The sequence below is a fragment of the Suncus etruscus genome, chromosome 6 (assembly GCF_024139225.1).
Source record: "Suncus etruscus isolate mSunEtr1 chromosome 6, mSunEtr1.pri.cur, whole genome shotgun sequence".
In the NCBI taxonomy this organism is placed as follows: domain Eukaryota; kingdom Metazoa; phylum Chordata; class Mammalia; order Eulipotyphla; family Soricidae; genus Suncus; species Suncus etruscus.
In genome coordinates this window covers 57,763,182-57,887,327 of record NC_064853.1, presented here as the reverse complement: position 1 = coordinate 57,887,327, position 124,146 = coordinate 57,763,182, and the positions used below count along the sequence as shown (strand labels likewise).

The 124,146-nt window shown below is 38.8% G+C and overlaps 1 protein-coding gene and 2 non-coding genes across 3 annotated transcripts; all 3 read right to left on the bottom strand.

Annotated features, from left to right (window-relative positions):
• Nucleotides 1–20,249: 20,249 nt before the first annotated feature.
• LOC126013011 (U6 spliceosomal RNA) lies at nt 20,250–20,356 on the bottom strand. The gene has a single exon (XR_007497349.1). It is a non-coding gene; the product is annotated as a U6 spliceosomal RNA (small nuclear RNA).
• A 17,732-nt stretch (nt 20,357–38,088) lies between these two features.
• Nucleotides 38,089–98,905, bottom strand: SLC7A14 (solute carrier family 7 member 14). The gene is made up of 7 exons (XM_049774447.1): nt 98,451–98,905; nt 79,136–79,372; nt 76,681–76,898; nt 66,234–66,380; nt 63,555–63,763; nt 61,714–62,591; nt 38,089–38,493 (listed from the first exon to the last, which is right to left on the bottom strand). The coding sequence occupies exons 1-7, from the start codon at nt 98,752–98,754 to the stop codon at nt 38,171–38,173; spliced, it is 2,316 nt and encodes a 771-aa protein (XP_049630404.1). The 5' UTR covers nt 98,755–98,905; the 3' UTR covers nt 38,089–38,170.
• Nucleotides 51,796–52,009, bottom strand: LOC126012793 (small nucleolar RNA U3). The gene has a single exon (XR_007497168.1). It is a non-coding gene; the product is annotated as a small nucleolar RNA U3 (small nucleolar RNA).
• Nucleotides 98,906–124,146: the final 25,241 nt, after the last annotated feature.

Here is a 124,146-nt window from a genome sequence, read left to right as displayed (position 1 = left end):
TATGTACATATGTACAATGATCTAAGAAACTCTTGGCAGAAATGGTTAATGCCAAAATTGTAAAATTGTTCAGTATAGAAAGGTGTGAGCAGTGCTGCAGGAGCTGAGGTCAGCCAGTGCTATATTCCACTTCTGCTTCAGACAATTCTGGTACATGGGGTCTAAATAGGAGCATTTATCTCCTGAAGATTTAGTGTTGGGGCATCCTAATCTCAAAGGCTTCTGTGAATAGCAAAAAGTCCTGGCAGTATTGTGGACTAAATCAGAGTACTTTATTATATATGATTCCATCTGAATTAACTGAGGGGTAACACACGAGACAAGAACAAAGCAAGGGTTCAAATGAATTATTTCTTCTTTACCAAAGTTTGTACACATTAATCACATGCTTGTGGCAGAAAGAAAATTGACCTGGCTTCTCTCACCACTGAGATTTTGGGTTTCAAAAAGGGATCAGGAAGAAGACACATAAAAATAGCATCTGAAGTGAGAGGCCGGGCCTGGTGAAGATGAGAGCATGTTCACTGCAGAGCAGCCAAGGGATTTTGGTGGTGCTTTTGGTTCTGTTTTAGCTTCCCTGGGCAGATTTAGGAGACCTTACTATGTATCTCAGATCCCTAGAGTACCTTCTCTTCTGTTTGCTTCTAGTTGTGTTAGAGACCCTTTCTCTCTTATCTTTTATTTTTCTTTTTTTAGTGTTTGGGTCACACCCAGCAGCGGTCAGGGGTTACTCCTGGCTCTACACTTAGAAATCGCTCATGGCAGGCTCGAGGAACCATATGGGATGCTGGGCTTCAAACCACCAACCTTCTGCATGCAAGGCAAATGTCATCTCCATGCCATCTCTCTGGCCCCTTTCTCTCTTATCTTTACCTTTCCCAGAACCCAACACAACTCAGATTTGCTTCAGTCACAAAGGGTCTTAGCATGGATCTCAATCATTTCTGTGTGTGTGTTTTTTTTTTTGTTTGTTTGTTGTTGCTTTGTTTTTGCTTCAGTAATTCTAATGATTTCTAATGTATGGTTTGAGTCTGAATATACATTTTGGGGGGGAGGGTTGTTTTTGGTCCATTTGTTTTTTGGGAGCTACTCCCTGCTCAGTTTTGGGAATTGTTCATAGTACTTGGGAGACTGAGTGTTGCTGGGACTTGAATTTAGAGTTCCTGTATACAAAGCATGTATTCCAGCTCATTGAGCTATCCTCTGGCCAAGGACTCTGCATTTAAATGATGCCCATGGGGGTTCTGATACACTTTCAAGTTTGAGAACCATGAAAAATGGTTCCAAGAATGTGGACACTGGAAGAAATGATTACAGAAAGAATATCTGGGGAGATGAAGGAACTAGAAGTCAGGGTCCTGCAATGCAACGTGTCTCATGGTTTAAGAAGCCCTCAGGGCAAGCTTGAGATCATGGACTTAATTTTTTGGTGCAATACATGGTTGATGCTCTGTGTCCTCTGAAGGAGAAAATGAAAAAGAAACAAGAAACTAGAGGGTTAAGAGGACTTGCCCAAAAGCATATAACTGGAGAGAAATTTCCCCACATTGATGTTAGAAAATAAAGGGATTATAAGTTTTTCTTCCTGGGAACAGAAAGGAGGACTACTTTTTATTTAATATATATTTATTTTATATACATTATATTTTATTTATATATTATTATATATTTTAAACTAGTCAACTATTTCATTAAAAGAAAACTTTCCTTCTCTTACCTGATCCTCCATGGTCTTGGGGGAATCTTGGAACTCAGGGTGACTAATCATAGTACTTCACTAGCCTGAGAGAAACAAGGACTGACCAAGTGACCAGCACCTTACCGAACTAGAAACTAATCTTCACTTAGCCACTCAATTTCATTTCTGCTAGCAAAGTTGGGGAGATGTGTGCTTTTAAGCAGTTAGAAGTCGTGATTCCAACAAGTTCTTATCTAATAGGGATAGGAATACAGAAATGTTACATTGCAGTGGGGTTTTACACCCTGAACACTTGTCATAGTGACTTGACTTAGGCTCCAGAAGATTGGACATTGGCCATTCACCTCTGAATCTTGGACCCATTTGTGGAACCAGCATGGTTTTCTACATCAGCACCAGAAATCAGTCTTCTACCAGAGATGGCCCTAATGCTGCCCTGGCATTGACTTGCTTCAGAGGGGATTCACATAACACCCTGATGACTTGGTAACAGTAACAACTTACTTTCAGAGCAGGGCTCCTTGCATTGCCACCTAACGGTGAGATGAAACCAGAAGATGCTCAGTGTCACCCTGACCTTCACATAGGATCTGTACAAAAATAGCAGGATCTCTAACTACAGAAACCTGACCGCCACAATTGTGGTTGTGAACTTTTACTGGGACCACAGAGAAAGACTTTGGGGTTAGACAATTTAGTATGCCTGGAGTTTGTAGTTGATCTTATGCCAGGATGCTACATGGGTAAGATCTCCCTGTTTTTAGGCCAAAGGTTTTTCCTTTCTATTCCCCAATATTTTGTTGATTCCATGCAAAACAAACAAACAAAGCAAAACCTGCCATACACACCTTTTTTTTTTTAATTGGATTTTCTAAATCTTTTATCTTTTAATTTGGGGCTCCTGCCTTTTTCATAGAACCTTGGGACAGGGATTACTTTATTTTTACCACATATTCTCACATTTTTCTATAAAACTAAGAAGAAAGGATCAAAGAAAGTCTGGGCACCAGGGGCCAAGTGGTCTTGTATGCTTTGGTGGGGAAATAAAAAAGGACAGAACTAAATATCCAAGCCAAAGTCAATGATAATCAAGGGACCTAAACTTTAACAATTTAAACTTAAAGAGGCCTGTTATACTGGCAGGCCAGGGAGCAAAGGGTCGTGCTATAGGATGCTCTCTGGGGCCATTGGTAGAGGGAGGTTGACACTGGTGGTGAGAAGGGCCCTGACTCATTGTATATCTCAAATTAAACTATGAAGGATTCTGTTGATCACAATTATTTCAATAAAAAAGTAGTGATTCCAGATTCTACTATAAAGGAATTTGGGAAATTGAGGCCAAATGTGGAGGGAAGTAGAGCAAAAGAATCCAGAGAAGCTTCATCCCATATGAGGGCCTATGTCATCATTTGTGAGGTTTGCTTCGCCAATGCTTTTGGATGCACAAGCTCACCCCCCATTATCTATTATTTTTCCTGAGTTCTATTTTAATTACACTAATTCTGATTAGCAGAGAACAAATGGTGACTCTGGGCTCTGTGTTCAGGTCTTGGCAGCCATATAGTTTTAATGGTACCGTGACCCTCCTTCTTAGCCACAATGATAGATTCAGAAAAAGGACTTGTGCCTTTTTATTTTTTGCTGTTGTATGTTTTGTTTTGTGTTTGGATCACACCTGGTGGTGCTCAGAGCTTGTTCCGGGCTCAGGGATCACTCCAGGTGGGCCATATGTAGTGTAAGGGATGAAGAACCAGGGTCTGCTGCATGCAAGGTAGATGCCTTAATTGTACTATCTCTCTGGTGAATGTGCCTTCTTAATCAGGTCAAAAAGTTCTTTTCAAACAGGAATACAAAGAGAAAACCTTTTCTCTCTGGTTAGGAGGATATTATGCATCTCATGGAGCTTGACCATCTTGGGAAGAGCTGATCCATAGGAAATGAGAAGAAGAGCACAATGAGGGAGAGAGTAGAGAGCCCTCAGCTTTTAGGTGTAATTCTGGGTGACTTGAAGTTGCACCAGCATTTTTTTTTGTTTTTTTTTTTTGTTTTTTTTTTTGTTTTTTGGGCCACACCCGGAGGTGCTCAGGGGTGACTCCTGGCTGTCTGCTCAGAAATAGCTCCTGGCAGGCACAGGGGACCATATGGGACACCGGGATTTGAACCAACCACCTTTGGTCCTGGATCGGCTGCTTGCAAGGCAAACGCCGCTGTGCTATCTCTCCAGGCCTTGCACCAGCATTTTTAATGAAAACTAGTCTGAATGGGATCCCAATAGCATAAGAAAAGGTGTGTGTGTGTGTGTGTGTGTGTGTGTGTGTGTGTTGTGTGTGTGTGTGTGTTTAAGTAAGGTAGTCTTTATTGAATGACACTTGCTTACAGAGCTGTGAGAGGAGAAAAGAGGAGAAATATGTTCATAAGGAACACAGGCTTCTCCTTCCAGAGTAGAAATAAGCAATAGAAGAGATGGAGAGGCAAGGAAGCAAAATATGTGCTCAAGGGAGATCATGTGTGAAGGGCAAGCCAAGAAAGAGTTAATTTTTAAATGGAAAGCTTCATGATTTACAATATGGTTAATGACTGGCTTCATGCACTCAAAATTCCAGCACCGCACCCTCCTTCAGGGTGTCTGCTTTTTTTATTTTTCTCGTCACACCCGGCAGCGCTCAGGGGCTACTCCTGGCTCTACACTCAGAAATCGCCCCCGGCAGGCTCGGGGGACCATATGGGATGCCGGGATTCGAACCTTCGTCCTTCTGCATGAAAGGCAAACACTCTGCCTCCATGCTATTACTCCGGCCCCCTGGGTGTCTGCTTCCCTCCACTATTTTCTTAGCCTCCTGTTCCTGTCCTTGGTAAGCTCACTTGTGGAGACCAGTTCTTAGGATCTGTTGCCTTTGACCATTAGTTATTCTCCTATTATATTATTTTATATCCCACATATAAGAGTGATTATCCTGTAATGTTTTGTTTGTTAGTGTTTGATTTTGGGACCACACCAAGCAATGCTCAAGACTTACTACTGCTCAGGGGACCATATGGGATGCAGGGTTTGAGCCTGGTTTGGCCACATGCAAAGCAAATGTTCTACTCTCTGTACTACTCTGCCCCCTCATTCTGTATCTGGTCTCTCCTTCTGACTAATTCCACCAGGCCTGGCACTCTCCAGATCTATCCACAAAGTGGCAAATGGAAGGATTTTATCTTTTCACTTGGCTTAGTAGTCCTTAGTATGAATATATAGCTAAACACACAGAGCTTAACAGAGCACACATTCTGTTTTTCTCCATAGACAAAGCATATATTCATCCTGTTTTTCTCCCTAACAGAGCTCATGCCCTGTTTTCCTCTTAAACAGAGCACTTACCCTGTTCTCCCCCTTTTCTGTATACTAAGCACAAAAAATTGAAATGGTCTCGATAGGCCATGCTCTCCTTATGTACTAGTATTCTCCACAAGAGGCAGGATCCTAGAATCAGTAGTACCAGTGCTGCCAACAGCATGAGTGAACAGATTCAATAAACCTAGAGCAGAGCTTATTGCAAAGTGAAAACAGGATAAGTTACTCCTGCCTCTGTACTCAGAGATTAGTCTTAGTGATGCTTGGGGGACCATATGGGATGTGGGGATCAGATTCAGTTTAGCTGCATGCAAGGCAAATGTCCTACCTGCTGTGCTATGGCTCCAGCCCCCTGGGTTCAATTTTTAAACAATTCTGCCTCTCTCTCTCTCTCTCTCTCTCTCTCTCTCTCTCTCTTCTGTTTTTTGGGTCACACCCAACAGTACTTAGGGGTTACTCCTGGCTCCAAGCTTAGAAATCGCTCCTGGCAGGCTCGAGGGACCATATGGGATGCCAGGACTCAAACCAATGACCTTCTGCATGAAAGGCAAATACCTTACCTCCATGCTATCCCTCTGGCCCCCACTCTGTGTCTCTTAATTGGTTTATCTTGTCTTAAAGTAACCCATTTATTTTTTCTTCTAAAGATGATTTTGAGCTATACATTTCCTGAACTATTGTTTATCAGCGAAGTTGTGGATTGTTTCTTCAAATCTGAATGAGTATCTGGTGGCTGGGTAAAGTATTCTTGGTGAGGCATTCATTTAATTGTCGTCCCCTCCATCTATTCCATCATCTTCAGGCCTAGAAGACATATTTAGTAAAGATGTTATAAATCTTATGGATTCTTCTTTGATCTTGCTGCTTTCAGTGTTATAGCTCTGATTTTTGTTATTTGATTAGCATGTTTCTTGAAGAAGTTTTATTTGAATCTGTTGAACTGGTATTAATTGGGCCTCCAGGATGTGAGCACAAGTGCTATACAGCTTTGACTGTTGATTCTTTAGAGTAATTGTCTTTCTTGCACTCTGGAACCCTGATATTCTTCCGTTTGTTTCTCTTGAATTCATCCCAACATTCATTGGGAGCTGTTCATTTATTTTCAGGCTCTCCCCCTAACTTTGCTCTCATCTGGAGACTTTTTGCATCTCATTGCCTAGATCACTGATTCTATTCCCAGGAACTGTACCTCTACAGGTGAGGCTTTTTATTTCTTTATTTATTTTTATTCTGCCTACCAAGTTTTTCAGTTCTATCATTTCTATTTGAAGTTTCTCATTTCTTGTGTTTTAATGGTTGTCTGTTCTACAGTTTCTTTGAGCTCTTTGACTGTTCTCAATATTTCCTATCTATAGTCCTGTCAGAGAGGTTATATACTGTTTAATACTGGGGGGCTGCCATATTTGCTCACTAAATATGGTGGGCTTCTGCATTGTTTTCCTATTGTAACTTGTTTTGAGGCATTTCTTGTGTGGTTAGTATTAGGATATCTTTGTATGCTCATGGTGAGACGTGAGAAGGTGAAGAAATGTGCAGCTGTGAACTGTAATGGAACTCCTTGAGCTGGAGCAAAATGGCACAAATAAAATTCATATGCCATTCTGTCTCAGTTTCCTTTGACTGTGGCTAGACCACAAATTTATCACTTTAAATTAAAAAAGCTCTTTCTAATAGAGGGATCATCAACACATTTTGTTTAGACCTCACTGCTAGAGAATCTTTGTTTTTGTTTATTTTTTGTGTGTTTGTTTTTGGGCCATACCTGGTGGCGCTCAGGGGTTACACCTGGCTCTGTGCTCAGAAATAACTTCTGGTAGGCTTGAGGAACCATGTGGAATGCTGGGAATTGAACCCAGGTCTGTCATGGGTTAGCCACGTGCAAGGCAAATGCCTTACCATTGTGCTATCTCTCCAGCCTGAGAATCTCTTTTTTATGGTAAATGTTTGCAGGGCAGAAGGGAGAGTTTTTTTTATCCTTCATCTTTATTCTCATTGACATCCTAACTGACACTCCTCACTTACAACACTGCTCTTGCTCCTACTCCTCCCCATAGCCTCACTGCCGCATTCAGGAGCTTGGAAGCCACCCAGGGATAGCAAATAGAGGGAATTTAATACAGAATATTGAGTGCAGATTAAGGAGCAGTTGAAAGTCAGATAAGAGGATAAACCAGACCAGTTACAGCAGCATTGGAGAAGCAAGGGAAGGAGGTCATACATCAGAACTGGGACCCTGGAGTGAGTGGTGTGTGTGTGTGTGTGTGTGTGTGTGTGTGTGTGTGTATGTGTGTATGTGTGTGTGTGTATGAGGGCTCCTTTTATCCCACAAGGAGTTGACACCATAGTGAGATGGTCTGTTCAATGAAATTTGGGAACAAGGAGACACAGCCCCTAGCAAAGAAGAGACTTAAGAGTCAAGCAAAACAAAACATGATCTAGACTGCCTCTCCTTCTCTCTCCAGTCTTTTGTCTCTGCCTTGCTTTGGCCAACCTAGCTAGCAGAAGCCACAGGAGCCTCGAAATGCAAAGAGAGGGCAGTTAACTATTCTCAGAGCACATGACAATCAGATCTACTCCAAGGATCAGGAACCTCTAAATCTGGGAGCTGCTAAGGCCTCAAGAGGAGTCTTGTAAGGGATGATTCTGGGAGAAAGAGATTCTCTGCAGGCTTGCCAGTATGTACCTCATCAAAAAGTGCTTTTGGGCTCTTTCTGTTTAGGATACCAATTCTCATATGAATTGAACAGTGTCATGGACTGTGTGTGTGTGTGTGAGGAGTTCCCGAGTTCCAGCTATTCTTCAAGGTGATGAGGATAATTGTAGACAGGATAGGTCATAGGACATAAATGAAACACAATGATCCCAACGGCTTCCTTTGCTGGGAAGATTGACGCCACTCAAATCTGTAAATAACATTATGACTCTGTGATAGTGGTTTAGACCAGTAGGAACAGAGTCATAAGAATTTTATTGCTCAGACCTCATTTGTGGTTAAAAAAAAAAAAGAAAGAAACCAAATCAACACACAGACACTCACAAAGAAGAAAAAGAATGAGCAATTTACTGTTCTTTTTCTTTTTTTCTTTTTTTTTTTTGGTTTTTGGGTCACACCCAGCAGCACTCAGGGGTTACTTCTGGCCTATGCTCAGAAATCACTCCTGGCAGGCTGGGGGGACCACTTGGAATGCCGGGATTTGAACCACCGACCTTCTGCATGCAAGGCAAAAGCTATACCTTCATGCTATCTCTCTGGCCCTCCCTAGGCTATTTTTAGGAAATATAAGGAGATATTATTTTATTACTACTACTACTACTACTACTACTACTACTACTACTACTACTACTATTATTTTGTCACATTCACCTATATTCAAGGTTTGCTCCTGGTTCTGTGCTCAAGGATCACTTCTAAAAATGCTCAGGTGACCAATGGAACCCAGGTTGTCTGCATGCAGGGTGCAAGCACCTTACCCATTGTACAATCTCTGCAGCCCATAACAAACTATTATTAATGACAGTATTTGCCTTCTTTTGTCTTTTCTGAATGGAACATAATTTAAAGTATGTAACCTTCAGGGAAGATACAAGTCACATCTCATTGCTTTACTATAGTTTAGATCTAGGCTTTGTTCTAAGGAATAAGTTTTTAAGTTATTAATATTTTAAAATTTGAAACTTGAATATTTTAAAAATTCACAAACTTTAAAAATATACAAGTGGAAGCAGAGATAAACAGATGGGACTATATTAAGCTGAGAATCTTCTGCATCTCAAAGGAAATAGTGCCCAGAATACAAAGGCCACCCACTGAATGGGAAAAATTATTCGCCCAATACTCATCAGATAAAGGGTTAATATCCAAAATTTACAAGGTACTGACAGAACTATACAAGAAAAAAACAACTAACCCCATCAAAAAATGGGGAGAAGAAATGAACAGACACTTTGAAAAAGAAAAAGGGCAAATGGCCAAAAGGCACATGAAAAGATGCTCAACATCACTAATCGTCAGGGAGATGCAAATCAAAACTACTATGAGGTACCATCTCACACCACTGAGATTGGCACACATCACAAAAAAGGAAAACAAGCAGTGCTGGCGGGGATGTGGAGAGAAAGGAACTCTTTTTCACTGCTGGTGGGAATGCTGTCTAGTACAACCTTTATGGAAAGCCATATGGAGATTCCTTCACAAACTGGAAATTGAGCTACCATACGATCCAGCTATACCACTCCTAGGAATATACCTGAGGAACACAAAAATACAATACAAAAATCCTTTCCTTACTCCTATATTTATTGCAGTGCTATTTACAATAGCCAGACTTTGGAAACAACCAAGATGCCCTTCAATAGATGAGTGGCTAAAGAAACTGTGGTACATATACACAATGGAATACTATGCAGCCGTCAGGAGAGATGAAGTCATGAAATTATCCTATACATGGATGTACATGGAATTTATTATGCTGAGTGAAGTAAGTCAAAGGGAGAGAGAAAGACGCAGAATGGTTTCACCCATCTATGGGTTTTAAGAAAAATGAAAGACATTTTTAACAGTTTCTCAGAGACAAGAGAGATGAGGGCTGGTAGGTGCAGCTCATGACATGAAGCTCATCACATAGAGTGATGAGTGCAGTTGGAGAGATGACTACACTGAAAACTATCATAACAATGTGAATGAATGAGGGAAGTAGAAAGCCTGTCTCGAGTACAGGTGTGGGGGGATGGGGAGGAGGGAGATCTGGGGAATTGGTGGTGGGAATGTTGCACTGGTGAAGGGGGGTGTTCTTTACATGACTGTAATCATACAACTATAATCATGTTTGTAATCACGGTGTTTAAATAAAAAAAACTTTATCAGGTAAAGCACATTCTGTACTGTATAATGTCATGTTTCTCATGTCATTCTCCTGAATTTGAATTTTAACTTGTTTAAGTAATTTATAAAAAAAAAGACATTGTCAGGAAAAGGTTTGATGTCGGAATAAAAAGATTCTTAGAAGCTGAAAAAAATATAGGTTTTAAAATGGACTTTACAAATATCTTCTAAAATGAGAAATCTATTATTTACTTGTTGATTTATTTTAAAATTAGCTAGTTAATTAAGCAAATACTTAATGAGTACTTGCCATGTGCCAGCCATGCATTGGCCACAATGTATATGCATATATTTAAATATACTCACATACTATATATACATATATACACACAAACACAGTCCCAGTTCTCAAATAACTCACTTTCAATACTGGTGAAGGGTTGGCTATTGGAACATTGTATGGCTGAAACTCAACCATCAATAACTTTTTAACTTTGTATTTTATGTTTATTCAATTAAAAAATAACCCATATCTACTGGTATGGTCAGGTACATCATGAATAATGACACTGTTGGCTTTTACATTATCATCTTTAATCCTCCTTGGAAAGTTTCACCTTGAATGAGAGAAAAATTAAATACCAGCATGAGCATATTATTGTACAGATTGAAGATAAGTATTTTACAAAGTGTTTGATGTATAAAGCATATTGACTAGTTTTTTTCCCCCCAGTCTGTACCTTTTCTTTTATGGGTGTTGAAAGTCAGCCAATTTCTGAAGTACTGATTTAATTACAAGCCAAACAATGGGGAACTGGCATTCTCCAGGCTTTTGCACAATGTCTTGCTGAGAACTGCAAAACAGCATGCTGTTCCTTTTGAGGGCTGGGATTAGTAGAAGAGATCAATTTTTTAAGTATGTCTGGATGAATTAAATGCTCCCTCTCCACTGTGATAGATACAACCAAAGCATAGCTAAAGCAGCTGGCACTGACATGAATATGAGATGCACAACTAAAGGCCAATCAGGCTGGAAACTTCTGGAGATGCTGAGAAGATGTTAAACTGTTCCAAAGAAGAATATGAGGAATAAACTTTCTTTTGCCATTGCTTAAAATCTAAGCAAACTATAAACACAACAAAAACAAAGTTCTAGCCATTAAGTTGAGCGATATGTTCCTTGCTCTCCCTGAAGCTGCCACTGGACCCTGGATTTGCTTGCAGTAAGTCACATGTCCACACAAGACAGGCTGTGAAATATAGTCACATTAAGACTGATTGCAATTTGTGATGCCTGATGTAAAGTGAAAATGAGAAGTCTCAAACCAAAGCAGGAAGGGTATCAGCAAAGATACTAAAAGGGATAGCATAGTGAAAGGGTAGCATAGTGAAAGAATTCCAGCCTTGCAGACATGAGGCCAATAATTGGCTCCCAGGCTCTGCCTCACACTATAATCTACTCTACACTGTTGTTCCTGGTCCCAGCACTACAATAAAGTGATTCATCTTCTCCAGAGCACTGCAACCACGTATGTGCAAGTTACACAGTCAAAGTGATGAAGCAGCAACATATAGAAGGAAAGGGGGAAACGAAATGGGGCCTGGGAGATAAAGGGCTGGAGTGTATATATAGCATGCATAGGACTCTGCATTTGATCCTGGTATTGCATGGCCTCTTGAGCACTCACTGAGCACTGCAGTGTGTAGCCCTGGCGCTCTCTTCTTGCCTCCCTTACCCTCAGCACTACTGGGAAAGTTGTTCCCAAACTAAACCAAATCCCCAAGATTCAAATAAAGTATTTTTCTTTGGTCTCATTTTTAACTTGTCAAGTAATTTCTTTATTAATATTTTATTTAAACACCTTGATTACAAACATGATTGTGGTTGGGTTTCAGTCATGTAAAGGACACCCCCTTCACCAGTACAACATTCCCATCACCAGTGTCAGAAAACTCCCTCCTCCCCACCCCATCCCTGCCTGTACTCTAGACAGGCTTTCTATTTCCCTCATACATTCTCATTGTTAGGATAGCTCTCAATGTAGTTATTTCTTTAACTAAACTCATCACTCTTTGTGGTGAGCTTCATGAGGTGAGCTGAAACTTCCAGTCCTCCTCTCTTTTGTCTCTGAAAATTATTATTGCAAGAATGTCTTTTATTTTTCTTAAAACCCAAAAATGAGTGTTGCAATACTGCCCTTGGTGGGGTTGATTGATGGAGGGATGGAGGATGAGGCCTTTCTCTTCCAGCTTGGACCACGTGTCTGTTACCCTGTTCAGCCGGGCATTCTGAGGTGAATGCGGTGGGAAGAAAGCTAACAGGCAGTCAGGCTTCTGAAGAAAACAGCTTTTATTCCATGGAAGAGGCTGAAGCCAAAAGGCTCCAGAATCAGCCCCAGGAAAAAAGTCCTCGCCTTCCACAGACCCTTGCTTTTATACCCCAGAATCAGGTACCACCTAATGGTGGGAGCAGAATCAGTTACCACCCTAGGGTGGGAGCAGAATGCCAGGTCACACCCTAGGGTAGGGCACAATCATCGATCAGGGTAGGGTCAGTAACATAATAATCCCATTGAAATGTTTACATACACAATAGATGAGTGAGACCATTCTCTCTCTGATTTATTTCACTCAACATAATAGATTCCATGCACATCCATGTATAGGAAAATTTCATGACTTCATCTCTCCTGATGGCTGCATAATATTCCATTGTGTATATGTACCACAGTTTCTTTAGCCATTCATCTGTTGAAGGGCATCTTAGTTGTTTCCAGAGTCTGGCTATGGTAAATATTGCTGCAATGAATATAGGCATAAGGAAGGGATTTTTGTATTGTATTTTTGTGTTCCTAGGGTATATTCCTAGGAGTGGTATAGCTGGATTGTTGGGAGCTCAATTTCCAGTTTTTGGAGGAATCTCCATATCACTTCCCATAAAGGTTGAACTAGACGGCATTCCCACCAGCAGTGGATAAGAGTTCCTTTCTCTCCACATCCCCACCAACACTGTTTATTCTCATTCTTTGTGATGTGTGCCATTCTCTGTGGTGTGAGGTGGTATCTCATTGTTGTTTTGATTTGCATCTCCCTGATGATTAGTGATGTGGAGTGTTTTTTCATGTGCTTTTGGCCATTTGTATTTCTTCTTTGTCAAAGTGTCTGTCCATTTCTTCTCCCCATTTTTTGATGGGATTAGATGTTTTTTTTTTTTTTTCTTGTAAAGTTCTGTCAATGTCTTCTATATCTTAGATATTAGCTGGTTTGCATACCAGCTCCCCCTAGGTCTTAGTCTGTGTTGCCTACTATTGCAAAATATCCCAAACTGGCTGATTTAAAAAAAATGGAAATATCTTTCTTACTGTTCTGGAGGCTGCAAGCTCAAGATAAAGAAAGACATCAGCATGCTGGCATGGTGAGAGTCTTCTCCCTAATTTATAACTGGTCTCTTTATCCCTGTTGAATGAGGAGGGAATATTGTGAACTCCATTTATGTGGCTTAGACCCTCAAGATCTAAGCACCTTTTAAAGATCCTAATACTGCTACAGTAGGTTAGTGTTACCCTTCTCCCAACTTCCTATCTCACCTGGAAAGGGAGACCCTCCCACAGTTGGGAGGGACCTGTGGTTGGTAATTTAAGGGGTTATGTAAGGAATAGTTATTGGGTAGAGAGAGAGATAGGGGTTGTGTAGAGAGAGATAAGAGACAGTATGGGTGCAGAGTAGCAAGAAAGAGGTTGTTTAGCTTAGAAGCCATGTAAGATATGCACATGGTGGTTAGCTTGTAAATAAAGCTGGATGTCTCCTGAAATCTGACTGCTGTGGGTCATTTCCTCACTGTTACCCTGATACCTACAGACCTGCCAGGCCATAGGATCTGCAAGTGCCGGACTGGGCTTAAAAAGGCCTCACCATCTACCATGCACTGCTAGGACTTTATAATTAATAATTAATACAACAGTTAGAATTTCAACATATAAATGGGGCTGAAAGAGTCACAAACATTTGGTTTTTAGCTATATCACCCCATTTCTTCACTTGAGGAAACTCGGGGAGATAAAATAATGCACCAAGGCCACAGAATCACAGAACCACTGGCCACAGAACCATGAGTAAGATTTGAATACAAGCTTAGTTCCATTACTGCTATAATATACAGGGAGTATGAAATAAAGTGAAATGATAAAAATATAGTGAAATGAAAGTGTCAAAAATACATTTGTTTCTCATAGATATTAGAAACAAAGTTTTGTTTTAAATAGCAGTGGAAGTGACCATATTTGTTTTGACTCGTTTTCCTCTTACAGTAGCAATTCCATAAGGCTCTGATGAACATCTTATAGATGGGGGGAATGAAGCTCACATGGCTGGGTCAATTTCCCAAGATTTCATAGTCACGATTTTAAATCTTAGTCTTAACTGTAAATCCAGAAATATGAACTAGTAGCCTAACCTTCAAAGGGGTTTTATTTCCTGCAAAAGTGGAATAATTACTATGTAAAACCACTTATTGAAAATACAGACTCAGTATTAACCTAAGATTCTCTAACCTAAGTTATCACTCAATCAAAAAGCTTAGTTTCTTGGCATCTATCCTAAGGGCCCCAAAACATTATTTAAAACAAACAAACCCGTATGTGTCCCTGTGTTTATTTTAGCACTGCTCACAATCGATAAGATCTGGAAACAACTAAAGTGTCAAAGAACAGATCACTAGATAAAGAATTTATGGTCTATATGAGTATATATATATATATATATATATATATATATATATATATAAAATACTATTAGGCTATAAGAAAAAATAAAATAATATAATTTGCTGCTACATTAATGGAATTAGAGGTATCTTGCTGAATGAAATTAGTTATGAGATGAACAGATATAGAACGACCTTTCTCATATATGGGATATAAAGAAACTAGTAAGAGAACAACAAATGGCCCAAGGTAACAGAACTGGGAAGGTCATCTGTTGAACTGAGTTTATAAAGTGAGAATGGGGATGAAGCCTGAGAGAAGTTGTGAGACATTAGTAAGGTGGGCATTCTGGTAGTAGTTGTAAACAATGTATGCATGAAATTAGTATAAACAATATTATAAATTAAAGTACCTCAATAAAAATGCAAAAAAGGGCTCCTTTTAGGGGCAGGATTAAATTCTTTTGGAATAAAGATTCTTTTTTTTTTTTTGGTTTTTGGGTCACACCTGGCAGCGCTCAGGGGTTACTCCTGGCTCTATGCTCAGAAATCGCCCTGTCAGGCACAGGGGACCATATAGGATGCCGGGATTCGAACCACCATCCTTCTGCATGAAAGGCAAACGCCTTACCTCCATGCTATCTCTCTGGCCCAGAATAAAGATTCTATTAATTTTCAAAATAATTTTTCTTAGAATGGGAGTCTTGATCTGAAAAGAATTTCATCTTTTTTAATAGTATAAAAATACTGAATGTTTATGTCTCTGGGAAGAGAGGAAATGTAGACTCAGAGTCTCCAACATTCCCCAAATGATTTTGCAGGAAACAAGAGGAATTAGTAACCAGAGGGAGTAAACTCTCTTATAGGCTTTGAAGTCCTCTTTAATGGTAGAGATTATAATCTGTCTGTTAAAAATAAATTTGCATGGAAATGCCTTTTGGAAGGTGGGGACTCTGTGGTCATCACTGGTTAGTAGTTCCTAGTGTTGGTTAAAGAGGGGATGAACAGTGTTTAGACCATCCGTTTGGTTTGGAAACATGCAAAACAATGGCTGATGCAAGTGAAGATAGTTTTTAACATAGAAACCACTAGGCTGGAAAACCCTCAAACAATTTCATTCAATAAGGTCTCTTAAGGAAAACAATGCTATGGTTTTTGCCAAGAGATCTTAACCAGCTTTGACTTAGATATTTGAAAATAAGAGAGTATCTAGGTTAGAAGCATTTTTGATATTTTTGATCTAGATTTGCTAATGCAACCCCTCTAAAATGGAGGTAATGTCTTGATATTTTTTAAAAATATATTTAAATCCGGAATGGAAACAATCAGAGTTCTGTTTTCTTAGTCCTGTACTTCTCCAAGTTAGGAAGAGAGGCCATGCCAAGATCTGGGAGGCTGTCAAAGACTTCTATGTCCTAGGATTTGAAATTGGTTTCTGATGACATGATAAGAGCAAATGTACCTCTCGCTGTGTCAGATGGGATAGCTAGCTGCAGGCTCTTGCTGGGTAAAGGGATGGGAGGCTGTCTTGTTGTGCACCCATCTCCAAAGCCTGGAGTTTTCCCTTAACAAACTTTTTATTTAATGACTCTTTAGAGTTATTCTCCACGAATGCATCTGACCCCTTCCTGACCCCATTTCTGTTTCAGCTTGCATTGACACTTGGTGTTAACGAGTTCCATATGTTTGCCACCCATGATGAAAGACATTTTTCCTTTTATTTGTTCTCAAATTGTCTCCTTTGAGCTGGTTGCTTTGTCTTCTCCATAGTACATTTGGCAGCCACCAAGTTAGCTCACGTTAGTTTTGAGGTCAATGAGCTGATTTCAGCCCTAAGAGGAGCAGCTTTTGAGACATCAGTTTTGCTGAAGAAAATTAGGTAACTTTTTCACAGCCAATAAAGATGTGGGCACAACAAAGGAATTGCTTCAAATGCATCCATCTTCTAATCTGCTAAATGGAGACAAAAGCTCTACAGAATTTGTGAGAAGAAAACAAAAACACATTATAATCTCATTTCGAAGTACTGCATTGGTATCTAATAACAGTGATAAAAATGCCTTTAATTTCCCTCCCAGTCCTCTTCACTAATTGGCTGGGCATTTTTTGGTAAACTGTAGAATGCCATCATAGTCACAAATTCCAATTACTGTGTTTGATTAGGAAAGATACTAGAATGTGATTTTGCTTTGTCAAGTAACTTATGCCATGATTAGATATTGAGAATTGGCAAGAAAAATGTTACTGAACTTCAATATAAAATTTCTTTCTTTTTTCTTTTTTTTGGTTAGGTTTTTGAGTCACACCTGGCAGCACTCGGGGGTTACTCCTGGCTCAGCTCTACGCTGAGAAATCACCCCTGACAGGCACGGGGGACCATATGGGATGCTGGGATTCAATCCACCATCCTTCTTTATGCAAGGCAAAAGCCTTACCTTCATGCTATCTCTCCGGCCCCCAATATAAAATTTCTAATACATGTTCTTAGCTTAATACACAATTTCACATAATCGTCTTATGCTCAGTGACTTGTTTACATTGCAGGACACCAAAACCAGTAGAGATGATATATTTTCTTTTTAAATAATGGGGATTGAACATCTGGGTTTCACATTTGCAGAGCATCCTTGATATACCACTAATCTACATCCCTGGACCTAGAGAGGACTGTTTTTCTACAGGTTATTACAAAATAACAGATCATGACCTAATTCCCAGCATTTCATATGGACCCTGTGCATTATCAGGAGTATTGCAGAACCAGGAATTGAGCATTGCTGAGTGTTGTTCAAAATATCTCTCAAACATATGTGCATGTGTTATTAATGATACAACATTTTTCTTTATATTGGTGATAATATTTTCAGGACAACAATGCATTTGAACTCATTTCTTTCTTATTTGATGAAAACTTTCCAAAGTCTCATTTTTAGGGGCCGGAGCGATAGCACAGTGGTAGGGCATTTGTCTTGCACGTGGCTGACCCAGGATGGACCTGGTTTCTATCCTTGGTGTCCCATATAGTCCCCCAAGCCAGGAGGTATTTCTGAGTGCATAGAGTAACCCCCGAGCATCACGGGTGTGGACCAGAAACAAAAAAACAAAACAATACAAAACCAAAAAAACACACACCTACAAAACAAAGTCTCATGTTTATTGAGGTATGATTGTCATAAAACTTTTTAGTTTTAGGTGTATAACATAATGACAATATAATTGTCTCTATTGTGAAGAGATCACTAGAAATGTTTTTAAATGATGAGCTCTTTTTGAATAGTTAATATATTAAAAACAGAGAACATAATCTTCAAGTTACCTAAATAGGTCACAATAATCTACAAAATGTCATAACATGATTAAATAATGAAGGTGGCAATCGTGGTGTCCTCTACCCCTTGAAGAGGATCCTCTATTATTTATTTATTTATTTATTTATTTATTTATTTATTTATTTATTTATTTTTGGTTTTTGGGTCACACCTGGCGGTGCTCAGGGGTTAGTCCTGGCTGTCTGCTCAGAAATAGCTCCTGGCAGGCACGGGGGACCATATGGGACACCGGGATTCGAACCAACCACCTTTGGTCCTGGATTGGCTGCTTGCTAGGCAAACGCCGCTGTGCTATCTCTCTGGGCCCTAACTGGATGTTTTTTTATTTTTATTTTTATTTTTTTTTTTGTTTTTTGGGCCACACCCAGCGGTGCTCAGGGGTTAGTCCTGGCTGTCTGCTCAGAAATAGCTCCTGGCAGGCACAGGGGACCATATGGGACACCGGGATTCGAACCAACCACCTTTGGTCCTGGATTGGCTGCTTGCAAGGCAAACGCCGCTGTGCTATCTCTCCGGGCCCAGATCCTCTAATCTTAGAGCACCTGAAGTTGTAGATAACCACCAGACAGACCATCAGAAGGACAATCTAAGAGATATGTAGTTCAATAGAATATGTAGCAAGCTCTTCATTTTGTGCAAACTATAAACATGTATATTATATATTGTTATAGTCCAATGTACAGTACAAGATGAACTAAATTAAACCTTACATTCAATATATTATTTACATGTTACAATTAGTATATTCTAATAAAGTAGCAATATTATATACTTAATAAAATATATACTTAATAAAAGGACTTACTTTTATTCTTACTGTTTATAGATGAAATACTTTAGAATTTAGATGTTCTATTATTTTATTTTACATATACTTTGGAGGGTCTTTATTAGTAAAAGGACCTAGATAATATAAACACAAAACTATACTTAACATGTGAAATGCTACATTAGAAGCTGTGAATGTGATCACTGGTAAGCCTATACCTCATATGTGTGAGGCCCTGGATTCAATCCCTGGGCCTTATAAAAAAACAATGGGAACATGTCAGTATGGAAGGGAGGTAAAGTAGAGGATAGAGTCCAGAAATTCTAAGAGGATATATATATTCTTTTTTTTTTTTTTTTTGTCACATCTGGCAGCGCTCAGGGGTTACTCCTGGCTCTATGCTCAGAAATCGCTCCTGGCAGGCTCGGGGGACCATATGGGATACCGGGATTCGAATCACCGTCCTTCTGTATGTAAGGTAAATGACCTGCCTCCATGCTATCTCTCTGGCCCAGAGGAGATACATTTAAGAAGGAATGAAAGAACAAATGGGAGTTGCAGAGCAAACAGGAGGTGAAGGACATTCAAGAAGATACAAGAAAAGAGATTTTTCTCAGAAAAATTGAAAGTATCTGATGGTATCAGAAGACAGAAGACTTGGGGGGAGGGTTAGGTTGAAATATAGATGAGGTGCAGGCTATGAGGGCTGGCTTCCATGGCAATGACAGTCACTAAAGACGACATGAGAAAATGATCTTAATGAGGGGTAAATTTTATTTGTAAATTATGAATATACTTCATGTTATGAAAATTAGTACTTTTTTGAAGTGAGCATAATAGTTTTCATTGAAAGAAATTAGATAAATGTGAGGGAATGTTAGGAAAATTAGTACTTTTTTTAAAGTGAGCATAATAATTTTTTTTTTTTGATTTTTGGGCCACACCCGGCGTTGCTCAGGGGTTACTCCTGGCTGTCTGCTCAGAAATAGCTCCTGGCAGGCACGGGGGACCATATGGGACACCGAGATTCGAACCAACCACCTTTGGTCCTGGATTGGCTGCTTGCAAGGCAAACACCGCTGTGCTATCTCTCCGGGCCCCGAGCATAATAATTTTTTAATATATAAATCTTTATTTAAGTACCATGATTACAAGCATGTTTGTAGTTGGGTTTCAGTCATAAACAGAATACCCCCCTTCACCAGTGCAACATTCCCACCACCAATGCCCTCCCCCCTCCCCCTGCCTGTATTCGTGACAAACAGTCTACTTCTCTTATTCTTTAACATAGTCAAGAGCATAATAGTTTTTATTGAAAGAAATTAGATAAATGTGAGGGAAGATATAGGGATAAATTTAAGTTCAAGAGATAGCATAGGCTTCTCCAGTGGGAAAAGCCATTAACTTATTTTGTTTAGTTTTTTTTTTTTTGTTGTTGAATACTTAATTTTTATTTAAAAAGTTACACTTTCTTTTTTTAATATTTTTTATTTAAACACCTTGGTTACAAACATGATTGTGGTTGGGTTTCAGTCATATAAGATGGCACCCCCCCATCACCAGTGCAACATTCCCACCACCAATGTCCCCAAAAAATATGGAACGCTTTAAGAATTTGCATGTCATCCTTGCGCAAGGGCCATGCTAATCTTCTCTGTATTGCTCCAATTTTAGTATATGTGCTACCGAAGCGAGCACTGTTTAGTTATTTTTTAAAGTAATATCTTTATTTAAGCACCATGATTACAAAAATGTACTTGGGTTTCAGTTATAAAAAAGGACACCCCCCTTCACCAGTGCACTATTCCTATCACTAATGCCCCATTTCCCTCCTCCTCCAATCCCTGCTTGCATTTGAGACAGGCATTCACTACTATTGTCATGATAGTTGTCAGTGTAGTTATTTCTCTAACTGAACTCACTACTCTATTTTTTTTAATTATGAGAACAATGATGCAAAGAAAGAGGACAAAGTAAAGTTACTGTGGAAGGACAATCACCAATAAACAGAGTTCTCAGAAGAAATCCCCTTGCTGACACCTTAATTTTGAACATAAAGTCAAGGAACATTAAGAAGAAATAAAACAAAACCCATGTACAATTACTTTGTCCCTCAAGTCTCCAGATATACATTATAACATTTCTTAGTGGTACACAAAGCAATTTAAAGCCATGATATTTGCGTAACTCCTGAAACATTGAAGGCATAGTATTTTTTACATTTCCATGTATATGCATATTAGTTTATGTTAACCTCAAAAGTTTAAGTAGGTTTTTTTTTTATTTAAGAGTTAGAGTCAAAGGAGCAAAGTAAAAACGGTGTTAGAGTGGCAATTATTGTTTGCATAGGCCCACCAAAATATGGGTGACATGGAAAGGAAAAGCCTTGGCATAAATACAAGGAGACCCTACCCCTGAAGTTTCCTGGCATAAGACCAGCTCTAGGTTCCAGCAGAATAGTTTGTCTAATCCAAGTCCTTGTCTGTAGTGCCAATACAGTTTTAATTTTCAAACAGTCTCTGTTATTTGCAAAAGATCCTGGAATCTGTATATCCTACATTGAAGTCAGGCTGGTGTTGAGCGTCCTCTAGTTTCACCGCACATTTAAAGGGCAATGCAGAGAGCCCTGTCCAGTAAGCAGGACATTATTGTTGTTAAGTCTTCTCAGTGTTAAGGGAAGTCTCTTTTGAGTTGGTCGATGTCAGAGCAGCGGTAGGTCTTCCCTGGTAGAGCATTGCTTCCAGGTGATGTTAGACAATGTTGGATGTTTCATAGGTGGCTTCCTTAGTTCAGGGGTGAATGGAGAATGCCCATTCTTCTGAGGCCTGTGCCAGGTCATTATGTCAATGTTCAGGGTGTAAGGTCCAATTGCACTACAAGTTTTGTGTGTTCCCATATCTATTAGATAAGAAGTTATTTGTATGTATAGAATTTCACCATTTTAATGTGCTTATGCAAACAAGGAATAATGCCACGTGGCATTATTGGAACATATAGGGGCTGTAAGAACAAGTCCTACAATCCCCGAGACTTGGTTCATACATAAACGATAAACTGAGGGAATCTTTCACCAAATTCCTTATTGATCAGTTCACAAAGAGAAGAAAAGATAAAAAGTAGGGAAAATCGTCACTATATAAGAGAATATTAAGTAAGAGATATAGCTGTCAAAGAAAATAGTTATAAAAATTCAAAGGGCATATTTGCTGTTTTATGCTTTTGAAATAGTTGGGTGGGTGTTAAATCAAGTGCACCATGTTGGTCTGTGGTTTTGGATGGTGCAGTGCTGAAGTTAAAAAGGGTAAATGTGGAGTAATGATAGTTTGGGGTGAGAGAGTTAAAAAAGAGTAAAAATGAGTTTTGTAGGGGTGTGATAAAGAGCAGAATACAAAATGGACATTCTGTATACATAATACTTAAGGATATGGGGTACTATTAATATATTGTGCACGTGGGGGCGCTTGAAACATGTAGACTGGTATGAAATTACCAGTGACTGCCTGAGTACAGCCAAGCAACTATCTGCCACCCCCAGTTAAGCTCCTCCAAGTGTAAAAACGGCCTTTGGCACAACGGAGGTCTGCCGAAACCCATGCTGACTGAGACTCCCGGCTCCCAGGAAGGAAGGAGATCCTTCCCGAGCAGGAAGGCCGGAAGTTCAAAGCCTGCACCCTAAGCCTCCCTCTGGAGCCGGCTTGGGAGTGGGGAAAGCCTAGGGTACCCCATTAACTCCTCCCAGGAACCCACCTTGCTGGCTTGCCCAGGCATGTGGTCCAGGGGAAGCCCTGGAGCTCCGGAGGAAAGAGGTAGAAGGGAGCTGGGGTGACCCTAGTCCCACACCCTGCTCTAGGCCAGGTTAAGAAGGCCTTTGGCACAAAGGAGATCTGCCAAAACCCATGCTGGCCGAGACTCCCAGCTCCCAGGAAGGAAGGAGATCCTTCCTGAGCTGGAAGGCCAGATGAACTCACTACTCTTTGTGGTAAGCTTCATATTGTGGGCAGGTCCTTCCATCCTCATCTCTATTGTCCCTGGGTATTATTACAATAATGTCTTTTACTTTTCCTCAAACCCATATATGAGTAGGACTATTCTGTGTCTATCTCTCACCCTCTGACTTATTTCACTAAGCACAATAGTTCCCATGTCCATTCATGTATAGGAAAATTTCATGGGCCCGGAGAGATAGCACAGCGGCATTTGCCTTGCAAGCAGCCGATCCAGGACCAAAGGTGATTGGTTTGAATCCCGGTGTCCCATATGGTCCCCCATGCCTGCCAGGAGCTATTTCTGAGTAGACAGCCAGGAGTAACCCCTGAGACCGCCGGGTGTTACCCAAAAACCAAAAACCAAAAAAAAAAAAAAAAAAAAAAAAAAAGAAAATTTCATGACTTTATTTTGTTTTTGTTTTTATTTTTGGGTCACACCCAGCAGCACTCAGGGGTTACTCCTGGCTCTATGCTCAGAAATCACTCCTGGCAGGCTTGGGGGACCATATGGGATGCCGGGATCCGAACCACTGACCTTCTGCATGAAAGGCAAACGCCTTACCTCTATGCTATCTCTCTGGCCCCTCATGACTTCATTTTTCCTGACAGCTGCATAGTATTCCATTGTGTATATGTACCACAGCTTCTTTAGCCACTTATCTGTTGTTGGGCATCTGGGTTATTTCCAGATTCTGGCTATTGTAAATAGTGCTGCAATGAATATAGGTGAGTCTTCACACTTTATAAGAACCATCTCATTGTTTTACTAAATCTTCAGTAATCAGAGCAGTAATTGGTACTAGTAGATAAATATTTGTAGAAAGAATAGTCTACAAAGACAAATGCCCTACCTGTTGTGCTATTGCTCTGGCTCCAGATTAAGCAACATTTAAACACTCCAATATCTACTTTTATTTTCTAAAACTGTAATTTCTATGATATCTTTTCAATATCCTTGTCATCTGGATGAAATAACTTCAACATTTAATACCTTATAATAATACACATGTGAAAAAACTAGTTAAGCAATTTATTTGACTTGTGTATAGTTCCTTATGGAACAAAAGCACCCAAGCTATGTGCCAGTATAGAAGAGGGAGAATCATTCAATGGTGTGACCTTGAGAAATTAGCTTCTATTATCTGTGTCATTGTTTAGTGAGAGGTACCAGATACCTCTCACAATTGAACAATTGAAGCCAGAGGTACCTGGCTTCAATTTAAGGTGTGACAAATATTTGAGAAAATCTCTAGTTCACAGGATGAAAGATCAATGGCATCTGATTGCTAATTATAAAAGTAAAAACTTTGAAAAATAATAGGAAAATATAAGAAAAAAATGCCTGGTGGGAATGTTGCACTGGTGAAGGGGGGTGTTCTTTACATGACTGTAATCATACAACTATAATCATGTTTGTAATCACGGTGTTTAAATAAAGATAAAAAAAAAGAAAATAAATAATAAAAAGAAAAAAAAAAGAAAAAAATGCCGTTACCCTTGATGGACTCTTAGAGGTAACAGGGACTAATATTTTATGTAATCTTAAAATCTTATTTCCAACCTCAACACAGGCCCTTTGCCTGGTCTGTATTGTGAATTGGGGGACAAAAAATAAAATCTTACTTCTAGGCTATAGAAGACACATTTTATCAAAATGAAGGGTGTACTATATACATGCTCTTTGCATCCTGCTTTTAAAATTTGACAGTCAGGGCCAGGCACATAGATAATATCAAACAGTATTTTGCACCTTGCAAGTATTCTACAATGTAGCCTTGGATACCTTCCATCCCTGGGCACTTTTTAGGGTATAGCCCTTTTAGTTCTTAGCCAACCACCACACAGTCAAGCATTGAACTTGTCTAACTTAGTTGGCCAAGTACTGCTGAGTCTTCAGGCCTTTGGGTATGCTTGAGAGTGCCTCCCCTACTCAATTAACATAACAAAGCTTTTCCATGTTATAAAACTTTCTTTGAAGTCATACTTTTAGATATTTTACACTATTGAGTAATAGGTATACTATTCAACATGTTACATTATAATTTAAATATTCTCAAATTTGTGGTATGAGGTTGAATTTTTAGGCTATTTCCCCTAGTAATTATAAATATATACTCTGGCGTAAGTATTCAGACATATTTGATGATTGATTTTCTTAATTTTTTCTCATTTTACCTGCTGACCCCTTTTACTCATTTCTTCTCACAGTTCCTTCCCTCCTCAGGTAACCAATAATCTCAATGGTCCAAGGCAGGTGGCAGGGTGCTCTATCCATGTTACTATCCTCCAGCCCCAGGAAATAGGAAATATTTTTACTAAGTTAACATGACCACCCATAAAGTCTTCTCCCTCCTAGTACAAGATCTTTGTGCCCTACTAGCTACTTGTCCCCTATGAGTGATTTTTTTGGGCATCAGGCTGTTGTATATTCAGCTTTTGTTGTATTTGGACTCAGCCCTCAGAAAGTGACTGAGATTAGTTTATCTCTGGAAATGTGTCCTCTACCTTCTGTATGCTCTTTGCTTTGTAGCAACTCCAGCCCCCCTCTTAGGCATGTAGGGACCTCATACTCATACTCAAGGACCTTATATTTTCTGAAACTTGCTTTCTGAGAAAGATTTGAAATTTGACAGTAGTCATTCTGTATCTCAATGTATATGAGCTAACACTCATATGCTATGCTTCTTCTTTCTGGTTGAGTTACTGGTGAAGGCACCGAAAGATTTAATTTTAAACAAATGGCCCCCCCCCAATGGCAGCCAGACTTTGCTGACAATTGGACATTCCAGTAATCTGTAAGCAGACTAGGCAGAGGTTCCCTTTTCCCACTAGTCCCCAAGACACACTTGCACAGCACCTCAAGAGCCTGGTTTACCCAGATTTCTCTTCCCTTACAAGGTTAATATAACTGAGTGAGGAAATTGAGGATGTTGTATCTTCACCTTAAACTTGTTCACAGTACTCTAAAGGGGCCTTGGGACCTAGAGTTTCACAGAAGGGAAATCCATTGCTAGGAACCCCTCTTTCTTTTTCCTCACCCCTCCCAGTGAGGAGTGTCTTTTCTAGGAAGGAAATTCAATCATAGTCTTTCAGTCATCAAATTGAATTTGGATGAACTATTTCCTCTTTAGACTCTGTTCCAAATTGTATTTCTGTTGCTGTGTTTGAAGTTAATTAGAGTCACAAATCACTTGTATTTCCCTTCTCTGAAGAAAAGCTGTCACAGCACTGAATGAGATATTCAGTTAATTGACTTGCAGAGGCCTCATCCCTTCCTGAGAACAGTATGTGTCTCTGATGGGAAGCAACAGGCTTACACATATATGTAGCAAAAGCTGGACAATTTTAATTTAGAGATTATACGAGTCTGTATTTCCCCCCTGAGATTCACTGCACAAAGTTCTATCTTTCATTTGATTGAGCCCTGGAATTCCTTAAGTATAATAGTTATTTTATTGTTGTTGTTTTAGGCCACACGGAGTATGCTCAGGAGTAGTGCCCCTGGGTAGGCACTCAGAAATTGCTCATGGCTAGAGGGATCATATGGGACACTGGGAACCGAACCGAGGTCCATCCTGGGTCAGTCGTGTGCAAGGCAAATACCCTACCACTGTGCTATCACTCCAGCCCCTATACTAGCTAATTTTTTTTTTTTTTTGGTTTTTGGGCCACACCCGTTTGACGCTCAGGGGTTACTCCTGGCTATGCACTCAGAAATCGCCCCTGGCTTGGGGGGACCATATGGGATGCCGGGGGATCGAACCGCGGTCCTTCCTTGGCTAGCGCTTGCAAGGCAGACACCTTACCTCCAGCGCCACCTACCCGGCCCCAATACTAGCTAATTTTTATAAATGATTTTGAGCTATGGCCTAAAAAGAGTTACCTTAAAGCAGTTTTGAACAGCCTTTTACTTTTTAAAATTAAAGACATAGAAAAATATACATTAACATTTCCATCTTAGCCATTTTAAAATGGTGTAGAGCCCTGTAGAAGTGTTGTGTAACAATGGCCACTATGTTCATACATTTTTTTTTACCTTGCAGATCTCTACCATTAAAGAAATACTCCCAGGGCTTTGCATATTGAATACCTGGATTATTATTTTTTTGGGAGATCATACTTGGCAGTGCTTAGGGTTTACTTCTGGTTCTGAGCTCAGAAAGCACTCCTGCCAGGCACGGGGGTGGGGGATCATATGGATGCTGGGGATCAAACCTGGGCCCATCCTGGGTTGGCCACGTGCAAGGAAACACCCTATTACTGTGCTATCTCTCTGTCCCCTGAATACCTAGCTGGCTTAGATCCTGTTCACTACACCTCTGGAGTGAACCTTGAACCTGGAGCCTGGAATACACTTTGAGCACCACCAAGATATGGCCAACAACAAAACAAAACAGGAAAGAATAACTTTCTCTTCTCCCTTTCTGCCAGGCCTGGAAACCTTCTTATTAAGCTTGATTTGGGCAAGCTCATTGTTTTGCCATTAGCTATATTAACTGCAATCTTTTTGTACAATCACTTCAACAAATGAAAATTTCTTTTCCATAGAGCAGGGGTCTCAAACTCAATTTACCTGGGGGCCGCAGAAGGCAAAGTCGGAGTGAGGCAGGGCCACATAAGGGATTTCGCTTACCGAATATTCGCAATAAAAAAATCACATTAGTAAGAAAAAAAATCACAAAAAATTGCATTAAACATTTGCATACCCCGAATGGAACTGCTCGGGGTATGCGAATGTTTAATGCGATTTTTTTCTTACTAATGCAATTTTTATTGCGATTATTTGGTAAGCGAATAATTGCAAATACTGCGATATTTGAAGGCCGGCCGTGGGCCACAAAATGTTGTACGGAGGGCTGTAAACGGCCCGCGGGCCGCGAGTTTGATACCCCTGCCTTAGAGAGATGAGCATTTTTTTTTTTTAATATGAGAATTTTGGGTACTGTTATGTTTTTTATACAGCATTGACATGACCACATACTTTGGGTCTTTGTTCCTGGCATTGATGTTGCTGGTATATTACATTGATCAGTTGATAAACCAACCACAAATTCCTAGGAAAAACTCACTTGCTCATAGTACATAATATTTTACATATTACTGAGATTGACCTTCTAGTAATATTGATGGTTTTTGTTCCAGCATTCCAAGAAATGTTAGTCAGTTTTTTATTGTAATATTGTGATATGATCATGTTTAGGAAATATTCAAATAAATAAAGAAGTTGAATAGCACATTTCCTTTAAACATTTAATTGACCTGAGTTGTTTTTGTTTTGGCAACTGTGAATAATATTGTTATAAGAAAATATCTTCAAGATCTTTCTTTCAATTCTTTTGAAAGATACACAAAGGCAAAGTTGCAAGCCCATACAGTAGCTCCAACTTCACTTTTTTTAAGAGAAATAAAACTTTTATAGTGACTGCCCCATTTATGTACCCAGACATGGTGCTGATAGGCTCCAATTTGCCCACATCTACTCCAGCACTGGTTTTAAAGTAATATTTTCATTTAAGACTCATGTAATAAGGTATAAAATGAGACTAGCTACAAAACCTAAACAAAGGTGTTCTCCAACTTCCTCTTTTCCTAAACCTCTTCGTTTGGTATGTAAAAGCCCACCTGGAGTACTTGACCTTCCCCCTCCTGGTATGGGGATGCGTTTGAATAAAGAAAATAGAAGTTTTGACTTTTGGCTTGGGCAGATGGAGGACATGGCAGAGAGAGGCCTTGAAGTGAAAAGCAGACCGACTTCACTGACTTTCCTGACGACTAGGTGTATTCTTTCTTCGCCTCTACTCTGCTTCATCAGACCTGTCCATTTAAGGGGTTAGAAACATAGCATTGGGGGTGAGCTCACAACCTGTGGATTTTTATTTTATAATAAGGTCATATTTTTTATAAAGTCATATTTTTGAATATTAATTCAGTTGTGTTGGGTGGTCCATAGTTCAAGGCTATTCTGAGACTCTTCTTGGACACTAACACAGCATAGGCAAATGACAACCCTTCCACCAGGAAGATGGAATGACTACAACAGGCTTTTTGTTCCTAGGAAAGAAGATAATATAAAGACAGAATCCTGCTCAGACATGAAGGGAAGTGGAAAGAGAACCCCTGCACATCTTTGAAGGGTAGGAAGAGGAAGAACCCTTTTTTCTAAGGGTTGGGATTGAGATGGGAGTGAAAAATATTGAAAATATTAAGATAGAAGGGTTCTTAGTTACAAAGCAGAATGTGCTGGTAAATGTTGAGTAATCAGTTCTTTAAGAGGAAAATTTTTGTAGTCCTTTCCAGTTTGCCAGGTGTAAAATACTCACATCACAACTGATGTAATGTAGTGAACACAGAGCTGAGAAAAAGCTACTTGACAGCACATCACAGCTTGGTCAGTCATTCCCCTCCAGAGATGATTGTTAATAATCTCAACAGAGGTGGTGGTTAAATATAGTACAATAACTTGTTTTTATTTTTTATTATCTTTTTTCCAGTATAACTAATTGTAGATTTATGAAAGTGAAGTTTTAGTAGCAGCTGACTCAAAGAATATCATCTATCAAAAGTTAAGATTGTACTTATGAGCCAGCTGCAGTGCACCCAGTGAACTATGCATCCTAGTGAATTGAATGCAGAAAGACAGTGTATCATTACTGAAGGAAGTGGTTGCAGACTTGAGATAGATATTTCTGCTCCAGGTTCCCCAGATATTGAGGGAGGAGGAAAACAATGAATTTTAAAATGGAAGTGTAGAGGGGATTGTGGACCAGCAAAGGCCTGAGGTCCTTAAAAGAGGCATCCATGTGCAGGGACTTCATAGCTGCAGGGATTAAATGGCAGTTAAATGGTGGGTTTGGGAGTGAATGCCATCATAACTCACCTCGTTACATGGCCAACCTTTATTCAGTCATCACCTTCCAGGAAGAAAACACCAGGTAGTCATTGTACAGTGGTACGCATAAAAGACACAGAGCACTATTGTTCATGTCTGAACCTGGGACTGTTTCCCTCTATTTCCATTCTTACAAGATCATATGTAGTCTGCTCCCAGACCCCATTTTGAAGAGAAGTAAGAGGGAAGGAAAGAAATCCAAAGAATGGGCATTAATCCCAGAAGTTTCAGAAGTTGTTACCACCACCACCACCACCACCACCACCACCACCACCACCACCACCACCACCACCACCACCACTACTACTACTACTACTACTGTTTTGAGGCACATGCTGCAGTGTCCAGGGTTTACTCCTGGCTTTGCACGCAGGGATCACTCTTGACGGCTCCAGAAACCATATTGGGTGTCCAGAATTGAACCAGGAATAGCCATGCGCAAGGCAAATGTCCTACTTACTGTACTATTACTCTGGCCTCATCTACCAAAGATATTTAATATCTAAAAAGAGACTAAATTTGGAGGTAATCATGATTCTGTAAATTAATACACTTAAAATTTACTTTTCTTTCCCCTATTTTCCTGCCTGATAAGCCTTTGTAAGAGAGATCAATTAATTGAAAGAAATAAAACACAGCAAGTTTTTTGCATCTTAGGCATTGGAAAAATAGGTGTCCCTGTATATTTCTCTACCTATTCTTCAGTTGTTGATTGCCATGCCATCAAAAAGCAAACTAAATTAAGGCATCATTAACATGATAATAAGTAGGTTTGGGACTGTAGCCAGGTCCTGTTCTTTTGATTTATTCTTAACATGAATAAGGGTAATGAGTGGGATTCTGGAGGGTACTAAGGGTGCTGAGTTGGTACAGTAAATGAGGTCACTAGGTTGACACATAGTGGACAGAATCCCAGATAGAGCCCTTAATCTAATAAAAGGGAGACTGAATAACTTCACATTTTCTTGAGTGTCCACTGAAGTAGAACTTTAATGCTCATGGAAATTAGATGACCTAAAAATGGCTGGAGAATAGCTGAAGTCTTCAAATTTAAATTGTAATAGTCAATTAGTTTTACTTTAAAAATATTTTTATTCTGAAAATAAATTTTCCACAATAATGCAATTAGTTCTAAAAATGAGCTCTTGATCTGGCTTGTCAATAAATGACAATGGAACCATTTAAGGCAAAGTTTACTTATTTATCTTCATTTCTGAATGGAAAGAAAGTACTAGGCCTCAACTACTCATTAAGGTTAACAAAATGTTGGGAAAGCTCCTTTTTTCCTTTTGTCAGTATACTGTGAAGGAATTTACAGTACTGTGCTATTTTATAGTAAGCCACCTTTGCTTCTCACTTACTTAATAAACCCACTTTAAAATGTGAAAGCACACAATAAAGCTTTATGCATTTATTAAAATATACACATTTTGGTAAATTTAGAATCTTCCTTTAGTATCTTGATAAATCAACATATTGTCAACAACAGTCATTTGAAAATAAAACACATTCCATAACATAACTTCATATTTTTTCTTTCTCCATGATATACTACACTATTGTACAGTGCACAAATGAGAATTAAAAATCACAAAACGAACAAATTTTAACAAATACATCAATTTCATAACCCCCAAAAAAGACAAGCATAACATGACACTAGAAATTACCATCTTCCAAAAAGTAAGTTGTACTTTTTCAAGGACCAAATGAAAAAAGAAACAAATTAGTAAAATTTACAAGCTGCATTTATAGCTTTGGATATGAATGAAACAGTAACACATTGTTTCCACAGTGAGAAAAGCTGAAGTGTTGATTCTTGGTGTTATATGGTGTAACTACATAGGATGAGGACAATAGCTCTTTTCTTAAACACTTGCATCCTCTTCTTTCAGCCCCTACAGTTGAGGTATTTATGCTCCATCATGGCATTAATAGGGTTTTTGCTTTGGAAGGAGGGCTTTCTACTTCCCAGGCAATACTTTCTGATATATTTATTGCTGACTGCTAAGACTAATCAATAGGAGATGTGCAAGGACAGCTTCCTCACCCAAATATCAGTATGAACACAATCCCTCAAAATCTGCAGTTCTTGGCAAATTCACACAACACAGTAATTACCTTTAATCAATGTTACCAATGTCAATGTCAGGAAAGGAAAATTGGGAAAGAAGAACAGTCACCAAAGGAAAAAAATAGACTGCCCCTATCAACTAGTTTTCATTTTTCTTTCCTTGCACTTTTTTGCAGAGAGTAAGAAATTAGAACTACTTGCTTTCAGAAGTCTCTGAGTTTAAAAGCTGTCTCTGTGGAAGTCTTATATGAGTTTTATAATTCCATGCATGGAGAATACTGTTGAATGATTCCTAACACTATTGTAAGTTGATACTGCAGACTATATGTTCACTTTTTATGGATTTCAAAACTTCCACTAATCCCTTTTGGATTTAAAGTTCTGGAAAAGAAAAAGACCATTTCCTTAGAGAAGTAATTCTGGCAAAAGCCAATTGCCTAGATAATTCAGCATGGTGCGTATGCCACTAAAGCCAAGCAAGAAGAAAGCAGTTTGGAAAGCAAGATGCTCCTGCGGAGGATAAAAGACACCAAAGAGCTTACAATAACCTCACCTATTAGAGAAAATAAAAATACACATAGGATTCACAATTATTTACATGGGACTTATAGCAACCCATACTGCTCTAATGGGTTCACAGTAAACTGCTTAATCAAACAGTCAAGTCAAATAGTGTTTCTGGTTACTACTTTTAGGGGAAGGTTGCTTCTGTACCTGTACGTTTTTTTTTTTTTTTTGTGTGTGTGTAAGGGGTGTCACATTTTATCACCTTTGGTGGTGCTTGGGAAAATCATATGTGGTGCCAGGGATCAAACCAGGTTCAGGCATGTGCAAGGCAAGCACCTTACCCCTTGTACTATCTCTCAGACCTCTGTATCTGTGTTAAGGCCAAATACTGGTTTTTCTTTCTCAGATCTGGCCACCCCTTGGTTCTAGCATCTCTCAATCTTCAGGACTTGATTGGGATCTAGTAGACAACATCTTTGGTACCAGAGAGGTACTTGTTTTTTTTTTGTGTGTGTGTGTGTGTGTGGTTTTTGGGTCACACCTGGCAGTGCTCAGGAGAAACTCCTGGCTCCATGCTCAGAAATTGCTCCTGGCAGGCACAGGGGACCATATGGGAAGCTGCATTCGAACTGATGACCTTCTGCATGAAAGGCAAACGCCTTACCTCCGGCCCCAGAGGTACTTGTTTAAAAGAGAAATTGAGGCTCTGTGAAAGTTTGGGGTAGAAATACTTGACATATTTAGTTCCAAAGGATTCAATGATATGCTAAGCCCTGGTGGTGAAATCAGGAGTGCTAAGATACCTTTGTTGTTCCCTCCTTGTTGCTGAATAAACTCAGCATCTCTGAATTGCTTCCTAAAGGCTCACCTAAAGGCTCACAGCCAAGAGCAACTGCAGCTATGGAACCACATATATTTTCTGATTTTTAAATTTCTACACAGCAAGACATTCTCATCAGAATTATGAAAGTCAGTGAAACTGTGGTTAACTTTCAACCATATAATCTAATGAAAGAGGAACAGCAATATTTTTCTAATCTTTCAGGATGAACCTCAAATTCCCCTAGCTTCTATTAACACATCGAGGAGAGGTCATCAGCCTCTGATATGGTAGGCCTCTGATAGGTAGTGTGTCATTAAACTTATCCACCCATCTCAAAACATAGCCAAGACATTTCTTTGGAGTTGTTTATACTCTTTTCCAGTAGACCCTGTTCGACTCAGGTTTCGGAGAAGGATGGGTCATTAATATAAACATTTAAATTTATTTATAAAATGCCATCATAACCATTATGTAGATGTTTGATTAGCAATTAGTTTATAACTAAGAAGTAGAATTCGGTATTTAACGTATTTCTAATTATTTCATTACTTTTTCTAGGTCAAAATGGTCTTTGCTCTCAAATAAAATCTTGAACTACAATTTTCTGTTTAGACTGAATATGAAAAGTTGTTACATTTTCTATTTAAACTTATTGTTGAAAACAATAAAACATCTGCAAATAATTTGGTATTGTCTCTTAATACATTAACTACCTCTACTTCTAGGTTTAAATAAAACTAGATGTAGGACTCAAAGGGAGAATAACATATTACTTTAATTCCCGATATTTCATCTTTAAATCTATTAAATTAGCTTGGATCATGTGTATAGTTTGTATCTTTCTTCCATAGGCAGGTAAACCACTGTTCCAGCATCTTAAGTTCCAACTTTGCCTGGTTTTTACCTTCGTCAGTTCTCCAATGCTACATCTCTCATAGAGAGATGGCCAGCTAAGCCTTACACTTGTGTGTGTGTCCTAACCTATCTTCTCAATATTGTTTCTTACTGTTCCATATAGATTACAAACTCCAGTCAAAATAGCTCCTTATATTCCCTTTAAAGAGGCACAGTATGAATGATTACTCAGAATACAGTGCTTAGTTAGCCATAAACTAAAACCTACTCTTGCTAATTATCCACTTGGCCTTTCTTCAGAATCTATCTGACAAAATTCTATTCATTTTCCAAGTCTTAACAGAAGGACCATATTCTCTTTTGCCGTTTCAGTAGAAAAGGTCTTTACCACATTGAATTCTAATAGCACACTAACTGTTTTTTTTATCATGTCACTTTCACTATTGTTATTTATTTGTCTATTCTATTTCCCACTTTCTTATGCTATAGCACATAACAGACACTTAACAAAAATGGTTGAGTAAATAACATTTAATTTATCCTCATCTGTTCATCCATCCATCTATCCACCCATTCATCCTTCCATCCATTTGTCCATCCATTCATACACCCATCTGTCTGTCTATCTGTCCATTCACCCATCTGTTTGTCCATCTGTCCATTCACCCATCTGTCTGTCCATCTGTCCATTCACCCATCCATTCATCCATCCATCCATCCATCCATCCATCCATCCATCCATCTATCCATCCATCTATCCACTCAATATTCTTGTAAAAAATATGCCAGGCAAATTTATACTTGAAGCCTATTTTAGGTTTCAATAATTTATGTTATTGAAATCTTTGCCCACATGTAGAAAGACTTGTTCTTAACACTGAGGAGTTCATCTTCCTTTCATTATCACCAATTCTATCATTTTTTTCACCCGCCCCAATTTTGTCATTTTTAAAATTGCTCATATGATAGCAAAGTTAGCAATAAAAAAAACTTTGCAATATAAGCATGTTTTCAGCCTTGTTTTGTCCTATATATTTTCATTTTCCTCAAGATTCTATTTTTTTGGTACATAATTATCTTAACGGTCACGTGGAATCCTTTTGATATGAAACAGAATCAATATAGTACAACTTAAAAAAAATGAGGCAATTGACTCCTAGTCATTAATCCATAAAATGAAAACTTACATGAAGAGCTTTTGTACTGTAGAATAGCCAATGAAGAGCAAATCTCTTGATTCCATACGCTAAGCTTTACTTAATTTATGAGGTGTTCTTAGTTTTAATATGACTCCACAAATGTGGTCATAAGAAAATAATTAGAGGGGCTGAAGCAATAGTACAGTGGATAATACATTTTCCTTATATAAGGCATATCTGGGTACCATCCCAGGCATCTCATATAGTCCCCCTGAGCACTGCTGGACTCAAAAGAAACAAAAACAAAAATTAATTAGAAACCACTAATACAGTTATTCTAGTGATTGTTGGTACTTGAAAGTTTACTATAAAATCTCAGATTATTTTATAAAAATTGGGAAGCAAGGAAAATCATGTCTACCTTTAAAGTTTTCCCCATTATATTGATTATTTAAAAATGAAAATTGCTAAGAAGATATATTATCAATTTTGGAAAAATAAAAACAACATACACACTACTGGTTGGGAAAATTACTCTTAAATAGTGGTACATAGGATTTGTTTGAAATCTCTACCCATAGTACTTACCAAAACACACTGCAGAAACTTTGTATATCTAACCCACTCTAGTTACTTTAATACTTTTATCTTCCTAGTATAAGGAGACTCACCCATGTGAAGATTTTATTATTTGCATTTATAGTTGTCTTTGAACACATCTACCATAAATTAAGACAGATACCTCACTTCATGTATCATAAATTTAACAGATTGTTTATAAGTTAGACAGATTTGTTCAGATCTAAAACCAGTTTAAAACATCATCTTAGCAAACATTTCTGAATAATTAATCAGCAATAAAACTCCAAGGGTGCATTTCAGAGATCATGTACACTGGCTTATGGTTAAACTTAGAAAAGAGAATACATGATTTTACCACTTTTTTTTTTAAAATTAAATGACAAAGAAACCCCAGAAAATCATAGTTCTAAATAATTACTACAAGAGAAAAGAAGTTCTGGAAAACAGTAGGAATTTGATTTTTAATGGCATATGTTGGATATGAATGTGACATGCAATTTACTTGAAATAATATTAAAATAATAGAATCAGTGGATATTTTGTTTGTTTGTTTGTTTTTTTTGGGCCACACCCGGTGGTGTCCAGGTTTTACTCCTGGCTATCTGCTCAGAAATAGCTCCTGGCAGGCACAGGGGACCATATGGGATGCCGGGATTTGAACCAGCCACCTAGGTCCTGGATTGGCTGCTTGCAAGGCAAATGCCGCTGTGCTATCTCTCGGGCCCGATATTTTAATTATTTTAATTGTTTACTAATGCCCAGTAAATCAGCTACGAGGACTTGTCATGTTTTGAAGCTTTGCCTTTATCAGGTTACAAGTCCTGTTCATTCTCTGGGCTGTGAACAGATGTTATACTTCTTTGCATTCCTTAATATTGGGCACTTGGTACATTTCCAACCACCGAGTTAATAAAACAAGAATTTTTCCTCTTCTTGCAAATATAAAACATGTTAAGATGGTATAAGACTTAATCTTTAAGAAAGACTGAACCTAAACACCAGCCAATACAATCTAGAAAGCTTTGGCATGGTATAAATCTAGGAGATAAAGAATGAGCTAGAGATTTGTTGTTTCACTTCTTTCAGGACATGCTCACAACAACAAATTGTGCCTTCACAACATGCATATCCATCTTAATGCCATCCTGGGAACCCCTGGCACCCAAGAATAGACTTTATAGACACAATATTTTCCCCTTGTTGCAAATATTCCCATCTAGTTTGTGACAACATTCCTCTAGGAGTTCCACTTGTGGGCCAGATTTCCACCTTACCAGGTAGACATTTCTTTGGGCTTTGGTGAAGCTGCTCTGGGAAATAACTAACAGTTAAAAATACATGTCTATCAGTAAGTCATTCCACAGAAGAATGTTTGAAAATGAAATGGGAGCTCATGGAATGCAATGACCTAAGTAGCTGCACTTCAGCACTTTTGTTTTCTGAATAGTGTCAATCAACCAAGTGATTGTATACCTCAAAAAAATGACAGAATTTGTCATCTAGAAATATGAAATAGAATTTGTAATGCTATCTCAGTGCTGGTTCACTTATCCTTATAAAGATTTTTATCTCAGCAATGAAACAAATGGCCTACTTCTTTAAGACATACTAGTACTATGAAGTCATGCTTCAGCTTTGTCCCTCTCAGCTTATTAACTAGATCTTCCATTCTGGTAGATAAAAAAGCATGTCAAAGAATTAACTTCTGCTAGTGCCTTCTTGGCAACAGATGATTCCTTTTGTTCTAGGCATTTAAATGAGCACTGGTGGTGGTTTTTTTACCACATTTTTTGGCCACAGCCAGAGATGCTCAGAGGTTAGTCCTGGCTTTGCACTCAGGAATTACTCATGGCAGGCTTGGAGTAACATATAAGATGCTGGGATCAAACCTGGGTCAGCCACATGCAAGGCAAACACCCTACTTGCTGTGCTATTGCTCTGGCTTCTTAGAACATATTTTATGTCAGCATGACTCCTTTATGATGAAGCTAAAACTTCAGAAATGGTCTCAGACTCCCTGACCTTTGCTGCATTCTGAAGTTAGGGTTTGGAGACTATGATAGCCTTGCTGAATAAAAAGAAGCTGTGTCTCCATAAATTTGTTTCTGTGAGCTTTTTGGGACAAAGAACTGCTTTCTGAAGAAGTTACAATTTTCACCCGGCCCTCCTGGCCCAGAGATCTTGGCCCCCTAAGATCAGAGCTTTTCCCTCCAGGTTGCCAGGATAGATCTGCTGCCTTGCCCACACATACCTACTTTGACATCTCTCCAGGAGGAGCTGTGGTCCTTAATGTGGTCCAGCAAGTTTGCCCCTTGTTTCTTGGGGTTTCAATAGGAAGCAAAGAGGTTCAACCAGCAAAGAAAGAGGCCAACCAAACATTTGTTGCCCTCAGTTTGATGGTTGTACTCAAGATAAAATTTCTAGTTGTCTTTTGCTAAATTTTTATATAAGGGGACCAGTAATGGGACCCAGGTTAAACCCTTCCACAAACTATTCTGAAGAACAAAATGAACAGATGACAGACTAGGACTAGGAACTGACATTGGGGAAGGCAGGATTTTTGAAATGAAAACCAAAAAAGTGTTTTCACCTCCTAGCCCACAGGTTAAGTTACTGAAAAGAATTCACCATTTCTAGCCTTTCTTTTGAGAGAGCCCTTACTCTGGAGAGTAATCTAACTCATCATTTGCAATCAGGGTCTCTGAGTTCTGTTTGTGTTTGCTTTTGCTCTTTGCTTTGCTACTTGTCCGGGTATTTGCCTTTGCATCTGACATCTGTTGGTAATAGAAGCCTTTGTCCTCAGATGGCCCACCCCAGTTTTCCTGGCTCTCACCCTCGGTGGCATAAGAGAAACCCTCTTCCACTGAGAAGGGGTCATCGACGTCATAGCGCTGGTACATGCTTTGGTGAAGGACCTCTTCCCGAGCACTTATTTCCAGGGTGCTGTTCCAGATGCCGTACCCAAAGTAAATGAGCATACCTGTGGGTGGGGAAGGAAGAGGAAGGCACAAGTAAATAAGAAGTGGTTTTGGGGTCCATGGGACTTGGGGAGGTTCATTCTCAATTGTGAAAGCTGAGCTCCCTGTTGATGTGTTTTCTTTTGTCTGCACAGTTTTTAGTTTTTTATTAATATATTTACTTAAGCACCATGATTACAAACATGTTTGTAATTGGGTTTCGGTCATAAAAAAGCACACCCCTTTCACCAGTGCAACCTTCCACCACCAATGACCTCCATCTCCCTCCTCAACACCTTCTGCCTGTCTTCGAGATAAGCATTCTATTTCTCTCACTCACTACCATTGTCACGATAGTTGTTAGTGTAGTTATTTCTCTAACTGCACTCATCACAAAGATTGTGGTAAGCTTTATATTGTGGGCTGGTCCTTCCAGCTCTCATCTCTATTGTCACTGGGTATTATTACCATACTTTCTTTTGTTTTTTCTTATTTAGGGGTTGCACCTGGATCTATACTCAGGAATCACTCCTGGTGGTGCTCAGAGGAACTGACTATGGGAAACTAGGCATTGAGCCTGGGTCAGAGACAGGCAAGGCAAGTGCCTTACTGGCTGTACTATTGTTTCCACTCGGAAGTGGTCTTTCTAAGTTTAGAGTTCTCCCTATTTTGTCTCAGATGATCTCTTTGTTCCTTCCTCAATCCCCCCAGTGAAATAAACTTTCCAGAAGCCAAAGTCAGCAGAGATTTATTGTCTTAATTGGTAATAAATCCTAGAGTTAATCATTTGCAGATGTAGCTATTGCATCTCAAATAGCTGCTTTATTTTTTCTGAAGTGTGTTTCTTGTCTGGACTTGGGTAGTCAAGGGAGACAGTTATTATCCTTGTAAAGAACAAGACATCAAATGGAATCTCTTTTAAAGGGACCTGAATGCCACTTCTTTGAGGATGTTTCTAATGTTTGATAACTCAGAATAATTTCAGATCCAGGAATACCCCTCTTTTTGCCTTTTAAAAAAACCAGGCAGGCACAAAATTTTGCTTCATTTCCTGCTATATATGTATGTACACATACACATAAATTTCCCTCTTTGATCCCTTTTTCATAGCCATTTATAAGCAAGTTTATTACTTATTGAATTTAATGACATTTTTTCCTCTTTTTTTTTTTGGTGTTTGGGTCATACTGGGCTTTGCTCAGGGGTTCCTCCTCACTCAATGCTCAGAAATCGCCCCTGGCAGGCTCGGGGACCATATGGGATGCAGGGATTTGAATCACCATCCTTCTGCATGGAAGGCAAATGCTCTACCTCCATGCTATCTCTCCGGCCCCTTTATTTCCTCTTTTAACTTGCCTCTAAAGCTCCTCTCCTCTGCCTCTACTAAGTTTATCATTGAAATATTGGTTTATCATTTATTTATATTTTTGGTTTTGGGTCACACCCAACCATGGCCCAGGCTCTACACTCAGGAATCTCCCCTGGTGGACACAGGGACCATATGGGATGCTAGGAATCAAATATGGGTCAGCTGCATGTATAGCAAGCACCCTACCTGCTATACTATCTCTTGGCCCCAAATTTGACATTTATTCTGACAGGCTTTATCCTGACCCCATGAGGTATTGAGGTTCAAGGATATTGATAGTTATGGGAATTCATGAAGGGGCAGGGGTGATCCCTCATAGAGAGTTAGAGCTGAAAAAAAACTATAGATCACCCATCTGTTTGAGTATGTCTTCTTAGAGAAAAAACATCAGAGACTGGGAAAGATGGCCCTACCTGAAAGATGCTGAAGGGGCATCTCATAGGTATGAAGAAAAGGGGGTGTGAATTGCATCCATCACACTTCCTCTACATCCCACCCCAAACTGATTTCTAGACCCTGTTTATGTAGGAAGAGGTTAGACATACACTAGTTCTTTGACCCTGGAGGAAACTCCTGGTGTGTGTGTGTGTGTGTGTGTGTGTGTGTGTGTGTGTGTGTGTGTGTGTGTATGTGTGTGTATATCCAAGATCTCTGGGTATTTCTAAAAGCTGCCCATGGAGACCTGCCATATAGATACTCATTGATATTTTAACCATTGACTTTGAGCTACTTCTAGTACAAAGAAATGTCACTTAGTTTTCAAAAACTACATTTTCAGTATGAGTGCTGTTGGAAATCAAGAGGTGACTATAACTGCTATCCAATGTAATAAATAGTCTGCTTGGGTAAAGGCATTATTCCAGCTCTTGGGGATTCTTCTGCATTTCTTTTTTGCTCTGACCTTCTGGTCAATTCAGGAAAGTGGTGTGAGGCAGAGAAGGGGTGAGGAATGGAGGTAGGGGACAAAAGAAACAGAGGGGGGAGAGAGAGAGAGACATGTCCTACCATCTGTCACACATAAACAAGGGCTTTGTGTTGGAGCTGTAAACAGAGCTGCTTGCTAAAAGCCTCCTGTGTGGAAACAGGGTGTTTTGTTTCTTCTGATTTTTGCAGTTGGCTGAGGGAACCAAGCATGAGGTAGTTTCTGAACTATCTGTGGGGTTTCTGGGAATCCTGAATCATCTAAACTTCACACAACACCTTGGGGTGCTGAGATCCTATAATGAGGAATTGGAGTACATTTTCAACCAAGGAGTGAGGGATGTTAAACAAATGTGATTTTGTTTAGAATTCTGGAAGAGGTGTGTGTGTGTGTGTGTGTGTGTGTGTGTGTGTGTGTGTGTGTGTGTGTGTGTGTGTGTGATTCTGTGCATTTCATGGGCAAGAAACTGAAGTCTTGGGCAAAAGAATGATTATTCACAGTAATATTGTTAAAGGTTAGACTGGTGACCTTTAGACTATCCATGCCAGAAGCCATGCTATTTCCCCCTTTACACAGAGTGGATATGAACTACAGACTAAGTAAGATTTTGCTTCACTTTATTTTTGGATAATTTTAAATGATCTATCTTTTTCTATATAAATTATATATCTATATAAATTATTATCTTTTTCTATATAAAAGTTGAGAGACTAGCACAGTTACTATACACATGCCCGAATTTTTCTTGCATCCTCTCCTGGGCCCTTTCTTTACATTACTTTGTAACTAATCCTTTTTATAATGTTTCATCTGTATATATTTCAGTATGTATATCTAAAATAGACTAATGAAAAACATAATTTAGGGGCTATAGAGGTAGTACAGCTGGTAGAATGCATGCTTTGTACCCTGAGCACAGAGCCAGGAATAAGCCTGGAGCAATGCTGAGTATGGTCCCCAAACAAAACAAAATCCAAAACAAAAATAACCATAACTTAATATTACCACATCTATAAACTATCACTGTCTGCTCAGAAATAGCTCCTGGCAGGCACGGGGGACCATATGGGACACCGGGATTCGAACCAACCACCTTTGGTCCTGGATCGGCTGCTTGCAAGACAAACGCCGCTGTGCTATCTCTCCGGGCCCCTATCAGTAGCTTTTTTAATAGTATCTGATAGCTATAGGAATATTAAAGGCCAAAAAATTTAAAATTTCCCCATCTATCAGGCATGTGGGGAAACATCACAGTATAAAAATAAGTTCTTATACCAATGATGCTCTTGTTGTTCAAAATAGTTTTGAGGAAATATTATTTAAATTGTCTCTGGGACTGGCATCAAATTCTGGCATAAATTCTTACAGATGAAAAAGTTTGAGTGGGGCCCAACCGTGAGAAATTGTGAGTGCTGCCTGTGTGTGCCTGTCTCCTATCCTGTCGCATGAACCTCTTGGGAATGGGCCGAAAAGAGGCTCCAGCAGAGCATGGCTGCTCCGCTTCGCTACACGGCTGTGCGCTCTTTCTAAGGAAACATTGAAACAAGAAGAAAAAATCACACTAAGAACCGTGCTGGAGGCTGAAGTCTGCTGAACTCTGATGCCAGCACCCCTATCTGCCTGTCTTCTGTGCTGTGCTCCATTATCGGCCTGATTTCATCCTGTGTGTGGCTCATCTGTGGACGGCTCACCTTCCCTAGAGCTTTCCCTGGAGGTGAGTTTACAAGCCCAGAAAGGGGAAGCCGCTGAACTCTGCTGGAACTCAGATGCCAGCACCCCTATCTGCCTGTCTTCTGTGCTGTGCTCCATTTTGGCCTGATTTTACCTGTGTGTGGCTCATCTGTGGAAGGCTCGCCTTCCCTAAAGCCTTCCCTGGAGCTGAGCTTACACGCCCAGAAAGGGGAAACCACTGAACTCTGCTGGAACTCAGATGCCAGCACCCCTATCTGCCTGTATTCTGTGCTGTGCTCCATTTTCAGCCTGATTTCATCCTGTGTGTGGCTCATCTGAGGATGGCTCGCCTTCCCCTGGAGCCGTCCCTGGAGGTGAGTTTACAAGCCCAGAAAGGGTGGAGCCAGAGGAGCACGGCTGCTCCACTTTGGTTCCTGGCCGCGCACATCATTTAGCCAATGAATATAACCACAACATGTAGAAAAACCCACAATACAAGTGTGACAATGGGGAAACAATGCAGGCCAGTGCCAGACATAGAGAATGACGATGGCAACTCTGATGACTTGAACATGACCAAACAACTAATCAGTCTCTCAGATAAGGAGTTTTAGAGTCGCAATATGGAAGATGTTCAAAGAACTCAAAGAAAGTATAGAAGAGAACACTAATAAGAATCAAGAGAATATGAAGATAGAAATTAGAAAACTCCAAACTGAAATTTTAGGTCAAATAACAGGTCTGAAAATATTCAGTAGATGAATTGAAGAAAAACATGGTTGAGCTTTCCCATGGGTTAACAGCAGCTGAGGATATAATTAGTACACTGGAAGATGAGGTGAATAACAATTCCATACAGCAGAAGAAATTGGAAAAAAGCCTTAAAGCAAATGATCAAAAAATGGAAAAATTACTCAAAGAATGGGAACAGATGAAAATAGAAGTCTATGATAAGCTCAACAGAAACAACTTAAGAATCACTGGAGTCCCAGAGACCCAGAAAGAAAATCTCCAGGAAGAGTCAACGGTCAAGAACATCATTAAAGACAAACTATCAGAGCTAATGAATACATGCGATCAAATCCTGCATGCCCAAAGAGTACCAACTAAAAGAGACCCCAGAAAAAACACCCCAAGACACATCCTAGTTACAATGACGAAGCCCACAGATAGAGACAGAATTCTGAAAGCAGTAAGATTGAAAAGAGAAATTACATTCAAGGGAACATCCTTGAGATTTACTGCAGACCTGTCACCCTGGAAACACTCAAGGCCAGAGGGCAGTGGTGGGACATAGTGACAAAACTCAATGAAATAAATGCTTCGCCTAGAATACTGCACCCAGCAAAACTCACTTTCAGGTTTGAAGGAACAATACATGGTTTCATAGACAAACAACAGCTCAGAAACTTTACAGACTCAAAACCATTCTTAAAAGAAAAACTGAACGGCCTACTTTAAGACAAGACTGATCAACAGACACACCAAACTTCGATATAAAGATGGCACCAACTCCCAGGACAATTCTTTCTCTCAATGTCAATGGACTAAACGCACCAGTTAAGAGACACAGAGTGGCTAAATGGATCAAAAAACTCAATCCAACCTTCTGCTGCCTACAAGAAACGCACCTGAATAGTCAGAACAAACATAGACTCAAAATAAAAGGCTGGAGGAAAATCATCCAAGCAAACAACACCCATAAAAAAGCTGGAGTGGCCATACTAATATCAGATGATGCAAACTTTATACTTAGGAAAGTTGTAAGGGACAAAAAGATGGACATTTTGTATTAATCAAGGGATACATACAGCAGGAAGAAATAACTCTCCTAAACATATATGCACCGAATGAAGGGCCAGCAAAATATTTAATAAAATTGTTGACAAATCTAAAAAATAATATTAATAACACCACAATAATTGTGGTAGACCTCAACACGGCATTGTTAACACTTGACAGGTCAACCAGACTGAAACCCAATAAGAATATACTAGACCTGAAAAGAGAAATGGAAGATAGAGGCCTAGTAGATATATACAGGACACTCCACCCCCAGAAGCCTGGATACACATTCTTCTCTAATGTACATGGGACATTCTAGCACATAAAACATACCTCCATAATGTCAAGAGGATAGAAATTTTGCAGGCTACCTTCGCTGACCACAAGGCCTTGAAATTATATGTGAACTACAAAGGGACACTAAAGAAAAACTTTAATACCTCGAAGTTAAACAGCCTAATTCTGAATAACCAGTGGGTCCGAGATGAAATCAAAGAGGAAATCAAAACCTTCCTAGAAACAAATGACAATGGAGACACAAACTATCAGAACCTATGGGACACAGCAAAAGCGGTACTGAGAGGAAAATTTATAGCTTTGCAAGCACACATCAGGAAAGAAGAAGGGGCATACCTGAATAGCTTAATGACGCAGCTCATAGAATTAGAAAGGACTCAACAAAAGGACCCCAAAATAGGGAGACAGAAGGAAATAACAAAGCTGAGAGCAGAAATCAATGAAGTGGAAACCCAAAAAACAATCCAAAAGATCAACAAAAGCAGAAGTTGGTTCTTTAAAAAAATAAACAAGATTGATAGACCACTGGCAAAACTAACAAAGAAAGAGAGAGAAACTTGATAACTCGTATTAGGACTGAAAAAGGAGAGATCACTACTAATATGGTAGAGATCCAAAGGGTAATCAGAAACTACTTTGAGAAACTCTATGCCACTAAAAATGAAAACCTGGAAGAAATGGATAAATTTTTGAACTCTTATAATCTTCCACAGTTGAATGAAGAGGATGTAGCATATCTAAACACCCCCATCACTATTGAGGAAATTAAGACAGTAATTAAATGTCTGCCCAAAAACAAAAGTCCAGGCCCAGATTGATTTACTAATGGATTTTTTCAAACCTTTCAAGAGAAACTTCTACCAATTCTGGCAAGACTCATTCATGAAAATGAAAAAACAGGAACACTTCCAAATAGCTTTTATGAAGACAACATCACCTTGATACCTAAACCAGACAGAGATGCTACCAAAAAAGAAAATTACAGACCAATTATCACTGATGAATACAGATGCAAAGATCCTCAACAAAATCCTGGCAAATAGGATTCAATGCCTCATTAAGAAGTTCATCCACTACGATTAAGTAGGTTTCATCCCAGGAATGCAAGGCTGGTTTAACATCCATAAATCTATCAACATAATACACAACATCAACAACAAGAAAAATAGAAATCACATGATCATATCAATAGACGCAGAGAAAGCATTTGATAAGGTCCAACATCCATTCTTTATCAAAACTCTCAGCAAGATGGGAATGGAAGGAACCTTTCTCAATATAATTAAGGCCATCTACCACAAGCCAGAGGCAAATATTGTCCTCAAGGGAGAAAAACTGAAAGCCTTTCCTCTAAATTCTGGCACAAGACAAGGCTGTCCTCTCTCAACACTCCTATTCAACATAGCACTGAAAGTACTTGCTATAGCGATTAGGCAAGAAAAAGATATCAAGGGAATCCAGATAGGAAAGCAAGAAGTCAAGCTCTCGCTGTTTGCAGATGACATCATATTCTACCTAGAAAACCCTAGTCTCTACGAAAAAGCTTCTAGAAACAATAAACTCATATAGCAAGGTGGCAGGCTACAAAATTAACACACAAAAATCAATGGCCTTTCTATACACCAATAGTAATAAGTTAGAAATGGACATTAAGAAAATAACCCCATTCACAATAGTGCCACACAAACTCAAATATCTTGGAATCAACTTGACTAAAAATGTGAAGGACCTATACAAAGAAAACTATAAAACTCTGCTCCAAGAAATAAGAGAGGACACACGGAAATGGAAGCACATACCCTGCTCATGGATTAGCAGGATTAACATAATTAAAATGGCAATATTCCCCAAAGCATTGTACAGATTTAATTTGATCCCTCTAAAGATACCCATGACATTCTTCAAAGAAGTGGACCAGGCACTCTTGAAATTGATATGAAACAATAAACCTTCTAGAATAGCTAAAGCAATCATTGGGAAAAAGAATATGGGAGGAATTACTTTCCCCAACTTTAAACTGTACTACAAAGCAATAGTTATCAAAACAGCATGGTATTGGAATAAAGACAGGCCCTCAGATCAGTGGAATAGGCTTGAATACTCTGAGAATGTTTCCCAAAAATACAATCACCTAATTTTCGATAAAGGAGCAAGAAATCCTAAATGGAGCAAAGAAAGCGGTGGTGTTGGCACAACTGGCTAGCCACTTGCAAAAAATTGAACTTAGACCCCCAGCTAACATCATGTATGAAGGTTAAATCCAAATGGATGAAAGACCTCTATATCAGACCCAAAACCATAAAATATATAGAACAACACAAAGGTAAAACACTCCAGGACATTGAGACTAAAGTCATCTTCAAAGAGGAAACTGCACTCTCCAAGCAAGTGAAAGCAGAGATTAACAGATGGGAATATATTAAACTGAGAAGCTTCTGCACCTCAAAAGAAATAGTGCCCGGGATACAAGAGCCCCCCACTGAGTGGGAGAACCTATTCACTCAATACTCATCAGACAAGGGGCTAATCTCCAAAATATACAAGACACTGACAGAAATTTACAAGAAAAAAATCTAATCCCATCAAAAAATGGGGAGAAGAAATGGACAGACACTTTGACAAAGAAGAAATACAAATGGCCAAAAGACACATGAGAAAATGCTCCACATCACTAATCATCAGGGAGGTGCAAATCAAAACAACTATGAGGTACCACCTCACACCCCAGAGATTGGCACACATCACAAAGAAAGAGAATAAACAGTGTTGGCAGGGATGTGGAGAGAAAGGAACTCTTATCCACTGCTGGTGGGAATGCCGTCTAGTTCAACCTTTATGGAAAGCAATATGGAGATTCTTCCAAAAACTGGAACTCGAGCTCCCATATGACCCAGCTATACCACTCCTAGGAATATACCCTAGAAATACAAAAATACAATACAAAAATCCCTTTCTTATGCCAATATTCATTGCAGCACTATTTACCATAGCAAGACTCTGGAAACAGCCAAGATACCCTTCAACAGATGAATGGCTAAAGAAACAGTGGTCCATATACACAATGGAATATTATGCAGGTGTCAGGAGAGATGAAGTCATGAAATTCTCCTATACATGGATGTACATGGAATCTATTATGCTGAGTGAAATATGTCAGAGAGAGAGAAAAATGCAGAATGGTCTCACTCATCTATGGGTTTTAAGAAAAATGAAAGACATTCTTACAATAACAACGTTCAGACATGAAAGGAAAAGAGCTGAAAGTAATAGATCACCTCATAAAGCTCACCACAAAGAGTGATGAGTTTAGTTAAAGAAATAACTACATTTTGAACTATCCTAATAATGAGAATGTACGAGGGAGATTTGAAAGCCTGTCTAGAGTACAGGTGGGTGTTGGGTGGGTAGGAGGGAGATTTGGGACATTGGTGATGGGAATGTTGCATTGGTGATGGGTGGTGTTCTTTACATGACTGAAACCCAAACACAATCATGTATGTAATAAAGTTGTTTAAATGAAAAAATAATAAAAAAAATAAAAAGTTTAATTTTTGAGAACAAATTTGACTTTTGGCATTAGTCAGAAGCCATTTGAAAATAGCCTCCAAATAAGATGGTCAGTGATAAACAATGCTATTTATTGTATTTACATACTGTATTTTATTGCTTTTTGAAAACTTAGATTCATTGCTTTATAAGTTATACATATTTTCTTCTGTTTGTTTGTTTATTTTTTGGATCATACTCAGCTGAGCTTACGGGTTACTCCTGGCTCTCTGATCAGGGATCACTACAGGTGGTGCTCATGGGAACCTATAAGTGCTGGGGACGAACCAGGGTCAACCATGTTCAAGTCAAGCTCTCACTCACCCACGTACTATCTCTCTGGCTCCTGAATGCACATTTTATGTTTGTAATAAAAAAAAAAAATACAAGTGCGGGGCCAGAGAGGTGGCGCTAGAGTAAGGTGTCTGCCTTGTAAGCGCTAGCGTAGGACGGACCTCGATTCCATCTTCTGGCGTCCCATATGGTCCCCCCAAGCCAGGAGCGATTTCTGAGCTCATAGTCAGGAGTAACCCCTGAGCATCAAACGGGTGTGGCCCAAAAAACAAAAACAAACAAAAAAAGAGAGCAGTGGGGTGTTTGTCTTGCACACAGCAGACTCAGGACCCAGGGTGGTTCTATTCCCAGCACCCCATATGGTCCCCTGAGCCTGCCAGGGGCGATTTCTGAGTGCAGATCCAGGAGTGACCCCTGAGCATCACTGGGTGTGAACCAAAAACAAAAAACAAAAAAGAAAGAAAAATATAATTAATTTATAAATTAATCACTTACTAAATTAAGTGATTAATATAAATAAATTAATATTTATAATTAATTATAAATAGTAATTATACATTATAAAATAACTTATTTGTTCAGAAATAAATAAAATAAAAGGTAGTGGCAATGATTTTCATTAAAGGCTATTTGCAGGGAATGGGAAAAAACCAAATAGAGTCTTCTGTCTTTTCTAGACAGAAGTTCCTTGACAGAATTTGCCTGTTAAAAGTTCCCTCACAGGATGAGAAATCATGCGTTTAGCGATCAAAAGTACTCTATCTAATAGATGCTTTTTGAGCTTAAAAGCCCTTTACAAAAAAGCACTTCAGGGACTAGAGTAGACACTGTAGCACGTGGGGCATTTGTCTTGCATGCAGCTGACCTGGGTTTGATCTCTGGCATCCCATATTGTTCCCCTGAGCACTGACAGGAATGCAGGGGTGATTCATGAGGGAGGAGTAACCCCTGAGCATCACTGGGTGTGGCCCTGACACAAACAAACAAACAAACAAAGCACTTTCTTGTTCATGTTCTTCATCCCAGAGAAATCAAGAATGGTGCAGTTACAAACCTCATGCTGGAACACTAACCCAGGGTGCCTGGCCCTTCAGCCCCCACCCCCACCCCCTATGATTTCTGCATGTCAAGCCTGCCTTCAGATGCTGCATCAGCTGGCCAACATCTACTTAACTTGTGTTGATCCATCCTGTGTACATTAAGCAAATGGTCAGGGGTGGGGTAGAACTCCTGGATCCTACAGGAGAAAATCCAGAACAGAAACTCAACTCTGAAAAGAGGCTACCTGGCCTAGTGGCAGATCCTGACAGCAACTTTCTGACTTAATGGGCACCATCAAGTTGAGCAGTAGGACTTGATCTCTGTAGTCTTTGAGGAGCTGCTTGGCCTCAGAGGGCAGCTCTGTGCTCAGGTAGGGGATGGAGACACCTGACCTCAGACTGGGTGGAGCTTTACTTTCCTGGGGTGCACTTTCCAGCAGGAAGCCCTGCCAGCTACAGATAACTGAGCCACTTTGTTATGCCCAGAGACCTTTATTTTCACTACTTTGAGATAATTTTTCCAAAACAGACATTTGCCAATCCAGAGAAGACTAGAAAATAATGAGACAGTCTCCTCTTGACCCACCATAGTCCATATTAACTCTAGCTTTTCCTGACTATTTAAAAGTACACCAGCATAAACTCTGTGGGTTGTAACGACAATTTTGTTTAAGATGATATGACCAAAAGAGCAGGTTTAGGATGGAATTGGGAGAGAGGAGATTCTCTCCTTGGCCCAACAACTGATATAACACAAAGGCAAATTTATGCCTCAATTTTTCTTCTATGAAGTGGTGCTAGGGATTGATAATTTTTTGAGGGGTATAAGGCCCATGAAAAAGAATGAAATCTTATTAAATAATATTAAATAATCTAGTAATCCATGATAAGTGAATTAAATTGGGGAATAAAAGATAAATACTGTGCAGTTCCACCCATCGAAGAAGCACATAAAATTATTCTTAGGCTCAAAAATATATGGTTGTTACTTGAGAATAGGAGTAGGAGTAGGAGAAAAAAATAGGAGTCAATCTGATAATAGTGAATGATAATCAGTGGGTAATGAATGTGGTGAGGTATCTATATATATGTAGGTGTATAGAAACACAAATCATGCATGAAGTTGTACCTCTTAAATTTGTATTTTGAACAAATGTTAAATAAATAAAAATTTAATTAAAAAAGAACTCCATAATCCAAGGTAGTAATTCTACTTTCAAACCCAAGGGAAGTAAATTCATGATGTTCTCCAAAAATATGTGTCAGAATGTTCTAAAGTACTCCATTTGTAACAATCCCAATCTAGGAACAAACCAAAAAATGCACACAGGCACTAAAATGGATAGTTTTATAAAGGTTTACTGAAACAATGCAAGGTATCTAGATGCCAAGGACAATGAACAAACTGAAACTGCAAGAAAAACATAGATGAATCTCATACAGTTAGCCTTGAGGGAAAGGAGCTTGATGCCCAGTGCTGTCTTAGGGAATCAAGTCTGACCAAGGCTATCCACTCTCTCTCTCCAGCTAACCACCTAAGATGGTCCTCTCTTGTTTCTATCATTCAGAAGGGGAGTCAGTATCTAATGATGGGTGCAAAGTTGTAGTCGTTCTCCCCACCTCCCTCTCCCACTGAACCCTTCTCTGTCAAGCACTCTGTCAAGTGCCAGCAGGCAGCATTTTTTTCTTTTTTGTATATCCCCTCTCCCCACCACCCCATTCTGCTTCCTGCTTGTTGCCTCCTCATCACAGCCATTGTGCTTTTCCTTACTTTTTTTTTTAAATACTTGCTTAAACACCGTAGATACAAGTTATTTTCCCAGTTACAAAATGGTTTATAAAGTCTCTGTCATACAGGCACAAACATCACCAGTGCACAGAAAACATTTAATTTTTTTAAACTTTGATTCATTGATTCACTGGCACACTCCGGGGCCACTCCTGGCCGTGCACTCAGAAATCACCCCTGGCAGGCTGGGGACCATATGGGATGGCAGGAATCAAACCAGGTCCCTCCCGGGTCAGTCGCTTGCAAGGCAAATGCCCTACCGCTGTGTCTACTCTCTTCCGGCCCTGTAAATTTAAACCTTGCCTAGTTTCAATCAGAACAGACCCCATAGACTTGCAATAAGAGGACCACAGTACTAAAGTACTCAGAGCTAAAATATTGACAGAACCAGTGTGTCCTCCTGCATGAAGTTATTGCACACCCAGCAAAGTGCCAACATTTCCGAAAAACAAACAAACAAAAACAAAACAAAAAACACCCTGGTTGAGAAATCTCACCAACTGCTTAACCAAGTGTTTTCTACTAAAACTATCTGTTCTGAAACTTGCCCCATGTAGCAACCTCTCTCTGCTTTCACACTAATGCTTAGCTTCAAAACTAGTTATAATCCGAACCACTCAGACTGCACCCTCTCCCTCTACCCCTTCCAAAGGAAGGGAAGAACGATCATCAATGGCAAAAGGCAGTCGCAGAAGCGACACCAAGAGCCGGCTTCAAGCTCCGGAGAGGACGCTCTGACTCCTCCTCGTGGCTTCGGGTGCTCTACACGATCAGAGAAACTTCTCTAGTAACATACCATAGAAATGATCCCTGAAAGTATAGTCTTTTTTTCCTTACTCTTTTGAGCCGAACTTTGAGGTTGAAGGATCCAGTAGTTTTATTCCCTGCCTACAAAAAAATATTGCAAATCGGGGCCGAAGAGATAGCATGGAGGCAGGGCATTTGCCTTGCATGCAGGACAGTGGTTTGAATCCCGGCATCCCATATGGTCCCCCTATCCTTCCAGGAAAGATTTCTGAGCATAGAGCCAGGAGTAACCTCTGAGCACTGCTGGGTGTGAACCCCCACACAAAAATATTGCAAACCAACCCTTGAGACATGCTATCTCTGGTCCCAATGCACAGTTTCTTTCCTTCTTTCATTCATCATGGAGGCTGCTTTGGGCCAATTTCCTGCAGGATTTCAGGTGATAGCTCAGGTAAAGACTAAAGTGTGCCCTCTCTTTGTAAAGTTTATGTTTTCATACAGAATTTATGAGACCCAGTATCCACATCACTGTTTGTTTATAAAATTTATACACAAGAACTTGCTTTTTCAAAGAGATTGAAAAAATTCCTATGGAAAACTTAAGGAAAGAGTTGGTTTAACAGATTTCTAATAAATTCTAGTAACAATTTATAATAAAGGCCCAGAGACATGAGTATGTCTAAGAGATGCCCTGGAAAATATCATTGTGTGTGTTCTTATTTGTCTCTTTTAGTTTCATATTTCTTTTTGGTTTCTGGGCCACACCCAGCAGTGCTCAGGGGTTACTCCTGGCTCTGCACTCAGAAATTGCCCCTGGCAGGCTTGGGGGACTATATTGGATGCTGAGAGTTAAATCGGGGTCCGACACTGTCAGCTGTGTGCAAAGCAAATGCCCTACTGCTGTGCTATCTTTCCGGCAAGTTTCATATATATATTTAGTTTCATATTTCTTAATGACTCTGCCCAACCCTTTGAGACACTCTTTTTTGAAAACTGCATAAGCTAAGACTTAGCACAGGAATGTGAAGGAGGTTTTGTGCTAATTTTTATTGAGCTTATTCAACATTTGCTACTTTTATTATTTCTCTTGTCTGAAAGAAAAGAAAGAAGAGTTGTTTCCCAAATCCTGTTGAGACTTGTACCTTATGATTTAAAGTCCTGTTCCTTTTGAAGGTCAAACACTTCACAAAACATTTCAACAAAAAATGCTGTAATTAAGATTCATTTAGAGAAGATTGGATAAAAATATGTGTCTAGGATGATTACTAAGTTATGACTCATCATCATCCATGTACATCTTCTTTCAAAAAGTATTTGGTGTTTCATAAGAAGCTGCATTTAAAAATATCTCTACTGTTCTTCCTAGGGAACCTATAATTTTATAGAGAGGTGAAGAAGAAAAACCTGACATTTGTGAGGCTTAGATGTTTAGAGATGAGGTACTTATTTATTCTATAAGATACTTAAATATTTAAGGGGTTGAAGTAATAACACAGCAGTAGGCTTTTGCCTTGTACACTGCCAATCCAGGACAGACCCAGGTTCGATTCCTGGCATCCCATAAGGTCTCCCAATCCTGCCATGAACAATTTATGAGTGCAGAGCCTGGATTAACCCCTGAGCACCACTGGTTATGGCCCAAAAACTAAAAAAAAAAAAAATTAAAAAAATTTTAATATTTATAATCCATCTTGGGGTTGTAGGATAAATGTTCTATATATGTAAATATTTGTTTTTGAAATGAACAGTTGTTAATTGTTAAATGTCTTAGTAATTAAAATATCTGTCTCACTAGCAAATATCAACTTAATGTTTTTTCTCGATCAGGAGCTTTCAAATCTGAACATGCCTCAGAACTACCTGACGTACTTATTTTTTTTGTTTTTGTTTTTGTTTTTGGGCCACACCCGGAGGTGCTCAGGGGTTACTCCTGGCTGTCTGCTCAGAAATAGCTCCTGGCAGGCACAGGGGGACTATATGGGACACCGGGATTCGAACCAACCACCTTTGGTCCTGGATCGGCTGCTTGCAAGGCAAACGCCCCTGTGCTATCTCTCCGGGCCCAGAACTTAAAAATTCTTAATGCTCAGTCAAATCAGGCATAATTAGGAAATCTCTGTTGTGGATCCTGAGCCTAAATTATTCCCAAAGGAATTCAGGTGGTTCTGATGAGCAGATAAGGTTGAGAATCTGTTCTAGAAAAAACCACATCATATAGGTCTTCAAAGATCACAGTGGCAAAGGAACAGCATGCGGTATTGTCCTTGTTAAAGTGCTGGATCTTTTGCTTTCTGTGGCCCTCAGCTGCAGGGAGGCATCCCTGCATGCAGGGAGTAGCAGTTTCTGGAAGAAGCTTCAAGTTTGTTCTATCAGCAGATTACAAAAGGCTTGCTGGGAGTTTCCTCTTGCCTGATAACTGAGAGGGTAGTTTGATTTTGACTAGGTTCACATTGTACTTGAACAAGTGATAGCTAGGTTGGGAAACAATGAATAATTTTAGATTTTAAAAAGAAAAGCAAAAAAAGAAATACTCCTAATTATTTCCCCTAATATTTATTTTTATTTAATTCCCAAGCATCAACCAGAACCAGGCTTATTTAATTTTCTTCATTTGTACAGAGAAGTTAACTGAGGTTTAAAGAAGTTAAGGAAACAGCCCAATTTTGCAAAACAAAGTGAGGAGTTCAGTTTCTACAAGTTATTGGTGCCCAGGGCTATTTGACTCCAAGATCAAGGACCCTTGACACATTGTCTCATGTGCAAAATTGCCTTAGTGTTCCAGAATCTGTAGGCATCATAAAGGGCATGCTATGTAACTGGTAGTAACAGGTAGGCTCCTGTGTAAAAAAGTGGGTTTGTTTGTTGTTTGCTTCTTTGATTGGTGTGTGTGTGTGTGTGTGTGTTTGGTTTTTGGCCTACATCCGGTAACACTCAAGGGTTACTCCTGGCTATGTGCTCAGAAATCACTCCTGGCTTGGGGTACAATATGGGAGGCCAGGGTATTGAACTGCAGGTCCGACCTAGGTTAATACGTGCGAGGTGGACACCCTACCACTTGTGCCAAAGCTCCGGCCCCAAAATGAGGCGTTTTAACCAGATCTGTTTAAAATTCAAGAATATAGTAGCAGAGCTTTATACTAAGGGCAGGACCTTGTGTTACTGTACAGGTTCTGTACAGGTTGTACTACACAGTTGGTCTTGAAAGCCGCTCTGATGTTGTGTTGCTCTACCAGGGGTCTCAAACTCGTGGCCCGCGGGCCGCAAACAGCCCTCCGTACATTTTGTGGCCCTGCCCTAGAGGAATCTTTTTTGTTTTGTTTTGTTTTGTTTTAGTTGTTTGGGTCACACCCCCCAATGTTCAGGCTTACTATTGACTTTGCACTCAAGGATCACCCCGACTTTGCCTCCTGTGGCCCCCAGGTAAATTGAGTTTGAGACCCCTGCGTGGAATCAAACATTTTGAACAGTTAAGAAGGTCCGGGGACCCAAAGCACCTGACTTGGCGACATGAGTCCTCAAGTTTCATTCTTTGATACTCTACCACATGCTGAATGCAATTCAGTGGCACTGCTATTGGGGATTTCTGGAGACAAGAAAGTGTGTGACCCCCAGTCACTGAAACAATAACAAAGACAACAAAACAAGGAAGGCAAGGAGAATAAAAAGAGAAATTCTTCTCAGAGGTACCCATGTGGGGAGAAGAAACACCAGAATTGAATACGGGATTGTTACCTAACATGAGAGGTGAGAGACATATACAATGAAAACTTCAAAATACTTAAGAAAGAAATAAAAGAAGACCTAATAATATGGAAGAATATTCCTTCCTTATGGATTGGAAGAATCAATATTATCAAGATGACCATCTTACCTAAACTTCTATATAGCATTCAATGTTATCCCTAATTTAAATTCATCCTGGGTCTTTGGGACTCCAATGATTCTTATATTATTTCTATTGAGTTTATCAAAGACTTATATTTTCATCTGTTCATATTCTTTGAGTAATTTTTAATTGTCTGCTCATTTGCCTTAAGGCTCTTTTCCAATTTCTTCCATTGTAGAGAGTTGTTCTGCATCTCATCTTTTAGCTCACTGATTTGATCCTCAGCTGCTGTTACTCTGTTGGAGAAACTTTCCAGTGAGGTTTTCATTTAACCCACCAAGTATTTCAGTCCTGTTATTTCATTTTGTGTCTTTCTGATTTCTATTTTTATATTCTCTCTTATTTGTGGTTTGTTCACTTTGATCAATGCTTTCTTTGAGTTCTATGAGGTTTCTCCTTGTTTCTTCTCTAAACTCCTTATCTGAGAGGCTAAATAGGTGGTTGGCAGTTTTTGGGTCATCAGAGCTGCCATTTTCATTCCCTATGCATGGTATTGGCCTACATTAGTTTCCCCATTGTCATAGTTATGTGTGATTATTTTTTCTACGTGCTGTGGTGGGGTTCATTGGCTAGAAGATGTGCATGGCTGTGAAGCAAAGCAGAGAGGCTGTGCTCCTCTGGTGCCACCCTTTGTGTATAGAGACAGCTTACTTCTGCTGGTGTGCATTTAGGAGATATCTGCTGTACCTTCAGGAGCTCTTCTGGGTTGGGGGTTATGACTGTCTCATGGAGCAGAGCAGGAGCCTTTTAAAATGCCTCTCATTGGGGTCAGAGCGATAGCACAGCAGTAGAGTATTTGCCCTGCATGCGGCCAACACAGGATGAACCCCGGTTTGATTCCTGGCATCCCATATGGTACCCCATGCCTGCCAGGAGCAATTTCTGAGTGCAGAGCCAGGAGTAACGTGTGAGCACTGCTGGGTGCGGCCAAAAAATAAATGAACAGAAAAGTCTCTCATTTGCAAAGCACAGGGCAGGAATCAGGCCCCACCCTTCATGGACAGCCTACTTATGCTGGTGTGCACTCAGAAGATCTCTACTGTGCCTTCTGGAGCTCTTCAGGTGGGTGGTTATGGCAAACTCAAGGAGCAGAGTAGAGATCTTTTAAAATGTCTCTCATTTGCAAAGCACAGGGCAGGAACCCTCTATTTAAATTCAGACAACATTCTTCAAGGACTTAAATCAAGTATAAATGATAGTTTGTATGGAACTATAAAGACCTAGAACAGCCAAATCCATATTGAAAAACAAGAATCCGGGAGGCATCACATTACCTGATTTGAAACTCTACTATAAAGTCATAGTAATCAAAACAGCATGATATTGGAACAAAGATAAACTTTCAGGCCAGTGGGTCAGAAGAGACTATCCAATGACATACTGCCAATTATGTGGTTAATTAATCTTTGACAAAGGAGCCAATAATTTGAAATGGAATAAAGACAGTCTCCAACAAATGGTGTTGGAACAACTGGATAACCATGTGTTAGAAATTAAAAACTGATCTATATCTCACACCTTACACAAGTCAATTCAAAATGGATTAAAGAGATTAGAGATTAGACCTGAATCTATAAAGTTTATTGAGAAAACATATGTAGAACACTTCAAACCTCAAAGAAGTTTTTGATGCTAGAATGCCAATGGCAAAAACTATGACATCAAACTTGAATAAATGGGACTATATCAAACTAAAAAGTTTCTTTATGGCAAAAGAAACATAGGCTAAAATTAGTAGACAGCTAATTGAATTGGAGAAATTTTTTCCACTCAACCCATCAGATAAAGGATGCGATATCTAGGATATTCAAAGTATTCACAAAGGTTAACTCCACAAAGCATAAAAATCCCATCAATAAAGGGAGAGAGAAAATGAACAGACTTCTCTGAGGAATAACACCAGATGGCCAACAAACACATGAAAAAATTCTCATCATCACTTATCATTGTGGAAATTCAAATCAAAACAACAATGAGATATTACAGTGAGGATGGCACATATCAAAAAACAATGGGAATGATCTCTGTTGGCAGGGATGTGGTGAGAAAGGAACTCTTATTCATTTGCTTGGTGCAAATGCTTCCTGGTCCGACCCCTATGGAGAACAGAATGGAGGATTCTTGCTAAATGCAAAATTGACTACTATATGACCCAGCAACCCTTTTTTTTGGGTATCTATCTCATGACAGAAAAAGATTCATCCAAAATGATGTATACACACTGCTATTCATTGCAGCACTCAGAACAATCAACCTAGATGTCCAACAACAGTCGAATGGATCATGAAGATGTGGTACACTGGAATACTACATGGCTGAGGGAATGATGCAATTATTCTATTTGCAGCTACATGAATATAATTGGAAGATATGTTAAACAAAATGATCAAGGAGAAGAAGGATAAAAACAGAATGATAGTCTTTATATGTAGTATTTAGAATAATAGCATGAAGAAACATAATTGTCTTAATGGTAGTTGTCTTTAATACCATTGACTTCAGAGTAGAGTGAGAAGCAGGTAAGTAATTGAGTAGGGGCAAGAGAAGTGGTGCTAGAGGTAAGGCGTCTGCCTTGCAAGTGCTAGCCTAGAATGGACCAGGGTTCGCTCCCCTGGCATCCCATATGGTCCCCCCAAGCCAGGGATGATTTCTGAGCACATAGCCAGGAGTAACCCCTGAGCATAAAACGGGTGTGGCCCCCAAAACAAAAAAAACAAAACAAACAAACAAAAGAAACTGAGTAGAAGAGGGTAACACAAATATGAAAGGATGGGAGCCAGGGTCCAAGCTGTCTCAGGTGCATTGGTAGAGTTAAAAAAAGACAGAACTAAATATCTAAACCAAAGACAACAACAATGGAATCAAGAGACCCAAACTATAACAATCTAAACTTAAAATGTGCTTGTTATATTGGCAGCCTGGAGGGCAAGGGGTAGTTGTATGGGGTGCACCTGGTGAATATTGATGGAGGGAAGTGGACACTGGTGGTGGGATTGATCCTGATTCATTGTATGTTTGAAATCCAACTATGATGGCCTATGTAAACAATGGTATAACACTTGCCTGTAAGAACACATCAATTCATGAAATTTGCTACTACATGGATAAACATAGACAATATCATGATGGATGTGCTGGATTTAATAAGTCCAAAGTAGAGTAACAGATAAGGAATGACCTTTCCCATGTGTGGGATATAACGATCATAGTAGGGTATAAAAAAATGGCCAAAAGCAACAGAACTTGAGAACAGGCCTACAGAATTGAGCTGATCATGGTAAGGATAGGGGCAGGAGTGATACAGACTGGTAAAGGATGTGGTGTTGAAAATTTGTATGCATAAAATTATTTATATTATTGTCCATTATTGCCTAAAATAAAAATTTTAGAAACTAAAAAAATGTTTTAGAACTATTCAACCACCTAAAAGACCCTCTAACCCACTCCCTTTTTCTTCAGATAGTCACTAAAGTTTTCATTGAGTCTAGGAGTGCGTTTTTTGTCTTAGTTGCTAGTTTATTTGATTTAGTAAATTATATTCCACATCTGAGTGAAACCATCTGACAATAGTTTTTCACTTCCATCCTTACTTCACTTATTAGAATTACTCCAGGTCCCATCCATTTTGATCCCTAAGGGCATGATTTCAACTTTTTTTGGATGACAGAATGACATATAGACTGCAACTTCTTTATTTAATCCTCTGTATAACACATATTTAATGTGGTATTGTGACTATAAACTTGGATCTACAAATTTGAGTTCCAAGATTGGTTCTATAATATTTTAGCTGTATAACTTCAATCAATGGCTTCAATTTATTCATCTGTTAAATGAAGACTATTTTCAGGACTAAATTAATGTGAGTAACGTCTGGGGAATAATGGCTGTATGGTTTTATAATGGTGATAATTATTACTATGAGTCACAGTTACCTATTTTAATACTAATATCTTTTCTTTAATTTGTTTCACTATGAAAATTAAAACTCATTACTAGATAAATGTATGCATATTATTTCTTGTACATGTAAAAATGTATCATACATAATATTTGAAAATTTCATTTATATATTCTCTGAGAGCCCAAATATTACCAATTAATAGTGACTAAGCCTTAGAAAATATTGTATCAAACTTTTTCACAGTTAATAGTACAGAAATAAACAAATATATGTGTATCTTTATTTACATATGTCTGTCTTTATTCAATTGACAGCTGACTAAAATATTCTTTCCACCTGATCACCTCCACCTACTGTAGAATCTTCAAATTCAAAATCTTCAAATGGTTTTCAAATTGTAATGTATGTAGAATGTTCAAAGAAAAGATACTGCTAATTAATAAATCATTTACATGGCTGATATCTTATCAAATCAGTGAGGTCCTATTAAAAAGTAGTGAAAAATTTGGACAAAATGCTCACTGGAAGGTGTAGAATGATTATAAAGATACATTCTCTTGCCTTAGAGGCCTTTTTTTATTAACTACCATTTTCCTTTTCTAAATCTTATCTTACAGGTTCATTTCAAATGCTGCCCCCTCAAGTTCATTTCTAGGTATTATGACAAGAAGTGTCTTTTTTTCATTGTGGAAGGTATTTATAAACCACCTAAATTGTTCCAGGTAAAGACTGTACAAGTTGAATACCTGTCTACCTGTGCTTAAGGAGTGGGTGGACTACTAATCCATTAGTCTATATAACCTTGCTCAAATTAGTTGATGCATATAAATTTATGTTGCCTTTTCTTAAGGCAGGTTTACTTATTTTATCACTTTCCTATTTAAAATATACATACTTCACTACTTGGTATTTGTGACCACAGAGCCCAAGGTTTACCTGTTGTATAGGGAACATACGATTAAAAACTAAGGAAAATGAAATGAATTCTACACTTAAATATCCTCTCAACTTATCACAAGCACTAACTGCTAGCCACTTCTTAAACATTAGTACTTGTCAGCTATGATAACTGTATAAAGTGAATATAATGTAAATTGGTTACAAAGGAAAATTAGGAACCTTGGGTCTAGGAGTGTATGGAACTTCTTAAAGGCAATGAAATTGAATTTAGACAATTCTAGATACCCCCATACCTATGGACAATTGAGGTCCTCATAGAGTCATTTTAGTAACTAATCAAAGATAAAGTCGACAGAGGGTTAAAATATAGTACATACTTCCTAAGAGAAGGATTGGAATATCAAACATGAAGAAAGACTTGTGAAAAATAATAAAATTTTAGCTATTTTACAAAAGCCTGTATGAAATGAAAAATGGTAAATGGTGTCACAATGAAATCATGTCAGAAAAATATGCCAAAAAATCCACACTTAATTAATACTTTGCTCATTAAAAAATAGGGACTGGGAATATCATTCTATGATGAAACATATGTTTTGCATGTGTGAGGCCTTTGGCTTAATTGCTGGCACCATGCACAATATATAATATCCACACTCACACAAATGTAAAAATTAGGGACATGACTACTGAGTTTAGGAATTTATGATAATTAACAATTAAAATAATTTTAGTTTCTAAGATAGAATTCCAATCAACATTTCCCAACCTCACTTTTCCTATGTTATTTTCCCCTTATTTTTTAGTGTGAATTTAACTTATGCAAACTAATTATATGTAAATAATCCAGTAATATAACTCAGTGAAGTGATGGATTGATCAGCATCATTCTTCAGAACCAGTGACCAAGTCTCTAAGAGGGAGAAAGGGCACCACTGGCTTCATTGATTCTACTGCAGAAAGCAGTTGTTCATAGAACTAGTCCGCTTTCTCTCAGAATGGAGATGGCTAGATCAGCTAAGAGGTAATTTGGGGATAAGCCTGTTGCAGGCCTTCAAAAGGAACTCCCAAGGCTCCAAAGGAAGCTGCTTACCCACAAAGCACCAGACTGCAAACCGGATCCATGTGATGGTGGAGAGCTTTAGCATGAGATAGATGTTCACCAGCATAGCAAATGCAGGCACAAAAGGGAGGCAGGGGGCCATATAGGGTAGCTTCTTGGGGTTCTCTGGCTGCTGCAGGATCACAAACACCAGGGCGCTGATCAGCAGCACCATCAGAACAACCAGAAGGATGGCCCACCAGCTCTGCTCTGAGATGTAGTCAGAACCAAAGATGATGAAGGAGCAGAAGATGAACATGAGAATGAAGAGCAGGAGCACACAGATGGTCACCGTGTGTCCCGTAGCGGCGGTGGGCCGGTCCATTTTGCCTGGCAGGCCCAGCCGGATCCTCAGGGTGTAGTAACGGGGCCCAATTAACTTCTTTAACTTAATGAGATAGATGTTTTCAGATTCGTCAGCTTCTATGCCTGTGGTCATATCCACAGTGCCATAGTTGGGGTGACTGACATTGTAGGTGGACTTGTCTGACTTCCCTATGAGCATCTCATTGTCTCCCAAGGAGGGTAAGTTCTTGGCCCCACATGTGTTGGTGGCTGGGCCAGAAAACTCTTCCCCTTCACTCACAGGAGAACACACATCGTTTTCACAGTCAGCCAGAATGCCTTCCTTCTTCTTTGTATGCTCCTCAGACAAGAACTTGACAAAACCATCAATGTCACTCTCAGGCTGGTATCGAAGGAGCAAGACACAGACAGAGACTAAGGTGTAAGCGAGGAGTGTGCCAATAGACATCATTTCTATGAGGTCTCTCAGGCTGACCAGTAATGATAGGAGAGCTGCTAGGAAACCGGACACAATGCAGGCCACCACTGGGGTTTCTGTGTAGGAACTCACATGAGCCAGGAACCTGGAGAGAGACACAAGAATAGGGTTACTGTGAATAGAGTTCTCATACCATCATCAGCCTTATCTCCAAAAGTTTGTATCTGCCATTAACTTTAGGGTATATGCTAAGGAGACAGTGAAGAAGATTACAGCTAAAACTGAGATAAAATCTTAATTGTATCCCTCTGGACTCATGAGAACAAAGTGGCTTGGTTCATTAAGGTTTGCTCCTTGTTCAGAGCACTTGAATTTCTGTAAGCTTCCCACACAGTGCACACTGGGAACTCAGAGTGAGGGCCATATCCTATTGTAGCTTGGCTGACAGGACACTCAGGGCCAATGTAGGGTGGGGACTGAAGTGTCCAAGATTAACGGTAAAAACGTTAAGTCCTTGGAGTTATAGTAGATTTAAATCCTAGCCTCCTACTTAGCAACTGGGGAAATTGGGGCATCACCTATCTGAAAACATTCATTAGAATGTTCATCTGCAAAATAGGGTTATGCCATGACTTCATGGGATATTGTACACAAAGCACCTGGATTGCATAGATTCCTCCTCAAAAGTGGCTACTGTGGCTACCATTATTATATTATGTTAGGTAGATCTTATATTATTTCTGTGGCATTGAACTTGATATAATTCAGACAAACTTAGGGAAGAAAGTCGGTTATAAATCTCAATGTGAGGTCAGTTATAAATCTTAGTTGAGGCCCAAGATGTTCTTCAATTGAGTTCTTCCCTTCATAGGTTACCAATTTGGCACCCCTTGTCTTTATAAAGGCATGTGCAATGCCAAACAGGAAGGGTGGGAGCAGTTAAAGCTATCTTGAGGGTTCTAGAGTCAAACTGACCTATGAGTCAGGGCCTTTGCTCTTTCTACCCAAATGCTTTGCCAGTCTATACAACAGTCTATGGCAAATGCTCACATCAAAATTAGAGTCAGGGCAGCCATGATACACACATCCCACCCAGAAGTGTCCTTACCTGAAAAGGAGCCCATCACCAGCCATAGCATAAATAACTCTTGGCATTGGGAAGAGGGATCCCAGCAAGCTGACCGTCAGTCCTGCCACGGAACCAACGGCCACTACGAATTTTGCAGCATAGAAGCCATGAACCACAAACATCTCCATGAGTGGGGATTCCGTATCAATAGCATAATATGGAACCATCAGAGTTAGGATCATGCTCACCTGTTGAAACAAAGTTAGGATCATGCTCACTTGTTGAAACCATCTAAGACCCCAATGGATGTCCCATAGGAGAGAAAAGTATCAGTACCTGCAATCAGGGGGCCCCTGTGATTTTTTGATCTGCTGCTTCCTGGTATGTATCTTTATTTTCAACCAGTTGTTTGGTATCAGGAACTCTAGGTTTCAATGCTTTCTCACTAGATGGGAGTTTAGTTAAATATATCAGCCACTCTCTAATATCATTTTGAGATCCTTTGGTATGGGAAGACTAATATTGTAGTCATTTAACCTCACAAAAGCAGAACTATACTACAGTTAAACCTAGATTAACAGACAAAGACACAGGAGCCAGGGTCTGGCAGTATATATTTTTGACCTACCCAGATATGTTCAGGAGCCCGGGGGCACTCCCTGTAATATATAACCTGGCTATTTGGGTCTGATGATTCTGTTCTCAGGTCCAATGATGTAGTACTGTTCAGTTTGGAGGTGCTGGGGTCACCAAAGCCTATGTGTTGAAGTGGTGTCAGGGATCAAATTCAGGGCTTCCCACATGCAAGACAAATGTTCCACCTAAGATTTTCATTAAAAACATTTTTTGGTGGTGCCTGATCAAACCCAAATATCATGAATGCAAGGTACTCACTTTACACTGAACCATATTCTAGACTCAGATGCATTAATTTCTTTTGTATTTTCAGGGTGTCATAGATTCTCATTTGTATTTTCTTCTACCCACAAAAGAAGAGATCAGTCAGAACTCCATAGACAAGAGCCCACACTCAAGTATAAAGACTCAAGTTTCCTCTTCTTCCCTGTGTAGTTCATTCTTTTTGTTTTTGTTTTTGGGTCACACCCAGCAGTGCTCAGGGGCTACTTCTGGCTCTATGCTCAGAAATCTCTCCTGGCAGGCTGGAGGACCATATGGGATACCGGAATTTGAACCACCATCCTTCTGCATACAAGGCAAACACCTTACCTCCATGCTATCTCTCCCCCCCTGTAGTTCATTCTTAAGAGTGAGATAGACCAACGTATTATGGCATAGGATGGGATCCAGTAGAAACTAACTCCTAATAAGGAGTTACTTGGGACTTCCCAGAATCTATATCATTTCATGTATAATAAATTTGCCATCAAATATCTCCTTTCAAATGTAGTCCTAAGTAATGGAATTTTACATTCTGAAACCAACTTGGGCTCCTTTCCTGTGCCATATTCCTGTCATGTGAAGATCAATGCTGACATCATGAAGAGAGTTTTAGCCTGAAAGGGAGAGTGCAACAGTTCGAGATCACATCTTTGCCTACTGCTCAGAAGCCAAGATTCTCCTGTAAAGTCATGAGCAGCTAGAAGAGAGAACAACATATGAACTAGCAGGGCTCTGAAGTCACTCATGGTGATGGATGACAGCATGCTGACCACCAAGACTAGATTGACTCTGAATTCATTAAAGTTCATGCATTTAAAGATTATTTCCCCAAACATGGATAAAGTCCCAGCATGGGTTAGCGTGGCCTGGGCTGGAGGAGAATAGAATTAGTGATTCTTAAGACATTTCAATTGGAGTCTCCAGCCCATGATTGAGCAGAATGGGTGAAGAGTTGATAAATGTGTGGAGTACTCTATAGTTTATTAAAAAATATTTTAAGAGCGAATTATGACCAGTTGTCTTATAGACTCCAAGGGTCACCTGGAGGAGTGGCCAGGATGAGGGAGGAAGAGGAAGGAACAATTTTTCCATGCTCATTCCTAAAAGATCTACTTGTAGGACTAAGTAAGACAGGGAGAAGAAAAGGCTATAGCATGTATGCATCCAGTGGAAGTAAAATCAGTACATCCGTGAATGATTGGTATAGGTATAAGTATATACCTCTGAGGATATAAATCACAGGCAATGAACTCTGTATTCTGAGAATTATCTTCAGCCAGAAAAGGGTGAGTTTAAGCAGATATAAAAAGAGAAAACAACAATAAAATGAAATTAAGCCCTGCCCCCTCCCTGGAGATTTAAGGGAAAGAGTAACTGCACAGGACAAAGTATTGTCTCTTCCCACTCTGGGGGAGCTTAGCCTCTTGCTGCCGGGAAGCTCCCAGAAGACAGAAGAGCATTGAGGAGGAGGCACAGAGGCCACAATGCCTCTGCTTGCACACCCACCCGTTACTGCCAGCCTATGATCTGAACATCTTGGACAGCAGCCCATTTCTCTCGCAGCCTCCCCTGAGCTGTGTTGGACACCATTTGCCTGTGTGGAATGTTGGGAGGGGGTGAATATTGTGGCCACAGCTGAAATAAGAACCTGGAGCTTCTCCCAACTCCTGCTCGGATTCATCAGTGGGCAGGGACCAGGGAGCACACACACACACACACACACACACACACACACACACACACACACACACACACACACACACACACACACACATGCAAACATGATCCAGGAACCAATTTCAGAGCTTTGTTACTTACAGATACATATGCCGTCAGGCAGATGACCAGGGAGGCAGTGATTGCATAAGGGATGGATGTGTTGGGGTTCTTGGCTTCCTCTCCAGTGGTGGCAATTATGTCAAAGCCAATGAAGGCGTAGAAACATGTGGCTGCTCCTTGCAGCACCTGGAGGGAGGACAGCAAGTAAGACTCAGAATGTCAGGGCAGCACTCACAATTACCCAAGGCCTGGCAGGCATTACTGAATTGTAGAGGGTGTGACATGGTGGAAACAGGGTTAAACAACTAAGTTCTGATCTTTTCTATTTTCTATTTTGTAACCCTGTGCTATTCCCCTACTGTCAATAGAAATAACAATTATGTCCAGGTATCCAACAGATGAGGAGATAAAGCGTACATATACACACAATAAATAATATCATGTTCAAGGAATAATGAAATCATGCTACTTACTGTAACTTGGATAAAATTGAGGATTTTAATCCAATTTAAATGAAGAAAGTCATTTTAAATGACTTTTTAAATTTTAAATGAAGAATTTAAATGAAGAAAGTCAAATGAAGTCAAATGAAGAAAGTCAGAAAAAGTATTGATCTCATTTATCTGTGGTATATAAAAATATATACTTCAGATTTCACTTATCTGTGGTATAGAGAATAATATATCATTTATCTTATGATCTTACTTATCTGTGGTATATAGAATGATAACATAAAAGAGAATGCAAGGTATCAAAGAGGGAACACCAAAATTACTTTTATCCCTATAGCATAGACATGAGAAGAAAAATGAAGGAATGAAATCAAGGAGTGAATAAGAAAAGGCAAATGGAAGGTAACAGGGCAGGGGCCAGGGGTCTTGGGCACATTGCAATATAGAGATGAGGTATAGGTATATATCTAAAGCCCAGAGTCAACAATACTGTAATCCTGGGTGCCAGACTAAGATAATCAAATATAAATTAATGTCTGTTAAGGAAGCAGGTTGGAGGTTAGGAAGCAAGAAACACTGGTGATGGGATTGGTGTTGGAACACTGTACGCCTGAACTCTATTATGAACAAGTGTAATTCATGGTGCCTTCACAAAATAAATTAAACCACTCTCCTCAAAGAAGAGATTGATGTCCAAGACTGAGGAGATACTATAGGACTCAGGGGATTGTGGGATCTCAGTTTAATTAATCCCTAAGAACATCACCTGCTTTTCTCACCACTTATTAGGCATAGGTCAGGAAACTACTGAGCACCACCAGGTTTTGGGCAGTATTGTATCCTTGGGCCCTGGCATTAAGTCAATTGGTGCATTTGACCTATTTTGCCAGTAATAGTGCTGAGCATTTATAGCAGCCCCCTGCCCAGAGGAATATGTGCTCCCCAAATCATCATTTTATGCAATTAGTGGGGTCATAACTTAATCTTGTCTTTTTTTGGGTCACACCCGGCAGCACTCAGGTGTTACTCTTGGCTCTACACTCAGAAATCGCTCCTGGCAGGCTCGGGAGACCATATGGGATGCCAGGAATCAAACCACCATCCTTCTGCATGCAAGGCATATGCCCTACCACCACGCTACCTCTCTGGCCCCATAACTTAATTGTTAAATTATCTGTCCTCATGTCTTGGTGAAACTCATGGACTTCTGTGTTTTTTTGTTTTATTTCAAAGCTTCTTGAATATCTTAAGATTTCTTAAATTTTCAAGTTACTCAGGTAAAAAAATAACCAAAAAAATTAATACCAAAGTACCACTTTCCTGGAGAGGACATAAGTCCCTGTTTCAGTTCAGTTAAGTCCTTTATTTAAGGGCCTGACCAGTATCTTTGCCTTCAAACAAGGAGAGAAAATGAAGTCCATCTTATTTTGCATGGAGCTTCACAGACTTGGAAATGAGCTGTTTCACTTGTTTAGAAAATATTTCTGTGTTTTAAGGATAGAAAAACGTTGGATGATAGACCTGGTAAGCTGTCCTGATTAAGAAATGTTTTGTCTGACTACAAATTCTAGAAGTAGTGTGTTCTCTCTTACTTTAATATCTTATACACACACTCACACACACATACACACACACACACACACACACACACAAGTCAAAGAGACCTAATTGACAAACAGTCTGAAGTTACTCCTTTTTTTTTCTTTTTACACTCAACAGTGTAATGTTTCCTCTCCAGAATAAATAAATATACTCTCTATGCATGGCACAAGATTCAAAGCAGATAGAGACTTAGTGGGTTTTTGTCTAGTACTTGGGACCCAGCAACAGGGGAAAGGCACAGGTGGTCTTTTTGGACATGGTTGGGATTTTAGAAGGTTTATTTAGCCCTCTCCTAACACTCCCTTACCCTGCTCAATTTTTCTTTCTAAAGTGTTTTAATAAGTAGGTCATGTTTCTGACAGTCAAAGTCAGAGGCATTACTTCCTCACTGGCTGCTGGTTTGACTCTCTGCCCACTACCCAGTACTTATTCCCAGAGCTACTGGTTGACTTTGTAGAACTTGTCTGTTTAGTTTTGGTGCCTGTGGAGGCTGTTGAGGAACTACTACTAGTGTCACTAGCAAGGAATATTTGATTAGAATAAAGAGTTGGTGTTGGTCATTTTAATTTCCTATCTATTGAAGGAAGGTACTTCATATGACTGACTGGAGTGGCTAGAGAAGATGGCATGACTGTCCAGCCATGGTTGCTCTAACTAGTACTTGAGCTGGAGCTTGTAGGGGAAGTGGCCTGGGAAGATGGTTTGATACTTTTGATCCTGTGACTGGAAAGCAGTCATTTACTGGGAATGATTGGATTCATCTGGTAGGATAAATTTCTAAGTTCTATTTTAGTCATACCTTGCAATTGGTAGGGTCATGATGGCGTCCCAGTCCTAATAAGGATGTACCAATGTTACAGTGTTATGTCTATTTTGTGTGGTTAGTTCTTGATGGAAAAGTTATATTAGAAGAGCTCACTATTGAATAACTGAGGACAGGAGGGTTTTCTTCAACAACTTTGAGGAAAATTTACCCCAGAAAATGAGAAATCTGTAAATCATGCCATTGGTGATATAGCTAGGGATCTGGATACATCTAACTTGAGGAAAAGAAGACTCAATGGAAAAACTGTGGCCACCTTGCAATTTTTGAGAATTGACTGTAGTGGTTAAAGAAAAGGTGCATCCTGGGCTTTGCCTGTGTGTAGGGTTGGATTTAATTAGTACACATAATAGACTTTGTACAGACTGATGGTTGTCATATCATCTACCTATTTTGTTGTGCAACTATTATAACAATATTTTTTCTTTTGAGTCACACCCGGTGGCCCTCAGGGGTTACTCCTGGCTCTGCTCAGAAATCATTTCTGACATTTGGAGGAAGCATGGGATGCTAGAGATTGAACTACCATCTGTCTTGGGTTGGCCATGTGCAAGGCAAATGCCCAATCACTGTGCAATTGCTCTGGCCCCCAGAACAAATTCTTAACATTTTTTTGTTTGATTTTGGTTTTTGGTCATGCCCAATGATTCTTAGGGGTTACTCCTGGCTCTATACTCAAGAATTACTTCTGGCTGGCTCAGATAATTATATGGGGTGCCAGAGAATCAACCCCGAGTTGGCTTCAGCAAAGCAAAGGTCCTACCTGCTGTACTATCACTCAAGCTCTAAGTACCTAACATTTTGATGCCTCATTTTATTTACAGCTTACATGAAAATAAAAATAATATTTAGTGTACAGGGTTGTTACCAAATTAAGATAATGTGGTAAAATGCGATTATAGAATGAAGTAGGTGCTCACTAAATATTAGTTCTTACCAACCACATTTTAATGATTTTTTAAAAAGCTTTTCTGTAACAGATGAAAGCCAAGGGTACAAAATTTTTTCCTTCTTTTCTTCCTTTCATCTTTCTTTTTCTCTTCCTTCTTCTTGTTCTCATATAACTAGACACATATTTACTAACTACATTTATGTGTAAGGTTCTGGATTTACTAATGTGGATACAGTTATGAATAAGAGTTAGTTTGAGCTTGACTTCCCGAGACTTGGTTTATATAGATTACTTTGATATCCAAAATGCAGTGTTAACTTTAAGAATAAGTAAAAGATGATGAATAAGCATCTATATTACTTATAAAACAAAGTATACTATGTTTCAAGTTAATAGAAGAAGAGGTAACAAATACTGATAATGCTGAAATACCAGAAAATTAACTATGATTAAGTTGAGAAAGAAATAATAGGTTTGCAGAGAAAACCTATTCATCTGGTACAATGAATATGAACTAATCAAAAGGTGTTTTGGAGGTTCTATTGCATTAGGCAAGAAATAAATTGAATTCAGATGATCAATTTAATAAATGTTATTTTACTGAAATAAAACAATTTTAATAAAACTTCTATGGAAGCCAAGATTTGGAAAAAGTGAGAAATATCCTGATATTGTACTTTTCTCCTTCTTTGATTTACTGATAATATTTTATATTGTGAACTCTAAACCCAACTGGAAGCAACAAGCAAGAGGTCTTCTGGAGCATGAAATAGAGAATGCAGAATGGAGACTGGAACATGAAGATAAATGGAGAAGCCAAACAAACTTTCCGAAACCAAAAGATCTTGGCCAAACAAATAAGAAATATAATAAACAAATTATAAAGGAGAAGATGATAAAATTAATTAATAGGGCTATGTTTTGATTACTTGTGGCACTGGAAATTGAACCCAGAACTCACACTTGTGAGCTCTACAGCTGAGCTATAACCCCCCCCCCCCACCCCGCCCCAATGTCACTTCCTTACTTGAGTTAGATTTTTTTTCGATTTTTGGGCCTCACCCAGTGGCACTCAGGGATTACTCTTGGCTCTGCACTCAGAAATCGCTCCTGGCAGGCTCGGGGGACGTGGAATGCTGGAGGTAGAACCTGGGTCCATCCTGGGTCAGCCACAAACAAGGCAAATGCCCTGCTGCTGTGCTATCGCTCCGGCCCTTTACTTGAGTTAGTTTGAATACATTTTTATATCTGGCAAACAAATGACTAACTAGTAAATATAAAAAACATACAAAGGTTTCTAAAAGAAAACCATGCATGGGTGTGTTTCTATTAAAATAGCTACTAAAAATTCAGTTTCCCACTTCACTCTATCCAGATCTTAGATTTGGCCTCTAATATTTATGACCAAAATGTCTTTTTGTGAAAGAAAAATTGTGTGTGGAACCTAGAAGTGAATATCTGTGAACAAAATTGATAAGGATGGAGAGACAGGAGAGAGAGAGAGAGGAGAGAGGAGACACTCGTAAGAATTGTTTTCAAAGTACACCTAAGCATAGCTGCTTAGCCAAACAATCTAGGATGTTTTATTTTCTATTTGTGGGAAAACAGCATGTACCTTAATTAAAAAGCTGTCAAAAGCAATGTCAATTGTGGCCACATACTCATTGTGTGGGGTCTCTAAGAGCTACTCTTCACTTCTATCCCAGGCTGATATTTTTGAATTCTGGTAATTTTGGATGAGATATCTCTGCATAAGCCCTAGACCAATCTGACAGATGTCTTTGAGGTAATTAGGCACCTTTGTTTAACTCTCTTCTGAAGAACAAAGACAAAACTCCAACTTCAATGGCATTTTCTACTGCCCTCAGTCCCAGCTCTATGGTGACTGTGAAATTTTCTGATAGATTCCAGTAAATGGATTCAAATGTGGAGAGCAAGAAAAACAACTTCATTGGAGAATAGCAGTTCTCCCTCCAAAAGCTTACCCTGAACCATTTTCCTGGGAGCTATTTGTGCTGGTAGAGTGCTTTGTTTGGTTAGAAAAAAACCCTAAGATAGCATCAAGAACAAATAACATACAGGGAATACACATCCAACAATGTTCAGGGGCTGAGGAATTGCAGATGGAAGCAAGGGTTCAACTGGGGGCCAGCAGTTAACTTGATATAGGAAAAAAAATATTTGTTGTTCTTACGTTCTTCAAGACCAAAGAAGCATTTGACCTAGAAATTGTAAGTGAGTAAACTATTCCTTAAGCTATTTTCTCTGGAAGGAAGTGGTTGGAACAATAAAAGAGTAGACTTATAAGGGGTTCACAGCTAAGAACAGATTGTTCATTAACCCCTTCAAAGTACTTGAGATTATGTTTTAAGTGATTAATTGTATTGTTCCAAACAAACCACAGTTTTTTTCTTTTATTTCATATTACTCCAATAAATTGAAGAATAGTGTAGTGAACTCTGTAGCTGTCTTCTCATCAGGAGTAGGGGTCAGGTTTCCCCTAAGAAATGAAAAAGTTTCTTATAGGGGCCAGCGAGGTGGCGTTAGAGGCAAAGTGTCTGCCTTGCAATTGCTAGCCAAGGAAGAACGGCGGTTTGATCCCCCGGCGTCCCATATGGTCCCCCCCAAGCCAGGGGCAATTTCTGAGCGCTTAGCCAGGAGTAACCCCTGAGTATCAAACGGGTGTGTCCCAAAAAACCAAAAAAAAAAAAAAAAAAAAAAGAAAAAGAAAAAGAAAAAGAAAAAGTTTCATATAGGTAACTCATTCTGTTGATGGCTACTAAATAACAGAGAGAGGAGTTTATTAATTGGGTGACTCTCATCACTTTAAAGGTCTGACATCTCACAAAAAGGTGTCAGACTTTTAAGAGTAGTATTTATATCCAAAGTACCACTGCTGGATTAGAAAAGTGACCAGAGATATAATATAAGAAAGAACAAGTCCAGTCAGTGGGAAATGTGCACTGGTGAAGGGTGTTGTACATCGACTGACTCAAGCTCAATCATGAACTCTTTGTAACTGCGGAAAAAAACACTCAACTGTATTATGAAAAACATTGTAAACCACTGTGTTTAAATAAAGTAATTTTTAGAAACAAACAAAAAACAAATAAAAAAGTAAACAGGTCCCAGTCAGTTTGCTAGGGAGGATATGTACTGTACAGAAATCCAAGGCCAGTCTGATATAAAAGAGGATGAATCAGCAATATAGTTACACTGGACTGCATTTATGCTTGGAGGATGCTTTCAGCCACAGTGAATAGAGAACACATTCAAATTTTTTCACAGGATAATAGATTTTTAAGGAAAACCCCAATATATCTATTAAATTCTTTTGGTAGCAAATAGCAAGCTTACTTGTGGTAATGGGTTTGAGTTGAAGAGAGTTAAATGGCTGAAGTTGTAAAAAAAACAAAAGCCCCCAAACCCCACCCCAAACCAAAACAGAAAATTGATGCCAGGCATCTAAATCCAGGACGTAGTGGAATAAAGCCAGATAGGTTGATTTAGAATTGGAACTGAATTTTAACAAAAGCTCAAGAACATTGATCTAAACACACTCCACTTTGGGGTATCCAATAGACCATCTGGGGGCATAGTCTCTCCATTCCTCCATAGCACTCTGTCCTGAAGTTGCCTGTGTCCTTTAGGGCAGGCTCATACTTTAATTTTCTCTCTTATCTCTGGATAATTCCATATTCTCCTTGGTATCCTCCACCCCTGGTAGAATAGCACAACCGAGCTGAAAGTCATGCATTGTGGAGGCCCAAGACTTATTTTTGTTTTGATTTTGATTTTGAGTCATACCCGGTGGTATTCACTTCTGACTTCTGGCTCTGCACTCAGGAATATCTCCTAGCAGGGCTTAAAAGACAGATGGGGTGCTGTGGATCATACCTGTAGATCATACATGCAAGCAATAGTTCTACCTAATGTACTACCTCTCCAGCCTCTGAAGGCCCAGGTTTGACCCCTGACAACACATGGTTTCCCAAGAACTGCAGCATGTACTCTTTATCCTCTTCCAGTTAAAGAATTAGTATCTTCCTCAATAAAGCAATTTTACTTAAAAATAACTCTGTTTTTAACTTTTTTAAATTTCAGAGACTTTTGTGAAAATTGGGGACAATTTTACTTGTTTTGCAGGATTGTTATAGATATTAACTGAAAAGTATATATGAGAAAGTTATCAAAAAAAATTAGGTGTAGGAAAACAGATTTTGTTATACTTATATTCAGGTCTTTTTTTCCTGTTACAAAAGCTAGAGAAACTTTGAAGGATACATAAATGACTTTATGGGTTGTGGCCAAGAAAATGTGTAAGACCTTGAATGAGGGAAAATAACCCTCCCCACAAAGAGAACAAAGACTCAGAACAAAGCTCAAAAGGAAAATAAAAAAAATAATTTTCTTCAGCAGATATGAACAAAATGTAGAGGATATGAAATCTTTCCTTGCTTTCTATGGGCCCAAATAACAGGACATGCTGTTTAGATAAACTATTAGGAAAATTTTGAAAAGAATTTTTGAGACGGCTAGAGAGATAGTCTAGTGGGTAAAGTGCTTGCTTTTCATACTACTGACTGGGGTTTGATCTCTGAAGCAAGTAATTGAGAGAAGTTTTTAAATTGCTTTGATAGGTTAGTAACAATGCAATTTCAGTCTGGTCAGCCCAATTCTATTCCCACCTGCAGTCTTCATGTTCCTCACAGCCCCAAGACTTAAGTGATAAAGAAAATGAAAATAAAGTATATTAGATTAATTACACTATTACCTTTTTAAAATAAAAAAGCATATCTAAGGGAGGTGACATCAGACATGTTACTCAACAGACTAGAATCACACATGAGCAGGAATTCTGGCCAGGACAACATTCAGCTAACAATTTCATGTAAGTTTACCTATTTGTCTTAGATTTCCCATCATTTAGTTAAGCAGAGCAGCCCTGCTTTATGTTTGGCTAAAACAGACTGAAATAATATTCAGAGTACGTGACAGACACTGAATGAGTAGCTATTAACTGTAACTTTCTACCCCTGTCATTATCAATATTGCTCTCATCACATTATTGTGTAGTTACACAACATGAACATAAAAACACCCTATTTTATTATTTTTGGCAAGCATATAGGCAATTAGTTTTGCTACTTCACAGATGAGAAAAGCCAAAAGGACAGAAGTTAGCTGTGGGTCAAAGACTTAGAGCAAATCCATGGCCCAATGATTTCTTACATTACTAAGGAAAGGATGAGAATATTTTTATGTGCAAGATGAAAATGCAATAGAGTTTTGGAAAAAGGCCTTTTCGTTGTCACTCCTATAATTTGTTGATTCTCTTATTTGATAGAAAACGAATGATTTATTTCACAGAAAATAGACTTGCAGATCCAAAATGGGTTCAATTATGTTTTCTTGTCCTTTCTCCTGACTTTAACCAATTTGGGGATTTATTCATTTAAACGAGGAAGGATGAGCTTTGAGTTCTGGGATATTACATAGAAGCAGAAGATTAGACGGCTTGACTTCAATTGCTTCCTTGATTATTTCTTTAAATTGAACAGTGCAGCATGGTTCAGAATAAATAGAAGTTATCTACAAAAGAGATTTCTGGTCTCTGAATATCTTGGAAGAAAATTTAAGAGAAACCTGTCAAGACAAAACTGGTAGAATCCTGAATTTACTTCTACCATTATTCCTGGTGGGTTTGCCTTTAGTATCAGGTTTATTTATTTTTTTGTATGTTAAATGAAGGGACAAGAACAAGTGACTTCTAAGATCCATTAAAGTGTAAATGCTTCTGATTTACATGCTACTTAAAGAAAAACTATAAACTGGGTAATTTGATCAATAAATCTTCAAAGTATGAATATTTAGTTATGTTGGTGAAAGAACTCAGTTGCAACAGAGAACTACTTTCTATATTGCCATTCTGACCTCTCCATTTTTTTTTGTATAAGCCATATTAGCCAGATATGGTCTTTCTGAAATTGTCCCAAGGTCCAAACCACTTTCTTGATAATTCCAAACCACATTGGTGACTTCTCTGCCAACAATGGCCTCCTTTGAAATAAAATTTATAACAAGCATCCCACTGGACTACTTAAACACCTTTGTAGCCCTATGGACCCTCAAATTTGAACCAAATATTGGAATCATATTTACAATTTTTCCCCCAGTTCTTTACCTGAGACATACTGATCCCTTCCCTTCCTGTTCATTCTTCCCAACCTCCCTTGCCACCTTGTCTGTTATGGAGTCTTTGTCTGGCAGAGCTCTTCTGTAGAGCCACTATGTTTGTATAGAGTCTTTAGAAACAACCACACTGTACTTAAAAGACAGTTGTTTAACCTGTCTTGAATGCGAGTTTTTCTATCTGTAAGACAAAAATGTAAATATTCTTCTTGCAAGGTTATTAGGAAGATTAAATTGAACACAACATGTAAAGTATTTGGTGCAGTATTACTTTGAATATTAGTGGCTGAAACATTGAGCCTATTATTATTATTTGTATAAAATGAGATTTCAACAGATATCTTTTTAGACAAACAAAAATAATTACTATTTTCAATTAACTTCAGATTTTCAAAAAAAGAAAGGAGTGTTGTGAGGACTGTGCAGTCAGTTAAAGCAGCCTTTTCTTAAAAACATGCCTTTCACTGGTCACAGGGTGGCAGGCAGAGGAAGTGTTAGGTATACTCGCCCAAACAATGAACTCACCCCTGACCAGCCGTGGGGCAGAAACTGGCCCTCAGCCCAGTATTTCCCATTGATGAAGAAGAGGCCCGCAATCATGATGAACACCCATACTGCCAGGTTTAGCACATTGAGGACGTTGTTGAAGCCCACTGAATTCTTCACCCCTAGAGCAACAATGACGGTGACGATGACAGCAATCACCAGAGCCAGAAGGTCTGGGTATGACTCTTCACCTTTTCCTAGAGAGGAAACCAGGAATTAAAATATTGTCTAGGAGGTAAAATGCCAACTCACAGATTCACCAGACCATGTGCACTTCATGTGAAGAAGGATGGACAAAAGAGCCATTGTGGATACACATGTGATGGATAGAAGAGCCATTGTGCTTACGTATGTATGTACATGTATGTGACAGGCATATATATAGGCTGATGCAAGTGTTTATTTGCAGATGGGAAAGTTTTGTTATAGAAATAACTTGACATCTTTATCAGAAATTGGGCTGAATTTCATGACAATGGCAGCAGTATCTGTGGAACTAAGGCAAGATATCTGAAGTCAAGACAGTCCTGGGATTTCAAGATGTATAATATATGTGCCTAACATGTTATTTGAAAAATAGTTTTATCCCCAGTGTTGTTCACATTCTAGTCAATATAATTTCTTTGATTAGCAAATAAAATACTATGTATTTAAAAAATTGATTGGAAGAAGAGAGTTCTTTCCATTTATTTGTAGTGTATATGATCATGGAGAAAGTGCCCTGTGAACATACCCAGCTTACTTGGTATTGTCTGTTGGCCTGTGGTCTCCTGCCCTCTATAGTGTAGAGAAGGGACTGACAGCCTGGAGTTAAATGTATGAATTTCGGCTCATAGACAGCCCTAGACAAGGGCTTATTTCTCTAGAATTTTGCTATAATGCAAATGGATTGGACTACTTCTTTTGGGAGGGTCTTTCCAGACGTAATTTTGAGTCGGTTTGGTAAATGGACATAGTCGTTATACTTAGATCTTTTCCTGTTTTCTATGTGCGTAGTATTTTCCCTATTCTGAGAAAGAGAGAGAGAAAGAGAAAGAGATATGCTGAAAATAAAGAACTTTCATTCACCTACAGATTTAGTTGTTTAAAAATTCTGGGTTAAGACCCTAGAGCTTCTTAAACTATTGTTTAGCTTTACACAGAGATGATGCATCAGGTTTGGAAACATCAGGTTTGATAAGGTTGGATGGAAAGTTGGAGGTGAAAAATAGATTTGAAGTCTTATGGTGCTTGTATGGAGTTTTTGATGGTTTATTGTTGATTTCTTCTGGGATTGAATTAATTTTGTTTCTTTTAATAAGTTAATGCTGGGGAGATATCTGCTGCCTTAGTATTTCCTGATCAAGTATCACTGAGGAGTGTCCACAGAGGCCTGCTATTGCTTAAAATGCCCTTTATATTTTCTTTAAGGGGATATCTCCTAATAATCTGCTCAAGGGTCTGGGACCCCCTTGAGGATCTGTCAATTCTCAGCCAACCAGGGCCCCCCTGGAAAGTTTGGGGTTCTCCAGAATCATATCAATGGTACTAAGGGATCTTCAGGGCTACATTTGGTAAAACTTAGTGGCCATGTGGTGCTGGATAGGAAACACAAATTGGGCTTATGCACACTAACCACTGCTGTATCTCCAGGGCCCTAAAGAATATATTTAAATGAAACTTTAAGACATCTTTTGATGATTCCACAGAAAAAAATCCTAGAGTTCTTTTCTCTTTTTTGTTTTTACGTTTATATGTCTGTAATTTTTGTATCACTTGTGGGATGATAAAAAACCAAAACCACAATTCCTGCTATAACCACAGTCTTCCTCATCATTTTTTAAATTGCTAGCCACACAATATTCTTTCACAATTTAGTTGACCACTCTTTCATTATAGAATAGACTTTGCTTAACTAAAAAAAAAAAAAAAGGGAATCATGGGTTTGGAGCAATAGTCCAGCAGGTAGGGCATTTGCCTTTTAAGTGGCTGGCGTGGGTTTGATCCCTGGTATCCCATATGTCCCCTGAGCTTGCCTGGAGTGATTTCTGATCATAGAGCCAGGAGTATCCCCTGAGTACTTCTGGGTGTGGTCCCAAAACAAAACAAATAGTAGTCACTACCATTGTGCTGGGGTTGAAGAATGGAATAGTGTGGAGTGAGCTCAGGGGAAATGGGATGTTGGGGACACACTTACATGGTGTAGACAAGTACTCTACCACTGGAGCAACATCCCTAGCTTCTCTAAGTTATAATTATAAATAAGTGTAATGGACATCTTTTCAGAGACAACCTTTATGAATGTTAGACCAATTTCTTCAGGGTAGATCCATAGGCGAGGAATTAATAGGACTTAAAAAATAAGACTTTTGTAAATTCTCTTCAATTGCATACTAAAAGGAAAATCCTTTTCAGTGAGTTCACATGTTGGGGTAAGAGGAAGTGACAATCTCACCCAGGCCATTGAGGGTTCCAACGGTGTCCACCATCCATCGGCTAATGGTATGATTTGCCAGCGAATCAAACATGCTGCTCAGAGCACTAGCACCAGCTGCAGTGCCAATCAGGTACTCTAGGATCAGGTTCCAGCCAATGAAAAAGGCCACAAATTCCCCAACAGTCACATAACTGTAGGTATAGGCTGACCCCGTAGTCTTAGGAACACGAACTCCAAATTCTGCATAGCAAACACCTATATAGAACAAACACAAGTGATGGTTCCCTTAGGACATACCGTATTTTCTGGCGTATAAGACGACCAGGCGTATAAGACAACTCCCTAATTTTACAGTTAAAACATAGGTTTAGGCCTATATTCGCTGTATAAGACTGACGTTCCTGTGCTGCAACTGTATGTACCACAGTGAGCCAATCACAACAAGCAAAGGTTCAAAGGTTATACTGTAATAGACTTCCTCTCTGACTCTGGCCAATCTGAGAAGGCTTTTGACAGTGTAGATTCGGGTCCAGAACATTGTCTAATTTGCATGCATAAAAAGCCTGCTTGGATTGGCTGAGTCGGAGAGGCGATCCGAGCAGCCTTGCAGTGATTGGTACAGGATCGAGTTGGAAAATTCGTTTAGTGGCAATATCCAGACTATGGAAACGTTTTTCGGGATATACTCGGAGTATAAAATGACCCCCGATTTTCGGTTGACTTTTTTTCCTTTCAAAAGTTGTCTTCTACGCCGGAAAATACAGTAAGCTTGTCTCTTGGTGGTTAACCATCATGGTTAGTAAGTAATAGGAAGAGCTGGAACAAATATACAAAGTTTCTGAGTCAATTCAAAATTGTTGTCTTTCAGCTTCACTGCTAAAAAATGTTTAACCTGAATGCCTGGCAAGACAATCAGAACTGATATAAGAAACAATTTAAGAATATTTATTTTGAAAAAATTTCCCACTTTTTGTATGTTTTTTTTTAAACTACTCTTTAAGTGTTAGAAACCTGGATGTATATGGCTCTGACTCACACAATGAATGACCCCAAAGTTAGATTGGTTATAACATTTGTCTCTTCTGTTTTACCCATTGCAGAAGGTGCTTCTCATTTAAGAGTGATTTGAACAATCTATGAAAACTCTGCACTGTGATCCAGTTGGTTGACAAAAACTACAAATCAAAACAAGTGTTGAACTAGTTATGAACAAGAATATTAGCACATGGAAAATTTTATGACTCTCCTTAGAGAGTTTGTCATATCCTTGACAGGGTGCTAATTTCTGGGAATACAGAGACACACCAGGAAGTCAGAGCATGTTGTATGCTGTATCAGCTCAACAGTGCAGACATGTATAGGAACAAAGACAGAGGATTTGAGGCACATATATTATTGGGCTTGGGGTTTGTGGGTTTGTGGAAGAATTAATTAAAGAGAGTGAAATATGAGGGAAAGTGATGTAATCAGACAATGACCAGATAAAGGTGAGCAGAGAAGGATGTGAATGGGGTCTGGAAGGAGAAATAACTGGGATCCACTTTTATAGCAGAAGTGTCCTGTGAACTGTAGTCAAGTAGGTCAAGTACAGAAATTACAGTACGACAAATTTATGGATATTGTAGTAGTAGTTCCAGATTGTGCTTGGGACAATGGATGTGGAGGATATCCCGAATTAGTGGGCAGACATGGGCCACTTGGAGGAAACTCATCAGAAATGGAATGGAGGAGGTTGGAAGAGTTCAAAGTGAATTTACCTTCAGTTGCACCTTTGTTAAGGGCCAACCCTGAGATTCTTTCATTCCAATTTAGAAATAATAACTCATGCTTTAGGGAATAAAGAAAGCGTTTCCTCCCTCCATTTAATGAGGCTGAAAGGGAGTTGTTAAAGCAATGATCCAATACATGAATAATTGTGACACAGGATCCCATTTCCTTCCTCAGAGCCAACTATTCATCCAGACAACCCAATGAAGGTGCAATAGAGCAGTGAAGCTGAGAGTTGTTCCAACTCTACCTTGAATTTGTCCCTCCCTTCACATTTCTTTTTTGATGAATATAGAAATTGACCTGGGATGCTCTCTTAAGGCTTTTTCTACTCCGAAACACCAGAATTCTCTTTTACTGGCTTTTGCTGCAAAATATGTTGAGTGTAATTTACTTTTACATCAACTGTTATGTTTTTTTCTTTATCCAGGAATTTTCTCCTACATTAAATGGTGCTGGGTGATATTTTAGTTCCAATGTAATTTACTCTTCCTCCACTTGGTGAAATAATTTTCTATCTTCCTCCTGAGTATAGGCTGTCAGTTGTTTCTTCCTATTGCTCAGAGGGTTTTCCTGGTGCAGCCAAGTTGCCTCCTTTTCTAAATTGCTGCTTTTGACACAATGCTTAAATGTTATAGTGAGTCTGCAGTTAAGGAAACCAGTATCCAAAGAAATGCAGGAAGAACTCTTTCTGAAAGAAAATATGGAGTGGGTAAAGACTGAATATGAAGACTGGAGGATTTTCTTAGATACTTGGAAAATAATGGTCATTTCTTTCTCTTCCTAAGTAGAATTGAGTTAGCACAGATTAGCTTGTTGTTTTAGTGTAGAAGTAAGAGATTAGGAGGCAACTAATATACCTCCTAGGTTCTAGTATCCATAGCTTTAGCAAATGAATCTTAAATTCTAGGACCGAGTTCAGTTAGAGAAATAACAACTATCATGACAATGGTAGTGAGCGAGAGAAATAGAATGCCTGTTTCAAATACAGGCAGAAGGACGGGAGGAGGGAAGTGGGGAAATTGGTGGTGGGAATATTGCACTGGTGAAGAGGGTGCTCTTTTATATAACTGAAGCCCAACTACAAACTGTTTGTAATCATGGAACTTAAATAAAGATATTAATTAAAAATAATAAAAAATCCTCTGTGGGCTCAGAGAGACAGCACAGCGGTGTTTGCCTTGCAAGCAGCTGATCCAGGACCAAAGGTGGTTGGTTCAAATCCTGGTGTCCCATATGGTCCCCCGTGCCTGCCAGGAGCTATTTCTGAGCAGACAGCCAGGAGTAACCCCTGAGCACCGCCGGGTGTGGCCCAAAACCCCCCAAAAAATTCTTTTGATAATGTGTAAGACCTATGATAAATTGATTTTTTCTATTAATACTTTTAAACAGTCATGGATTTGGTTACAAATTTAATTTGGAGAGCCAGTGGCATTTGGTCAACCAACCATTCCTTCCTTGATATTTGATATACCACGTTAAATATAAAAATATACAAACCAACATCAAAATTTATTTGCCTAAGTTAATTGAATAAATTAAGTCTTGTGAAAGCTCAAGCCTTTATCAGAGGAAAAGGCCCTAGGACAAGATGCCAAGAGATGCCAATATTTGCTATCAAGCCTCTCAATGTGTCTCTTAGATGATGAGAGTGATTTGAGGCTCAGAGAAATATGGTGATTGGGGTGGGGACATAGATAAGCAGTACAGGACTTGCCTGGCACATGTGAGGATCTGAGTTTGATCCATGACCTTACAAAATAAACAGAAAGAGAGAGAAAGAGAGAGAGAAATATGATGAAGCTTAGATTTGAACTTTTTTTCAATTCAGAAAACTCTGGGGTAACAAGCTATTAAATGTCGCATAGGTAAAATACTTTTAGAGAAACAATATACAGTGTACAGTACAATGACCCTAAGGATGCCTAAGACTGTACTATCCTACAGTGAAGGTCATAATTAAATTTTTATTCTCTTAATTTTTAACCATTTTTTTGTGGGGGGGCCATGCCTAGCTGTATTCAAGGGCTACTTTCAGCTTCATGCTAGAAAGATGTTTATTGCTGTGCTCAGGGGACGTTGTGGTGCCAGGGATTGAACCTGACCTTCTAGCATATAAATCCTTTCTGTTGAGATATCTCTTCAGCACTCTCCTTTTAATGTCATTTCATTTACAGCCTAATCATGCTACTAGCATCCTAGTATCACGGAGGCAAAACACTCCATCCTGGGAAGATGTAAAGAAGAGTAGGATAACTGGGAGTAGGAAGCTGGCAAAAGGTGGAGAAGCTTTTTTCCATTTAAGTGCATTTACTTTTAGATTCCACCAAAGAATGCTATAATGTAAAAAGAACTTGTTAAAAGAGCATTTTTCACTTTGCATAATAATTTTTATAAGATAATTTTTTTAAGATAGAATGAAATAACAGAACGTTGTAGAGAGCAGATAATTTTATTTATTTATTTTTTTGTTTTGTTTTATTTTAGTTTTTGGGCCACACCTGGTGGTGCTCAGGGGTTACTCCAGGCTCTCTGCTCAGAAATCGCTCCTGGCAGGCATGGGGGATCATACGGGATGTCGGGATCTGAACCACTGTTGGTCCTGGGTTGGCCACTTGCAAGGCAAATAACCTACCACTATGCTATCTCTCCGGCCGGAGAGCAGAGAATTGTTATGGTAAATAGTTATGGTCACTAACTGCATGAAGCAGTGGAACAATAATGTTAAATAGTACGTACATTTTACAAAGAGATTTATTTAAACATATGCGAAGGCATTACTTGTAGAAATAAGTTTTTGGGCCATATCTGGTGGCATGCTCAGGGGTTAGACCTGGCTCTGTGATCAGAAATTACTTCTGGCCAGCTCACTGGACCATCTGCAATGTCAGGGATTGAACTCGGGTCTGATGAGTGCAACATAAATGCCTTACCCACTGTACCATCTTTCTGGCTCCTACTTGATTTCCTTAAACATCTTTGTCCTGCTTATAAATCCCAACCATCTCTCTTGCTAGGATTTCTAGTGATGTTTTGGCATAGATTGGGAGTGGACTATATAAGAAGAAATCACAAGACTTTAGAGAGAAATAGAGTGTGAATTTTCTTGGAAACACTTGCATTCTCTGCAATAATAAATTCCAGATGTTGGGCACTGAAGTGTCTCTATCATTGCTGTCTTGGGTAGAAGAAAGTTGTCAGAGTATAAGAAATATCTCTTCAAGCCCCCTGTCATTTGTGGCAGGACACCACCTGACGGACCTCTCCTACTGCTCTAAATTTGCTGTGGGTTTCTCATTTCAGAGAGTATTCCAATGGCTCAGCCTCCTGTACTTTCAGATGCTATTCGCTTGTCTACATGAGCAGCCTTGGCCATCCTATCACCTATCAGCAGAGCTCAGGCATTTTTTTTTACAGCTCTAACTGGAAGTAAAACTATTTGTCTATGTATGCCTCCATTTATTTGTGTCTAAGCAAAGACTTACATTTTTTTTTTTTTTTTTTGGTTTTTGGGCCACACCCGGTGATGCTCAGGAGTTACTCCTGGCTATGCGCTCAGAAGTCGCTCCTGGCTTGGGGGACCATATGGGACGCCGGGGGATCGAACCGTGGTCCGTCCTAGGGTAGCGCAGGTAAGGCAGGCACCTTACCTTTAGCGCCACCGCCCGGCCCAAGACTTACAATTTTTATGCCAAAGAGACCTCAGGTGTATAGTAAGTGGCTGGGTGGCATCTTCAATCAGGGTGTGTGTGTGTGTGTGTGTGTGTGTGTGTGTGTGTGTGTGTGTGTGTGTGTGTGTGTATGTGTGTGTGTGTGTGTGTGTGTGAAAATTAGTTACAGAACCTAACAGGGCTCCAATTAAATTTGGAAGGGAACAGAGAACTCACCAGACTCCCAATTTTAGCACAAATCTATGGAAAGATTTTAGAGGTTAATGGAGGCACAGTTGCCCCAACATGATGAAGTAAGTTGTCTCTTACAGTGTCTGGTCATACTCTTGTTAAGGATGACCCTGAATATCAGTTATTTTACTTTATTGTTTTAACAAGTGGTGATGAAATTAGCCATGAGTGCTTTGTTCTTGTGCTGGCCTCCAGTAAAAGAATCCACAGTTGGGGCAGTTTCCTGAGCCCCATTTCTGGCCCAGATGGCTGACTCCTCCCACATTGCTGAGTGTGGCAAGTGGAGTAGAACTTATCCTTCCTCCACACCTACGATGCTCATGTAGCTGCCTTCAGCTTCCCTCAAAAGTAGCCTCTATGGTAAGAGATGTTACCAAAGGGAAAGGAAAAGGCTCTGGGACATTTTGGCTCCCACCAGTATGAAACCCTGGTACCTGACTCCTTGCTTGATGATCTGTGAGGCAATGTAGAAACTGACATTGGGACCCTTTCTTGTTTAAAAGAGCAACCCAGAGAGGTAATTGTGACAATTAAATGTAATGACACACACTGGTCATCTTGTCTAGTGCCAGGCATACAAAATGTGCTTACCAAATGAAAGCAGCTAAAAAAGTTCCCAACTTTAGCTTCTAGTAAGTCACTCTTTGCCTTCTACTCCTGGAAAACTGCAAAGGTAAATCCCACAGTACAGGCTTTTCTAGAAGGGTGTTTTCTGGCATGCAGTGGTTCTGCTCCTACTATAGGAATATATATGCAGTTATGTTATATGTTATATAACATATACACATGTTATATGTATATTTATATACATACTCCTGCTATAGTATGTGCTAGATGGAAAGAGAGCTCAGAGCTCTCCTCAGCAGTTGCCTTCAGAAAGTATATTCAGGGGTTTTTGCCTCAGAGATGGGGTAACACAGATTAGCTGCAAGGACTGCTGGCTGGTAGTTTTAGAGCCTCAGCATTGGCAGAGCTGTCATAAACCATGTCCCAGTCTAGACAGAATCTTCAGGAGCTTACTTCTCTAAAGGCGAACTTGGAATAGTTTCTTCTACAGTGTTAAAACTTGAATATAGAAGCATCTGTCATTGTTCACAAATCCAATTAGAAATGGTGATGATGAAGAGGAAATTTTCATTTTCTTCTCTGTCTTCTTTTCTGAGGCTCACGGTCCTGTTCCAATGGACAGAACCAAGAAGTCTGAATATAAACAAGAGAGGTGGGCAAGAGTTTGAAGTGACACCAGAACATCTTGCTTTCAACTCTTTTTAGTTCATTACTTTTAGGCATTGCCACACTTTATAGGCAGATGACAAGCTGAAGACGCTTCTGCGAGGGAATGGGCCACTTCTGTGCCCTGAAGATTGAAGTGATAGGGTTGAAGGTGGCTGTTTCAAGAAGATTCAGGAATCCTTGCTATTGTCTCTCTGATGAGCAGCTGTAGTGCCTGTGGTTCCCTAAGAAATGGTTGAATTCTCAACAGATGACATGGAGAGTAGAGAAAGCTAATCTTTTATGAGCCTGGATATGCCTGTAATGAAGACCTTCCAGAGATTGAAATATACCATAGAGAGGAGCCATTCATCATCTGGACATTTTCCAAATTGAGACAAGGGATTTATGAGTTGGCTGGAGAGAATATTTTGGGTATGGGGATAAGAATTTCAGCTGCTACTTCTAGTTTTCCTCTTTCCTCTATTATAGATACCCACCTCCTTCTATAAGACTGTGTCTTTATTTTATTTTGTTTACATCCAATTTGATCAGGGTTTACTCCTGTCTCTGCACCCAGTGATCACTCCTGGCAGGCTCTGAGGACCATATGAGGTGCCAGGGAACAAACCTGGGTTGGCTTCAGGCAAGGCAAATGCTGTATGATGTACTATTACTTAGGTTCAGAGTTTATCCTTTTGTGAACACAAGTATATTTTCATTTTCAGGAGTAAGTGTTGTTACCTTTTGTTATATAAAGAAGGAGGTGTGCTTAGTGAATAGTACAGTGTCCACTATCTTCTGTGGTTAGCTGATAAGGATTCAGAAGTTACTGTTTCTGTCATCCTAATCTACATGCTTCATATGGTAGCTTCTATTTGGACAGTTCCTAAGTGAAGAATTGATGGTTTTTCTTAATGTTTCAAGACTCTCAAGTGACCAGGACAATGAATCCTTGGATATGTTGTTGACTTCTTGAAAGAAGGGTTGCTATAGTGTGTGTGTGTGTGTGTGTGTTGTATATGAAAATATTTCCATAAGATTATTCTTTGCCTATTGTCCCACCTTGACCTTCCAGGTGGGGGCGCTGTTGAGAGCTGAATAAATAGTTTGGGAGCGAGGTGTTCAGGGTCTTTTGCCAGAGTTTGCTGGCTGGCTCTTGGTGTGTTTGGAGCTTGCAGCAAGTTGACAAAGGACTCTCTTCGCCCAACCTTTTACCCCTTAACCCTCTTGTCTGTGTGGATTATTTGCTGCGGATAAGTATTACCAAGATCTCCCTCCAAAAGGGACAAGGGGATGGGAATCAATTTCTCATTCTGGGAGCTCTTTGCGGATAATCAAACAATCAACAAAGGAGTAAATGGGACCCAACAAATGGGGCAACATATGTATGTTGCAACTTGGACTTTTCTTGGCAATTACTTAATTCCCTGGGTTGTTATTTACTTTAACTCATATGGGCAATCTAAACCAAATTTAATTTTTCAAAGGAAGAAGCTTATTGAAGAGATGTGAATGAGCATTGTTCAGAGATGCTCAGCTGCCGAGGAACAGAGCTGGAAATGAAATGCAGGTGGCCTAATTTCTGACCCAGACCTTAATCTTCCTAGCTGAGCTCATGAGAGTCATCTGCCTTTTTCCATTTTATGGATGCCAAATCCTTTTTGTCAGTGTTCCTCTCTGTGTCCTGTGCTATCTCTGCCATACTAAGCCCAGATGAGGTAGCTGATTTTTCTTTGCCATGCCAGAGCTCTTGGGTTACCCTGTTGCTCTTCCAAGAAGACATAAAAGAAGCTCAGGGTCTCCCGAGTTTGCGGGAAGAAACTTATTTCACAATCAATAATTAGAGATACTTGTAGTTGTCTGTGAAATGTGCTCACCTTCTGTGAACTGGTAATTGACATCCTTCCCACAGGCTTGTCAATCCAACCCCACATAGAAGAGTTGTGTGCACTTCACAATACCCTGCTCATGGCTGACAGGTGACATGAGGGCGCTGAGCTTAGACGAACTGTTCATGACCTGGGCTTTAGAAGTTTTTTTTTGTTTTTTGTTTTTTGTTTTTTTTTTTTTGGTTTTTGGGCCACACCCGTTTGACGCTCAGGGGTTACTCCTGGCTATGTGCTCAGAAATCGCCCCTGGCTTGGGGGGACCATATGGGACGCCGGGGGATCGAACCGCAGTCCGTTCCTTGGCTAGCACTTGTAAGGCAGACACCTTACCTCTGGCGCCACCTTCCCGGCCCCAGAAGTTTTGATATAGAGAAGTGTTCTCTTATTCAATACAAAGTGAAGAAGTGCAGTGTAGTTAAAACCAGTTCTCATGTGTGTGTGCGTGCGCGCGCACACACGCATGTAATTAAGAGTAAGTTTATGGACTTGATCAGTGGTCTTTTTTGTTTGTTTGTTTTTGGGCTACACCTGGCAATACACAGGTGTGACTCCTGACTCTGCTCTCAAGAATTACTCCCGGCAGACTTAAGGGATCATATGCAATGCTCTAGGCTGATCCCATGTTAATCATGTGCAAGATTACTACCTGCTATACTTTCAACCTGATCTGGCCTCAGATCAGTGATCTTTGATCATGGAGAAAGAGATGGCAAAAGGATCAACCTTCCTGGTATTTACCTCTCTAATCTGACTTTCATTTGAGAGAGGATACTGTGTTGTTCTAAAAAAACAAAACAAAAAAAAACTTCAGTTTATTCAAATGAATTTTATCTTTGATGATAATGAAAATTAACTCTGAGAGGATTACTTTACTCAAACTTTGAAAGCTTAAGGAGAAAGCTGGGGGCCTAACTGAAGGAAGAGGAATCTGCTAAATGGAGTTCTGCTTCCATGGTATTTTGTTACCATGGACTTACAGGATGACAGAAGCTGCTAAAGAGTAAATGTGTATGAATAACCTTAGTGCTAAACTTAGAGTGCTAAGGAAAGGACAGCTTGTTGTATGGCATATTACTATATTTTTGATATTCACATCTATTAAGTAGTTTATATCTAATGTTAAAGATGGTTGGTATTCAGGGGCTTGGGTAGGGTTTGCATTTGCCTTGCAAATGGCCAACCTGGGTTCAATCTTTGGCATCTCACATGGTTCCCTGAACCTGCCAAGAGTGATTTCTGAGAACAGAGCCAGAATTAACCTCTGAGTACCTCTGGGTGGATGTGGTTCCAAAACAACAACAACAACAACAACAATAACAAGATGGTTGGATTACAAAGACTTCAAAATGGAAGAGTCTGGGGTTAGAAATTTTCCAGTTCTGGTGTTGTCATTCAGTATCTGTCTAGCTTTCAGGGAGTAACTTTAATCCTGGCAGAACTAAAGTCAATACCCCCTCTGCTTGGTGGGCAAGGATGGAAGGGAAGTGCTACCTGAGAACACAGGATACCATGTTCTGCATAGACATTAATTTAACATCCCTCATAGTATTTGGTGGTAATTTAATTTACTTGAGTTTCTGCTTTCAATTCCAGACTGTACTGCAAACCCAAATATTCTTATGACATCATTTCAAGGAGAATTTCACATATTATGTGTCCTTTTCTTGACTAAAAATAACTTATCCTTCTGTATGCTCCTTTATATACCCACACCTAAATTCTTTTTAGCTTAAGCTTTCTTCCAGCCTTCATCTTCCAGATTAAAGGCACACAAACTCTTGCTTGTTCAATACACTACACACAGAGTAAGTTTCTTCCCCTCCAACCTCTTACAGTGTGATTAAAGTATAGGTACAGTATGGCTACTGAACTTGAAGTCTATAGAGAGGTATATAACTTTACTGGTTTTTGTCCTAAATCTCTCCTCCAAGAAAGCCTTTAATTATTATATTAATTATCTTAATTTTTTAAGTGTCAGAGCAATAGTTACAGTGGGTAGAGCTCTTATTTTGCAAACAACAGACTTAGGTTTCATATTCAGTGGCCATATGATTCCCCCCAGTCTCCACCAGAAGTGATCCCTGAGTACAGAGCCAGAAGTAAATCTAGAGCATAGCTTAATATGGGCCCCAAACAAAAAACATTTAGTCATTTAAAGTTAGTGTGGGATGTAAGGCAGTTTGATGTCCTGAATTGAATGATTCCCTGAACATCCCTGAAGACCCCTCTGAACATCTCTGAGCAGTACCACATCCTTGGGTCCTTACATTGAACCACTGGCCTGATTGGCTCAGTAGTACTGGAGAGGTCCCTCTCTATGACACTTCCAGGGGTCCTCAAACTTTTTAAACAGGGGGCCAGTTCACTGTCCTTCAGACCATTGGAGGGTCTGACTATAGTAAAAACAAAACTTATGAATAAATTCTTTTGCACACTGCATATATCTTATTTTGCAATGAAGAAACAAAACAAATACATATACAATATGTGGCCCACGGGCCATAGTTTGAGGACCATAAACTGTAAAGTTCACTGCTTTGACTTGACAATATGGTGCTGTTTTGAGTCAGAAATGGTGGGAAGTCTTCTGGGATGTTCAGGGACTTTCAGGGCTTTATTCAACATAGCAGGGGATCATGTGGTGCTGATAATTGACCATGGTTCTATACATACATATCATACACCCCTAATCCATGGCTGCTGTGCAATATCCCTAAAATTTAGTGAATAACTTTGATAACCATCTAGAAGATTGAGAAAACACAACCACTGTAGAATCTATGGAATGACCTTGTTGGAGATAGGAATAAGTCAGCTTCTCTGGAAAAGCAGGAGCAAAGGTTTTAGATTGGAGCCTAGAAAAAAATGGGGATTGGTGTTGGTAACATTTTGGAAATACAGAGAAAATGTAAGAGTTCTGTATCAAACTGTGTGCTTGTTTACTTCTGGGGGTGGCCTTCCTTATGTCACTTACTCTTGGCCTAAATTTTCTTTTTTCTTTTTTTCCTTTTTTTTTTTTTAGTTTTTGGGTCACACCCAGCAGCGCTCAGGGGTTACTCCCGGCTCTACACTCAGAAATTACTCCTGGAAGGTTCAGGGAACATATGGGATGCCGGAATTTGAACCACCACCCTTCTGCATATAAGGCAAATGCTCTACCTCCATGTTATCTGGACTAAATTTTCTTAAAAAATTTTTTAATTAAAGCTCAGTTATTTACAAAGTTGTTCATAATATAGTTTTTTAGGCATTCAAAGTTCCAATATCCATCCATCACCAGAGTGACCTTCCCTTCAGCAATATTTCCAGTTTCTCCCCTGCTACATCTCTTCCTCCTTCCCCAAACCTACCCCCTTAGCAGACACAAATGAATTTACTTAAATTGCTTGTTACAACAGTATGACAAATGGGATTATCAAAAATAGAAATTTGTGATCATTGTTATATCTCACAATGGTATTACTAACACCATTGAGGATTTAGAGATGTGGTGCTGGTTGAGCTCTCTGTGTTATTATTTTTGCTCATTGAGCTTGGTGGGTATCTATGTAACTTTTCCATAAGATCTGCTGTGCTCCTTCTGGTCTATAAGTACTGTGAAATTTGGTATGTGTAGTCACATAAGTGGCCTTGTGTACCAGATGCTGTGGAGCTGGTATCATTTACATGGTGGAAGAGGCCTAGCATGGAACTGTTGGGGAGTGAAGATCTACCTGCCTAATTCCAAGAAGATCATAGTCTTTCAATCCAGAGTTAAATCTATTTGGGATAACTGGGTGTTTGATCTGACCTAAAATTTTTTTGGAGAGGCACATCCAGAGATGCTCAGGGGTTAATTTAGCCCTAGCAATGTTTGGGGTGCTGGGGATCAAACCCTGGTTGGCTGTGTGCAAGGAAAGCACCACCCTTTCTGCACTATCACACCCGCTTAACTCCCTCAACTTTCTTACTCAATGCTTGTACAACTGTGCCTTGCTGACAAGAGGAATTGACTAGTATCTGTTAGATAAAAAGACAGAGAGGCCAACATATGTGAAAGGCCTAGTGGAGACAGATTCCAAAGACTCAGAGATTCATCAGAGGAAAGACTAGTAGGTAAGTTTACAATTCATAAGTTTATTGAGAGGTAGGGGTCCATAGAATTGGTTGAAATGAGAATCATAACCAATTTGCTAGAGTATTTCAGGACAGATTTTCCTCAGCAAACTGGAAGGTGGTAGGTTATGCATCTCTTCTAAATGTGGTCTTCTTTCTTTTCACCCTTAGAACTGCAGTAAAACTGGGCTTAGTAGCATACTTAGTCAGAGGACCATGTTTCTCAGCCCCACTTGCTTTGTCCAAGTGTCCAGCTTTTAGCATTGTAAAAGAAAGTTGTAAAAAAGGGCTTAGGAAAAACACACCTTTAAAAATTATGATTTAAATGTCTTTCTCTCCCACCTCCATAGTCATTATTGCTGCTGTTGTTGAAATTACATGGGGGCAGGGGCACTTGGTTATTTCTCTCTGGGGGCTGCTGATTTGACTGTAAGACTTGCATACTTTTTGTTTTCAGTTGTGGTCCTTGAAAACTTTATGTTGCAGTGTTCTGCAGATTGTACACTTTTCTATGGAGTGAGGGACCACCAGTGGCAGTGCTTATTGGCTCACACTGTGCATGGGATTGAACTCATGGCTTCAGGATTGCAAAAAAGGGGCTCTATCAATGAGCCACTCATTGGTTCCAAGAAGAAACTTTTTTAAAGGGGAGATAAATGTTAGAAATAATCAATCTTCAATTTATGTTCTTCCTGCCTGCTGGAGCTCAGATGTGCTCATTAGAGCTTCAGTGGCCATCTTGAATCTTGAAGTCATCTTGAGGCTTGGAAGCCAAGATGGTAGCACAGAAAGGTCAAGGATGCCTGGTTCCCAAAATATAGAATCATAACAGCAGTCTCCCTTTAGGTTTCTTTTACATATGAGAAAAGAGAAATGCTCTCTTATTTTTCTCTTTTCTCTTTTCAATTGTATGTAACTGAACCCAATCCAACAGAATTGTGAAATAATGAGGAAATGGACTCTGGGTCTTGGAGAAATAGTTCACAGAGTAAGAGTACATGGCTAGGATGTGTGTATCCCTAAATTTGACCCATGATACTGCACTACACTCTCTCTCACCCCCAATCCCAGCACTGCTGGCTCTGACTCCGATAACGCTGAGGTATTGCTGTGCTGTTGCATATAAAATAGAGAACCCCAGAGACAAATTATTTCACTATACTATACTCCTTGCTTTGTCATCTCTTGAACTGAATTGGTCCTTAATTAAGCAAGTTATCAAAATATTTAGAAGCCTCTGTTTTCTCATATGTGACATTAGGATAATAATAATGCTTATCACACAGAGTTGTTAGGGGATTAAGTAAGATAATGTATTAAGTTCTTACAACTCTTTAATTACACAGCAAGTGATTACTAAGTGATAGATGTTGTTGCTATAATTACTATTATTACTACTATTATTGATATAGTTTGTCAGTTGTCTTTGATTGCTTTTTCATTCTATATGCTAACCCTTTTAGATCAATAAAACTTATGGTAGCAGTCTAGCACCTTCCATAATTTCTTTGCAAAATGAGTTTGAATATGATTGCAATCAGACTAATGGAATTTCAAGTATCCACCAAATTCATGCATGTGAATAATTTATTTTCACTCATGAGAAAAAAATCCCTATCTTGCAGGAACCTCATTTATTAATTTATTCATACATATTAGAGAATAAATTTAGGAAAGGAGGATACTTTAAAAATCAACAGGGATATGAACCATGACAGGAGATAAACTCAGCCTAGAAATATTTTCCTCATCAAAATAAAAAAAAAGCCTTAAAAACAATAAAAGATGTTTGATATAGAATAGAGTTCTCTTTGGTTGTATTGTGCACATGTGAAGACTATTGAATCTGGTTATATATATTAGTGTAAACTTTCTTGTCAGAGTATGCATTACTGTACTAAACTTTTATCTTAGTTATTCAATCTGAAACATTCAAGAACATGATATTTACTGCCAGTATAAGTGTTGTTCCAAACTCAGCAAAGCCTCATACTTTTGAAATATAGTTAAATAGTAGGAATATATAATTTTTATTTTTTATTTTTTATTTTTTTTTTGGTTTTTCGGGCCACACTATTTGATGCTCAGGGGTTACTCCTGGCTAAGCGCTCATAAATTGCCCCTGGCTTGGGGGGACCATATGGGACGCTGGGGGATTGAACCATGGTCCTTCCTTGGCTAGTGCTTGCAAGGCAGACACCTTACCTCTAGCGCCACCTCGCCGGCCCCAATTTTTATTCTTTTTAATGTTGCCATTGACCTATCCTCCAAGTTCTGTGAAGATACTGCAGATTATGACTCAAGTGAAAGGAAGAATGAAGAAGGAGAGGCATTTTATAAATTGTAAGCAAGTAAATTCTGGTGCCTCATTTGGATAAACACATACTCAAATTTTAAGATTCTCAAGGGGAGACTATGGAATATCAATCCTTCAAAATGTTGTTCCAAGAAGTGCTTTGTGGTTATCCCAATTATCTAACTTGGTTTCCTGATGCATGGAGGACACTGTGCCAATTTTTGTTTCATCAAATTCCATTGACATCATATTTATTACTTACCACTCTGTGCTTTTCCCTAACCATTATTTATTATTTATGCTTTAGAAGCATCCACATTCCCATAAGGGAGTCTTCAATTGAAGTAGAAACTTAAAAAAAGTCATTAAAACATGACAGGAGTGAGAAGTGGTGAGATGTCTGAGTTTCAGAATAATGATTGTTAAAATATACAAAAGAAAAAGGCAACTAGGCACATCTCCTAGTCAATGAACTCCAGCACAGCACATAGAAAATATCACACTAGAAGTAATGACAATAGGGAAACAATGCAGGCCTCCACCATGCATAACGACTGGAGATGGCAGCTCTGATGACCTGAAAAGTGCTGACCATCTATTTAGCCTCTCAAATAAGGACTTTAGAGAAGAAACATGGAGGACCCTCATAGAACTCAAAGAAACATGGAATGAACTGAACAAACTATAAAGGATAATCAAGAGGATATGACAATATAAATGAGAAAACTCCAAACAGAAATAATAGGACTGAAAAACTTGATAGGCAAAATGAAACCTCACGAGCCAAGTAATAGTGGCTGAGGACAGTAACAGTGAGCTGGAAGATGAGACGCATAACAGCCTCATACAACAACAGAAGAGGTTGGAAAAGAATCTTAAATAAATGATAAGACAATTGAAAAATATCCTCATAGTATGTGAACAGACTAATATAGAAGTCTTTGATAAACTCAACAGAAACAAGGTAAGAATTGTGGGAGTCCCAGAGACCCAGAAAGAAAATCCCCATGAAGAATCAACAGTCAAGGACACCATTGCAGAGAAACTCCCAGAGCTAAAGCTGCATGCAACCAAATCCTGCATGCCCAAAGATTACCAGCTAAAAGAGATCTGAAGAAAAGCACTCCAAGACACATCCTAGTCACAAAGACAAATTCTATAGGTAGGGATAGAATACCAAAAGCGCAAGATCAAAAAGAGAAATTACCTTCAAAGGAGCATTCTTAAGAGTTATCGCAGACCAAGAGACTCCAGCTGCAGTGATTACTAACAATATGTTTTAATCCCTTAACTTTATTAGGTATAAAATAAACCCTTCAGCTTCTTTGTTTACAGTGGTTCCTGGAAAAATAGGTGGACACCCTCATTTTGTAACTCGGTACTCAATCATACTAGATACCAAATACAGTATGCATTATGACAATGTAATGATAAAATACTCTCATTTTCTCATTTTCTTTTGTTCCTGTCTTCTATTTGAACCCAAAGTATAGGACCATTGAGACTACAGAAACAGACAACTGTGCACTGCAGATTTATAGTACAGTTCCCACTCATTCAATATGTTTTTGCAAATTATTTTTTATCCCATTTCTTTTCTTCTTTATTCTTTTTTTTTCTTTTTTCTTCCTTACTTGTCATTTTTAGTTTTCTTTTTCTTCTTTTTTCTCCCCTTTTTATTATTTTTTTTGTTTTCTCCTTTATTCTTCTTCAATGCAACCTATGTTACATAAAGCCCATGCTGTCAGTTTCTTTTTAGAAAAGGAATCTGGATTCACAGGGAAGACACCTCTTATAGTTCTCACCACCACATTGTGTATCACTACAGATGTAAAAACTAGGCTTATCCTAAAATGCTTCAGCCACTATCTAACCATGAAAGCTTCATTTAGCATTGTCATTGATGAAGTGCCTAGAAATGGGAAAACCTCCCAACCCCCAGGCACTGGCCCAATTTCTTTATTTTCCCTCTTCTTCTTTCATTTATTTTTTTATTTTTTACCTTTTATCCTTTTTCCTTTCTTTCTCTTCTAATTTATAAGTCAGGGGTCACTCCTGGCTGTCTGCTCAGAAATAGCTCCTGGCAGGCACGGGGGATTATATGGGACACCGGGATTCGAACCAACCACCTTTGGTCCTGGAATGGCTGCTTGCAAGGCAAACACTGCTGTGCTATCTCTCCGGGCCCAAGTTATCTATATATTAATCTTTTCTTAATTCAATTATTTAAGTGCTTAGACGCATCCCATGAGGATCAGGCCTCCAATAAAAACTTATGAATAGATCTCTAGTGTCTGTCTATATGTGGCATGAGTTTGTATACAATGGACTCCTCCTTGTCAGCCAAACCTATATTGTAGACAATCCATGCCTACAGTGTATATAGCTTATCTTATATATTATCCCTTCCTCCTCCAGAACTCCCTCTATCCTCCCATTCCCCCAATCCTGTTTGTCTTGCATATGGATGACCTAGGATGGACGTGGGTTTGATCCCCAGCATCCCATATAGTCCCCCAAGCCAGGAGCAATTTCTGACCACAGAGCCAGGAGTACCTAATCCCTGAGTGTTTCTGTGTGACCCCTCTCAAAAAACCACCACCACCACCAACAACAAAAGAAAACACAAGAAAATGGAGTCACATACTCTATTCATGGATTGGGAGGGTTAACATTATTAAAATACTCCCCAAAGCATTGTACAAATTTAATGCAATTCCTCTAAGGATACCCATGACATTCTTCAAAGAAGTAAATCAAACACTCCTGAAATTCATTTGGAACAATAAAGTAACCCTTAAGAAAAAGAAGATGGGAGGCATCACTTTTCCCAACTCTAAATGGTATTACAAAGCAATAGTCATTAAAACAGCATGGTACTGGAATAAAGAAAAATACTCAGATCAATGGAATAGACTTGAGTATTCAGAGAATGTTCCCCAGACATACAATCGATTAATCTTTGATAAAGGGGCAAAACCTGAAAAGCCTCTTCAACAAGTTGTGTTGGGACAACTGGTCAACCACATGCAAAAAAGCAAACTTGGACCTCTAACACTATGCACAAAGGTCAAATCTAAATGGATTAAAAACCTTGATATCAGACCTGAAGCCATAAAGTATATAGAACAACACATAGATAAATAACTCCATGACATTGAGACTAAAGGCATCTTCAAGGAGAAAACATCACTCTTCAAACAAGTGGAAGCAGAGATAAACAAATGGGACTACATAAAACTGAAAAATTTTTGCACCTCAAAGAAAATAGAGACTAGGACACAAAAGCCACCCACAGAATAGGATAAAATATTTGCCCAGTATCCATCAGATAAGGGGCTAGTATCTAATATATACAAGGTACTGACAGACTTATCAAGGAAAACATCTAACTTCTCAAAAATGGGCAGAAAAAATGAACACTTCTTCAATAGAAAAATGGCTAAAGAAACTGTGGTACATATACACAATGGAATACTATGCAGCTGTCAGGAAAAATGAAGTTATGAAATTTTCCTTTACATGGATGGAAATGGAAACTATTGTGCTGAGTGCAATAAGTCAGAGGGAGAGAGAAAGATAGAACAGTCTCACTCATCTATGGGATTTAAGAAGAATAAAAGACAGTATTGTAATAATACTCAGAGAGAACAGAAATGAGGGTTAGAAGGACCAGCCCATGATATGAAGCTCACCACAAAGAATGGTGAGTCCAGTTAGTGAAGTATCTACACTGACAACTATCATGACAATGGTAGCGAGTGAGAGAAAAAGAATACCTGTCTCAAATACAGGCAGGGGTTGAGGATTGAGAATTATGGGGGAATTGGTGGTAGGAATGTTGCACTGGTGAAGGGGAGTATTCTTTTTTTATAACTGAAACCCAACTACAAACATGTTTGTATTCATGGTGCATAATTAATAATTAGAAAAAATAAAAGAATGCTATCAATTTTATCTTCAAAAACTAAGAAAAAAGGAAAAAGGGCAACTATTACAAGTGAAGCAAAATTTTACTCAGAGCTCTCTTATTAGTCAAGACAGAAAGAGAAAATTGAGAACATATTGTAACTGCTTCATCACCTCACTACAAATACTCTAGAAGAGTGGAGTGAACAACAACTACTGGCAAGTCATTTCACTGCCCATCCCCTGCCCGAGACTCTTACCTGATAATATGGAGGCCACAGCTGCAATAATGAAGGACACAATGACACCAGGTCCTGCCATTTCCTTGGCAACCAAGCCAGACACCACATACATCCCAGTGCCCACACAGCTGCCAACACCAAGTGAGATGAGATCCACAGTGGTGAGCACCTGGGCTAGTTTGGTGCCATGTGCTGTGGTAGTCCCAGTCCCCTCCAACATGGACTCCACTGGTTTGGTGCGCAGAATTCTAGAATGCATGGCATACCAGGCAGCCCCCCATTGAACCCTTCGGGGGTCGAGAGAGGTGAGGAAGCCACTCATCCTGAGTTGGCTGGGGTTATTGTGATGGTGAATTGCTGGCAGAGGAGTCTGGCAGTCTTAGTAGATGCCTCTGGGTCTCATGTAGTAAGTGGTGACCTCCGTTTTAGGAAAGGTCCAGGGGGACCCACAGCAGCCTACTCCTGGACATGTATGCCTGTAGAATAAATAAGAAAAATAAACAGAAGAAGTAAGACCAGGGGCTGGAGAGATAGCATGGAGGTAAGGCATTTGCCTTTCATGCAGGAGATCATCTGTTCGAATTCCGGCGTTCCTTATGGTCCCCCGTGCCTGCCAGGAGCTATTTCTGAGCCTGGAGCCAGGAATAACCCCTGAGCACTGCTGGGTGTGACCCAAAAACACACACACACACACACACACACACACACACACACACACACACACACACACACAGAAAAAAAAAAAAGAAGTAAGACCAAATGGGAACCAAAGATGACACAGTTGGAGGTCATAGATGAGGTTATGTTTCCCTTCTTATTCTCCTTCAGTCACAAATCTGTAGTATGCATTGCAGTACATGTTCTTTCCAAAGACGATAGTGTGAATCGAGGCTTTGCACTTGCTGTTTTATGAACAGTAAGTTTCTAGAACTTGGGTAGACTAAATCTTGTTCTTGGGTATGTTAATTCTCTTCTCATTGGCTCAGGTTTAATTATATAATGGGGGGGGGGAGGAAATAGTCTCCTTTCTATGGTTGATGAAAAGCTCAAAAGATCATAGGTCTAAAAGGGGCTTAAAATATTGATGGCACAGGGCAAATATTCATCTTAAAAACTATTAGTGCTTCTTGCCCAGCTGTGCTAGGATTTGATCTGTGATTATTTTGACATGTTCTTCGGGGACACAATCTTGATTTTTACACAAGGAGATAAAATTAGGTAAGTAACTATTGAAAGGGCATTGCTAGCCCTTGGGATTTTTAAAAACTGCTTTCAAGTGACAGTAAATATTTTCAACATTTTTTATCTCTTGAAAACTGAGATTGGTGAGGGTGTTCCTGGTATTTAGTAGACAAGCCTCAGAGATGTTAAATGTATAGGAAAGTGTCATACAGCTCTCAAATATCTCACCAGACAGTGTGTAAATAAAAATTCTGGTTACCATGATCAGAACCACAAATAAAACTTTATTTTATATATAAACACAAGACATTTGAAAAACAGTTTAATATACAAGCTATATTAAATTTTCCAGGAATGCTACTATAGAATATATTGATGGAGGATCAACACTTTGGAGAAGTTGTCCGTTATTTCTCAAAACCAGATTGCCACGCTTATGGCATCCACGGTATCCAAACACTATAGAGCACACATTTCACAGCCCATCACTGGGAACCAAGCAACTGGAAAGAATTCTTAACATATTGCAACAACCTGATAACTTCTTTGTACTTGCTGAGTGTTTAAATACTAAAATATATAGGTAGGTAATCAAGAATTTTGCCTCAGGAGTTAAAGAAGTATATTAAAAACATTTGTTAAAAATATACATATCTGGGGCCAGAGAGATAGCACAGCAGCGTTTGCCTTGCAAGCAGCCGAGCCAGGACCTAAGGTGGTTGGTTCAAATCCCAGCATCCCATATGGTCCCCCTTGCCTGCCAGGAACTATTTCTGATAGCCCAGAGTAACTCCTGAGTACCGCCAGGTGTGACCCAAAAACCAAAAAAAAATAGACATATCTGATAATGTTGATATATTATATTGCATATATATATATTTATATATATATATAATAAAATATAAATATATAATATATAAATAAATATACATATATATGTATATTTATTGCATATATAATTGCATATATAATATATATGCAATATAATATATACATATATATGTATAAATATATATGTATAATATATAAAATATATGTACTATAATATACAATACATTTATTTATGAAGGGGGCCAGACTGATATCAGAGCAGTTGAGTTATTTCTGAACTAAGAGCCAGGAGTAATCTCTGAGCATTGCCAGTGTGACTCCAAAACCAAAAGAATAAGTTATTTGTGAAGTCTGTCAAGTTAGAAAATGCAAAGATTTCATAACGCTATCTTTATCAGGAACCAGAGGCTTTCTATAATTCTGGAATATATCCGAAAAGCTTAGCTGAGCATTTTAAGCTGATAAGCTGAATGCATTTACATTTACAATAAGTACCAGCTCATGCAATTACCAATATTATTAATTAATACTATTTAGCACTTAATGTAACACTTGTCTCCTTCTAAAGGATTTGCAAACACTAGCTAATTAGAAGAATCAGGTGAAATGTGGCAGATTGTCTCACAAGAGTTGGGTGATGTCCCTCCTGATATAATTTTCACTTAGATTTGACAGTGTGGCTGCAATGCTGTGTTTTAATTATTGACAAGGCCTTAAATGTCACCACAGTGATAGATGATGTAACTCTACACACTACGGTCATTAAAACCCATCAGAATTTTAATATTTATTTTTATTTAGGTTTTTTTTTTGATGGTGGTGTTGAGGATCAAACCTAGTACCTCACATATGAGTTCATGTGCTCTACCATTGACCCACATCCTCAAACTTACACCTTAATTTTAAGATTTCCAGAGTTGTGACAAAACATGTCATATGCATAGTAGGAAGATTGCAAGAACAACTGTGTTGCTTCAGCTTTTGAATTCATTGGGTCCATTAAAGCAGAGAAATATTTAATTAAATCTCAGTCAGAATTTATGAAGACTATGTTGTATCCAAGAATAGAATTAGATATAAAGTACAAAATGTGGTTCTTGGAAGTGAGAGTGATAGCATAATGGATAGGGCCTTGTACATAGCTGACCCAGGCTCGATCTCCTGACCCACACCAGCAGTGATTTCTAAGCACAGAACTAGGAGTAAACCTTGGGTAATGCCATTAATGGCCCCAACACACACACACACACACACACACACACACACACACACACACACACACACGTCTGGCCCTCTGGGAGCTCCCAGTTTAGAAGGTGGCAGACATTCAAATCCATTTCGCATAGAAGTTTGTTTTACTTTCATTCTGCAAAGCTTGCCTTATTATTTTTGGAGAATATAACAGATCTAATGCAGAAAAATCAGGCAATGTAAAGAATGGTGTTTGTGAAGGGAAGCAACATATTGCATTAGCCACTATAAAAATTTTACTGAATTTGTCATGCTCATATTCACTTCTTCATGAATACATGTAAAAGGTGAGTGAGTTATGGGCTGGTTTCCAAAGATGGTAGGGAGGCAGAGACCACCAACACCAGGCAATTCACATCTTTAGCAGTACCTGATGGGACAGTGTCCAGATAAAGGGGCCAACAAATGGGAGAACCTTACAGCTCACATATGCTGGACATGAGAAGATTGACCATTGATAGCACATGGCAGTGGTAATTGTAAGTGGCTTTATGGTCAAATTTTTGAGTGTGTTTTTGAGTATTAGGTTTTTTGATCTCAGAGCCATTTGTTCTCCATCTTGAGTCATAGTGGGATTATCAGGGCTCTTTTAGAAATATGGGTGCATGGTTTCTACCCTAGAAATGTCAATTTAATTGGTCTGAGATGTGATAATGCATTGATGTTCTGATAAACTCTATTGGTGATCTGGGAAGGCAGGGTGGCATGTAGGACTATGCTCTGTGTCACTGGGAATGATTATAGTGCTGGTTGTGGAAAACCAGATACAGCCAGTAATGATTAGTTTTATATGTTAACCTGATTGGGATAAGTAAGGGTGGGTAGCATATTACCTGGCTATATATCTTAGGCTGCTTCTAGAAGAGAATAGCATTTTCAGTAGCAGATGGAGTAAAGATGGGTGAGTGACATCAGATCTATCAAGACCTAAAGTTCAAAAGACAGAAGAGAAAATGGAATTCACTATGCTTGAACTGAGGCATAGTCTATTCTCTAATGTTGGTGTTCCTGGTCCTTGAACTTTGAAACTCACATGTGTGCTTAGGCCATCAGTCTCTCTGTCCTACTATTTCAGACTCATATCAAACCACACCACCAACTTTCCTGGTTCTCAGTCTTGTAGATGTTGATTGTGGGGATTCTTGGGCTCCATAATATTCAAGCCAGATCCCCAGAATAGATCCTCCCCTATGTCCCTGAATATAGTCTCCTTTTTATCTGGAGAACTTTTGCAGTTACATTGACATTTTTTTAATGTGTGTACACACATTTGACATTCTTACTGTTTTTATTTTTGGGCAGGTGGCTGACAACTATCTTTTGAAGACCATGATAATGAACACTGGAAGGTTGGAGACATTGTCTGGAGTACTTGTCTTCCTGATCTCTTAATCAAAAACTGCCACAGACACTGAAGAATGAGCTAGAATAATTGAGGAGGGGGAAGCTTTTGTTCTGATAGGTAATTAGAAGTGTTGGTAAAACATCAAGAGCCAACTAGAACCAAAACTTCAGGGGATAGGAAACCTTTCCTGGCTCCGGATTCTCCATGTAATTCCTTTGCATTCTTGCTTTATTGATACAAAAGAGCTTCGTGGGCAGAAGCATTTCCTTTCTTGGTAGAAAATTTACTGGAGAGAACAAAATGTATGAAAGAAAAACATGTTTCCAAATGACTATTGGCAATATCCATATTCATTAACCCAGATTATGTTAATCAAAACTAGTTTTGGAAGCTCACTGCTGTTGTCTTTCCAAGATGAGCAATAAATGTGTGTTTGTGCTTTCCCTAGCACTTTAATTCAGGTTTCTCAAAAATACTTCACAGTTATAAATAAGGAAGTCTTGTAGGGCCTCAGAGAGAAAAGAGGCATCATTATGGTGTTTGTTGGTATGCTTGTGGGTTCAGTGGGCTCCAAGCATAATGAAGGTAAAAACAGGTTTGTGGAAATCTGAAAACAATTATGACTTAGGAGGTCACTGAGTAGGTAGGATAATAAAATTAGATTGTGGCTTTCCTCTGGAGGTGAGGAGAGGAAGGAGAGGAAGGCTAACAAAATTATAAACAGTCCCAAACCATTTTCTCTGATGGCAGTTGTCTGACCTCTGATGGCACATCTGGAGCAACAGGAAATATTGGCTGATAGAATCTGCCCCCTTCATGTGGTTAGATGGCTGTGATGGCTACAAAAATCTTGTAATCAATACCCCCAGCAAACCAAGAGTAGCCAGAGTACTAGGTGCATGTGGATGAGCCCCACCTTGTAGTTAGGATCTTTAGGAGGTTTGTGAAGTCTCCCCAATACTCTACCCTGGATACAGGCCTGATTTTTGCTTTAAAGCTTCTGTGGAGATTCTTGCTTCTGTTGATCTCCAAACTGGCTATATATGACTCTATATTTGTAGCTGACTATGGCTGTGCTTACTCCAACCATCACTGTCTCTACAGCATGGCTCAATGTGTGTGAATCCAGGGTTGGCCCCATCCTAACAGAATACAAGGTACTGACAGAACTTAACAAGCAAAAAAAAAATTAATCTAACCCCATCAAAAGATGGGGAGAAAAAAATAAACAGATACTTCCTCAAAGAAGAAGTACAAATGGCCAAAAGGCACATGAAAAAATACTTCACATCACTAATCATCAGGGATATGCTAATCAAAACAACAATGAGGTATCATCTCACACCACAGAGACTGACACACATCACAAAGAATAAGAACAATCAGTGCTTGCAGGGATCTGGGAAGAAAGGAACTCTCATTTACTGCTGGTGGTAATGTCGGTTAGTCCAGTCTTTATGGAAAACAATATGGAGATTCTTTAAAAGACTGGAAATTGAGCTCCCATATGATCCAGCTATACCAATACTGGGGATATACCCACGGAACACAAAAACACAATACAAAAATTTCTGCACATTTATATTCATTGCAGCGCTATTTACAATAGCCAGAATCTGGAAACAACCCAGATACCTTTCAACAGATGGATCGCTAAAGAAACAGGTACACATACTCAATGGAATACTATGCAGCCATAGGGAGAGATGAGTTCATAAAATTTTTCTATACATGAATGGACATGGAAACTATTACACTGAGTGAAATAAGTCAAAAGGAGAGAGATAGGATAGTCTCACTCATCTATGGTATTAAAGAAAAATAAAAGACATTATTGTAATAATACCCAGAGACAACAGAGATGAGGGCTGGAAGGACTGGATCAGGATATGGAGCTTACCACGAAGAGTGGTTAGTTCAGTTAGAGAATTAACTACACTGACAACTACACTAACTACACTAACAATGTATCATGACAATGGTAGTGAGGGAAGTAGAATGCCTGTCTGGAATAAAGGCAAGAAGTGGGGGAGGAGGGAAAGAGGGGGAATTGGTGGTGGGAATGTTGCACTGGTGAAGGGGGTGTTCCTTTTGACTGATAGTAGTTGGGTTTCAGAACTACAATCACGTTTGTAATCATGGTGCTTAAATAAAGATATTATTAAAAAATAAAATGGGTAAAGTAGATAAGTAAAAAAAATATGAGTAAATTCAGTCAAAAATCTGTGTTTTGGTAACTTTCTCCTATTGTCCTTAGTTGGATCCTCTATATCTCATAAAAAGCTGAGTTATTTATAGAAAATGTCTTTTAGTTTTTGTAAGTAACTAACATATCTCTTAAAGATATATTTTTCCCGGACTAAACAACTTCAACTTCTTTGGTGTTCAAAACTGTTATGTATGCTACAATTACTATATCAATCATTTTGACTCATATTTCTAAGGAAGGCTGTAATTTATCATGGTTGACATTTTGGACTCGACATTTTTGATCACTTTCACCATGTATATATATATGTGTGTATACATTCACTTCCTCAGTCATATCATCACATCATGCTGATGTCTAAAAACTCACTCAGATATATATTTGACTTTAAAAACTAGGGATCCTGATTTTCAGAGTGCTAATTTTCCAAGTTATGCTTAAAGTACTATTTGATCACCTACCATATTACTGTGTGAACTCATTTATAGTATCTAAGCTCAGATACAGCTAACTATACCTCTTTGTGAGATGTCTGGTAAGAGGAAGTTTGCATTTCTGACTGCTAGGTGCAAAGAAATACAATTCAGCTTTCTTTTCAGTGCTTTCAGTTTCTTGTTCTGTTTCAAAAAATTTGTTAAGTGAAGTAATTAGCTTTTGCTACATTAACAAATGGACTCAAATTTCAAACTGTTATGCTAAAATTTATCTCTCTGTGACTCTATTGTAGGCTATGGTTTGGTTTCCGATTTTTTCCTCAATTTGAAATTTGCTCCAAATGTCTTATTATTCTGAAATTCAGGCTAAAGGAGCAATCCCTACCTGACAAATGCTATTCTCCAAGGCATAGAGCAAGAACAGAGAACTGGTAAGACGTTCGATGCATGACTGCTTCTTTTTTTGGTTTTTGGGCCACACCCGGCGATGCTCAGGGGTTACTCCTGGCTATCTGCTCAGAAATAGCTCCTGGCAGGCACGGGGGACCATATGGGACACCGGGATTCAAACCAACCACCTTTGGTCCTGGATCGGCTGCTTACAAGGCAAAAACCACTGTGCTATCTCTCCAGGCCCTCATGACTGCTTCTTATTGGCACTGACTTTCATGGACTTTCCATTGGCAAAAGTAAATTAAATAACTAGATTCACATTAATGAAGTAATTTTTTTCCTCTCCATAGACAAATGAACCATATGGTAAAGGGTGAAGGTATCTCTCTCTCTCTTTTTTTTTTTTCGGGCCACACCTGTTTGATGCTCAGGGGTTAACCCTCCTGGCTAAGCACTCAGAAATTGCCCCTGGCTTGGGGGGACCATATGGGACGCCGGGGGATCGAACCGTGGTCCTGATCCTTGGCTAGTGCTTGCAAGGCAGACACCTTACCTCTAGCGCCACCTCGCTGGCCCCGAAGGTATATCTCTTTATTATAAAAGATGTATCATAGAAATAGCATTAATACAACTGGAAGCCCCCCTTTCCCCATCTAGATTGGGCAGAAGTCTATGTACCTTTGAGATTTAAACTTGAAGATGGTTGTGTTCATTTTCATACTTCCACAATCCTGTAAAGAAATACTCATTTCCTTTAAAGATATGAATTCAGAATTCAATCTGCATAGCAGAACAAAATAAAAAAAAGATGTGTTTATTAAAACACCACGATTAACAAGTCATTCGTAATACAGTTGTTTTGGGCATACAATGTTTCAGTACCAATCCTACCCATCAGTGTGAACTTCCCTTTTCAGTTTCATCCCCCTATCTCAGCCTGCTCACTTTGTAGGAACATACAAATTTGTTTCTGGGTGTACAGTAAATAGGGCACTTGCCTTGTATGAGGTTGACCTGGCTTCTATCTCCGGAATCTCATATAATCCTGAAGCACCACCAGGAAAATAATTCTTGAATGTAGAGCCAGAAGTCACTCCTGAGTATTTCCACGTGTGGCTACAAAACAAAACAAAGCCAAATTTATTTCATATTACTTACTCCAAGAAAACGTAAAAGAATAGCAAATGAATTATCAGAAAGTAAATCAATGAAAGTCAATTTTTGATGATTGATATACGATTTTAATCTATGTAAATAAAAATAAAATAATATAACACAGGGGCTAGAATGATAATGGTAAATGATAATGATAAAGGGCACTTGCCTTGCACATTAATAACCTGGGTTTAATCCCTGGCATCTCATTTGGTGCTCCTAGCCAACAGAAGTAATTCCTTCGTTAGAGCAAGGAGTAATTCCCAAGTATCACTGGGTATGGTCCCAAAACAACAAAAATACATTATAATATAATACCTACTTTCATAAGCTTTCAACTCTGGCTGAAAAAAAATATAGCACTAACTTTTATTTTGTACTTGGGTCTCATTGTAGTAGTAAGCGTATATTTCCTGTCAATAATAAAATTATTTAAAAATTCTTTGTCAATATATTTTATTTTTTAATAGGTTATAACAAATTCTTCTTTTTTCCATTAAAAACAAGCAAAACAAAAAGGACCAGAGAAAACAGAAGGCAGAGTGTTTGCTTTGGACATGGATGCTTTGAACCCTGGTTCAACCCCTGGTACCTCATATAGTATTCCAAGTTCAAGTATTTGTACAATGCTTAAGGAAACAAATTTGAAAACTTGTCCATTTATTTTAGAGCTTACAACTAGTGCCATACCAATGACCCAGCTTCATTGCTTTTCCTCTAATCTCTGCAGAGGCTCTTAATGGCCTCAAACTCTAGTAATGTCAGTTTATTTTTGTTTGTTTGTTTTGTTTTGTTTTTGGTCCACACCCAGCTGGGCATTCAGAGATTTCTCCTAGCTATATGCTCAGAATTACTTCTGGCAGGCTCAGGAGGATTATATGGGATGCTGGGGATCAAACTCAGATTGGCCATGCAAGGCAAATGTCCTACCCACGCTGCTATTGCTCTGGTCAGTTATGCTGGTTTTGTGCCTCATATATTTTTTATTTCTTTTTTTATTAATATCTTAATTTAAACATCTTGATTATATAAATATGATTATAGTTGGGTTTCAGTCATGTAAAGAACATCCCCTTCACCAGTGCAACATTTCCATCACCAAAATCCCAGATCTCTCTCTTTCCCACCTTACCCCCGCCTGTACTATAGACAGGCTTTCTACTTCCCTTATTCATTCACATTTTTATGATAGTTCTCAATGTAGTTATTTCTCTAACTGCACTCATCACTCTTTGTGGTGAGCTTCATGTTGTGAGCTGGACCTTCCAGCTCTCCTCTCTTTTGTCTCTGATAATTATTGCAAAAATTTCTTTTATTTTTCTTAAAACCCATAAATGAATGAGACTATTCTGCATCTATCTCTCTGCCCTCTGACTTATTTTACTCAGCATAATAGATTCATGTATAGGACTTCATCTCTCTTGGCGGCTGCATAATATTCCATTGTGTATATGTACCACAGTTTCTTTAGCCATTCATCTGTTGAAGGGCATCTTGATTGTTTCCAGAGTCTGGCTATTGTAAATAGCGATGCAATGAATATAGGTGTGAGGAAGAGATTTTTGTACTGCATTTTTGTGTTCCTAGGGTATATCCCTAGGAATGGTATAGTTGGATCATATGGGAACTCAATTTCCAGTTTTTGGAGGAATCTCCATATCACTCTCCATAAAGGTTAGACTAAACGGCATTTCCACCAGCAGTGAATGAGAGTTCCTTTCTCTCCACATCCCTGACAGCACTGCTTGTTCTCGTTCTTTGTTATGTGCGTCAATCTCTGTGGTATGAGATGGTACCTCATAGTTGTTTTGATTAGCATCTCCCTGATGATTAGTGATGTGAAGCATTTTTTTCATGTGCCTTTTGGCCATTTGTATTTTTTCTTTGGCAAAGTGTCTGTTCATTTCTTTTCCCCATTTTTTGATAGAATTAGATGTTTTTTTTTTTTCTTGTAAAGTTCTTTCAGTGACTTGTATATTTTGGATATTAGCCCCTTATCTGATGGGTATTGGGTGAATAGTTTCTCCCACTCAGTGGGTGGCTCTTGTACCTTGGGCACTATTTCCTCTGAAGTGCAGAAGCTTCTCAGCTTAATATATTCCCATCTGTTTATCTCTGCTTCCATTTTCTCCTTAAAGATGCCTTTAGTCTCAATGTCATGCTGTGTTTTACCTACGTGTTGTTCTATATATCTTATAGTTTCAGGTATGATATCAAGGTCTTTAATCTGTTTGGATTTTACCTTCGTAACAGGTGTTAGCTGGGGGTCTGAGTTCGCTTTTATGCAAGTGGCTAACCAGTTGGGCCAACACCACTTGTTGAAGAAGCATTCCTTGCTCCATTTAGAATTTCTTGCTTCTTTATAAAAAATTAGATGATTGTATGTATGGGGGCATTCTCTGAGTACTCAAGCCTATTCCACTGAACTGAGTGTCTGTCTTTATTCCAATACCATCCTGTTTTGATAACTATTGCTTTGTAATACAATTTAAAGTTGGGGAAAGAAATGCCTCCCATATTTCTTTTCCCAAGGGTTACTTTAGCTATTTGAAGGTTTTTATTGTTCCAAATGAATTTCAGAAGTGTTTGATCCTCTTCTTTGAAGAATATCATGGATATCTTTAGAGGGATCACATTAAATGTGTACAATGCTTTGGGGAGTATTGCCATTTTAATGATGTTAATCCTGCCAAGCCATGAGTAGGTTATGTGTTTTCATTTCCGTGTGTCAACTCTTATTTCTTTTTTTTTTTTTTTTTTTTTTTTTTGGTTTTTGGGCCACACCCAGTAACGCTCAGGGGTTACTCCTGGCTATGTGCTCAGAAGTTGCTCCTGGCTTGGGGGACCATATGGGACACCGGGGGATCGAACCGCGGTCCGTCCAAGGTTAGCGCAGGCAAGGCAGGCACCTTACCTTTAGCGCCACCGCCCGGCCCCGTCAACTCTTATTTCTTGGAGCAGGGTTTTATAGTTTTCTTTGTATAGGTCCTTCACGTCTTTAGTCAAGTTGACTCCAAGATACTTTAGTTTGTGTGGCACTAATGTGAATGGGGTTGTTTTTTTTTAATGTCCATTTCTTCCCTATCATTATTGGTGTATAAAAAAGTCATTAATTTTGTAGTCTGTGTGGCTTATATCTTAAAGGATGGTTTGAAGCTAGGCTGGTCCATCTTCCTCTCCTCTTCTTTGTACTTCCTAAAGTCCTGACAGCTACTCCCACAATCCAGAGCTTTTGTCATGTCTGTGCATTACACCAACACCATAGATTCATCCACCTCTAGAGAGGCCCAAGTAGCAACAAAACCTCTAGGACATACCAGTCTCATAACTGATCTCATCAGGGCAGTCATTGGGCTCCCATGAACTATCAGTGTTACCATATGAGATAATGAGCTCAGCTCCGCAGATATTCATATAAATATGTGTAAACTCAGCTGCACAATACTTCCATAGTTCTAACACTAACACTCCTGTAGGAATATACCAAATTAAATGTGAAATTACCATAGAAGACACATAAACTCAACAAACAAAACCAATAATAAGAAGCTCAATTCACAATATATAGCTCAGGAGACTTTCAGACAATGACCTAACAACCCCATGATGAGATATGACAATTTTCACATAAGTATTTTTTTCTCAATAATTCCATTACCATTTAGCTCTGTCAAGTAATATTAAGTAAATTATTTGTACTTATCAAGGGGATGTTTTGGGAGGTTGGGAGACTGATAATAAGGAGGAATGTTACACTGGTGGTAGGATTGGTGTTGGGATATTGAATGCCAGAAATGCATTATGAGAAACTCTGCAAACACAATGTCTAATATAAATAAATTTAATAAAATATTATTTTTCTTTGGACTTTTTTTATTTTAGTACAATGTGTCTTAAACTTTTCTTAGTCTATTTTTACTAAGATACTTCTGGCCTCTTGGATGACTGTAATGTGTCTGTAATAATCAAATCTAGGAACTTTCTTTTTATGATTTCTTTTACTATTATGTTTTCATTAAATTCATCTCCTTGTTATTCAGGCACTCTAATGGTTATATATTGTTCCCTTCAGTTAATATCATAATTCTCAGGTATACTGTTCATTTCTTTAGACTATTTTTCACCTTATGATTTTTTTATTTTAGCAGTTTTCATGATCTCATCTTGGAACTTCTTGGTCTGACTCAGCTGCTCCTAATCTGTTGTTGAAAGCTTCTATTTAGGTTTTTTTTTTGTTTTTTGTTTTTTGGGCCACACCCGGTGATGCTCAGGGGTTACTCCCCTGGCTATGCGCTCAGAAGTTGCCCCTGGCTTGGGGGGCCATATGGGATGCCGGGGGATCGAACTCGGTCCATCCTAGGCTAGCGCAGGCAAGGCAGACACCTTACCTCTAGAGCCACCGCCCGGCCCCATATTTAGTTTTTAAATCACCTATTATACTCTTCATTTCTGCTTGTAGTTTTCTCATTTCACCACTCATTCTTCTTCAGTGTTGTGTTTTTGAGTACTTGTGTTATTTTTTCTTTGATCTCATTAAATATACTCACAGTGGTGTCACTCAAGTTAATGTCTGAATAGTTACTGACTTTTTGGTGCTGGTTGAGTCCTCTGTGTTCTTGTTTTTGCTTATTGAGTTTAGTGGGCTTCCCCACCAGGTGTGCTGTTATTAGTGTGACATTAGAGCTGCTCAGCAGCTGAGTAAGCATCTGGGTCCTTCAGGAATGTTAAAACTAGTCCTTTTGCCATATATAGTAGGTGTGGATGTTGCAGAACCTAGTCAGAAAGAAAACTTTGAAAATCTTATAAAGATAATTAATCCTTATCTGTCTGGGACAATGTTTATGGCTTAAAAATTCCCCTTTTCTTTCCCTTGTTTTTCAACACACTGGGGGTTGAGAATATTATTTGTATATGTTTTTTGGCAGACACTGGTAGTCTTCTTCACAGATTGTCTGGCATGTACTTAGGGGGAAAAATCAGAAGTTTATAAACTCAGAAATGTATCTCCTTTCTGCAATGCCTTTGGGTGGAGAAGAGCACAACCTGATGTCACCTCCCCTCTTACTGCAGCGATCCAAGGTTTAAGCTCTCAGATCTCACTACTATGATATGTACATGGTTCAAAATCAGAGATCAGGGAAGTAAAATCCTGTCTTACCTATCAGATTTCCTTGTTTTTGGTAGTATAAGAAATTAAGGGTTTTATTTACTTATTTTTTTAAAATTTTGAGGGGTTGGGCCACACAATGCTATTCAAGGGGTTGCTTATGGATTTTCACTCAGGAATAACTCTTGATGGTTATGAATGGGATGGTTACATATGGAATGCTATTTCTCCAGCCCCAACTTCTGCTATTTTAATACTACCTGTATGGATTTAATACCACCTGTATGGATTGGCTTGTGGTCCCCTACTCTGCCTTCAAAGACAATATATATATATATATATATACACACTGAAGCCTCTCTTTTTTTTTATCTCTGTTTCCCTCTGCTAAAAATTCCTCTTATTCCACAAGATCCATTTAATCCAGGATAATCTCCCCATCTCATGATCTTTAGTTTTATCATCTCTTCATAGTTCCTTTTATTTTGCCCCCAAATAAAAAAATCAAAGCAAAACAAGATAAACAAAACAAACAAATAAAAAACAAAAGCTAGTCTTTTTACCTTTTAAGATTATATAGATTCTAGAAATCAAGATGAAAACATCATTAGGGAATCATTTTTCAGTTTGCACACTTTCTAAGAATTTCTCTTTAGACATATTTCCACATCTCCACACTCAATGGTAAACTAACTTATTATTTTATTGAAACAACTTGAATTGGTCGATTTCTGAATATTCTATCCAAAATTCCGAGCAGGGCTGTGGCAAAGCCACATACCGGGTGAAGTTAGAGTTCTGTTCTCCTTGTGTCAATGTCTTCCGGAGAGAGTTGAGTTGCCTATATTTTCTCTGTATTATGTATTATCATCATATAATGCTCTTTAATTTTTTGAAGATAAAATTAGATTTAAATTTTATGCATGAAAGTAGCAGGCAAGCAGGAAAGCATCATGAGAATAACCTGTCTGTGGAGCTTCAGGATCCACATGTGAGCTGATGGGCTAGGAGTTGCACCTAGTGCCTCTACCCTGTAAACTACTAAGAGATGAGCATGCCAAAGTGTGGGGTGGGGCAGTGGTCCAACAGGGAACCCCCTCATGGTGTATCTTTTAAGCCTCAATGCTGTATATTCAATGAAAGCAATGAATATAAAGAGGAGCACAAACCAGGTTTTTAACTAAATGGTCTATAATGCTCTTTATTTAAAATATTTTACTTTAGGCACCATGACTTACAATATTGATAATGGCAGGGTTTATGCAAAAAAACATTTCAGCTCTGTACTCTCTACTAGAGTCAGTTTTCTTCTATCATGTCCCCGTGTTTATCCCTCCATCCTCCACCCACTCCTGGAATTTAGGGAAGGGCTCAGGGTGTTTTTATGTTCTTGTACACCCTTCCCAGTGACTTATTCTTAAAGGAAATTTCCCCATCTCCATTTAGAGAAACATAAATATTTCTGAAGTCTCCTATATATGTTTACCCACATTATCAATGAGCTGGATTCTTCAGAGTTGCTCAGAAAAATCAGCATCAACTCCCCCTAGATGCACTAAATAAATCTGTCCATGTCAGAAGCTCCTTCACCAATTAGTACTTGCGATTTGAATAATTTACTTTGTGCTTTGAGTTTAGAGCTCCTATTTGAAATTACTTTTGTTTTCTCTGTTCACTGTGTCTTAACCCCTGTAACAGACCTCTTTTGTACTTTGTATTCAGTTATTCATGAGGTTGGCCACCTGTTTCTTTGAGATTCCTCCCACCAGTCCCAAGGGAATTTCTACTCTTCTAAAGAGTCTGAATTTTCAGTCAGATCATTTTAATCAAAGCTTTCAAGTTTTTTGTTTGGTTTTGTTTTTGGACCACACCCAGTGGCACTCAACGGTTACTCCTGGCTCTGCTCTCAGAAATCAGTCCTGGCAGGCTTGGGGATTCCTATGGGATGCTGGGGATCAAACCTGGATCTGTCCCCAGTCATCTGTGTGCAAGGCAAATACCCGACCGCTGTGTTATCACTCTGGCCCCAAAGCCTTCAAATTTTGAAAATTACTGCTTTTATGTGATATAGCAATAAACCAACAAATAGATGGACTTGAATTTTATAGATGATACATGATAAGTTCTTAACCAAGTCTAACTCTACACCCCAACCCCACTCCACACTTGGTGTGTTCTAATCTCAACACACATGATCTATTTCAGTGAGTTAGAGCATCTAGTAAATATCTAGAACACTATAGATAGAAACAGAAAGAGGTTCCTGATTTCCAAGAGCATCCAGGATGAGCGGTGTAGCAATAAAGTGAGCAATGAAAGAGAGAGACATAGAGAAGAAAAACATCTGCCATAGAGGCCTGCTGGGTGGGGACAAGAGGGAGGGAGGGAAGAAAACTGGGACGTTGGTGATGGGAAACATGTACTGGAGAAAAGATGAGTGTTGGAACATTCTATGACTGAAACTCAATCATGAAAAACTTACGTATCTCATGGTGATTCAATTAAAATTTTTATTAATTAAAATTAAATTTATTTTTTTAAAAGATGAGTCATCAGACAGATACTGCCTTTCTCCCCACTAACTGCATTAATTTTGCTTTGAGCTTTTGTCATTTTCTCCACCAATTTTCCCTTTGATATTCTTAGGGCTTCAGTATTGATTCAGTCCTTAAATGTACTAGCCATTTTTGTTCTCCTTTTTATTTCTTATGGGACCCTAAAAAAGATTTTATTTTTAAATTGCCTTGCATAGATTGTTACATACTTGAGGTCTGGGATCTCCTTAAAACCCTCCAAAGAGTTTGCACTGCAAAGAAAATTAAATTCAAACTTTTCACTATTTCCTGGAAGAGTTCTATTCAATCTGTGTTTGATTTCATCTCAGTATCCGTCTCATAACTCTTTCCCTTTTTTTGTCAGCCTTACCAAACATTTTTCTTTCTTTCTCTCAATTTTTTTTCTTGAAATGCATTCAACTTTGTTATTTCAGGGCTTTTGCTCTTATTTTCTGGAATCTCGACTCAGTTCTCTGCATAACTGTATCCTGTTATAATTCCAATTATAATTCCAGTCTTAGCTGCGATGTTACCTATGACCACTTGAGCTAAACTTAGTATCCCAGTATTTGTTTTCTCATCTTCTGTCAATCTCTCATATTTCTCCCCCAAATTATTTATTTCTGAGTAATTTTCCCATCCACACCATGCTTTAATTGTACTTGCCTATATTCTCCCTGTGGATGGAAAACTTATTTGAGGTGATATTCTGCCCCCAACCAAAAACTAAAGCAAAACAAGCCAAATCAACCAACCAACCAACCAACCAACCAACCAACCAACCAACCAACCAACCAACCAACCAAACAACCAAACAAACAAAAAAACAAGGTTACATAGATTCAAGAAATCAAGATAAAAACATCTTTGGGGAGTCATTTTTCAGTCTGCACACTATTTTGTATTATTTATACTATGTATATATTTTGTAGTTGTTTTTTATTTCTACTTAGTGATCACCTTTTTTTTTGGTTTGTTTTTTGGGCCACACCTGGCGGTGCTCAGGGGTTACTCCTGGCTGTCTGCTCAGAAATAGCTCCTGGCAGGCACGGGGGACCATATGGGACATCAGGATTCGAACCAACCACCTTTGGTCCTGGATCGGCTGCTCGCAAGGCAAATGCCGCTATGCTATCTCTCCGGGCCCAGTGATTACCTTTTTTAAAAATAATATATTTATTTAAGCACCATGATTACAAGTATGTTTTAGTTATAAAAAAAATAAAGAATATCCCCCTCACCTTGCAACCTTCCCATCACCAATGCCCATCATATACCTCCTCCTCATCCCATGACTGTATTTGAGACAGGCATTCTACTTTCTCACTCACTACCATTGTCACGATAGTTGTCAGTGTAGTTATTTCTCTAACTTCACTCACCACTCTTTGTGGTAAGCTTCATATTGTGGGCCTTCTCATCTCTATTGTCTTGGGTATTATTAGAATACTGTCTTTTATTTTTCTTAAATCCCACACATGAGTGAGACTACTCTGTGTCTGTCTCTCTCCCTCTGACTTATTTCACTCAGCATAATAGTTTTCATGTCCATCCATGTATAGGAAAATTTCATGACTTCATTTTTCCTGACAGCTGCATACTATTCCATTGTATATATGTACCACAGTTTCTTTAGCCACTTATTTGTTGTTGGGCATCTGTATTGTTCCCAGATTTTGACTATTGTAAATAGTGCTGCAATGAATATAGGTGAGTCTGCACACTTTTTAAGAACTATCTCATTGTTCAAATCCTCAGTGATCAGAGCAGTAATTGGTACAAGTAGATAAATATTTGTAGAAAGAATATTCCTTATCAGCATTAAAGAGAGTATTTGGCATAAAATCATCCTTTATAAAAAGCTCTCAATAGCATTTTGAGACTGATTATAATATAAAACAACTTCCTATATTAATTAAGTTGGGCATAAAAATTACAGGTCAGAAAACCTTGACATCAGGGGCCGGCGAGGTGGCGCTTGAGGTAAGGTATCTGCTTTGCAAGCGCTAGCCAAGGAAAGATCGCGACCGAGGTTCGATCCCCTGGCATTCCATATGGTCTCCCAGAAGCCAGGGGGCAATTTCTGAGCAATTAGCCAGGAGTAACCCCTGAGCATCAAACGGGTATGGCCTCAAAAACCAAAAAACAAAAACAAAAACAAAAAAAAAAACAAAAAACAAAACAAAAAAAAACACCAAAAAAAACACCTTAGACATCTTTGTTCCTATTACAAATTAGAAAATTCTTTGATTCTATTACACATTAGAAAACTCTTTTTGTCATTCAATGCTTTCATGGGTCCCTTTGGGAAACTAAATTATCTATATAAATAAGTATATATGTTATCTAAAATTTTATCTGTTTATATTAATTAAGTCAAGGGGGAAGACTAAATAAAACCCCAATATTATATTATAAGATATTTTATATTACAATACAAAACTCTAGCTAAGAGTTGTACTTTTAATGAAATGGAAATGCTTCATGTAGCTCCTTAAAGGTTTTAAACTCTTTTACCTAATAAATATGATAAATCCTTTCTCAGTTATAGCATAGGCCTTTAGAAAAAAGGTATATATTTCAGTTGCTTCTTTAATTTTTTCCCCTCATCTGTAGAAAAACAGCAATGACTTTGATCATATCCCCTTGGCAGTCTGGGGATATGACCTGTTTCTGAAAATGGAGATGTGCTTTGCTCTGTGGGAACATTGTTCATTTCTAGCTTCTGAGTCTACTTGGAAGATGACACTTATGTGATTTTGTGAGGTTACAGGTTCTTAAGGGACAGACTCTGGCTACAGAGGCCAAAAAACCCCTGAGCACCGCCGGGTGTGGCCCCAAAACAAAAACAAAAACAAAAAACAAAAAACAAAAAGAAATTGCAAGCTTATGGACAAGAGCTGTCATATCAAGTCATATTAAACTAGGAATATAAAATGAAAAAATGAAAAAATTAAAAAATTTCTTTATGAAGATAGACTCCTTTCCTATTATGTCTTTTTAGGGCATCTGAAAGATAGAAGAGCATATTTCAGTGTCAACAGCTTTAACACACAATGGAATACTTGATTTCACCTGGGGAATTAATTTTATTTACTTTTGTTTTGGAGTCACACCATCAGTGCTCAAGATCACTTCTGCAGTATTTAATCCTGGGTGGTGATAAAACTGAGACCAGCTCCATGCAAGGCAAATACCCTGTTTACTGTGCTATCTCTTTAGCTCCTTCCTGGGGACTTTCAAAATGCATCTCCAATCTACAAATTCTTGACTGAAAAGTGCTTCCTATCAAGCTGTTGAAGAAAAAAAAATTTCAGACTGAAAGCTCTTATGTTTGAATGTGTTCCCTTATTGAGCACAATAAGGAGCAATTGTTAACATAAATATATAATAATAGGAACAATTTATTCACTATCACACATATTTAAAAAACAAAAGATAAAAATTTTATTTAGTAATGTGACAAGGGTTTTAAAAAGATACTTGAGAGCTAGACTGGGGCAATGAGAATCCTGACAGATTCTCTGGAACCTTGAGCAGAGTAGTGGCCTCACTGATGGAGTACAAGAAATCAGGCCATCTATTATTGCAGCAGCTGCAAGTGTGAAAAGGGTTTATCTTATGAATATGGACAAAACTAAAACTGCAGAGAGCAGAATCCGTTCAGGAATCAGAAAGGAAGAAGGCAACGAAAAGACAGTGAAGTAAGAAAGCTCCTGGCCCTTTTGAAAAGCAGCAGAGAAAAAAAAGAAACAATTTTGAATGTGTTCTTCTGAGAATATAAACCAGAGATATATGCCAGCTTTTTTTTTTTTTTACTATAGATTATGAACCAATAATTGTCAAAAATACAGCTAAGGTGTGTATTCCCAGAGAAGTAAAGCAGAGTGCCCAGACTACCCAAACTGGAGATTTCCTAGAAATAGTCATGAGCTAAGACAGATAGTTCAGAGAGAACAGGAAATTGCAAGCTTATGGGCCCGGAGAGATAGCACGGCGTTTGCCTTGCAAGCAGCCGATCCAGGACCAAAGGTGGTTGGTTCAAATCCCGGTGTCCCATATGGTACCCCCATGCCTGCCAGGAGCTATTTCTGAGCAGACAGCCAGGAGTAACCCCTGAGCACTACTGGGTGTGGCCCAAAAACAAAACAAAAAAAAAATTGCAAGCTTATGGACAAGAGCTGTCATATCAAGTCATATTAAGCTAGGAATATAAAATTAAAAAATTAAAAAATGGTACCAGGTAAGCTTATTAACTATATGCAAAAACCACATGTAAAATCCTTACATTGCATAACACATAAAAGTTAATTCACAATAAATTAAGACCTTGATAGAAACCAATCTATAATACATGAAAAACCAAAAAAAAAAAAAAAAAAGAAAGAAAAGATGGGGAGAAAAATATATTTAAAAGTGGAAAACAAGAACCTAAATAGACACTTCACTAGATAAGACTTACAGATGGCTAATAGGCATATAAAAAAGTGTTCTCATCACAGATATCAAATAATATGCAAACCAAAATGACTTCACACTAGTGAGAATGTAGAACTAATTATAATATGAAAAAAAAAAACGTTCACTAATTGTTGGTAGTACTGACATCTAGTTTTGTCTCAATAGAATACCAAAAAATTGGGGCCAGAGAGAAATACAACAGAGAGAGTTTGCTCTGCACGTGACTGATCCAGGTTCTTTCCCAGATGTCACATATGGCCCCAGAGCACCACCAGAAATAATTCCTGAGTTCCAAACCAGGTATAATCCCTGAGAGTGCAGGATATTGCCTATCCCTACACAAATAAATAAAAAGAAACCCAAAAAATTAATGAACAGTTCTTTCAATTCCTTGGCATTTATTCTAAAAACATAGAATCATTAATTTGCAAATATATATACACACTTATGTGTATTATAACAATATTTATAATTTCCAGATAAGAAAACAATGGAAGGGGCTAAGTAAAGATGAGTAGATAAAAATTATGTACAATGGCATACTACTCAGCTATAAGAAAAGATGGATTTTTGAGTGGAAATAAAAAATGGTCAGATCTAAATATCCAAACCAAAGTTAATGACAGTAGAATCAAGAGACCCAAATTATAACAAGCTATACACAAAATGGACCTGTTATACTAGCAGTCGGGGCTAAGGGTGGAGGTGTGAAATGCATGCTGGGAGCTATGGTGGAGGGAGGTCAACACTGGTATGGGAATGGTCCTAATTCATTGTCACTATGTACTGAAATACAACTGTGAAAGACTTGTAATTCACATTGTTTCAATAAAAATTAAAAAAAAAAATAAAGAAAAGATAGAATCTTCATTTCACCGCAACTTGGATAGAATTACAAGGCATCTAGCTAATCAAAATGAGTCAGGGAAAAAATGAGTCAGAAGAAGGACAAATATCTGATGATCTTCTAATGCATATGTGGAGTTTAAAGAAACAAGGGAATAGACTGTGTTCCCAAAACAAAGAGTTAGATACTATGAGCAGAACTGAGGCTGCCAATCCAGCGTCAGGATTAAGAAGGGACCTTGGGACAGTGATGGAGAAATATTAGTACTTTTGTGGTGAGTGAGGAACACTTTAAGTAATAAATATTAATATTACCATTGCTACTATTGTAAATCATTATACTGAAATAAATTTTTTTTATTAAACTAAAACAACAACAAATAAATAAACTGAAAAACATACACCAATTTTAAGGTACACATCAAACACCTGATTTCCTTATACTTATGATTAGAGTGGAAATTGGCATGTTTTTAGGGAATCAAGTAAAATAAGCATGTGCAATGAAAGATTATTTTTATTTTCTTTTTGATTAAATAAATTCTTTAATTGAATTACCCTGAGATACAGTTTCAAAGTTGTTGATGATTTTCAGTCATACAATATCCAACACTCATCCCTTCAACATCCAGTGCGTACTTCCCACCACCAATGCCCCTAGTTTCTCTCCCACTGCCCTCTCCCTGCCTCTATTGCAGAGATTTTTATTCTCTCCCAATAAAAGATTATTTTTTAATATTTAAATTACTATTAATTTTGAAATATTATTCATAGTTAAGTATTTAAGTATTATTTATTGAACTATTATCTATCAAAATTATTTATAGTAATTAAAATTGGAAACAACTTAAATGTCCAAAATAGATAGAGTTAAATGCATTATAATGCATTCAAAGAATAAAATACTATAAACCAATAAAACGCAATATTGAACAACAGAAAAATAATTCAAGATCATATTACATTAAAGCTGCAAAGTCCAGAGCAGAAAAATGGAGAAAATTGTCAACCCAACATTAAGTTTCCATTTAAGGCAAACAAGGCTGTTTCCATTTCAATTTTATTTTGCTTTGTTTTGGGGGAGCACACCCGGTGATGCTCAGGAGTTATTCTTGGCTATGCACTCAGGAACCATTCCTGATTGGGAGAGGAGGGAGTATAAGGGGCTCTGGTGTGGAGGAGGGGAAATATATCAGAGGGTCTATATACATTGTATAGATGAATTGTTTATGGATTAGGCTTGGCAGTCAGAGAGGACTGCTGTATAGGAAGTCACGTCTACATATACACTGATTTTAGAGACCTATTTGAATATTATCCTCCAAATCTAGGGAATTCCATTTTTTTCCCCTAGAAACAGTTGAGAATTAAGAATATTTTTGGGTGTTAATAAAAAAGAACTCCTGAATGGGGTCCAGTATGTATAGGGGAAAAATTTCTCTTTCTTCCCCTCCCCCTAGGGCCCTATTTACCAGGCGTGGCCCTGAAGACTACTTTGGTGTGGGGGGATCTCAGTTCCCGGGACTAAGTGGTCAGCCCAGGGGGCCTATGGCTAGCTGTACTGCCCAGAGCCCCCAACATACCAGCTGAAGAGAATCAGAAGAACTGGCGTGTGAAATCTTCTGGGTGCAGCCTGCACCCAGTTTGTGGATGCATAGTGGAGGAATTTCTCTCCCTCACCCTCCTCTCCCAATCCAGATTTGTTATCTTCCCCTTAATTAACCCTCTTTACCCTCAGCTCTTTAATTTGTTAGGCACTAAGACTGACCTCTTGCCCCAACAGATTCTGCCCTTTCGCACACCCCTACAAAGCTCATTATTACTCCTTAACTCTCTCACCCCCAACCATCAGTACCCCACATTTACCCTTTTTAACTTCAGTACTACACAGTTCTAATCACAGACCAAAGTCGTGCATTGGATTTAACAACCCCCAACTGTTTCAAAAGACATAAAATGGACACATGTCTTTTGAGTATTTTAGGTGTATTTTCTTTAACAGCTATAACTCTTTCTAAATTTCTTTTACGGTGACAATTCTACCACTTTTTATCTTGTCTTCTCTTTGTGAGCTGTTCAATAAGGAACTTTGGTGGAAGAGTCCCTTAGTTCAATGCTGATGATTGAACCATGTCATGGGGATTGTTGGACTTGTTCTTATGGCCCCCATATGTGCCAATAATGCCACATGGCATTGTTCCTTGTTTGCATAGGCACATTAAAATGGGAAAATACTATACATACAAATAAGTTCTTATATAATAGAGATTGGAACACACAAATCTCGTAGTGCAATGGGACCTTACAACCTGGACATTGATATAATGACCTGTCACAGGCCTCAGAAGAATGGGAATTCTCCATTCAACCCTGAACCAGGGAAGCTATCTACAAAACATCCAAGGTTTTTTTTATAACAACACCTGGAAGCAATCCTCTACCAGGGAAGACCCTACCACAGCTCTGACATCGACCTGCTCAAAAGAGACTTCCCTTAGCACTTAGAAGACTTGAGAACAACGACCTGCTTACAGAACAGGGTTCTCTGCATTGCCCTTTAATGGTGAGGTGAAACAAGAGGATGCTCTGCACCATCCTGACTGCAATATAGGATATGCAGATTCCAGGATCTTTAATACAGAAACATGATACCAACAACAGAGACTGTGTGAAAAATAAAAGTGTATTGGCACTACAGACAATGACCTGGATTGGACAAACTAGTTTCCCTGGAGCCTAGAGTTGGTCTTATGCCAGGAAACTTCAGGGGTAGGGTCTCCTTGTATTTAGGCCAAGACTTTTCCTTTCCATGTCCCTCATATTTTGGTGGGCCTATGCAAAAAATAATTGCCACTCTAACACCGTTTTTACTGTGCTCCTTTGACTCTAATCCTTAAGAAAAACAACCCACTTAAACTTTTGAGGTTAGCTTAAACTAATATGCATGTGCATGGAAATGTAAAAAAGTACTTTTCCTTCAATGTTTAAGGAGTTACATAAGCTTTATGTCTTTAGATTGCTTTGAAATATTATGTACTACAATCTGGGGACTTGAGGGACAAAGTAATTGTACATGAGTTCTGTTTTATTTTTCTTAATGTTCTTTGGCTGATAGTTCAAAGTTAAGATATCAGCAATGGGACTACTGAGAATTCTGTTTATGGGTGATTTTCCTTCCACTGTAACTTTACCTTGTCCTCTTTCTTTGCATCTTTGTTCTCATAATTAAAAATAAAAAATTAATAAAAAAAGAAACCACTCCTGGCTTGGGGGACCATATGGGACTCAGGACTCAGGGCATCTAAACCAGGTCCATCCTAGGTCAGCCGTGTGTAAGGCAAATACCCTATCATGTGCTATTGCACTGGCCCATAAGTTTCCTTTTCTAAAGAAAGAGACTGTATGGTCAAATGGGATTGTTATTAATATATCTCTAAATTAGAAATGATCTTACTTTTTTGTATAGAGAATTCTATGGAAAAGGAGTATAGATTAGAGAATCTAACTCATTTACAGTTCTCTTAGAAAATTGGACCTTATGAGGGAAATGGAAAGCCTGTCTAGTGTACAGGCGGGGGTCGGGTGGGGAGGAGGGAGATTTGGGACATTGGTGATGGGAACGTTGCATTGGTGATGGGTGGTGTTCTTTACATGACTGAAACCCAAACACAATCATGTATGTAATTAAGGTGTTTAAATAAAATATAAAAAAATAAAGACGTCAAAAAAATTGATCAATCAATCAATAAATGTGCGGAAAGATGAAAAAAAAGAAAAAGAAAATTGGACCTTTAGAAATGACAGGAAATCAAGGTTTTCCAAATAAAATTTTAAATTTACATGCATAATGTTCTGTGTGTTCTGTAAATTTGGGAAACATTTACTTTTTCTCTTTTCTTGGCATCTTCAGTATTTTTTTTATGCTTCATAGTATTATGCTGGTTT

Bases quoted from the DNA above. Each gene is read 5' to 3' on its own strand.
- SLC7A14 (XM_049774447.1), bottom strand. From the start codon at position 98,754: ATGAGTGGCTTCCTCACCTCTCTCGACCCCCGAAGGGTTCAATGGGGG. The intron at 76,899-79,135 runs GTGAGATTGTCA...TTTCCTCTCTAG, and splicing joins TGGAACCCTCAATGGCCTGG to GAAAAGGTGAAGAGTCATAC. The intron at 62,592-63,554 runs GTAAGGACACTT...GTCTCTCTCCAG, and splicing joins GGTGATGGGCTCCTTTTCAG to GTTCCTGGCTCATGTGAGTT.